Here is a 144179-nt window from a genome sequence, read left to right as displayed (position 1 = left end):
GTTACACCGACTGTAGTGGTGTATCTATATTGGAACATGACGAGGAAATGTTATGAATTAAAGAAAAAAAATGTAATGTAAATATCAATAATATATCAATCAAAGACACTTAAATGTCATATATATTTCAATATTGTATAATTTTTCATAATCTTCACTTGTTGGAGGAAATAAAGATATTCAATTCAATTCAATTCAATTCAATTCAATTCAATTCAACACTTAGTTAAGCATCGACAGACCATTATAGGTATATACAACACTTAGTTAAGACCTTGGTTGACCATTTTTGGTATATACAACACTTAGTTAAGACATTGGCTGACCCTTATTGGTATATACAACACTTAGTTAAGGCCTGAGCTGACTATTATTGGTATATACAACACTTAGTTAAGACCTGAGCTGACTATCATTGGTATATACAACACTTAGTTAAGACCTTGGCTGACCCTCATTGATATATACAACACTTAGTTAACACCTTGGCTGACCCTCATTGATATATACAACACATATCTAAGCAAGGGCTGACCCACATTGATATATACAACACTTAGTTAACACCTTGGCTGACCCTCATTGATATATACAACACATATTTAAGCAAGGGCTGACCCTTATTGGTATATACAACACATATTTAAGCAAGGGCTGACTATTATTGGTATATACAACACATATTTAAGCAAGGGCTGACTATTATTGGTATATACAACACATATTTAAGCAAGGGCTGACTATTATTGGTATATACAACACATATTTAAGCAAGGGCTGACCCTTATTGGTATATACAACACTTAGTTAAGACCTGAGCTGACTATCATTGGTATATACAACACTTAGTTAAGACCTTGGCTGACCCTCATTGATATATACAACACATATTTAAGCAAGGACTGACCCTTATTGGTATATACAACACTTTGTTGTTAAGACCTGAGTTGACTATGCTGGTAGAGCTCACCCACCACTTGAAAGCTCGGGTCTGTATTTTCTGAAACGTTAATGTAGCTGATTCCTATATATTTTTGTTCGTAAATATCTGACCAGTATGATCCATATTACTTATCTACCATTCCTAAAACTATCGTAAAAATGTAATCCAGTAGTGTAATGCAATCAAGTTTCCAAAATGTTTTTACGACAGCCAATTCATAAAACAATTACGTTTCTAAGTGCAGAATTATTATATTATATTTTCCGTCGAGTGAGGAATATAAATTTTCAAAATCTCTGCTCATTGTTGGTAGTCAAGTAATAAAATGGTTTAAATAAATTAACAAGTTCTGTGTGTTATTGATAATTGCTAGACCTCGTTAATATCAAAATAAATTACCTTAGAACACATTAAGAACATATCGAATCGTAACTTGCAGTTTGGTTTAACATATAACGCAATGAGAACTTAGGTTGAAGCATCACATTAGCTCCGATATACAGAATACAAATTGTAATTTAGACTAACTGGTTCGGTATAGCTATCATAACTACCAAATAACACATATTATTGGACATATCTAAGAACTGATATTAACATAAAAAATAAGCAAATGCTTCCTCTGTTGATAGATTAATCAGAACATTGTTTTAATATTGGCTGACTAGTACATTGATACTACGGTATAATTTTATCACTAAAACTACAGAATATTGGTATATATTCCGTGTCAATGTCATGTATCAAGATATTTTTCACGTTAAACAAATCCTTCTCTTGGCCGCCTTGTTTTCATTTTCATACGAAGCTTAACATGCAGCAGATGACCTTGAAAACTTTCAATTTCAGATGTAACTTTATTGATAATGTCTTCAGATAACGATATACCCTGTAGAATAAGTATTTGTAATGAAGGACACTACAGACTATTCAACCGCTTACCTCGATTTTTATTTACAACTTAACTGTGTAAATTCGTGATTATTGTAATTTCCCAACTGTTAGTTTTTTTCCATTTACGGATAGTTACATCCGTTTTACCCCTACCTTTGGTGTTTATATGTACAACACAGGTTTTCGAGATATTCAGGTTGGCGAAGACATCACAGCATGGTCTAATTGGGAAATATCGAATTCTCTTGTGTGATGTGAAGTCGTGTTCGATGCGTGTTAATATGCCTTGTGGGTCCGTATCACGAGCGTACGATTCTCTTTAAGAAATCATATTTATGAAAATAAGCAAATCCACTAAACTTAATTAATGATGATGAAAGCACTCAAATTTGACAGTAAATTTATTACTATATTTCGTTTTGATGATATGAAATTCATTAAATGTACATATTCCACTCTTAATGAACAAAACTCCTTTGAATATGTTGAATATGTTTGGACATCTGTCGGCATATGACATGTAATGTGTCAGGACGACGTAAGAACCATAATGAACCAATATGATATCTGCATCACTCATATGTGTTGTTGTCTCCGTACACATGTAGCTCCAACCGGAAGTTTTTCAGTATATTCTATATAACGGGTCCCATTGTCCACCCTCCTAAGTACAGTTTCACTGTGGAATACATAAGCACATGTAAAGTCATCGCTTTCACTTTCTGGTATACCATAACAACGCTGCTCACATCGCAGGACGGCCACCGGAAGTGATGCCGGAAATCTATCAGGGTCGTGCCGAAGCTTGTAATACCATGGGCAGTTTGCTCGAGCGTAAACAGGTGTGTTCTTGGCGTATGGTTTTAGATCTCCATGTTTAGGACAATCCGTGCCGTAATCCATACTATCTGTTACTACTCTGTGGTTATCGGAACTAATCCATTCACGTTCTTTTCTGTCTCTCGTTAGGAATTCTGGCAGAATGAGTTTCATAACCCCAGTTTTAATTCTAAATGTTTCTATTAGTTTAAAATGGATTGCGATGACAAGCGCACATATATAACAACACAGTCTCATGGTAACCACAGGCTGAAAAAGATAAAAGATGGATATTAATCAATACATAAAATCTCCTCAATCAATTTTAATGCTTTTGACGGTAAATCGTTTTTATGGATGAGATAAAAAGTTTGTGTAAAAAGCTATCTAATTGTTATACAGTACTGAGCGACTGTCAAAGTATACTTATAGTTTTGATCAATTGGTATGTCAAGAAATTAATTCGGTGTCACTTTCCAATTTAACGAGATGATTTTCAACTGTCAAAATATGTTAAAACGTTATAAACAAAAACACAATATACAGAGAAACAACTTGATGTCTAAAATAAAATAAGGAAAATAAAACAGGACTTACCGTGTGTGTTCGTCGAAACAAAGAAATTCTGATTTCTGCCGAATCAAAATAATAGAAAGGCATTTTATCGCAGCTTTTATATACATTCTAATTACTTAAACACAGGATGTAAGAGATCCAAACCAACCAATACGTTAAAATAGCCACTACCGCATTCTATACATACCATATCTATGACGCAAGGCATTCTCATTAAAAGAATGAAGGGTCTCAATATGAACTTGATCAACTGTCTCTAAAATAAAGTAAATGTTTAAAGTACTGACACGATGTATGTTAGGGAGGAGTCAGTGTACATGTTGAATGATACAATCGTTGTTACAGAGGATAGATGGAAAACAGTTTGTACACAATACAGTTATAGATAGACGTCATCACGAGGGTTGTTATAGAGGATAGATGGGACTTTAGCTGTACACAGTACAGTTATAGATAGACGTCATCACGAGGGTTGTTATAGAGGATAGATGGGACATTATCTGTATACAATACAGTTATAGATAGACGTCGTCACGAGGGTTGTTATAGAGGATATATGGGACATTAGCTGTACACAATACAGTTATAGATAGACGTCGTCACGAGGGTTGTTATAGAGGATAGATGGAACATTAGCTGTACACAGTACAGTTATAGATAGACGTCATCACGAGGGTTGTTATAGAGGATAGATGGGACATTAGCTGTACACAATACAGTTATAGATAGACGTCGTCACGAGGGTTGTTATAGAGGATAGATGGGACATTAGCTGTACACAATACAGTTATAGATAGACGTCGTCACGAGGGTTGTTATAGAGGATAGATGGAACATTAGCTGTACACAATACAGTTATAGATAGACGTCATCACGAGGGTTGTTATAGAGGATAGATGGGACATTAGCTGTACACAATACAGTTATAGATAGACGTCACCACGAGGGTTGTTATAGAGGATAGATGGGACATTAGCTGTACACAGTACAGTTATAGATAGACGTCATCACGAGGGTTGTTATATAGGATAGATGGGACATTAGCTGTACACAATACAGTTATAGATAGACGTCATCACGAGGGTTGTTATAGAGGATATATGGGACATTAGCTGTACACAATACAGTTATAGATAGACGTCGTCACGAGGGTTGTTATAGAGTATAGACGGAACATTAGCTGTACACAATACAGTTATAGATAGACGTCATCACGAGGGTTGTTATAGAGGATAGATGGGACATTAGCTGTACACAATACAGTTATAGATAGACGTCGTCACGAGGGTTGTTATAGAGGATAGATGGGACATTAGCTGTACACAATACAGTTATAGATAGACGTCACCACGAGGGTTGTTATAGAGGATAGAAGGAACATTAGCTGTACACAATACAGTTATAGATAGACGTCACCACGAGGGTTGTTATAGAGGATAGATGGGGCATTAGCTGTACACAATACAGTTATAGATAGACGTCACCACGAGGGTTGTTATAGAGGATAGATGGAACATTAGCTGTACACAATACAGTTATAGATAGACGTCATCACGAGGGTTGTTATAGAGGATAGATAGGACATTAGCTGTACACAATACAGTTATAGATAGACGTCGTCACGAGGGTTGTTATAGAGAATAGATGGAACATTAGCTGTACACAGTACAGTTATAGATAGACGTCATCACGAGGGTTGTTATAGAGGATAGATGGGACATTAGCTGTACACAATACAGTTATAGATAGACGTCGTCACGAGGGTTGTTATAGAGGATAGATGGGACATTAGCTGTACACAATACAGTTATAGATAGACGTCACCACGAGGGTTGTTATAGAGGATAGATGGAACATTAGCTGTACACAATACAGTTATAGATAGACGTCACCACGAGGGTGTTATAGAGGAACGATGGGGCATTAGCTGTACACAATACAGTTATAGATCGACGTCCACCACGAGGGTTGTTATAGAGGATAATGGAACATTAGCTGTACACATACAGTTATGATAGACGTCATACACGTTATATGACTTAGCTGTACACATACAGTTAGATAGACGTCACACGAGGGTTGTTATAGAGATAGATGGACATTAGCTGTACACAATACAGTTATAGATAGACGTCATCACGAGGGTTGTTATAGAGGATAGATAGGACATTAGCTGTACACAATACAGTTATAGATAGACGTCGTCACGAGGGTTGTTATAGAGAATAGATGGAACATTAGCTGTACACAGTACAGTTATAGATAGACGTCATCACGAGGGTGTTATAGAGGATAGATGGGACATTAGCTGTACACAATACAGTTATAGATAGACGTCGTCACGAGGGTTGTTATAGAGGGATAGATGGGACATTAGCTGTACACAATACAGTTATAGATAGACGTCACCACGAGGGTTGTTATAGAGGATAGATGGAACATTAGCTGTACACAATACAGTTATAGATAGACGTCACCACGAGGGTTGTTATAGAGGATAGATGGGGCATTAGCTGTACACAATACAGTTATAGATAGACGTCACCACGAGGGTTGTTATAGAGGATAGATGGAACATTAGCTGTACACAATACAGTTATAGATAGACGTCATCACGAGGGTTGTTATAGAGAATATGGGACATTAGCTGTACACAATACAGTTATAGATAGACGTCATCACGAGGGTTGTTATAGAGGATAGATGGGACAATTTTATTCATGACCCAAGCTTTGCTATCTCATTCTTAGATTTACACAAAACTGCATTGATGAGTTCTGTTATAGCCGAGTATAATGTTCTGGTCTACTATAGCGCTGTGGTGTTGATACAATCTATTGCGTAGCTGTCGGGAATATACATTAATTATTATTATTCCGACTGGAAATGTGTTCTGCAATAGTTAAGGTTTAATATGATGCCACTTACTTTTTGTTACAATCCGTCAAGTTAATGAAATATATATTATTAATTCTTTAGGTAAGCCTAATGTCCCAGAAAACAATTTTGTAATTTTTGACAGATATACTAGGATTGTTCAGTCTATCCCAACATTGTGAAGCTAATAACAAATAAAGTGATAGCAAAAGTATGTGAACATAAATGTTGGATTCTAAATTACGTAGAATGAGAATAATGATACTCAATAGGATGTCAGTTTAACTATAGAATAATAATGAGAGTATTGTAACCAAACCGTGAACCTAAAATAGAGAAAAAACACAGAAATATGCCATGCTGAAAGACATGAATAATTCTTTCAGGAAACTCAAACAGTGCCAGCTTCATTCTGAGAGTACAATGATTTTACACATGATAAACTTCGTATTGTTGGATATCGTTTCCATCTTTGATCCTGATAAAATACATGCTGTACATCTGTGTAACAATGGTTAACAGATGTGATGGTCGACAATTACAGTTAGCATTGTTTACAGAGCTGTCGACCAATCAGATGCACTTGCATACCGCTTGGATACCGCTCTAAAATATACGGACTACTTCCGTTCGACAGTCGATGTATCGTCGGCTATCACCACCGCTTTTGGTCCATTTTTTTTTATCTCTTAATCATTGTCGCACGTCACAAGAATAACATGCATAGATATTAAAGGATTTTAACCAAGGTACGTTATTGAAGTTTTTATGCATTCGGTATTTTTGTCGGATTGAACTAGATACCCCTTCCCACTGCTGACCTTTGGAGTGTTACACTTTGTTGATATAGTAAGAGTAGGGGCAAATATATTTATCTATAAATTACTAACCAGAAGTCTATTATAGATGTGTATGAGATAGAACTAAATTACTAACCAGAAACCTGTGATATATGTGTATGAGATAGAACTAAATTACTAACCAGAAGTATGTTATAGATGTGTATGAGATAGAACTAAATTATTAACCAGAAGTATGTTATAGATGTGTATGAGATAGAACTAAATTACTAACCAGAATCTGTTATAGATGTGTATGAGATAGAACTAAATTACTAACCAGAAACCTGTGGTAGATGTGTATGAGATAGAACTAAATTACTAACCAGAAGTCTGTGATAGATATGTATGAGATAGAACTAAATTATTAACCAGAAGTATGTTATAGATGTGTATGAGATAGAACTAAATTACTAACCAGAAACCTGTGATAGATGTGTATGAGATAGAACTAAATTACTAACCAGAAGTATGTTATAAATGTGTATGAGATAGAACTAAATTATTAACCAGAAGCCTGTGATAGATATGTATGAGATAGAACTAAATTACTAACCAGAAGTATGTTATAGATGTGTACGAGATAGTACTAAATTACTAACCAGAAGTATGTTATAGATGTGTATGAGATAGAACTAAATTACTAACCAGAAGTCTGTGACAGATATGTATGAGATAGAACTAAATTACTAACCAGAAGTATGTTATAGATGTGTATGAGATAGAACTAAATTACTAACCAGAAGTCTGTGACAGATATGTATGAGATAGAACTAAATTACTAACCAGAAGTATGTTATAGATATGTATGAGATAGAACTAAATTATTAACCAGAAGTCTGTGATAGATGTGTATGAGATAGAACTAAATTACTAACCAGAATCTGTTATAGATGTGTATGAGATAGAACTAAATTATTAACCAGAAGTCTGTGATAGATATGTATGAGATAGAACTAAATTACTAACCAGAAGCCTGTGATAGATGTGTATGAGATAGAACTAAATTACTAACCAGAAGTATGTGATAGATATGTATGAGATAGAACTAAATTACTAACCAGAAGCCTGTTATAGATGTGTATGAGATAGAACTAAATTATTAACCAGAAGTCTGTTATAGATGTGTATGAGATAGAACTAAATTATTAACCAGAAGCCTGTGATAGATGTGTATGAGATAGAACTAAATTACTAACCAGAAGTCTGTGATAGATATGTATGAGATAGAACTAAATTACTAACCAGAAGTCTGTGATAGATATGTATGAGATAGAACTAAATTATTAACCAGAAGTCTGTTATAGATGTGTATGAGATAGAACTAAATTATTAACCAGAAGTCTGTTATAGATGTGTATGAGATAGAACTAAATTATTAACCAGAAGTATGTTATAGATATGTATGAGATAGAACTAAATTATTAACCAGAAGTCTGTTATAGATATGTATGAGATAGAACTAAATTATTAACCAGAAGCCTGTGATAGATATGTATGAGATAGAACTAAATTACTAACCAGAAGTATGTTATAGATGTGTATGAGATAGAACTAAATTATTAACCAGAAGTCTGTTATAGATGTGTATGAGATAGAACTAAATTATTAACCAGAAGTCTGTTATAGATGTGTATGAGATAGAACTAAATTATTAACCAGAAGTATGTTATAGATATGTATGAGATAGAACTAAATTATTAACCAGAAGTCTGTTATAGATATGTATGAGATAGAACTAAATTATTAACCAGAAGCCTGTGATAGATATGTATGAGATAGAACTAAATTACTAACCAGAAGTATGTTATAGATGTGTATGAGATAGAACTAAATTATTAACCAGAAGTATGTTATAGATGTGTATGAGATAGAACTAAATTACTAACCAGAAGTATGTTATAGATATGTATGAGATAGAACTAAATTATTAACCAGAAGTCTGTGATAGATGTGTATGAGATAGAACTAAATTATTAACCAGAAGTATGTTATAGATGTGTATGAGATAGAACTAAATTACTAACCAGAAGTCTGTGATAGATGTGTATGAGATAGAACTAAATTACTAACCAGAAGTATGTTATAGATGTGTATGAGATAGAACTTAATTATTAACCAGAAGTTTGTTATAGATGTGTATGAGATAGAACTAAATTACTAACCAGAAGCCTGTTATAGATATGTATGAGATAGAACTAAATTATTAACCAGAAGTATGTTATAGATATGTATGAGATAGAACTAAATTACTAACCAGAAGCCTGTGATAGATGTGTATGAGATAGAACTAAATTATTAACCAGAAGCCTGTGATAGATATGTATGAGATAGAACTAAATTACTAACCAGAAGTCTGTGATAGATATGTATGAGATAGAACTAAATTATTAACCAGAAGTATGTTATAGATGTGTATGAGATAGAACTGAATTATTAACCAGAAGTCTGTTATAGATATGTATGAGATAGAACTAAATTATTAATCAGAAGTATGTTATAGATATGTATGAGATAGAACTAAATTACTAACCAGAAGTATGTTATAGATATGTATGAGATAGAACTAAATTATTAACCAGAAGCCTGTTATAGATATGTATGAGATAGAACTAAATTATTAACCAGAAGTATGTTATAGATGTGTATGAGATAGAACTAAATTACTAACCAGAAGTCTGTGATAGATATGTATGAGATAGAACTAAATTATTAACCAGAAGTATGTTATAGATGTGTATGAGATAGAACTAAATTATTAACCAGAATCTGTTATAGATGTGTATGAGATAGAACTAAATTATTAACCAGAAGTCTGTTATAGATATGTATGAGATAGAACTAAATTACTAACCAGAAGTATGTTATAGATGTGTATGAGATGGAATTAATTACTAACCAGAAGTCTGTTATAGATATGTATGAGATAGAACTAAATTACTAACCAGAAGTATGTTATAGATGTGTATGAGATAGAACTAAATTACTAACCAGAAGTTTGTTATAGATGTGTATGAGATAGAACTAAATTACTAACCAGAAGCCTGTTATAGATGTGTATGAGATAGAACTAAATTACTAACCAGAAGTATGTTATAGATGTGTATGAGATAGAACTAAATTACTAACCAGAAGTATGTTATAGATGTGTATGAGATAGAACTAAATTACTAACCAGAAGTTTGTTATAGATGTGTATGAGATAGAACTAAATTACTAACCAGAAGTATGTTATAGATGTGTATGAGATAGAACTAAATTACTAACCAGAAGTCTGTGGTAGATGTGTATGAGATAGAACTAAATTATTAACCAGAAGCCTGTGATAGATGTGTATGAGATAGAACTAAATTATTAACCAGAAGTCTGTGATAGATATGTATGAGATAGAACTAAATTACTAACCAGAAGTCTGTTATAGATGTGTATGAGATAGAACTAAATTATTAACCAGAAGTCTGTGATAGATATGTATGAGATAGAACTAAATTACTAACCAGAAGTCTGTTATAGATGTGTATGAGATAGAACTAAATTACTAACCAGAAGTCTGTTATAGATATGTATGAGATAGAACTAAATTATTAACCAGAAGTATGTTATAGATGTGTATGAGATAGAACTAAATTATTAACCAGAAGCCTGTTATAGATGTGTATGAGATAGAACTAAATTACTAACCAGAAGCCTGTTATAGATGTGTATGAGATAGAACTAAATTACTAACCAGAAGTCTGTTATAGATATGTATGAGATAGAACTAAATTATTAACCAGAAGTCTGTTATAGATGTGTATGAGATAGAACTAAATTATTAACCAGAAGTCTGTTATAGATGTGTATGAGATAGAACTAAATTATTAACCAGAAGTATGTTATAGATATGTATGAGATAGAACTAAATTATTAACCAGAAGTCTGTTATAGATATGTATGAGATAGAACTAAATTATTAACCAGAAGCCTGTGATAGATATGTATGAGATAGAACTAAATTACTAACCAGAAGTATGTTATAGATGTGTATGAGATAGAACTAAATTATTAACCAGAAGTCTGTTATAGATGTGTATGAGATAGAACTAAATTATTAACCAGAAGTCTGTTATAGATGTGTATGAGATAGAACTAAATTATTAACCAGAAGTATGTTATAGATATGTATGAGATAGAACTAAATTATTAACCAGAAGTCTGTTATAGATATGTATGAGATAGAACTAAATTATTAACCAGAAGCCTGTGATAGATATGTATGAGATAGAACTAAATTACTAACCAGAAGTATGTTATAGATGTGTATGAGATAGAACTAAATTATTAACCAGAAGTATGTTATAGATGTGTATGAGATAGAACTAAATTACTAACCAGAAGTATGTTATAGATATGTATGAGATAGAACTAAATTATTAACCAGAAGTCTGTGATAGATGTGTATGAGATAGAACTAAATTATTAACCAGAAGTATGTTATAGATGTGTATGAGATAGAACTAAATTACTAACCAGAAGTCTGTGATAGATGTGTATGAGATAGAACTAAATTACTAACCAGAAGTATGTTATAGATGTGTATGAGATAGAACTTAATTATTAACCAGAAGTTTGTTATAGATGTGTATGAGATAGAACTAAATTACTAACCAGAAGCCTGTTATAGATATGTATGAGATAGAACTAAATTATTAACCAGAAGTATGTTATAGATATGTATGAGATAGAACTAAATTACTAACCAGAAGCCTGTGATAGATGTGTATGAGATAGAACTAAATTATTAACCAGAAGCCTGTGATAGATATGTATGAGATAGAACTAAATTACTAACCAGAAGTCTGTGATAGATATGTATGAGATAGAACTAAATTATTAACCAGAAGTATGTTATAGATGTGTATGAGATAGAACTGAATTATTAACCAGAAGTCTGTTATAGATATGTATGAGATAGAACTAAATTATTAATCAGAAGTATGTTATAGATATGTATGAGATAGAACTAAATTACTAACCAGAAGTATGTTATAGATATGTATGAGATAGAACTAAATTATTAACCAGAAGCCTGTTATAGATATGTATGAGATAGAACTAAATTATTAACCAGAAGTATGTTATAGATGTGTATGAGATAGAACTAAATTACTAACCAGAAGTCTGTGATAGATATGTATGAGATAGAACTAAATTATTAACCAGAAGTATGTTATAGATGTGTATGAGATAGAACTAAATTATTAACCAGAATCTGTTATAGATGTGTATGAGATAGAACTAAATTATTAACCAGAAGTCTGTTATAGATATGTATGAGATAGAACTAAATTACTAACCAGAAGTATGTTATAGATGTGTATGAGATGGAATTAATTACTAACCAGAAGTCTGTTATAGATATGTATGAGATAGAACTAAATTACTAACCAGAAGTATGTTATAGATGTGTATGAGATAGAACTAAATTACTAACCAGAAGTTTGTTATAGATGTGTATGAGATAGAACTAAATTACTAACCAGAAGCCTGTTATAGATGTGTATGAGATAGAACTAAATTACTAACCAGAAGTATGTTATAGATGTGTATGAGATAGAACTAAATTACTAACCAGAAGTATGTTATAGATGTGTATGAGATAGAACTAAATTACTAACCAGAAGTTTGTTATAGATGTGTATGAGATAGAACTAAATTACTAACCAGAAGTATGTTATAGATGTGTATGAGATAGAACTAAATTACTAACCAGAAGTCTGTGGTAGATGTGTATGAGATAGAACTAAATTATTAACCAGAAGCCTGTGATAGATGTGTATGAGATAGAACTAAATTATTAACCAGAAGTCTGTGATAGATATGTATGAGATAGAACTAAATTACTAACCAGAAGTCTGTTATAGATGTGTATGAGATAGAACTAAATTATTAACCAGAAGTCTGTGATAGATATGTATGAGATAGAACTAAATTACTAACCAGAAGTCTGTTATAGATGTGTATGAGATAGAACTAAATTACTAACCAGAAGTCTGTTATAGATATGTATGAGATAGAACTAAATTATTAACCAGAAGTATGTTATAGATGTGTATGAGATAGAACTAAATTACTAACCAGAAGTCTGTTATAGATGTGTATGAGATAGAACTAAATTACTAACCAGAAGCCTGTTATAGATGTATATGAGATAGAACTAAATTATTAACCAGAAGCCTGTTATAGATGTGTATGAGATAGAACTAAATTACTAACCAGAAGCCTGTTATAGATGTGTATGAGATAGAACTAAATTACTAACCAGAAGTCTGTTATAGATATGTATGAGATAGAACTAAATTACTAACCAGAAGCCTGTTATAGATGTGTATGAGATAGAACTAAATTACTAACCAGAAGTCTGTTATAGATGTGTATGAGATAGAACTAAATTACTAACCAGAAGCCTGTTATAGATATGTATGAGTGATAGATGTGTAAGTGTCATGTCGACACACACGTATAAGTATTATGGTGGTTTTACCATTATTATTGAAAAAGTGACATGTCGACACACACGTACAAGTAGTAACAATAATATGATAAATCCCTTTCTGTAGTTGCGAAGTAAGTTAACACAAAGGAATACCTTGAATTATTTTGAGATGTTTGCCTGATCGTAATTTTCGAAGGAAATCGAATAATAAAAATAATTAACATAAACAAATACAACATTAAGGCAGGCAAATAAAACATTTTGAAAAATTAGCTTGCAGTTCATGATACAAAGTCCAAATTACTTACATTTAAAGACAACAGCTTTCTTCTGTATGGCCCTCATGAAACTTATATGAAATTGGCTGTCTATAACAAACATTCTACATGCGCGACATAAATCTTTGTCATCGAAATGGATGTCAACGAGCAAGAACAGGTCGATGTGTCTAGTAACAAAACGGTCAAATGTCACATAGATAACATCAAGCTTATTAACAGGTAATAAAACATCATTTTATTGTATACATCGCGATTGCTAGTATCATAATGAAAGGATCCTTTCGACAGCACTTTTTTCCTGTCCGGAGAAATCAAGCAGAATTCTTGCCTCTTTGACATGTCACTTTGTCAAGTTGTAATGGTACAACCATTCTACTTATACGTGTGTGCATACATGTCACTCGGTCAATTTTTGACTGTCTACAACTATCCAAGTTATAGTTGTGAGTACAAGGCTCACCTCAGCCACCGTAGAAGAGTTGCTTTACATACAGTAGTATACACCTGTATACGATGTACGTAGGAAAATAAGTAGAATGCTACAACATTGAGTCAGCATTTTTCCTTCTCTGATACTACGGACCGAAAGTGTATTTATGTCATTATTGGCCAATGTAGGACGGAATACGATAAACAGGTATTGAATTGCGTAAATAAGTGATATGGAAAAAAGGAATTCCGGTTCATTGCAAGAAGCATTGCAACGCGATGAACCAACCATCACTCTCAACAAAAGCCCAATATTTTCCATTACCTCTGTTCATTAAAATACATATGACGTTTGAGTGTTAAATCAATAATTATCAGGTGACGTTTTGTAACACCAGTAGGTAAAAATGTAAGCTAGGTGAGTGAAATACTAGGCGACACTACGTCAAGGCGTTCGGTGGAGTTTTCAGACTTAGAACCGGGTTTTCTTAAAATGTGACACAGCTTTTGAGGGAAAAATGAGTCTCGGAATGGTGGTTTTCATCTTGTCACTTTTTCTACTGGATGACGCAATTGGTAAGTTAACAAGACAACAAATGTAACTACGCCATGTCGACATCGCTATAAGAAAGTGTCTAGAACTGAAAACAAGCTGGTCAGTCGGTATTGGTTAAACAAAGATAAGGTAGACTACTGAGCTTACGTCATCAGTATATCCAAAGACATGAGCCATGTTTTTGTTCCATTTTAATTACTCAGCCTCGTATGACAAAGTTTCACCTAAGAGAGGGGAACGGTTTGTTACATGAGTATGCCAACAGTCTTTGGGGAGATCGACAAAGATATCGTCGGCCAGAAATTCAATAATTTCTTTGTTATTTAAGTATTTCTGATACAGTACAACCCACACTTGAGATAAAATAACTCAACTTCTCTTATCTTATACATCATTTATGTATGGTGAATTATTGTTGTCATGATGACTATATTTCTGACATTTTGAGAATATTTCTTTGAAAAATGATATTTTCAGCATTTCCAAATACAGGTAAGTAGTGGATAATATGGTATACCTTAGGTAAATTACTGATGTTTGTACCAGATATTGATGTTCTTTTGATCATGGACTTTATGAACAAGATAAAAAGTCAATATACATGTTTGTAGTATCTGAAGATGTAATTCAATTAGCCATTCCTAACACAAATGTCTTATAACGCATATCACCCGTCATTGTATAATACTACGATACCATGTATGTACTGTTATTACTAACATATTACGTATTTCATCTGCTGTTTGGGACACATTCCTTTGAAGAAAAATAAATCTATCTGATTCTGCAAGCTTTATATTGTATAATACTATCTTGTGTAATTAAATAAATGTAGTGCCTTATAAAGATATTGATGGTCTGGTCGTGTGTAATTACACGGACTGTAGTGACGTAGTAATATACTGATGAAGATTTCGGTCTGATCGTGTGTAATTACACGGACTGTAGTGACGTAGTAATATACTGATGAAGATTTCGGTCTGATCGTGTGTAATTACACGGACTGTAGTGACGTAGTAATATACTGATGATGAAGATTTCGGTCTGATCGTGTGTAATTACACGGACTGTAGTGACGTAGTAATATACTGATGAAGATATCGGTCTGATCGTGTGTAATTACACGGACTGTAGTGACGTAGTGATATAGCTATGATGAAGATTAGATTCGATTATTAGTTTGAAGCTACTTTGGTTTAGTGGCTCTGGATTCAGCAGCAGAACCTTTTTATTAAATTCAGCTTTAATTCTATTAATATATATAATTTTTGTTTGTATACACGTTACGATACTAAGAGAGCTTAGAAAAATATGTATGGCCATTTTATCATATTAACTTAAATATATTTTAACTGATCAATGTATTATTAGTTGTACTAAAGTGATATAAATAGTTAACACACAACCTAAAAAGGTACAATACTATACAAACCGTCCACGTTATGAGTAACACAGCCGTGGGTGAGCTTTGATAGGCGAGTGTTACAGATAATATGTAGAAATCCTAATGAACACCCAGTTTGTGTAAATACGTCATACAAACTGATGATTTTTTAATGTAGTTTTCATTAACTCATTTGACGGGAAGTGACAGAGACGATTCTGTCGATATATGCTTGAGTTACGTTAGTTTCCATAGTTACAGAGATCGATCATTATGTTACATGTACCTTAAAACTGTGTATTGGAAGATAATTACATGGGACACCAAATAGAGTTTTACTTTCCTATGTACTGATATATAGTTTCATGTTTTTTCTTTTGTTGTTGTCAAATTATATGAAATATCATTATTTTTAATAAAGGGCAACTGTATGTATGTTATTTATATCTTAGAACCAAACTTGCATCAACAAGAAATAACCACAACAGACACAAGTATAAAAATTCCTAATATTATGTTCCAACATTAATTTCAGCATTCCTCATGAGTGATTTATTTAACTCTGAAGATTGTATCGAATAATGTTGTTTTATACTCCGATCATGTATCCATAATGAGAAGGCAGTCAATGAAAGTGTTGTAAATAAAAAAAAAATGGAGCGGGTCGGTGAGGTAGGGAGGGAGCATCATAACATCTAATTCAACCCCTGATTTGACATTGGTGATCAACTGTCAAGGTTTCAGGTCAAAGGTCGCACTCGATCGAACTGACATGTTATTACTCCAATAGTAAATATTCACATCATAGTAACCCATCGAATTATACACTTTATCAGATTTTATTGGTCACTGGTCAAGACTAAGTAACGTGTGTCAGAATGCCCTGAGGATATCTTATGTCATTGTAATATGATCACATTGCCCCCGTTGTGTCTACCTGTTTGTTTATAAGTAGTTAACATACGTGTTCCTCCTTATATATTCGCGTTGACCTTTTTTCGATTCGCCTTCCATTGTTATGAGAAGTTGCTCATCAAATTCCACTGAAGAACCGGATGTTCAGAACCCAAAAGGTCGAATGTTTATACAAAATGCCTACGAACCTTATTGCGAGACCATCACTGTGGAAACTGTAGTAACATGGCTGTGAGAGTATTTGTAGTTAGATTTGTGGGAGTAATTATTTAATGTTTATCCTGAAAACATGCAATAGACGTACCCAAATCCCCATCACTCACTTCCCCCACATTCTCCCACCTCCGCATCACGTCAGCAATGTAGTTGTGTATTGTCCATATAGACATTTCCGGCGTATTTTCCCCCATAATATAAAGATTTTGAAATACACTTCTTGAATTTCAGAAAAGAAAAGATTTCTTAAAATTCAAACTTATAAATGGAATCGTATTATAAGAAGACAAAAATGCAGTTTTAAGTAATTATAAAGAGTTGATAGTGAAGGAAATACATTTTTTATAATGCTCTGTCTTTTTAGTATGTTATTCAATGAATGTAATTTAATTACATGTACTATTTTAACAAGTTTCAACTTATATTTTATACCATTTTATTTACCATGTTGAATATATTTTATAATTTTTGATTAATCTTTACTATTGTGTGAGTCAACTAATGCTATTCCTCACATAAAATTCAACTCGGTGTATGTTTACTATGCAAAACATATCAACCTCCGAGAAGTTGATTACTTATTCCTTGTTCTATTACTTATTCGATTCAGCCATTACTTATTCAATTCCTTCATAACTTATTCAATTTCAATTTCTTTATTGACCGTAGGCCTTGTGGCCCATAAGTACATGATACAAATACACAATACATGAAAATGACAATGAAACAGCAATGAAATACATTGTGGAGAACGGGTTACATATGTAAAAATCGAATCTTATTTGCTTCGAATATGAATTTACCCAGGTTACATAATTCTTTGGTATTACTGACACTTAATAACTGTATTGATTTAAACATTGATGGCTTTTGCCAGTAGTACTTTTTAATTAAACGAATTCTTAAGTTGTTGTACATATTACACATTAATAAAAAATGAAATTCATCTTCAACTTCAGTAGTTGAATTATAGACTAAACAAAATCTCCTATTTCTTTCAATATTTTTATAACGACCCGATTCAATTGCTAAATAATGTGCAGACAAACGAAATTTGGATTGACATATTCTATGCTTCTTATGCATATACTTGGTTAGGTAAAATTCTGAACAATATGCTTATATAAGTAACATTTCGGTGAAGTTACTAACAAACTTCTCAAATATTGCTGTGCTTGATCAAAAATTCTTTGACGAATAAATGTTAACATAGTATTTGAATTGTATGATGACTGACATTGCCACACCTCACCAAAACCTAAAGAGCATAATAGCTCTTCAACATAACGTACCCAGTTGAAAACTAAACTGGTGTTTTTATTTAACAAAAACTTATATGCAGAATTTAAAATACAATGTTTGGTGTCAAGTAATTTGAACCAGTTTTTATTATCCTAAATTTTCTTGTGTATTCCAATGGGAGGCGTCCAAGTTCCAAGTACACCATCGCACTATTTGTATAATTTTTCACTTTAAGTAACCGTTTACAAAACATTAAATGTAAATTCTCGATGTCGGTTCCTTTGCTGGAACCCCACACTTCACATGAATAACACAATATACTACTAACGTATGTGTCAAACAGACTCAACATGGTGTTATAATTCAGACTCATGTTTGAACATTTTGAAAATAGGGCGAACATAGCCTTCCGTCCTTGATCAGACAGCTGTTTTTGAATACTATTAAATTTATTATTAAATCTCAAATCCATCATTACATATTCGTTTCCCCTTTACTAATTAGCACTTCAAATGGTTCAAAACTTATAATTAAACGTTCCCATTACCTATTCGAAGATTATATTCCTTATCCATACCTTGTTTCAAATTTGAAAACAAAAAATAGAATAAGAAATTATAGTATATCCAAAAGTACAATATGCAAAAATACATCAAACAAAATATGTACCAGGCCTTTTGTAACACATGTACTTGGAACGTCAAAAAGACATAGGCGAAACTCCAAGCTTGAGCTCAGTCATTGTACCCTTGTACAGACGAGATGTATCTATCAGGTAACAAACAAAGCATGCCCATATTTGGACATGGTGTTTTAATGTCGATACGCTAATGTATGTGTTCATGAATGTCGCCCTTTATCATTCATGAATGAATGTTAGCAACAACAACACATGCTCTTGAAATATATAACTGACGTATTTACTCAGAACATATCTGGAGGAAAAGCAGTATCCAATGGTCAAGAAATTCACAATTTTCGTAAAGCACATTTAAAGCCTTCTTTCCATGAGGAGATTTTTTTACTTTACCATATCTTGATATTGAAAAGATTTTTGAAATTACCTAAACGGCCTTCATGATTCTTGTGCAATATGTCCATTACTGTCTGTTGCAATGGTGTTACATCTTGATGGTTCACTGTCGGTTCGGGAGTTTGGCAAGGCGGGTTTATTTATCTATTTATTTAATTGTTTCACAAGTTCTATGTCTGCTATTACGTCCTAGCGGAGTGATCTCAATATATGTATATTAAGTTGTCATTGATAAGCTTCTCGTCGACCTTCAGACTATGAAGCAAACTTTTTACTACTCCAGCGGGGAATCCAACTGTAGCGGACGACATTTCACTGATTTCAGTGTCACCGTTAGCTCTACAGCACACCCTTGATATATGCTATACATACAGTTTGTCTCGGAAACTTTCGTTCAACAACACAAAACCTGTTTTAGTTTCGGGAACTTTGTGCTAAGAAGCAATGCATTCAAATTTTACTAGATTCTAGATTTCTATCTCGCGAAAGCGTATCACTTCGGAACAGACTCGACGCCGATCCAGACTTCTACAGATTCAAACGTATACACAACACGTACAGTGCTTTACATCTATTCAAGATCCCAACCAACGTTAAATATACGAGAGACGAATATTTAGTCTGCAAACTTATTACATCCGTGTGAAATGACACCCATCGCTACGGCACCGACGTCAGAACCCAAATTGGTGACGTCACAGTGTACTTAACTTCATGTTTGAAGTGCTTGATTACTTCATGGCCTTGCAAAACGTGAACAATAAACAACTCCTCAGAAACTCTCGTCTCCATCCTCCTGTCAGATTAACTCATCCTTGGCGAATTTCATCCGAAGCGTGTTATATTTCTGGGAAAGCAACACATACTTACGATGGCCGACAAGAGCCTGGCAAAATGAAATGAAAAAACTGTAACACTTTTTTTCATGGTACATTTTTTTCACTTCTTTTTGTACCATTGTATGGTACAGAAAGATGTGAAAGCGAAGTTGAAATGAGTCAGTCGCTTTTGTATCTTTTTGTACCAAAAAGCGGCCGAAAACAGCCATGGTACAGAAACATATGAAACGGCCCGACATAAAGGTTACCGAGTTTGACAAATGACTCCCAGATAAAGCTGTCATCACATACCCTGCCAATTAGTATCCCGGAATGTCTGGCTACTAAATGATCCAATCGTCATTTATATTGATGTGGGGCCTGCAAAATGGTCAATTGTCTATTTTAACTTTTAAATGACTTTTCATTTTAAAAATAACGTCTTTAATTTTTTTTTCCAGTGAGGAATTATTTGTACTTACATTGTCAATGTATCCAATCTGCCTCAACTTCTCGAGTAAAAGAAACTATATAGACACCGATGGGGTCCGTTTTGGGGAAATGGGACCATCAATTTTATTACGTAATAAAAACTTCTCGAGTAAAATAAACTATACACACCGATGGGTTTCGTTATTACGCTTTTAGCAGTGAAATATCGAAAATTAATCATTCTATAAAAGTGATATTTAATCAAAACCCTGCATACGACAATGGAAAAAGTTAAAAGATGATCCGGTATATTTTGCTATGAAAATGTAATAAACAGCATATCTAACAGCATCTTCAATAATACCAAATGTATTTCACTCATGTAACTAATATTTTGATATTTTTCACGAATGCACAAATATCGAAATATTAGCCCCACTCGTAAAATATAGTTGGTTTTACTGAAGACATCGAGGAATATATATATATTGTAAGACCATTAGAGAAATGCTGTAATGATTTTTCAATCGTTCAATTGTTTATCTCTAAAATGGAAATGACGACATTATACAAGTTTAATTTTATAATTCTTAGCCCCAAGGTACACCCCAATACACTATAGTTTCGACTCGATTTGTGTCCTCAGAAGTGATTTATACACTTTTCGGCTTGGTGTGACGGTGTTATCAAACCTTTGCTATTCGGGGTCAGCCCTGGTCATGGTGTTGGATGACGACATTCCGATGATTCTGATGGTACAGTTTTTTTCACATCTTTTGTACCACGAATGGTACAAAAAGATATGAAAAAACTGTAACGTTTTTTTCTTTGTACACTTTTTCATATCTTTTTGTACCAAAAATGGTACAAAAAGAAATGAATTTCTTTCAATATTTTTATAACGACCCGATTCAATTGCTAAATAATGTGCAGACAAACGAAATTTGGATAGACATATTCTATGCTTCTTAGGCATATACTTGGTTAGGTAAAATTCTGAACAATATGCTTATATAAGTAACATTTCGGTGAAGTTACTAACAAACTTCTCAAATATTGCTGTGCTTGATCAAAAATTCTTTGACGAATAAATGTTAACATAGTATTTGAATTGTATGATGACTGACATTGCCACACCTCACCAAAACCTAAAGAGCATAATAGCTCTTTAACATAACGTACCCAGTTGAAAACTAAACTGGTGTTTTTATTTAACAAAAACTTATATGCAGAATTTAAAATACAATTTTTGGTGTCAAGTAATTTGAACCAGTATTTAATTATCCTAAATTTTCTTGTGTATTCCAATGGGAGGCGTCCAAGTTCCCAGTACACCATCGCACTATTTGTAGAATTTTTCACTTTAAGTAACCGTTTACAAAACATTAAATGTAAATTCTCGATGTCGGTTCCTTTGCTGGAACCCCACACTTCACATGAATAACACAATATACTACTAACATATGTGTCAAACAGACTCAACATGGTGTTATAATTCAGACTCATGTTTGAACATTTTGAAAATAGGGCGAACATAGCCTTCTGTCCTTGATCAGACAGCTGTTTTTGAATACTATTAAATTTATTATTAAATCTCAAATCCATCATTACATATTCGTTTCCTCTTTACTAATTAGCACTTCAAATCGTTCAAAACTTATAATTAAACGTTCCCATTACCTATTCGAAGATTATATTCCTTATCCATACCTTGTTTCAAATTTGAAAACAAAAAATAGAATAAGAAATTATAGTATATCCAAAAGTACAATATGCAAAAATACATCAAACAAAAATATGTACCAGGCCTTTTGTAACACATGTACTTGGAACGTCAAAAAGACATAGGCGAAACTCCAAGATTGAGCTCAGTCATTGTACCCTTGTACAGACGAGATGTATCTATCGGGTAACAAACAAAGCATGCCCATATTTGGACATGGTGTTTTAATGTCGATACGCTAATGTATGTTTTCATGAATGTCGCCCTCTATCATTCGTGAATTAATGTTAGCAACAACAACACATGCTCTTGAAATATATAACTGACGTATTTACTCAGAACATATCAGGAGGAAAAGCAGTATCCAATGGTCAAGAAATTCACAATTTTCGTAAAGCACATTTAAAGCCTTCTTTCCATGAGGAGATTATTTAATTTTACCATATCTTGATATTGAAAAGATTTTTGAAATTACCTAAACGGCCCTCGTGATTCTTGTGCAATATGTCCATTTAATACTGTCTGTTGCAATGGTGTTACATCTTGATGGTTCACTGTCGGTTCGGGAGTTTGGCAAGGCGGGTTTATTTATCTATTTATTTAATTGTTTAACGAGTTCTATATCTGCTATTACGTCCTAGCGGAGTGATCTCAATATATGTATATCAAGTTTTCATTGATAAGCTTCTCGTCGATCTTCAGACTATGAAGCAAACTTTTTACTACTCCAGCGGGGAATCCAACTCTAGCGGACGACATTTCACTGATCTCAGGGTCACCGTTAGCTCTACAGCACATCATTGATATATGCTATACATACAGTTTGTCTCGGAAACTTTCCTTCAACAACACAAAATCCTGTTTTAGTTTTCGGGAACTTTGTGCAAAGAAGCAACGCCTTCAAATTTTACTATCTCGCGAAAGCGTATCACTTCGGTACAGACTCGACGTCGACCTAGCCTTCTACAGTCTCAATCCTATACACAACACGTACAGTGCTTAACACCTATTTAAGATCCCGACCAACGTTAAATTGACGAGAGACGAATTTTTAGTCTGCAAACTCATTACATCCGTGTCAAATGACACCCATCGCTACGGCACCGACGTCAGAACCCAAACTGGTGACGTCACTTAAGCATTGAACTGCTTTGATTTGGAAGTTATGGGCTGATGAATGCCAACTGAACAAAGGCAAATTTAATGAAGCGCGCTAGTTCAATGCTTATATTTACATTTGACAACGAATTTGAAAGATTATATCCAGGAATTTTACTCTGATAATGAATGAACAAACTTTTATCGTCAAAGACGGAATAGCCTTTTCAACAGCCATATTTCGTTATCGCCGACGTGACAAATATGACGTCACTATAATAATGACGTCATAATAAAGATTTGGAAGTTATGGACTCATAACTTCCAAGTGAGCTTGGTAAAGTTATATAGTGGGGCTGCAGTGTAAATGTAAATATAGTGTACTTAACTTCATGTTTGAAGTGCTTGATTACTTCATGGCCTCGTTAAACGTGAACAATGAACAAATTCCCCGAAACTGTCTTGTCGCCATCCTCCTGCCAGATTAACTCATCCTTGGCGAATTCCATCTAAAGCGTGTTATATTTCTGAGAAAGCAGCACATACTTATCTTGAATGAATAATGTAAACGCGTCTCGATACGGGTTACACATTCCCTAAGGAAGAGGCCCAGTAAATTGGTTATATTTTTTATTCTTTCAAATTCTTACATTTTTCGTTTGAAGATAATCTGTCCATTCATTGTCTTTTTTTCTGTACTTAATAATCTCCGGGAAAGAAAGATTGATAATTTGATCATAGAAAGTTTCTGCAAAATTTCATAAAATAGTTCATGGGTTTCTGAGAAGAAAAGCTGTATCAGATTGATTCAAACTGAGTTGTGATTGTGTGTTCTCTGTCTGTTTACATTGTATTTTATATCGATGCGCAATTCTAATCACCGTGCGTAATTATTACAAATTAATAGCATTGAACTTGTTCAACTTTTCACCTAGTGACAATGCACCGTAAATGTAAATATTTAACATTGAATAACGACAGAAAGGGGTCGAATTGATAGAACCTACGTATAGTACAACAGAAATGCTCACATGAAAATCAAGCACGTTGTCAGTGTCTCGTTTAAAATGATTATTTAATGTTAACAGGAGCAATACCTTCTAAGGTAGCCTATTCTCCTGCAGTAGTCGATGACCTCGCTACCCCAACGGATGTCCTGGAAGTTGACGCTCCGAGATGTGGCCAGGATTGCTATGGAAGCAACAGCTGCATGTCGTTTGCCTACGACGCAGCTAAAGGGCAGTGCATGAAATATGGAGGCAACTACTTTGGGAATTTCCAGAATCACTCTGGAAAACGATATCCGATGGACATCCCTCTCTACACTCGTCCAATGTACTTCTTTAATCTGTGTAGGTACTAATATGAGAACAGTAATGAGATAACTGTATTAAATTATATAACAATCTAAATTATAATAAACCTGTAATCTGTGTAGGTACTAATATGAGAGCAGTAATGAGATAACTGTATTAAATTATATAACAATCTAAATTATAATAAACCTTTAATCTGTGTAGGTACTACATATGATAGCATCAATAAGATAATTGTATCAAATTAAATAACAATCTAATTTCTTCATGTACAAAGAAGAGAGAAACCCTATTTCATACACGAAACACAATGATTGATATAAGTAATGATATCGAATTTAACGACATTTACTGTACAGCACATGCTCTTGACCGGGGCTACAGAATGGATAGAGAGGCAGGACTGTGTTACAAGGTAACCAATGGAAACGCGTCCCACGACGAAGCCGAGACTGTCTGTTCTAATGACCAGGCCCGACTGCTGGCCATCCAAACCACAACACAACTCAATGCCATACTGGACTACATCAACTCTACTAACGCAGGTTAGTGCATCTATATGTAAGCTCGTTAGGTCCATGTAATAAAAAAACAACAACAAACAAAAAAACAACAAAATAAAACAAATACAAAACACTTTAGGTTGTATACAGTAATGCTTCACTGTTGTGTAGTATTTGCAAGAGTGACAGCTTCAACTTTTAAATAATACTTTTCTGTATCTGTATCATACAGGTCCGCTCTGTTTGTGGTATACGTTTACGTTCTTACATGTAAATGGTCGAAATCAATGTAGATTAACTTTTTGTGTTTTAGAATCCAACTTTCCGTTACATGTGGCTGGTTCTGGACCGGAAATGACGTACTTCAACACAAAGCCGATCCCGGATACCTTGTTTTCCGTCAATGGAACTATCGCGCCGGGCAACTGTACCCAGTTAACCTCGACTGGCCTCTCAAACGGACTCTGCTTGGACACACTCTCCTTTGTTTGTGCTTACTGATGTGGAATCGTTCGCTGAAGAAGAACCAGTAGACTGGCCACCTGTCTCTAGGATATCCGAATTTTGAATAGAAATAGGCTTTATGGTTTTGATCTCGAGGATATATCAGATAAATACGGGGGAGAAAATCAAGGATTAACATCTAGTGGAGCAATTCTTAACCAGAAAGCTTAGGGGCTGGCGGCCAGTTTAGACAAGCAGTTTCGTTTTCCTTTCACCGTCCGGATGAAACATATAGCCACTTCAGTCTTACTTGTTGATCACTATCACATGAACCATCCATTCCCTGTTGATCACTATCATACTATCATATGATCCGCCCTTCCCTGTTGATCACTATCACATGACCCATCCCTTCCCTGTTGATCACAATCACGTGACCCACCCCTTCCCTGTTGATCACTGTCACATGACCCATCCCTTCCCTGTTGATCACAATCACGTGACCCACCCCTTCCCTGTTGGTCACTATCACGTGACTCATCCCTTCCCTGTTGATCACTATCACGTGACCCTACCCTTCCCTGTTGATCACTGTCACATGACCCGCCCCTTCCCTGTTGATCACTATCACATGACCCGCCCCTTCCATGTTGATCACTATCACGTGACCCACCCCTTCCCTGTTGATCACTATCACATGACCCGCCCATTCCCTGTTGATCACTATCACGTGACCCACCCCTTCCCTGTTGATCACTATCACGTGACTAAGCCCTTTCCTGTTGATCACTATCACGTGACACACCCCTTCCCGGTTGATCACTGTCACGCGACCTACCCCTTCCCTTTTGATCACTGTCACATGACCCACCCCTTCCCTGGTGATATCTATCACATGATCCACCCCTTCCCTGTTGATCACTATCACATGACACACTCCTTCCCTTGTGATCTGTATCACGTGACCCGCCCTTTCCCTATTGATCAAACACCACCCCACCTTACTTTCCAACATGGATACAATGCTTAGAAACATAAGTGTTACATTGAGTCTATCATGTTTTGTGTTAAAACGTGGGTGTGGTTATCTATATATAACTAGCTTGATAAAGAAAATACGGATGCATATTTTATTTTAGCTCGTATATATTCTATTTCAACCGACCTTTATTGTTTCTTAGACTTGTCGACAGTGCAATAAAAGGGAGGTTACTGGTACTTTCTTGATTATATATGAAAAAGAGAAGTTTAGGTAGAGTTACAATACTTACAATGCCATTAAAGCGATAGGGTTTCACTCGTACCACCAAGCTATATATTGAAATGTTGATCTCATCCAACACCTTGAGTATCCGTTCAGATACAGCGACGTTAGACTAGATAGCTACGTTTACACATCTTAACATAAATACAATATCTAAAACACAAAAAAGATAATGTCACCATATGTGTAAACAGACACGTCCATATGATAATAAAAAATGGATGAATTATGTGAAGGACTAGCTCATTTATACTGGCAGAGCTATACAGTTTATGACAAATATAATAGACGAACATTCAAGCATATATCATCATTTTCGGGATTGCCAGAAGAGGAATCCCAGAAACCTTTATAAAGTACATCATGATGGATTTTGCTTAGAAAACGAAGTCACAAACGAGGAATCTATTTTGGATTCAGCGTTTTCTCATAAGAAATGCAAAAGCATTTTTCAATTTTGCTAATACCACTGACTGAATTAATGTTCGCGACAATTATGATTTCCTGAATAACTATTTTCTTTGTAAATATTTTGTACTCTAGTTAATGAAGAATCAAAGAGTAATGATGATACAGGATTGTGATACAAATCATTTATTAGTACAGGATTGGGATACCGATCATTTTTTAATACAGGATTAGGATACAAATCATTTATTAGTACAGGATTGTGATACCGATCATTTTTTAAAACAGGATTAGGATACAAATCATTTATTAGTACAGGATTGTGATACAAATCATTTATTAGTACAGGATTGTGATACAAATCATTTATTAGTACAGGATAAGGATACCGATCATTTTTTAATACAGGATTAGGATACAAATCATTTATTAGTACAGGATTGTGATACACATCATTTATTAGTACAGGATTAGGGGACAAATCATTTATTAGTACCGGTTTAGGATACAAATCATTTATAAGTACAGGATTAGGGTACAGATCATTTATTAGTACAGGATTGTGATACAAATCATTTATTAGTACAGGATTAGGATACAGATCATTTATTAATACAGGATTAGGATACAAATCATATATTAGTACAGGATTAGGGGACAAATCATTTATTAGTACAGAATTGTGATACCGATCATTTATTAGTACAGGATTGTGATACAAATCATTTATTAGTACAGGATTAGGGGACAAATCATTTATTAGTACAGGATTGTGATACCGATCATTTATTAGTACAGGATTGTGATACAAATCATTTATTAGTACAGGATTAGGGGACAAATCATTTATTAGTACAGGATAAGGGTACAAATCATATATTAGTACAAGATTAGGGGACAAATCATTTATTAGTACAGGATTAGGGTACAAATCATTTTTTAGTACAGGATTAGGGGACAAATCATTTATTAGTACAGGATTGTGATACAAATCATTTATTAGTACAGGATTAGGATACAGATCATTTATTAATACAGGATAAGGATACAAATCATTTATTAATACAGGATTAGGATACAAATCATTTATTAATACAGGATAAGGATACAAATCATTTATCAATGAAGTCACGTTTCCTTATTTAGATTCGTGTTGCCCTTTTGTTTGTTGTATCTGTAATATCTTTAGATACTGAGTTGGTATTGTATTATATATTACATTGTTGTATTAATAATATCTTTTTTTGAAATTGATGTGTTTTCCCAAGACATGATGATAATTTGAATAATATTGCTCTCGTATTTTCTCTCTCTTGTGTTGATATTGTGATTCAATCCGTGTGTGTCGACGAATTGTCAGATTTTGTCCTTATTGACGCTCCCAACATTGGGTTACGTGTATAATACGGTATAGTTTATCCTTGTGTAGGATGTCATGTCCCTTTGTTTATGACGTTATAATACGGTATAGTTTATCCTTGTGTATGGATGTCATGTCCCTTTGTTGATGACGTTATAATACGGTATAGTTTATCCTTGTGTAGGATATCATGTCCCTTTGTTGATGACGTTATAATACGGTATAGTTTATCCTTGTGTATGGATGTCATGTCCCTTTGTTGATGACGTTATAATACGGTATAGTTTATCCTTGTGTAGGATGTCATGTCCCCTTTGTTGATGACGTTATAATACGGTATAGTTTATCCTTGTGTATGGATGTCATGTCCCTTTGTTGATGACGTTATAGTACGGTATAGTTTATCATTGTGTAGGATATCATGTCCCTTTGTTGATGACGTTATAATACGGTATAGTTTATCCTTGTGTATGGATGTCATGTCCCTTTGTTGATGACGTTATAATACGGTATAGTTTATCCTTGTGTGTGGATGTCATGTCCCTTTGTTGATGACGTTATAGTACGGTATAGTTTATCATTGTGTAGGATATCATGTCCCTTTGTTGATGACGTTATAATACGGTATAGTTTATCCTTGTGTATGGATGTCATGTCCCTTTGTTTATGACGTTATAATACGGTATAGTTTATCCTTGTGTAGGATGTCATGTCCCCTTTGTTGATGACGTTATAATACGGTATAGTTTATCCTTGTGTAGGATATCATGTCCCCTTTGTTGATGACGTTATAATACGGTATAGTTTATCCTTGTGTAGGATATCATGTCCCTTTGTTGATGACGTTATAATACGGTATAGTTTATCCTTGTGTATGGATATCATGTCCCTTTGTTGATGACGTTATAATACGGTATAGTTTATCCTTGTGTAGGATATCATGTCCCTTTGTTGATGACGTTATAATACGGTATAGTTTATCCTTGTGTAGGATATCATGTCCCTTTGTTGATGACGTTATAATACGGTATAGTTTATCCTTGTGTAGGATATCATGTCCCCTTTGTTGATGACGTTATAATACGGTATAGTTTATCCTTGTGTATGGATATCATGCCCCTTTGTTGATGACGTTATAATACGGTATAGTTTATCCTTGTGTATGGATATCATGTCCCTATGTTGATGACGTTATAATACGGTATAGTTTATCCTTGTGTGTGGATGTCATGTCCCCTTTGTTGATGACGTTATAATACGGTATAGTTTATCCTTGTGTAGGATATCATGTCCCTTTGTTTATGACGTTATAATACGGTATAGTTTATCCTTGTGTGTGGATGTCATGTCCCTTTGTTGATGACGTTATAATACGGTATAGTTTATCCTTGTGTAGGATATCATGTCCCTTTGTTGATGACGTTATAATACGGTATAGTTTATCCTTGTGTGTGGATGTCATGTCCCTTTGTTGATGACGTTATAATACGGTATAGTTTATCCTTGTGTAGGATATCATGTCCCTTTGTTGATGACGTTATAATACGGTATAGTTTATCCTTGTGTAGGATATCATGTCCCTTTGTTTATGACGTTATAATACGGTATAGTTTATCCTTGTGTAGGATATCATGTCCCTTTGTTGATGACGTTATAATACGGTATAGTTTATCCTTGTGTATGGATATCATGTCCCTTTGTTGATGACGTTATAATACGGTATAGTTTATCCTTGTGTAGGATGTCATGTCCCTTTGTTGATGACGTTATAATACGGTATAGTTTATCCTTGTGTGTGGATGTCATGTCCCTTTATTGATGACGTTATAATACGGTATAGTTTATCCTTGTGTGTGGATGTCATGTCCCTTTGTTGATGACGTTATGATACGGTGTAATTTATCCTTGTTTCTACCACAATGCCCCGTGTTATTCAACTCTCAGACAATCAGTTAATCATTACAGCTGTTGATTAACAATCTGTTTATACCACACGTGGTATAAACTCTGTACGCATTTTGATTGGCTAACACGGTGAACTTCGACCCAAGCTGCAATTGTTATTGACGTCATCAATAATCTAATGACGTCACATCACCGGGTCCCGGACGTCACCGGCACACTTTATTTGCATACGCGAAATTGTACTTGGCCACATTTCCCTTTGATTCAATCCGATATTATTGTGGTAGAAACAGGTCACACGACTCGAAATTGTTGGATATGGAATTTATTTCACACTCGTAAGTTATTTTTTAAAAGTTGCAAAAAACACTCGCTAAAGCTCGTGTCTTTTGTAACTTTTAAAAAATAACTTACTCGTGTGAAATATATTCCATATCCAACAACCACTCGTTGTGTAACCGCTATGTATGGATGTCATGCCCCTTTGTTTATGACGTCATACTGTTATATACATTAACGGTATGGTGTGGTATATCCCCTTCTGTTGTGGCTGTGGTATTGTCTCTTTGATATTTGTTCACATACAGTTTATGTCTTATATAACTAAATGGCGATTGTACGCAGGTACTCCCAATATTACTGAAATGAAAATTATGTTTTTATTACATAACGCGTTTGATTTTCCTTAACTATAGGCATAATCTTTATTGCATTTTTGCCGGTGAAATACAGAAATTTATCAAACTAATAAAACTGATATTTTTACTGCAGCGATGAGCAGTGTAAACATAAGATTTTGTAGTGAAATATATAAGATTTTGTAGTGAAAATATACGTTTTGCAGTGAAAATATAAGTTTTCCGTTTTTGGCCAATCAGAGCGGACCTTTGTATTCACCTCGTTGAAACTGGCCGATTTTTCCCATCGAAGCGGAGATAGATAAATTGGTTATTTTGATGTATTTCTGAAATTTTCATACTAGTTTTTGACAAAATACTCACTTGAAGTAAGCTATTCATTCACATATTCTCCTATGACAACAGAACACGCGTTGATCAGTCCTTTCAAAATGGCGCCGTCAAGTTGACGTGAAGTAACGTCACAAAGAGATGACGTCATACTGATTCTAGCACGTTTTGACACTATCAATGTTACGATGTTTTTAATTTTGTTTTGAAGTTTATGAAATGCAATAAAAAGAAAATTAATTGGTTTCCCATTAAATATAACATATATTTCACTCGTATGACAGAATATTTCGATATTTTTCACTCGTGCTTCGCACTCGTGAAAATATCAATATTCTGTCATACTCGTGAAATATATGTTATATTAAACGGGGAACCATTCAATATCCTCTATATATCATGGGTGTCTGTGCAATAATATACAAATATATCATGAGTGTCTGTGCAATTGTCCAGAATATTTGACACGAGGTACTGGTAATCGATCCATGCTCTATTGCACGAGGCCGAAGGTTTCGAAAATTGATTTTCAATACACGTTCTTATATTTGTTGAAGCGATTATTGGAAACAAACATAAACATGCGAATTTAATTTCAAAGACGTAGATGATCTCAAAGCATTTAATACAATATCGTTCAATTATAAATACGTTCTTTATGACTTCAAATTCATATTGTTTAAAGTATTTTCATTATATAAACAGTCAAGATACTGTACAAATATAATAAGATTTTTTTAAGAATAGTTTATTTTATATAGAACCTTTTAACATGACATGACTCATGTTTCCATCTGTCGTCTATCAGTTTGACTTGATTACAGAGCTGTTTAGAATTCAGTTGACGCTTGTTTCCATCCGTCGTCTATCAGTTTGACTTGATTACAGAGCTGTTTAGAATTCAGTTGACGCTTGTTTCCATCGGTCGTCTATCAGTTTGACTTGATTACAGAGCTGTTTAGAATTCAGTTGACGCTTGTTTCCATCCGTCGTCTATCAGTTTGACTTGATTACAGAGCTATTTAGAATTCAGCTGACGCTTGTTTCCATCCGTCGTCTATCAGTTTGACTTGATTACAGAGCTGTTTAGAATTCAGTTGACGCTTGTTTCCATCCGTCGTCTATCAGTTTGACTTGATTACAGAGCTGTTTAGAATTCAGTTGACGCTTGTTTCCATCCGTCGTCTATCAGTTTGACTTGATTACAGAGCTGTTTAGAATTCAGTTGACGCTTGTTTCCATCCGTCGTCTATCAGTTTGACTTGATTACAGAGCTGTTTAGAATTCAGTTGACGCTTGTTTCCATCCGTCGTCTATCAGTTTGACTTTATTACAGAACTGTTTAGAATTCAGTTGACGCTTGTTTCCATCCGTCGTATATCAGTTTGACTTGATTACAGAACTGTTGTTTTCACTATCCTACAGATATTCATCGATTTGCACAGATGAACAAATCAGTAATATTTAGAAGTCACTTAACAAAAATATGGGATATCATTAAATAGATTCCAATACAGTAATCATATCGATATCATTAAATAGATTCCAATACAGTAAGCATATCGATATCATTTCAAGTTGACAATATTTCAGATTATAGTTATGGTATACGGAATGTTTTCTTTTTTTCTTTTTAAGATTAAAAATGGTTATGTAAATAAAGGATCATGCATCGTCAGTTGCTATTAAAACTAATTACCTTAAGGGAAATCTTGTGGAAATTTAGATATTTACATCTAAAATTGTAAAAATATCAATCAACCGAGAGGTGTGCTTAACTTCATGAACATTTACATATACTTATACATAATTTATATTATTTAACATCATTATTAAAACAGGGGAAATCGAAGATGTACAGAAAATACAATTGTTGTTCCTTGTCAATCAATCGATTGATCGACGGTCGAGTTTTGTCACTAATTGGTTTTTGGTAAGGACCTTGACGTCATCGCGTCATGTGTTATACTGTAGACGTCTATCAACCTGAAGGGGCAAAACACAAACAAGATCCCAAATGTTTTACTCAATAGACTGTCAATAACGTACTACTTTGATGTTCTTAGGTGTCATGTTGTCACAACGAAATGGATAACAGCTATAAATAGAAATCTAGTAATGTATACATTATTTGTGGAATGATTACGATAAAACGAAAAACATCATACAGCTTTTTCCTTCAAAATTTGAAATTTTGTTCAAACGCAGTTATCATGTTTATAAAATGATAAGTTAGTGAATGTACTTTTTTCTTTTGATATTGACTTTCATAAAATAAATGTCAAATGTTCATTGTAAAGATGCACAGTGTCTCAAATCCTCGGTTTCCTACAGCACAATATTGTCGTGTTTAGAGAGTACACATAAATCAAACCTAAAACGAACTCGGAACAATGAAAAAGTTGTTGATGTTCCATCAGGTAACCGGAACTTTAATCCTGAATGTATATACTCATTGACCGAAATTCGTCAGTAACGAAATTGAATTGAATATTCACAAAAATAAAGATACGCTCCAGGTTTTTATATTCGATATGGAAATTCCAGTTAGTGTTTTGTAATTTCAAATAAATCTTCGTGTTTACATATTTTTGATGTTTTTGTTCTTATTGGTCAAAGCTATATCATTATCCCACGGATGTTAGTCTACCGTCAACTCATTAGTCCAGCTATATCGTTATCTCACAGACTATGGATGTAAGTCTACCGTCAACTCATTAGTCCAGCTATATCGTTATCTCACAGACTATAGATGTAAGTCTACCGTCAACTCATTAGTCCAGCTATATCGTTATCTCACAGACTATGGATGTAAGTCTACCGTCAACTCATTAGACCAGCTATATCGTTATCTCACAGACTATAGATGTACGTCCACCGTCAACTCATTAGTCCAGCTATATCATTATAACACAGATTATAGATGTAAGTCTACCGTCAACTCATTAGTCCAGCTATATCGTTACCCCGCAGATTATGGATGTAAGTCTACCGTCAACTCATTAGTCCAGCTATATCGTTATCTCACAGACTATGGATGTAAGTCTACCGTCAACTCATTAGTCCAGCTATATCGTTATCTCACAGACTATGGATGTACGTCCACCGTCAACTCATTAGTCCAGCTATATCATTATAACACAGATTATAGATGTAAGTCTACCGTCAACTCATTAGTCCAGCTATATCGTTACCCCGCAGATTATGGATGTAAGTCTACCGTCAACTCATTTGTCCAGCTATATCGTTATCTCACAGACTATGGATGTTAGTCTACCGTCAACTCATTAGTCCAGCTATATCGTTATCACACAGACTATGGATGTAAGTCTACCGTCAACTCATTAGTCCAGCTATATCGTTATCCCACAGACTATAGATGTAAGTCTACCGTCAACTCATTAGTCCAGCTATATCATTATAACACAGATTATAGATGTAAGTCTACCGTCAACTCATTAGTCCAGCTATATCGTTACCCCGCAGATTATGGATGTAAGTCTACCGTCAACTCATTAGTCCAGCTATATCGTTATCTCACAGACTATGGATGTAAGTCTACCGTCAACTCATTAGACCAGCTATATCGTTATCACACATACTTGATGTAAGTCTACCGTCAACTCATTAGACCAGCTATATCGTTATCACGCAGACTTGATGTAAGTCTACCGTCAACTCAGTAGACCAGCTAGATCGTTATCTCACAGACTATAGATGTAAGTCTACCGTCAACTCATTAGTCCAGCTAGATCGTTATCTCACAGACTATGGATGTTAGTCTACCGTCAACTCATTAGTCCAGCTATCGTTATCCCACACCGTCAACTCATTAGTCCAGCTAGATCGTTATCTTACAAACTATGGGTATAAGTCTACCGTCAACTCATTAGACCAGCTAGATCGTTATCACACAGACTATGGATGTAAGTCTACCGTCAACTCATTAGCTCAGCTATATCGTTATCTCACAGACTATGGATGTAAGTCTACCGTCAACTCATTAGTCCAGCTATATCGTTATCTCACAGACTATGGATGTAAGTTGAACGTCAACTCATTAGCTCAGCTATATCGTTATCTCACAGACTATGGATGTAAGTCTACCGTCAACTCATTAGCTCAGCTATATCGTTATCTCACAGACTATGGGTATAAGTCTACCGTCAACTCATTAGACCAGCTATATCGTTATCTCACAGACTATGGATGTAAGTCTACCGTCAACTCATTAGACCAGCTATATCGTTATCTCACAGACTATGGATGTAAGTCTACCGTCAACTCAGTAGACCAGCTATATCGTTATCACACAGACTATGGATGTAAGTCTACCGTCAACTCATTAGTCCAGCTATATCGTTATCACACAGACTATGGATGTAAGTCTACCGTCAACTCATTAGTCCAGCTATATCGTTATCTCACAGACTATGGATGTAAGTCTACCGTCAACTCATTAGTCCAGCTATATCGTTATCTCACAGACTATAGATGTAAGTCTACCGTCAACTCATTAGTCCAGCTATATCGTTATATCACAGACTATAGATGTAAGTCTACCGTCAACTCATTAGTCCAGCTATATCGTTATCCCACATACTATGGATGTAAGTCTACCGTCAACTAATTAGACCAGCTATATCGTTATCTCACAGACTATGGATGTAAGTCTACCGTCAACTCATTAGTCCAGCTATATCGTTATCACACAGACTATGGATGTAAGTCTACCGTCAACTCATTAGACCAGCTATATCGTTATCTCACAGACTATAGATGTAAGTCTACCGTCAACTCATTAGTCCAGCTATATCGTTATCTCACAGACTATGGATGTAAGTCTACCGTCAACTCATTAGTCCAGCTATATCGTTATCACACATAATATGGATGTAAGTCTACTGTCAACTCATTAGACCAGCTATATCGTTATCACACAGACTATGATGTAAGTCTACCGTCAACTCATTAGTCCAGCTATATCGTTATCTCACAGACTATAGATGTAAGTCTACCGTCAACTCATTAGTCCAGCTATATCGTTATCACACAGACTATGGATGTAAGTCTACCGTCAACTCATTAGTCCAGCTATACCGTTATATCACAGACTATAGGATGTAAGTCTACCGTCAACTCATTAGTCCAGCTATATCGTTATCTCACAGACTATGGGTGTAAGTCTACCGTCAACTCATTAGCTCAGCTATATCGTTATCCCACAGACTATAGATGTAAGTCTACCGTCAACTCATTTGACCAGCTATATTATTAAATACACGGACATAACACGTTAATACACGAATAATCAATCTTTTATATATTCTTTGTCAATTTATAAATATTTAGAAACTATACAATGTTTTGTCAATACTTAACCGCTTCTTTTTAAGTTTATTGACCCTATCCATGTGCGCTTTCCCCACCGTCACGTGAGCAAATAGATACGCGCGTGAATAATGAAGAGTGAATTATATTAAATAATAATTGATTTGAATTGCTATACTGGAAAGTATTTCTTAGTGAGTAGCATTCTGTATAAATTTTGGACAAGACGTATGGAATTCTAACGAAAATACATCCTCCTCAATCTAATGGCTCCATTAATAAGAATTCTACTTTATTTTTACCTGGGAAGTATTGTGAGTTCTTCTTTGATCTACAGAACTATTGAAGTGTCCGTAACAACTGAATCTGGAAGTAAATTAAGTACATCTGTTCAGGTAGAGGAGGGCATGGACCTACTAACGTCTGGGCTGATATTGGAGCTACAGCCCTACGGACTGTTACAGTGTATCCGGGAATGTCTTCTCCGTCAGAATTGTGTTGGTCTTGTCCACCATGGCGTTACATGTAGACTCGGGAAACATCTGTCGGGATTCCTCAGTGACAACACAACTTCTGTTTACTTCGAGAAATCTACCATCACTAACGATTTAAAACAGGTAGATGTTATCAGCATATAAATATTCATTATTAAATCAAACAGTGATGTTTTAATTTAAAGCAATTCGATAAGATGAAGAATAACCAAACGAAATGATGAAAACGTTGTGACATATAATGTATTTGATTTTCAATGTATACATTGGATAATGTTATATCTTAATATGATGTCATTACGGAGGAATAGAAATTACTATTTGTTTGTATAAAGACATCGTAAAATACTAGAGTACACGCACTTTGGACACTTATAAAACACTATTATCTAAGCTAGCCAGACAAACTCACTTTGGACATTTATAAAACACTATTATCTAACCTAGCCAGACAAACTCACTTTGGACATTTATAAAACACTATTATCTAACCTAGCCAGACAAACTCACTTTGGACATTTATAAAACACTATTATCTAACCTAGCCAGACAAACTCACTTTGGACATTTATAAAACACTATTATCTAACCTAGCCAGACAAACTCACTTTGGACATTTATAAAACACTATTATCTAACCTAGCCAGACATACTCACTTTGGACATTTATAAAACACTATTATTTAACCTAGTCAGACATACTCACTTTGGACATTTATAAAACACTATTATTTAACCTAGCCGGACATACTCACTTTAAACATTTATAAAACACTATTATCTAACCTAGCCAGACAAACTCACTTTGGACATTTATAAAACACTATTATCTAACCTAGCCAGACAAACTCACTTTGGACATTTATAAAACACTATTATCTAACCTAGCCAGACAAACTCACTTTGGACATTTATAAAACACTATTATCTAACCTAGCCAGACATAGTCACGTTCATCCACATTGTTATTCTAAAATCACATTTAATAAATTACTTAAACTGTTTCAAAGTACTCAAACTTAGCTAGTTCTTTGATCCTTGACTGCGTCACTGTGTGTTGTAAATAGTATATGTTCCATACTTATCTTGACCATGTGTAAGACCAAATTCAACCTGTTATCAAGTATAAAGACTTTTGTTAATATTAATATTGTCATTGTGTTAGTATTATTAACATATCGGTAAAACAATTTGACGTACAAAATACTGTAAAACAGCTACGGCCAACTACATTGTAGATAGACACCTTATACAACAAAATACATTTACAAAGAATATTTTGAAAACATGCTTTGTACGAATAATTTGTGATGCATCTCTAAAATCGCTAACTGGTTAAGAAAAATGAGCAAAAATATCATAGCAAAGTCACATATCATAATGCCAGCTCAAGAGAACCAAACGAGGTACTATCCAATATAGATCATGAGGTCAAGTGGGCCTGTATTGCTAACATGGGATTGACATGGAATAAATAAATCAATTAATGAACGACAAGAAAACATTCCCATTGTCAACTATTTTCATGTTGTGACCAAGAAACTTTGGATGGGATGTATCTAGGAACCAGAAAATTAGCAGAAATAATAATAATAAAAAAATGTTCTTTAATGAAATAGTTTTTTTTATATAATATATCATGTGTACCAATTAAGGTGATGTTTTTGTATAAATACAGCATATATAAGCTTAGCAGACTGCGAAACCCGGTACGGAGCTCCATGTGTCAGTTTATATGACAACTATGACAACATCTAAACAGTTTGAACATTGTCTTACTTACATCAGTCACTTATATTTTCAATATCCATTTTACTTTTATTTCCAAATCTGAGATATGTGTTATGATCTATTTACCGCCTCACGTCCCATTTCCCGTGGATTATAAATTGTTTCTTTTGCTGTATCAATACCTTAAACAGAGCTGACTTCAGCAGAGCGGAGGTGGACATACATAGTTTTATTATGATTGTAATGTCCAGTCAATTATCAATTACGACCGTAATAAGATCTGTGTGAGACAGGCCTGTATTTTAATTACCTTCACTCGTGTCAAGGCTTATCAGCCCAGGCCCCGATCATGGATATTACACAGGTGTATATCGACACTGTGTTCTGTATCTGTACCAGAAGGCACCATAAACAATAAACACAGAGTCAGTCATTAATGAAATTACGGCCCCACACACAATATAGCAATGGCGACCAGGATTAAACTATGAAGAAGAAGTACATTAGATTTTCCAGGGTTAGCTATCCTATCGTGCAGTACACTTGTAGTTTTATCACAAATTGGAAAAATGTGAACTGCATTGCCAACATCCCCGCAATTTACTGTACACGAAAATGCTGTCGACATCAGATAGAAAAAAAGGGTGAACAGGTTGGATAACCTATTAGTTGGTATGAACATCAAGGACAGAGACAGGAAACGTGCATTGTTCTTACATTTTGCTGGAGATGAAGTCAATGACATTTTCGATACTCTACCCGACACAGGCAACGACTATAAAACTGCTGTTGAAAGATTAACATAGTACTTTGCGCCAAAGAAAACACAGAAAGTTTTCAAATTTCGCCATACAAGACAAATGTCCAGCGAGAATATTGACAGTTTCCACACCAGACTCGGACAACTAGGACAAAACTGTGCATTTGTTGATTGTGACAAGGAGATCAAATCACAAATAATTCAGTGATGCAGTTCAACCAAACTTCTGAGAAGAGCGCTACAGGAGAACATGGATCTTCATAAGTTAATAACGATGGCCCGAAGAATGGAGATTTCACACCTGCAAGCTCAGGAAATTGAAAAAAAACTTATCGTGCCTACCCAGAGAGAGAAGACACGAACGCTGTAAAAAGATATAAATCAAATTGCAGTCGGAGTAAACAGAACCGAAAAACACACTCAAACAAGCCATCAGGGGTATGTCGAAAATGTGGAGGAAATTTTCCTCACAAGGATAAGCCCTGTCCAGCATGTATGTAAATCGAAAAAAAACTTGTCAAACAAACAGAAGATTAATCTAGTCAACTATGCAATGAAAAGTCATCTGACGAAGACTATCTTTATGGACTTTAAAGACAGTAAACCAAGTTAAATCAAAACAACCTAAAACCATGGTAACTGTTGATGGACTGACGCCTGATATCCTTGTAGACACAGGATCAAGCATCGATGTTATGGAGGAAACACAATCTACAACAAAATCAGAATAAGAAAAAGCTACAGAAGGCATCAACAAAACCTTTACCTGTGATTGGAACTTGTGTTGTAAGCATAGAAAGTAAACAGAGAATTGTCACATCGCTATTTTATGTAGTCAAGGGATGCAACGGAAACTTAACGAGCTATGAAACGTCGGAAAATCTTCAACTCATACCTGCTTTCTCTGCTGTATCGGAACAGAGAGAAGAGAAGCTATGCGAAAAATACGCTTCAAGTTTTCAGGGTATCGGGAAATTGGAAAACACCCAGGTAGATTCTCTTTCATGTTAGGAAACATGTAGAAGCTGAGATAGACAGACTTGAAAAGTTGGACATCATTGAGAAAGTGACAGGACCAACACCTTGGGTATACCCAATTGTCGTGGTTCCTAAACCCAGAAGTCCAGGAGAAATTCGGATATATGTAGACATAAGACTACCCAATAAGGCTATACAAAGAGAAAGATACATCACACCAACTATCGATGACTTGATAGTAGATTTAAATGGTGCGATAGTTTTCTCTAAACTAGACCTCAGAGCAGGGTATCATCAACCAGAGTTAACAGAAAAAGCTAGAAATATCACAATATTCTCACCACACGTTAGACGTTTTGGTGTATCGTCAGCAGTAGCAATGTTCCGAGATACTTTACGAACATGTCTGGAAGATCCCAAAGGTGTAAGAAATATCAGCGATGATATCATTGTTTTTGGCCCAAGACACAAGAAGAACATCATAGAAATCACGAAGCAGTATTTCAAAGGTTGAAGGAAAAGAACTTAACACTTAACAAAAACAAGTGCGACTTCAATAAGAAAAGGCTAGAATTTTATGGGTTCATAAATTTAGTTGGACGATTCATACCCGACTATTCTGCTACAATAGAACCGTTAAGGAGACTGCCAAACTGTACAACGCCATGTAAATGGACAGACAGTCAACAAAACGCGTTTGAAAAGCTCAAACAAGACATGACTAGTGACAATGTGATGTCCTTTTTCGATCAGACGAAGCTGACTTGTAATGGAAAGGAGTAGAAGGAAAGATTATCGCATTATCAAGCAGAGCCTTGACCGATGTTGAACAGCGATGCTCACAGACAGAGAGAGAGGGGCACTAGCTATTGTGTGGAGTTATTTAACAATGATTACGTTGTTTAAAAGTGTATAATATTTCACATAGTAACAATTCATTGGCATTGTCACAGACAATTGCCGCATGAAACACACGGGAAGGTACCCCTGGAAATGGAACAACCTTGTGTTTATGTTGCATTTCCAATTGACAATGTCAGTTGATTGTAACTATGTGAAATAAAAAGCAAAGTTTTAATTATAAACAATAGAATGAAACTTTATGTCCGCTTCCTCTCTGTGACATGTCAACTCGGACAAGGGTAAAATCACATTACAAAATGTAAACGAGTATCAGTTTGTAGTATGTTGGTTGACTGATCTTTATCAATTTCCATATGTTCTTTATTTAGACTCTCACTTCTGACTGCAGTGTGGCGACCTGTAATGTACAGCAGGTGTGTGAGCCTCTAACAGTGGGGTATCAGTGTATCACTACAGGTGGGTACCGTTCTCGGATAACACTCTCGGTTACTCCAGCGGGACTGTCCTCCAAAATAAAATGATAAGTTATTACGTATTACCAGCTTTAGAAACAAGGAGAAATGAAATGATTACTTGTTTGTAATTGATTGTATAAGTACGTTAAAGTACTATTGAAGATAATGAATTGATATCAATGTTGATAACACTCTTGTAAATAATTAGACAAGCTATATAATGAGATATAAATCCATATTGATGACAATTTGTCATATTCATATATGTATGTTGCTTCCTGACTATTGTCTGAAATTTGATTAAGGCTCTGATGCAGACTTGTGTACGACTATTCAATCTTACTTTGCATCATCAACATGTTATATCTAATTCCAGAATGTACAGCCTTTCCTTTCACTTTTACAAACACATTCGTGAACCTAACTGTTGGAGCAACTAATAACCTGACTTGTGCAGAAAACCTTACACAACATGGAAGTCCCATCCAGACATGTCAAACAGACGGACAGTGGACACCAGGGGACCTGGTGTGTGGTAAGTGTACTACAGACAGACGGACGGACAGTGGACACCGGGGGACCTGGTGTGTGGTAAGTGTACTACAGACGGACGGACGGACAATGGATACCGGGGGACCTGGTGTGTGGTAAGTGTACTACGGACGGACGGACGGACGGACGTACTCACTCAACATCCCTGTGGATGCATTCACCGATTCACTGCATCAAAATATATTCGTTTCCTATAGGAGACGAATTTAAAAGTATTTTTGTTTTTTGTTTTTTTACCCATAAATAGTATGTATCCTATGTAAAAATTTATATATCTTAAATACAATATATGATATGTTTTATACGAAAGCCGGTTGGGACCATTTTCGTAGAAGAAAATAATATTTTTTTCGCGTTACATCGCGAAACCTACGCGTTATATCGCGAAACTAACGCACATATTTCCTTATTATTAACACTGTCGTTTCAAATATCGTTTAAGTGTTGAATCGCTTAGAACAACTCTATCTACTATTGCTAAAACACTCCAATTTCAGCTTGAGACAGAACAAGCTCAAAATATAATCTAACTAAACTGTCACGCCTTGTGTCGATACTCTTCAAAAGTAGTCAATACTTCTTATATCTATATAAATATGTTCGTGATATGACGTGCTAGTTTCGCGATATAACGCGTTAGTTTCGCGTAATAACGCGAAAAAAATATTATTTTCTTCTACGAAAATAGTCCCAACCGGCTTTCGTAGTTTTATACATAAATTAGTTTTCTTTTATGTATCTTATATATTATATCATTAACCGTATGAATAAGTTTATAAAATATACAGGATATATCATATAGCGTTTAACATATCTCACATAACATATACTATATCTCATACAGATGGGATATCTTATATAACAGGTGACCTGTATTATATTGTAGAAGAGATATCTTATTTAACTCGATAAGATAAATGATCGGCAATGCTCCTTGCCTGAATGTTATGTTGGCTTGCCATAATCGATCACACATAAACTGACAACAGGCACTAGTTGTTCCACTTAAAAAAGGCTGACATCTCAGCAGGAGTATTATCTACCACTTGTTATAGGTTCTGGTATGTCTCGGCCGGGAGACAGAACCCAAAACCTTCATAACTTGGTCGAACGTTCACCTAAAGGCCAAAAGTGAGGCAGTGTCAAGTGACATTAGAGAATAAAGTGTTTAAGAAAGGAGAGAAATGATAATATCCCAAGTTTGGTCTTCCTGCAATTGGGGTACCATTCTTAATCCCTACCAGTACAAGATCAGTTACGAAACTTGAATGTTCATATAAAGTATAAAACATTATGATATGCTATTGAAGTGTTTGCCGAAATATACATGTAAGCTTTATGTTTTAAAAAATATATGTGTAATCAAGTTGTATTGTCTAGGCTCGTTGAACGTTTTATTGTATTTCATTCGACATCGGGAGAAGTCATTTCATCAATTATAATAAATTGTGCCCGATGCCTTCATTAAGATAAAATATGTTTAAAATATTATTGGGAATTAAGAAATATATTTGATAACACTAAGAATGATAGCATATAATACAAAGTTTGATGTCGAATGTGCTTACGTATGAGTCCTAACCTCGATAAAAGTGCATTTTGTTTAGGATATTAGGTATTAGGTATTATAATTATGTATGACGTATTTGTATTCAACCATAGACTATAAAATAAAAAAATGTTGTGTAACATAGACCTGGGAGTTAGTATTGTTGAATTACTAATTGTTCAACACAAGTGATAGGATTGGGAAACAAAGAATTGTTCAATACCGACCTTCAACTCCTTCTATTCAAAATTATTTTTAAAAAGTTAGAAAATTAAGTGACGTAGGTATGAGTGTCTCTACTAAAACATGCATACGTTCAAACCTTACCTTTACGGTTTATTTTAGGGTCGTCGTGTGACACCTCTCTAGGGTACGTTGAGTACCCGGAGGCTTGTTTTCGCACGGTGCGAGAGAGGACACAAAAATCAGACGCTTTGGCGAACTGCGAGCAGGACGGGGGGTCTCTGGCACGCATTGACTCTCAGGCAAAATATGACGCCATGGTAACAGAGGTTGGGACAGGTAGGTACACATCACCAATATATGTCTGAATCCTTGGTGACAGTGAGACTGGTAACATCACCAATATCTGTCTGAATCCTTGGTGACAGAGGACTGGTAGGTACACATCACCAATATATGTCTGAATCCTTGGTGACAGTGAGACTGGTAACATCACCAATATCTGTCTGAATCCTTGGTGACAGAGGACTGGTAAGTACACATCACCAATATCTGTCTGATTCCTTGGTAACAGACTGGTAAGTACCCATCACCAATATCTGTATGTATCCTTGGTAACAGACTGGTAAGTACCCATCACCGATATCTGTCTGAATCCTTGGTAACAGACTGGTAAGTACACATCACCGATATCTATCTGAATCCTTGGTAACAGAGAACTGGTAAGTACACATCACCAATATCTGTCTGAATCCTTGGTAACAGACTGGTAAGTACACATCACCGATATCTGTCTGAATCCTTGGTAACAGACTGGTAAGTACACATCACCAATATCTGTCTGAATCCTTGGTAACAGAGAACTGGTAAGTACACATCTCCAATATCTGTCTGAATCCTTAGTAACAGACTGGTAAGTACACATCAATATCTGTCTGAATCCTTGGTAACAGAGAACTGGTAAGCACACATCACCAATATCTGTCTGAATCCTTGGTAACAGACCTGGTAAGTACACATCACCAATATCTGTCTGAATCCTTGGTAACAGAGAACTGGTAAGTACACATCACCAATATCTGTCTGAATCCTTGGTGACAGACTGGTAAGTACACATCACCAATATCTGTATGTATCCTTGGTAACAGACCTGGTAAGTACACATCACCAATATCTATCTGAATCCTTGGGAACAGAGAACTGGTAAGTACACATCACCAATATCTGTCTGAATCCTTGGTAACAGAGAACTGGTAAGTACACATCACCAATATCTGTCTGAATCCTTGGTAACAGAGAACTGGTAAGTACACATCACCAATATCTGTCTGAATCCTTGGTGACAGACTGGTAAGTACACATCACCAATATCTGTATGTATCCTTGGTAACAGACCTGGTAAGTACACATCACCAATATCTGTCTGAATCCTTGGTAACAGAGAACTGGTAAGTACACATCACCAATATCTGTTTGAATCCTTGGTGACAGAGGACTGGTAAGTACACATCACCGATAACTGTCTGAATCCTTGGTGACAGAGGACTGGTAAGTACACATCACCAATATCTGTCTGAATCCTTGGGAACAGAGAACTGGTAAGTACACATCACCAATATCTGTATGTATCCTTGGTAACAGACCTGGTAAGTACACATCACCAATATCTGTCTGAATCCTTGGTAACAGAGAACTGGTAAGTACACATCACCGATATCTGTCTGAATCCTTGGTAACAGAGGACTGGTAAGTACACATCATCAATATCTGTCTGATTCCTTGGTAACAGAGAACTAACAGCTACAGATATATGGGATATCTAGAAACATTAATTTTACATAATGACATCAAAAGAATAACTAAATGATATGTCACCTGCCAGCAACATAAGATATAACTCATTTCACACTGCAGTAAATCAGGATACACCTGTCAATAGAGGATGACCCGTGCTTTACCTCCCTGCTACGGTATTTCACCGGCTGGAAGAAGCATACTGACTTCATTCAGGGCCAACATTCTTTATTGTCATAATCTTTGGAATTTAAGTCATAGAATAAAAAGAAAAAACCGGGAATCTTCGGGACTTACTTAAATCTTTACCGGAAACAACAGTAATATGCAAAAACTTGTGTTACCGAGTCTATGCATGGGACGTAGGTTCCTACCCCTGTACAATAACAATATTTAAAGTTCTTGCACAAAAAGGTTTATTTTTCTTAATACTGGAAGAAAGAAAGGGGAAACGTAAAAATGGATTTTTTTCAATGGATAATGCATGACAAAGCTACAAATGATAGATGTGTGATCACATATCACCACACGGATTTGTTATAAATGAAGTGATTCCATCACTAAGGAAATATTTGCCTTATTTACTTGGCTAGGGTGTATCGATATTAATACAGAGTAAATATCTACCATTTTCAGGTGGCTTGTATTTCCTCGATGGTTTTGATTCCACTTTAAATGGGAATTGGTTGTATGAGGATGGGACACCAATGACCTATACCAACTGGTACGTCTCCTCATACTCACCAGGGCCTTGTGTAGCCTACTATCCAGGTAGCGGCATTACAGATTTGGGGTGTTCTGTCGGACACTACTACCTGTGTGAACTGCGTTAACACCTGACGAACAGTCATTCCCATTGTATTACCAACGACAAACGGGAAGTATTGCCATCATTCCAACTAGGACAAAGCTCCAACCTTAATCAGTGGAATGGATGGATGTCATCATGAGTAAGACGGGATTGATATCGTGGGCAGTTTTCTACCTCCATAGTTTTATGTCCATTATTAGCTATTGACACTCACCGAAATGTCATCCTAGCTAGGCCTGCTTGCTTTGTTTAAACATGTTTATGGCCTTTTACGGATAAGACAATAGGATAGGGCAAGGTAAACCAGCATTATGTCAATTCTCTCCTTTAGTTTTACACACCATCTTATTGCTTAGATACTTAGGTATTGAGGACAAGACGGGCCTGAAGAAGACGTGGAAATCTTATGACAGTAAAAGATCTTATGTAACACTGTCTAGTCAGTAATGACCGGCGTACTGCATATATGGATTTGTCCCGTAAGTTGTGTAACCGGCCCTCTTCAATCCAAATGCTGAATTGCAAACAATGCCTTTACTAAAAAAAGGATCGCCAACGTCTGGTGGTTGTTGATAATGCCCAGATAAATCTAATGGTGTATCATTGTGTTTGGAGATCTGCAATATTATGTCGAGTTTTAATTGAAATTTGTAAGGTGTTGACACCATACAATCTTTTAATTGCAATTAAATTTTGTTATTGATTACATGTGAGAGACGACAACTGTCCATATCAGTCTGATTATAGGAATATGTAATATAGAAATAGGAGATATTGTATTGCAGTGTATCGTAGAGGAGTGGGAGTACCATAGAATAGCGGGAGATTATTTCAGAGTAGTGGGAGTGTGGCGGACGTGTATAGAATAGTAGTGGGAGTGTGGCGGAAGTGTTTCCTAGAGTAGTGAGAGTGTGGCGGAAGTGTATCGTAGAGTAGTTGGAGTGTGGCGGAAGTGTATCGAATAGTCTAGTGGGAGTGTAGCGGAAGCGTATTGTAGAGTAGTGGGAGTGTTGCGGGAGTATATCGAAGAGTAGTAGGAGTGTGGCGGAAGTATATCGAAGAGTAGTCAGCTGCATAGTCCAATAGCTAGCTTTTGTGGCTGTGCGGTTGAGTGTCGTGTCTGTGTACCGAGGTTAAGCAATGTCGAGCGTGGTCAGCTCTTGGATGGGTGACCGCACCGTTGTTTCCCCTGTGCACGTTACAGTGGGAGTGTGGCGGAAGTGTATCGAATAGTAGTAAGAGTGTGGCTGAAGTGTATTGTAGAGTAGTGGGAGTGTGGCGGACGTGTATAGAATAGTAGTGGGAGTGTGGCGGAAGTGTGTCGTAGAGTAGTGGGAGTGTGGCGGACGTGTATAGAATAGTAGTGGGAGTGTGGCGGACGTGTATCGTAGAGTAGTGGGAGTGTGGCGGAAGTGTGTCGTAGAATAGTGGGAATGTGGCGGAAGTATATCGTAGAGTAGTGGGAGTGTGGCGGACGTGTATCGTAGAGTAGTGGGAGTGTGGCGGACGTGTGTCGTAGAGTAGTGGGTGTGTGGCGGAAATGTATCTTAGAGTAGCGGGAGTGTGGCGGACGTGTATAGAAATGTAGTAAGAGTGTGGCTGAAGTGTGTCGTAGAGTAGTGGGAGTGTGGCGGAAGCGTATTGTAGAGTAGTGGGAGTGTGGCGGAAGTGTGTCGAAGAGTAGTGGGAGTGTGGCGGAAGTATATCGAAGAGTAGTGGGAGTAAAGCGGAAGTGTATCGTAGAGTAGTGGGAGTGTGGCGGAAGTGTGTCGTAGAGTAGTGATGTGATGGTTCATGGATATGGGCATTTCAGCTGCATAGTCCAATAGCTAGCTTTTGTGGCTGTGCGGTTGAGTGTCGTGTCTGTGTACCGAAGTTAAGCAATGTCGAGCGTGGTCAGCTCTTGGATGGGTGACCGCTCCGTTGTTTGCCCTGTGCACGTTACAGTGGGAGTGTGGCGGAAGTGTATCGAATAGTAGTAAGAGTGTGGCTGAAGTGTGTTGTAGAGTAGTGGGTGTGTGGCGGAAATGTATCTTAGAGTAGCGGGAGTGTGGCGGACGTGTATAGAATAGTAGTGGGAGTGTGGCGGAAGTGTGTCGTAGAGTAGTGGGAGTGTAGCGGAAGTGCATCGTATAGTGTTGGGAGTGTGGCGGAAGTATATCGAAGAGTAGTAGGAATGTGACGGAAGTATATCGAAGAGTAGTGGGAGTGTGGCGGAAGTGTATTGTAGAGTAGTGGGAGTGTTGCGGAAGTGTATCGTAGAGTAGTGGGAGTGTGGCGGAAGTGTATTGTAGAGTAGTGGGAGTGTTGCGGAAGTGTATCGAAGAGTAGTGGGAGTGTGGCGGAAGTGTATTGTAGAGAAGTGGGAGTGTGGCGGAAGTGTATCGTAGAGTAGTGGGAGTGTGGCGGAAGTGTATCGTAGAGTAGTGGGAGTGTGGCGGAAGTGTATTGTAGAGTAGTGGGAGTGTTGCGGAAGTGTATCGAAGAGTAGTGGGAGTGTGGCGGAAGTGTATCGTAGAGTAGTGGGAGTGTGGCGGAAGTGTTTCTTAGAGTAGTGGGAGTGTGGCGGAAGTATATCGAAGAGTAGTGGGAGTGTGGCGGAAGTGTATCGTAGAGTAGTGGGAGTGTGGCGGAAGTGTATCGTAGAGTAGTGGGAGTGTGGCGGAAGTGTGTCGTAGAGTAGTGGGAGTGTGGCGGAAGTGTGTCGTAGAGTAGTGGTGTGATGGTTCATGGATATGGGCATTTCAGCTGCATAGTCCAATAGCTAGCTTTTGTGGCTGTGCGGTTGAGTGTCGTGTCTGTGTACCGAAGTTAAGCAATGTCGAGCGTGGTCAGCTCTTGGATGGGTGACCGCTCCGTTGTTTGCCCTGTGCACGTTACAGTGGGAGTGTGGCGGAAGTGTATCGAATAGTAGTAAGAGTGTGGCTGAAGTGTGTTGTAGAGTAGTGGGAGTGTGGCGGAAGTGTGTCGTAGAGTAGTGGGAGTGTAGCGGAAGTGTATAGAATAGTGTTTGGAGTGTGGCGGAAGTGTATTGTAGAGTAGTGGGAGTGTAGCGGAAGTGTATTGTAGAGTTGTGGGAGTGTGGCGGAAGTGTATCGTAGAGTTGTGGGAGTGTGGCGGAAGCGTATCGAATAGTAGTGGGAGTGTGGCGGAAGTGTATTGTAGAGTTGTGGGAGTATGGCGGAAGTGTATCGTAGAGTTGTGGGAGTGTGGCGGAAGAATAAAATTGTCAATATTGCATACATTATGGAAATAAACCGTTATATATCACGTTGTTTTTTTTTAATTAAATAAACACAATAGACAGGCACTCTGTCTCCATCTTCATATTTTAACATATTTTACGGGAAAACCAGATGGCAGTGCTACATGAAGGGATCTGGGTCATATTTCTGATCGTTTTAATGTCATTAGCAATGCCTCGTCTACAATAGACCGGCGGTGTTTGGAGTCTAGATACAATAAAGGATAATGGATGCAGAAACTATTACCAGTTTGGAGTTACTGTAATCGACAGCGCTTAAAGAGAATAGGTTAAAAGCGACATCATGATTTTTTAAATAAGAAAGATAGCAAGATTGCAAGCATGATACACATATATGTATTCGGAAATACTCATACGTTTAGGGTTGATTAAATCATGGCTGTGATGTCATCTATCATTATAGCATGAAGTATGGTTAAGACATGTATACTATTATCACCTACAGCTGTGGAATAGTTGGAATTTACTGTGGAATAGTTTCAAACTATTCAACAGTAATCCAAGAACTATTTTCCACAGTTGAAGATGATAAAAGTAGATATGTCTCAACTCTGTTTCATGCTATAACAATATATTGTTTTGATTTTGAAAAAAAAATAAATAAAAAATGAAATAGAAAAATAACACTTGATAATAAAAAGATGTCCAAAATCCACGAAGAAGTTCACGTTCAGTAAATCCAGTATTCCAAGAGCACAACATATTCTCCCCAAAATAAATCACAGAAGCTTGACAATTTTGTCTAGCTAAAATTTCCATCTTAGCATCGACACATTTCATGAAAATACCACTGAATTCCAGTAATTATTTCATAAAGTATATATTTCCTTGATAGTCTGTTCTATCGCTTTTGTTTTTTTTCTGTTATAAATCTTTCTAAATTGGAATTAAAATATGTGCATTTCCCATTTTACTTTATATAAACACATTTTGACCGGTTATAGCCTTTTTGTTTCTATCAGTCTTCCAGGCCTCAAATGACTGTCTGTCCAGTTTGTCACAGTATTTCTGAAACTAGCGGTTATGTTGGTTCTCCAATGTATGCCCTATTTCCTGCATTGTTCGATTATGTTCCTGTATATATGTCCGAATGAAGATAACTTTTGAGGTCAAAATTAATGTTAGTTTTTGTTTGTGTGAGAACTTCAATACAGTACTATGCATAGTCCTCCGTGTTAAACAGTAAAAAATGAACTGACTTAATGTTTCAAAAGTGGCACCATAGCACCTGTGAAACATTCACAAATTTCATGAAAAGCATGATGCAAGTTTTTTTTTTTTTTTCGGCAAAGCCGTATAATATTCTTTTGGTCCCGGATATGACGCGACAGGTGGCGTTACTGATTAAGATGAAGTATATGATTGGTCAGTGTAGCAGTAAATGTAAAATGCAGTTATGCAGTTAAAAACGAAACAAAGTTAAGACTGAATGGAAGCTGAATAAGTGGAGGTATCTTTTCAAATGACATATGAAAAAAATCTTCCTGATTCAAATGCAGTCTTATTATCACCAAAAATGATTCAAACTGATATAATTTTGTTATCCTTCCTGAAACGCATTAGATCGTTAATTTATTTCACTAGCAGTTTTACATTATAACCACCAGCAATAAAACTATGCCGTTTATCTTTTTTAAAGATAGTATTTCATTTTTTTTTTTTTTTTTTTTTTTTAAGGTAAATAAGCGAATAGGTTTCAGAGTGTAATAGGTAAAGGTTTACCTGGAACAGTGGAATAATTGAACAATAAACCTGTGTAATAGTCAAGTCTAATGACGCCATGTTTTAAGTATGGGAAACACCTCAAACTGTGGAATAGTCAAGATAATGTATAGTTTTCGGAGTATCCATCATCTTGACTATTCCACTGTTTTCGGTGTTTCTCCAATACATATATTGTATACATACTCTTTAGTATTAGGGTTGTCAAAATCTAGAACAATCTCCCAGAATGTATTATCGCCAAATATTAAGAATTAATTAATCTCAATAATGTACTCGGTTATGGTACACGTAAAACAGGAATTAACATGAGTTACTGTTCTATTAAACTATTTTAGTACCACAATCATTATCACACCATACTAACAACGTGTTTTGTGTAATTATTCCATGTGTTAAATATCGATTTTACATTCAATCCTTTATAACCATGTGATAAATCAATTCAACAACTGAGAATTGTCCCCGAAATAGTTGTAGACATCGACACAATCAAATAAAAAGCTTTAACCTCCGAGACCGTGCAATGTTTACCTATACTTTGTCCTCACTTTACAGAATAGTGACGTATTACTCTCTCATTACAGCAGAAAATAGCGACATTAAAACAAAGGTTACTCTAACTCAACATTGACAAAAAAAAGGGGGGGGGGGGGGGGCGGTATACGAAGAAAGATATATATATTTGTGTAGAGAAAAATAAAGCTATATACTTCCATTGTCGTTTCCCGGGAAATGTATATGACAGAAGATATGTATAGATGTACGGGAGTAGCTCATATCTTTGAAGAACCTATATGATATCTTGAATGTATCCTTTCACGCAAACCGCTCAAGATTTACCGGCTGGAACGTTCAAAAACGAATATAGGCGTGCGATGAAAATACACTTCACTATGACGTAATGTTCTAGTGTAATCAGTTTTTTATAAGAAGCACAACTTCCTCCGGTCGATCTCTGTAGCTATTCCAAATATACCAATCATTGGCTCGACCATATCAAGCATGCACAAAGAACAGCGTAGTGCTGGAAATGACCGAGTTTTGTAACTTCGCTGGACTGACGGCATGACCACTTCTTTGTTCAGACTGGCTTTGACCACAGGCGTCTGAAGTTCTGACAGTAAACTGAGATATAATACCATAGAAAAAATACGAGTATCTACTATAAAAAAAGATATATAGTAGATACTCGCATTTTTTCTATGGTATTATATCTCAGTTTACTGTCAGAACTTCAGACGCCTGTGCTTTGACAAGCGGATTGATGAGGTTTGAAGCGTCCGCCTTCCCTTATCACGTGCTGCTTGCACGCGTTCCATCACAGGTGCCCGACTCGTTTTATAAAATAATAACATATAAGGGTACATATAAGTCTCATTTATATGTACTCTAATATGTTACTATTTTATAAAACGAGTCAGGCACCTGTGGTTCCATATTGGACATCACGGATGATATTATTGTCCCGAGGTGAACCTGAGAGCGGGTGGTTTCTAAGTTGACAGGGCCAAGAATCCAGGCAAAATCCGACTGGCTTGGAATATAGTTTCCGATTACAACAGGTTTACATTTTGTGTTGTTAAATTCAAATTTCAATTTCATGCTGTACTTATGACATATGCCCAGAAGGCCTTGAAGTGGCCGAGGAGACGCACATTTTATTGTTGCTAGGTTGTGGTACTCCGTCTATGTAACATGGCGGGACAGTCGCTATATAAAATATAGTTTATAACTCTTCTGTCATTTGGATCTCAGAGAGGGGTAGAAATGATAAATCTAAACATATACGATATATGCTAATGATTTGAGTGACAAACCAGAATCAAAACGGTAGAGCCCTTGTTATGGTCAATTTCCACACATACAGTGGAACATTGGCAAGTATTACTAACGACAGGGGTGAGTTTACGGCTCCTTATCAATCCATTACAGTACAGAGTCAAGCAAGGACTGGGAAATCCATATCAGCAGCACTGTCAAGTAAAACTTGGGGTCGAAGAAAGTTCGTGCTTAAATTTTGTAGACCCACAAAATCGTGTGATGCGACCAAAGAACGGCCAATAAAGTCAATGAACAGCTGATAGGCCTAGAAAGTACACTATGAGCAATCGGAGCAGCTAAACCAAAATAAACCGTCCAGCAGGAAATAGAGCACGAACCAGATGTAGATAGACTGTATATATATTATAAACAACTCGGGAAAGCGGCATATAAACCTTAAAGGAAGGAAATGTCCAAATTCAATAACGTCTAAACCCAAATGATGTCGCACATAGGATTGGCGAGGCTGAATTGTTGAAGGCACAAGCTGTGGTGATCCTCCTTCCCGTCCCCCAACAATGCAAAATTCCCACTTCCAGATTGGATTCAAACTAGGTGTTATTAATAGCAATCCTGAAGATCACTGTGGACGTATGTTTAAAGAATTTAAGTCTCCGTGAGCTCGTGCTGTGACATTATGTAGACCTTACTTATGATTCTAAGGTTTGTTCTCTAACGGACAATTACAATTTTCGTGGATCAATACGTAAATTTTGGCAGAGTCAAAACTCCACTTTAGGTTGGATTGTAGCCACATACATTGATATTAGTTGGACTATTATTATCATTACTTGTGGTACCAAAATAGAAGTCATGAAGCGGCAAAGTCGTTATTGAGATATCAACTTGTAACAAAATATCAAGACTACATTTCTCAAGTCAGTTACATGGTTTCCTCATGGTCCTTAAACAGGTGTTTTAATTGCAATAATGACCTGGTTTCACAGACATATATATATATCAACCGAATGAGTACCTACACTTTAGAGAAGGCCCCCACAACGTGTGTACCGACAAACCGGAGTGTTCCAAAGCAATCAGCTATACATAACTAAAGATATTTTGTATTAACAGATTTATGTTAGTGATCTTGACCTTTGACCTTCGAGCCTGTAAAGCGTTTTCAAAGTAAGAACTCCTTTGAGAACTCACTGAAACTATTTGCCACATTGATGTACCCTGGGTCCCAAGAAACTTGATATTAGATTCTCAAAGGTTATTTGTTCACATGTGACCTTGGAAATGGGTCATGGTCGTGTGTTTGGGGAAATTTTGTAGCCCTCAAACCTATGTACCTGATGGCCAAATATCATATATATTTTCAAATTGTAGCAACATATTTGATCCCGCTGACCTTGAGGATAAATCAATAGATAATCATCATATTGTCCAACTTTATTTTTCCTTTTTGCTAAAATTTGATCATGTACTGGTTGATATTTTGAGATGTTAACCCGATATTGACCTGATATTTCTATTTTATGAAACATTGATTAAATACTGCATTTTAAATGCAATAAGATGTCATAATCATTGAACCATTATAATGTTCCGATGTACCTGTAAATTTTCTGTTGTCAAGACATATTTATTACAGAAATTAAGGACTTTTGATTCTATCAAATTTGATTCTACCAGGTTGGTACAATACTATATTGACCTCACCACAAGGTCTATAATTGGTAAGTATGTGTAGTATACCCTGTATCTATTGATAACAAAAATATTGATAGAGTTTGGCATAAAGAACAAGTACTATTGTCTATTGTCATATTTTTTATATGTAACATTTTAAAATATTGTAAAAGATAAATCAAACAAATGATATTACATTATAAAAAATATTTATTAATTTAAATTCAAGTGTTTCATCCTCACCTTATCAAACACTCACATTTCTCTCTCACATCACACAAATCATTAATGAACAAAGAATATAGATATCTCTATTACTAGTGTCTAAATATTAACACTTTATCACAGTGTTGTAGTTCCTATAGCACAGGTCAGTGATCATCAAAAGACAGGTAAAATCTGTTGATAAAACAGCCATTAGAGTGATGACGTGTGAGAGAAGGATTGGCAGTCTAAGGGGACAAAACATAATACATTTACCTTCCTGTCAGCTTATCTGCCTGGAGTATAATAAATACTCTGATTACAGATCGGGAGTGTTTTACTGTTAAACTCATTCTTATATCACTCAATGGACGGAATCATACACAGGTCAAGACCAAAGGTTTGGAATGTCTGCATTCAATTTCAAGTATGACAAATTACTTTCAATGATATATTGAAAATTGTCATTAGGTCTGAAAAAAATAATGAATTTGTATTTCAATTGTTTGTAGTTAGTTGTTATATGGTCTATAATGGCTAGATATTGATATTGACACATTAAAACAAAGTATAAACTATGTGAGAAGGTTCTGATGGTAGGAGTCATAGCCATCGTGCCAATGTACCTCCTCCCCTGGAAGCTGCTCCAGGTCGGTAAACTGTCGTAAGTGGAATTTTGTCACCTGGTAATTAACCATTGTCCTGATAGCGAAGTAGCCACAAACAGCTTCAAACAGAATAAATAGGGCCTCTATGATATGTACCGCCCGCTCCAGTGGTAACAGAATGGCATCTTCATTGAACGTCAGTAGTAGGATCAGTGGTAACTGTATCAGCAACGTCAGAAGCCAGGAACCAGCCAACTCGGGAACCTACAGTAAACAAATATACACCATTAAACATGGCCAACTCAGGAACCTACAGCAAACAAACATACACCATTAAACATGGCCAACTCAGGAACCTACAGCAAACAAATATACACCATTAAACACGGCCATCTCAGGGACCTACAGCAAACAAACATACACCATTAAAAACGGCAAACTCCAGGACCTACCGCAAACAAATATACACCATTAAAAACGGCCAACTCAGGGACCTACAATATACACCATTAAACACGGCCAACTCGGGAACCTACATTATACAAACATTCACCATTAAACACGGCCAACTCAGGAACCTACAGTATACAAACATTCACCATTAAACACGGCCAACTCAGGAACCCACAGTATACAAACATTCACCATTAAACACGGCCATCTCAGGAACCCACAGCAAACAAATATACACCATTAAACACGGCCAACTCGGGAACCCACAGTATACAAACATTCACCATTAAACACGGCCAACTCGGGAACCTACAGTATACAAACATTCACCATTAAACACGGCCAACTCAGGAACCCACAGCAAACAAACATACACCATTAAACACGGCCATCTCAGGGACCTACAGTATACAAACATTCACCATTAAACACGGCCAACTCAGGAACCTTCAGCAAACAAACATACACCATTAAACACGGCCATCTCAGGGACCTACAGTATACAAATATACACCATTAAACACGGCCAACTCAGGAACCTACAGCAAACAAATATACACCATTAAACACGGCCAACTCGGGAACCTACATTATACAAACATACACCATTAAACACGGCCAACTCGGGAACCTACAGTAAACAAACATACACCATTAAACACGGCCAACTCAGGAACACACAGTAAACAAACATTCACCATTAAACACGGCCATCTCAGGGACCTACAACAAATATACACCATTAAACACGGCCAACTCGGGGACCTTCAGCAAACAAATATACACCATTAAACACGGCCAACTCAGGGACCTACAGTATACAAACATACACCATTAAACACGGCCAACTCAGGGACCTACAGTATACAAACATACACCATTAAACACGGCCAACTCAGGAACCTACAGTAAACAAATATACACCATTAAACACGGCCAACTCAGGGACCTACATTATACAAACATACACCATTAAACACGGCCAACTCAGGAACCTACAGCAAACAAATAATACACCATTAAAAACAGCCAACTCAAGAACCTACAACAAATATACACCATTAAACACGGCCAACTCAGGGACCTACAGCAAACAAATAAACACCATTAAACACGGCCAACTCAGGGACCTACAGCAAACAAATATACACCATTAAACACGGCCAACTCAGGGACCTACAGTATACAAACATACACCATTAAACACGGCGAACTCAGGGACCTACAGCAAACAAATATACACCATTAAACACGGCCAACTCAGGGACCTACAGCAAACAAACATACACCATTAAACACGGCCAACTCGGGGACCTACAGCAAACAAACATACACCATTAAAAACGGCCAACTCAGGAACCTACAGTAAACAAATATACACCATTAATCATGGTCAACTGATCAGGGACCTACAGTATACAAATATACACCATTAAACACGGCCAACTCGGGGACCTACAACAAATATACACCATTAAACACGGCCAATGCAGGAACCTACAGTAAACAAATATACACCATTAAACACGGCCCACTTCAAGTTTGAAATATGTGCTTGTTTATGTTTTGGAAAACTATGATTGTGCAATCATTAATACATTCAATGTCATGGCAGCCATCTTGGATTTTGAACAAATGACAAGATACTTTATACATATATACATGAACTGGTGAAACCCTTGCTCAGAATCAGGGACTAATGATGACATTATATATAGGTGGATACGTGTCTACTCGCCCTCTCTGTTAGGTTGCCGGTGTACCCTATATATAGGTGGATACGTGTCTACTCACCCTCTCTGTTAGGTTGCCTGTGTACCCTATATATAGGTGGATACGTGTCCACTCACCCTCTCTGTTAGGTTGCCTGTGTACCCTATATATAGGTGGATACGTGTCTACTCACCCTCTCTAGTTAGGTTGCCTGTGTACCCTATATATAGGTGGATACGTGTCTACTCGCCCTTTCTGTTAGGTTGCCTGTGTACCCTATATATAGGTGGATACGTGTCTACTCACCCTTAGTGTTAGGTTGCCGGTGTACCCTATATATAGGTGGATACGTGTCTACTCACCCTTAGTGTTAGGTTGCCTGTGTACCCTATATATAGGTGGATACGTGTCTACTCACCCTCTCTGTTAGGTTGCCTGTGTACCCTATATATAGGTGGATACGTGTCTACTCACCCTTAGTGTTAGGTTGTCTGTGTACCCTATATATAGGGGGATACGTGTCTACTCGCCCTTTCTGTTAGGTTGCCTGTGTACCCTATATATAGGCGGACACGTGTCTACTCACCCTTAGTGTTAGGTTGTCGGTGTACCCTATATATAGGGGGATACGTGTCTACTCACCCTCTCTGTTAGGTTGCCTGTGTACCATATATATAGGCGGACACGTGTCTACACACCCTTACTGTTAGGTTGTCGGTGTACCCTATATAAAGGTGGATACCTGTCTACTCACCCTTTCTGTTAGGTTGCCGGTGTACCCTATATATAGGCGGATGACCTCTATAAGTGTATATACGATGTAGATGGCAATCAGCACGATCACGTACAAGATGGAGAGACGAGTATACTGGGGAAAAAACACATCAAAGAGATATATCACTTGTATAAACATACACAATATCTTAACCTAGCACATGTACAAGCACAGGAATGTTTTCCAAAAAATAAGATCATGTCATTCCATCACAGTGTCAAGTAATCGGGCTATTACTATAATGTGGTGTAAATTTGAAATTATTGTTGAAATACTAAAACAATTACGGTTTTTGTTCAAGACAGAACTAAGCCAGCTGGTAAACAGGAAAATTTTAATCACACAAAAATTTGTTTCCCTATAACGTCAGTTAACGTTGTAAATATTTATCTAATAAACAAATATGGAACCCATAGGCAAAGCTCAGTTTTGTTTTTTTGAAACGTAAGATATGAAGATTTAAAAATCTTTGTTGTATTAGATATTAAAATCAGTTTCATTCAATGTTAAAGAGAAGCGTTTCAATCCTGAAATAATCACATACCTTTATCTCAAAGCACACAAGTATTGATGTTAACCAAAATGGTATGAAGAACATATTGAAATAAATGGCCATCTGTAGCGGAAGGTTGGACACATACTCATTTCCTGAAAAGTAAAAAAAATAATCTTAGAAAACATTTTATCCACATTGATAAGTATCCACATAAACTTTTTGTATATCAGAATCAGAATTGATGGATATGTTAAGTTGACTACACTCGGTCGTCTTTAAATAAATCAGACAAAATTATCAAAATAATTTGTAATGTATACGTATATATACACTGAAGTGGAAAGTGTGTGAGATGGTAACCCCCAGGGCAGGTACTTGTCTGATGTTACTGCTTCAAGTAATTGCCCCTGAATAGTGTACTCTATGTCTCAATATAGGGTTTCACTTGTTGGCGACAATGAGGACTGTACGTTTTGCTGGATGGAACTGCATACACCAGTCTACTCCTCATATTGACCAGCAAGCTTATCAAAATCATCCTGAACGTGTTCAGCATCCATAGTCAGATGATATAGTGAGGTAGGCAATAAAATTATCTGCAAATAGCCAAACAATGGATCATAGCCATATAGCTGATGAGTTCACTTCCTCCACAACAATTGTCTGGTTCCTTCTTTAGAACCAACATTTGACCCAGCTATTTACCTTACCCTGGATGCAGTACTGGTGTATGTTGTGGATTAGGAGGCAGTTGACTTTGTCAAAAGCCTTGGCAAAAACAATGATGAGGATATCCCATTTGGAGGTCTTTCTTGATCTATACATAAGTACGTTGTAGTATGATACGTGTTTCCGGGTTTAATAAGATCTCCTTGAGATTCTTGGTGAGACTGTCGATAAACTCAATCAACTGTATCTAACAGAAACTGCCTGCAGCTTATAAGTTATATATTTATAGGATGCCAGTATCCTGTCTGTGTCACATGTACATGTTATATTGTCTTGCAGCAGACCAAGGTAAGCAAAACTGGGTAATATTTTGCGGTGAGATACTTTGGTATCTTTTTGTAGAAACTGGTGTAACATTAGCTTCACGTCGATCTTCCAGTTCACCGCTAGAAACTTCTTGTATACAAGCTGGAGACAGTGGTCTTCTGTGGTCGAAGTATATACCTATGATTTTTATCAAAACTATTTCCTCGGTACACTGAAAAGTCATCAGATTTATATGGAGCAAACTCGGTTGAATCTTCTTATAGTGCGGAGTAATTCTGGTTGCTTTTAAAATGATCGATTCATTGTACACATGAATGATTTTGTTTCAGTAGCAATATAACTGTTTGACAGTTATCATAAATTTACATATAATTAAGTTACATTACTAATAAAATCTATGTGCATAGATGTGCAATGAATCTGGGCCGAAACGTCTTATCTTGATCTTGGTACAGCAAAGAATGAAATGTTGTACACGTTAATGATGGGGATCAGTTCAACTGAATACACGCAATCGAGCTGGAAAATGTAAGTGGTTGCAGAAGAAAGAAACATAACACATTCGAATCTGGTATGTTTTCTCATTTTCAGAGACAAATGGGAATAACAATGTGGGTGACGGTTTTGTTGAGACATGCTTTGGAAATGTAAACATATATAAAATCAATGTGTAGACAACGTCACTTTATGAAAAAATGTCAGTGAATACAAGATTTGTGGGAATAAAAACCTGTTTTGAGTATCTGATGCTGATTTGGATCCTGTGCATTCTTAGAAACTGGGAAAAGTACGTCAGTAAAATTTGTGACAGTTCTCCGCAAAGTAGCCTCCATTTTGATATGCGGCGCGCTAAGTCACGTGATGTAAACACTGAAAAAAGATAGATATTTTCGTTTAATTTTGACTTTGTTCAGTCAGTTTTATTACTTTAACAAAATTATTTGATATTTTTAACATATAAGTAGTTTTTAAAAAGATAGTAAAAAGTTCTTTGCTAGAAAATTCTAAAGGTATTCCGATGCTTTGAGAAAATATTCCGAACGTCAAAAATTGTCCAATCAAAACCGTTGTTACATTTCGAACACACCTGCCGTAAAAATAGAGCGAAGTTTGAACACAGCATTTGAGGGTAACATGATTTGATGTCATATATATATAATAATTACATGAATGGTCTTTCATTAACATAATTATTTTCCGAATATGGCAATTTATTCGTAAAACTGATGTATCCCCCGAAATATTTTTCCATGATGTTGATCAAAGCTTCAAATAACTTGCATGGTGACAGGTACTCCAAGAATGAGGTTTAGGGCAACTACATCAGTTTTGATGCTTAAATTAATGTCAAAGAGGATGTTTCCATTGTGCACACACCAGATAGTTGGAAGAAGTCGCGTACCAACTTGTTCTTATACGATGATGCATATGTTTTGGTTGGCTTTGCACTCAAGTTTCCAATGTTGACACTAAAACTATTTATATCTAATAAGATTCACAGGTACTTGTGGACATGATACTGATGTTTTTAATCAAATTGTGACATTATAGACGAGTAAATTATTGTATTAAAATCGCATGCTTAATTTGTAAAAAAAAAAAAATCGTACATTGGCCTTATAGATACTAAATGCATGCACAACATGAAATAAATAATGGCCAACTAAGAAGAAAAACATTTACTGAATTGACGGCACATAGGTTTGAGGCTGTAAAACTTTGCATATTTCGGGGAGAACAGGGATTCCCGGAGAGGGCAGGCAGTGACCTAGATTTCTGATCAATTACTTGCTTACCTTTTAGTATTTTATAAGGTCAAGGTACAATATTATTTTTCCAATTAAGCATGCAATTTTTAATACAATGATTTACTCCTCTATAATGTCACATTTTTAATAAAAACATCATAATCATGTCTACATGTACCTGTGCTTTTTAATACCTTATTGGGAATAAAAAAATCCATAAGATTTTTGAAATTAGACATAGGGTGCAATGATGCTATGGTTCCGGGAACATACTGATTGTCAGTGAATTTATACTTAAAACCCTGTCCTCCATATAGGAACTGATCAAAACTTGCCCAACAACAGGCATAACATTTCATAAGTTCACAAAGCTGTATGTCTCAAAGTCCATTTCAAAAACCTCTGAAAGGAATGGCCTATGAAATATTTATGACTATATATTTTTAAAACTTGGAACCTATCTTAGATATCTTGTCATTACTGTAGTTGGTATTACAATTCTGGCAATTTTATTGTGAATATTTTTTCGAAAGGTCTATTAAAATATTATATTTTGTTGTACATGTATATATCTTCATTCTTTTGTTTACCTTTGCTGTTCATTTCAGATATGATGTGGTTCATATCTTGAAGGCTAGTTGAAGTTTTATAGCACAATAACTGTGAATAGCTAGTGTACATGTACTCAGAATGGAGGTAGAAAACAAGGAAAACAGACTGGTGCCTGCTTTTGAAAAGGTAAGTATTTACAAAAGCTACTCTAGGATGAGGAGTTCAATCATCAACAATATTTTACTTTAGTCAGGCTGTTCCATCTGATCAGATGTGGTTACATTTCGGATAAACAACAACCAGTCACTGTGTGGCCCTGATCAAAGCACCTTCAGATGTTCTGGTGTAGTATGTAGTAAATGTGAAGCTGATTTTAATCAGATTGGAGAATTTCACATTGTAATAAATCTTTTTCAGGTGATAGCAGGTCTGAGAGACTTTCGTTGATTAGCCATTCTGTGTTTTCTATGAATAGTTTCTCTGTCAACTGCACGCTAGGGTGTGGAAAAGCTCAATAAGGGAAATGTGACTTATTGCAGAATGTTAGCATCCATTGCTCGTTTTGTTTACAGATTTGATGAGTCAATAACAATATGATGGGTACATATGAAGTGTAGATTATTAATTATATTTGGTTTATTTCCAGATCGTAGTCAACACTTCCAGTGCTTCCCCTGCTTTCTGTAGAACCCCGCTACAGAATGTAGACAACCTGGCTGTCAGCAGAGGTAACAAGAAAGCCTACTACAGCCAGATCACACCTACACTGAAAACTCCAGGTCGCAGGGCAGCAAGGTATGGTATTTTTTCTTTAAAGAAAAATTATCTATGCATAAGTTAGCATTAGCAATAATTGTTCAAACTCCATTGTTTTGAGCTATCAAAAAACTTTTTTACAATCTCTTCTGAAATGTCTAAAGACACCAGCCCATTTTAACTGTCAATATTTTGATATTTTAAAAAAGTGATGCTAAATACTTTTTGATAGGAAAGAGTACTCATGAGCCATTTTGTCAACTGTGCAGCAGAAATGGTTTCAAAGTAGAAGTTCTGTTCCTTGGTATTGTTCAATTTTGTATTTGCATCTGATCACAATTTGTAAAAAATGTGAAGTGTATTTCTGCAATTACAATAGTTCTGCTAATGTCTAAATGTTCTGTTTTAGTAGAAGAAATTATATAAAAAATTACCTTGTTGCCTGAACCGACCTGGAATAACCAAAAACTGATAACCGAACCGAAAAAAATCTTAACCGTGAGTCACGGCGACATCCCTACTACCAACCCAGAAACACTTAAGTATTTCTTTATTATTGCTTTTATTTTAATTTCCAGGGTGCGTCCGTCCTTACTTGTCTACCAGGATAAAGATAATTCCAGCACCGATGATGTGCTCCTGAACTCACTTGTGTGTAAGAAGGTGGACGAAGTCATCGCAAAAGCCAAACAGGTAATTGTTGCTGGACATGTGTTCTCCTTAAACAGTTAGTTTCCATCTCATACAATGGGGAAGTTTGGCAATAATTTTCATCAATAATTTTCAAGAGTTTACGAGAAAATGTAAGTAAAAAATTATCAATCCCTACAAGGAATGAAATTGGAGAACATATAATTACTTTGTATGAGTGCCCTCAGATCTCTTGACACAGCAGGTATAATTTTGTAAGGAAGTGCTTTTGTTATAATATGAAGTTTTTATTCTGAATTTGACCTTCTATAAATTCACACATATTTTTGAAATTTAGAAATAAATACTTTACACCATAACTATGCAGTATGTTCTGAAATGTAGTTATCCTGACCTGACCTCTTTTTATCCTGGACATTGATTATGACCAGGAATACAGAAAATTAGATGCAGCCAAAGGTTAATAAAAATATTAATTATATGGTCCTCATTGATCAACCCTCATGGACACTAATGTCTCCAGTCTCCCTCTGAAGAACTGATACATTTACTGTAGTTTATGATTACAAGGAAATCACATTTTTGACGCTCATTGGAATTAATTCAAACTTGATTTGAATTATCAGTATTGGATGACAATTTGATGGTATACACATATCTGCCCAGACTGACCTGTAGGGGGTTGATTGGCAGGGCCAGAAAGGGTCAAATTGACTGAATTTTCAGAAATCTTCCTCTCAATACTAAAATATGATAGAAATCTTAATACACAGTGTACTGGCATATATGGAAAGGCCCTAGAGTCCCTCATTTCCCCATTGGGAATGGGTAAACTTTAATACTAGTTTATATTGAGAACTAAATTTTTGATCATTTGTTTAATTGCCTTTGGAAATAATTCAAGCTTGGATAGAATTATGGTATGGGATGGCATTTTGATGGTATGCACATATTGGCCCGGACAGTCTCTATATGAGACTGATGTTCGGGGTACAAATTAAAGTAGTCATATGTTCTTGTAAGAGTTGCTAGAATAAAATAATCTTAAATCTTTATGCTAGATATTGGATATGGTAGTTTTGAATAATATTTTATTGATGTTCTGTACTGATATCAGAACTTTGGTGACCTTTAAGGCCCATGGGCTTCTTGTTTGAATAAAAGATTTTGGGCTTCTTGTTTGAATAAAAGATTTTATACTTTCTCCAGCAATATGAAAACCAGATAGCAGAAAAGGAAAAGACCATAGCAGATCTCCAGAGCATTGTAAAGACAGGTGTAACACAAGCTGAGGAGAGAGAAGACAGCTCTGTTGTTCAGGATGACAATGGAGAAAAGAACAACTCTGGTATTCAGATTGACCATGTAGAAACAAACAGTTTTGGGACTCAGATTGAACCTGTAGAAACAAACAGTTTTGGGACTCAGGTTGAACCTGTAGAAACAAACAGTTTCGGGACTCAGATTGACCCTGTAGAAACAAACAGTTTCGGGACTCAGATTGACCCTGTAGAAACAAACAGTTTTGGGACTCAGATTGAACCTGTAGAAACAAACAATTTCGGGACTCAGATTGACCCTGTAGAAACAAACAGTTGTGAGACCCAGGCAGATGGTTCTCCATGTCTCCGTTGTGAACAGATGAACAACGATATCCTGGAAAAACAAGTGTCACTCTATGTCAACAGCATTGTAAGCAAGTGTGCAGCTGATCTGCAGTCTGAACAGGTAAATGTAAGAAACATCAATTCTTCGAATATAGTTTAGAGACTATGACAGAAAGATTCTTTTAATCTTAGTCAAGGATGATAAACTGTAGTAAAATTTCATTTGATGAAAGGTTTGAAGCCTAAATAAAGATAGGGATATTTTGTTTGTATTGTTTTACTAATGGGCTTAGATTTGATTATTATCAGATTACTGGATATATAAATCAGACATCAGAGGCAGATCGGGACCACCAACTTTTGAGTGCCAACTCTTTGATACAAGAACTCCAGGCTGAACTAGATCAGTATACAGAGCTGACAGAGAGTGTTGCCATGGCTGAGAGTCTTCAAGTATGTTGAGAATCTTTCATTTAATCCCTGAATTGCAATATTGCAGAACTGTTCATCAGACAGTCTACCTTCATTGGGAATCACAATTTCTAATAAATATAATAATGGAGTGTCCTAAAGCTGGCAATTCTAATTAGAGTTTCAAGATTTTTTATTCTATCAAATTCAATATTAGCATATAGTTTATTTAATGGTGATTGGCCAATCACTGTTTGTCTGTGGATAGTTTACAGATCCCCTCTGGTCATCGCCATCATAATAAACTGGATGCTTTCGCTGCCGTCTTTTGACAGTCGTTCAAAAGCTGATTTCCTGTCATATATATCATTGTATTGTAGGAATTTTTATAGATTTGTTTTCAGTTCTGCCTTGCTAGTATTACTTTTTAATATGAAACTTAAACCTCTGGAATAACTGTTGTTCTTGATGCTTTTTCACTAAAGACATGTTAATACATCAAAATTTACATGGCTTGTCTTCATTCCCAAGGTCAAGATACAAGAGAGTGTGTCAGAAAATTACAGTAAATTGAAGGCAGCTGCATACAGACTGGCCTGTCTTCAGGCTCAGACAGAACAACAGGTAAGGATGACTGAAAACTGGACATTCAGATTAGCTGTACAGGTTTGATTTGACTACGCAAGCAATGCTCGTATCTATTTTCACGAGTAGACTTCATCATGAGTTTGTCAACATTGGAATACTGGAACAGTTTCAGCTCGCTAAGTTTTGGGGCGGGGAATTCTTTTTGTGATATTGCCTATAGGTCAGGTTCTGCATATGTGAAAATATCGGTGATTATTGGTAGATGTATGTATTTAAGTTATTGTCTTGCATTTTCAACATTGAACTCTTAATCTTGAGTTTTCCAGTAGATTCATCACTCAGAAAGTAAAGCTCCAATGATTTGAGTCATATTAAAATGAAAAATTTTTGAAACCTATTCTCAATTGCAGTGTAGCGTATGTAAACATTACCACGGCACATTTCTGATTGTTTACTTGCTATTAATAAACTAACCTGAATGTTCAGGGATACATGCATTTTAGTGTATTTTGGAGTTTGCTTTAAACTTATTATTACGAAACTGATTAAAGGTAGTCAGTCATTGCCCATGTAATGTCAGGAAAATATTAAATTTCACACATCAGTACATTTTGCCTCCAGATGTCCTTTCCTACTTTCATGGACTTTATTGGACAGTCGAGTGTTTGTTTTGACCAGGAAATTACTTTCCTATAAATAGGCCCATCTGAAGGCTATATTTGAGCAAATGACACAACAATATAGAAAGCGAGACTATGTAACATTGGTTCAGATGAAAATTGTATGCCGGGCAATGCAAGACTCAAATACCCTAACTGGGAATTCTTTTCATTTTAACATTGGTTTTATCAAAGTTTGAAAGTTTAAATAAGTTTTAATAGAAAGTTTGTTTTTTTATGCCCCTGCGATGAAATGGGGAGAGGGTCATATAGTGTTACCCATGTCCGTCACATCCCATCCCGATGCAATGTAACTAGCTAATCTCACAACTGCTGATGTAATCCTCACCAAACTGTGTTTCGGGGTGTCTAGTGGCAACAGGGGCATTTATGTCTTGCAGATATTTATAGTTTGTATTAAGCCCTTATTGAGATAAAAACAACATAACGGTCAAAATGCCTGTATAGGAAAGCGATGTGGGACACTGCATAGCGTACAAATTTTGTTTTGTTGAAGGCTTCTGACATGAAGAAAAAGATGGAGGCTAATGATGTTCAAATGAAGCGTTGTCACCATGAGAAGATGGAGGTCCTGGAGAAGTATGAGGATATGGAGAAGATGTTAGAGATGTCCCGGGACAGCCTAGCACAGGTATGGCACTTCATTTTTACTTCATACACAAAGTACAACAAAAAATAATGAAATTCAGTGGGGAATCTAGCACAAGTATTCACTTTATTTCAGCTTCATGCAAAAAAGGAAAACAAACAAATATATGATGAGTTATAATGAATTATATGGAGTTATAATGAGTTACTCAATTTTCAGCAACAATACCTGGTCCTTGTCAAGACAAGATGAATACAATGGTATTACTTTTACCTAACATCAAGACATGGAATATTAGTTGTTAACAATAGCAGTTTGTTAAATGAGGTGTATCAACATTTTTTCCAGATGGAGGCTCTGTACAAAACCACGTCAGCAGAACTGACCATCACAAAAAGCCAGATTCAGGTTAACAGCAGTGAGATCGTCTCAGTCACCAGAGGTTAGAACTCTTCATTAACATCTCGACACCTGTTCAGATGATTTCATTTGTTTTAAAAGTTTAAACTTTGCTATATTGTGAAGCCATGATAGGAGTTGATCAGTAACCTAATCTGGTCATTGTCTACCATTTCAGTAACACAAAGTTACTGATCGGCTCCTATAAAATAACTAACCAAAGTGAATGAAATGTCATATACAGCAAACAAGTTTATTTGACGTGTATCTACCACAACAAAAAGGCTATTCTACGATGAGTTGACTGCTCTTTAGATATGCCTAGGTGTGTTTCATTTACGCTATTAGCTGGGGTGTAAGGAATTTACATGTGGTGAAATATTTATCTACTACCTTTTTTGTGTTGTTATTTCCATTACCTCATGAAGTGTCCTTCCTGGTCAAAGTTCACCATGTCTGCCAATCAACGTGAATTTACAGTTTATACAGAATGTGATACTATACAACAGTAATGATTAATCCATGTCTTGGTAGTTAATTAACAACACATATTGTAGAAATTTTCATTTACATCAATGTTCAGAAAATTGTCTATATGCTATATTCTGAGGAGATATTTGATGCTCAAATATATCATTTTTTGCTTGTCAATAGAAATGAATGTATAATCCTCAAGTCTTACATTCACAGCCTATGAGGACATGTATAATCCTCAAGTCTTACATTCACAGCCTATGAGGACATGTATAATCCTCAAGTCTTACATTCACAGTCTATGAGGACATGTATAATCCTCAAGTCTTACATTCACAGCCTATGAGGACATGTATAATCCTCAAGTCTTACATTCACAGCCTATGAGGACATGTATAATCCTCAAGTCTTACATTCACAGCCTATGAGGACATGTATAATCCTCAAGTCTTACATTCACAGTCTATGAGGACATGTATAATCCTCAAGTCTTACATTCACAGTCTATGAGGACATGTATAATCCTCAAGTCTTACATTCACAGTCTATGAGGACATGTATAATCCTCAAGTCTTACATTCACAGTCTATGAGGACATGTATAATCCTCAAGTCTTACATTCACAGCCTATAAGGACATGTATAATCCTCAAGTCTTACATTCACAGTCTATGAGGACATGTATAATCCTCAAGTCTTGTATTCACAGTCTATGAGGACATGTATAATCCTCAAGTCTTACATTCACAGCCTATGAGGACATATATAATCCTCAAGTCTTACATTCACAGCCTATGAGGACATGTATAATCCTCAAGTCTTACATTCACAGCCTATGAGGACATGTATAATCCTCAAGTCTTACATTCACAGCCTATGAGGACATGTATAATCCTCAAGTCTTACATTCACAGTCTATGAGGACATGTATAATCCTCAAGTCTTACATTCACAGTCTATGAGGACATGTATAATCCTCAAGCCTTACATTCACACCTATGAGGACATGTATAATCCTCAAGTCTTACATTCACAGCCTATGAGGACATGTATAATCCTCAAGCCTTACATTCACACCTATGAGGACATGTATAATCCTCAAGTCTTACATTCACAGCCTATGAGGACATGTATAATCCTCAAGCCTTACATTCACACCTATGAGGACATGTATAGTCCTCAAGTCTTATACATTCACAGTCTAGAAGGACATGTTTAATCCTCAGGTCTTACATTCACAGCCTATGAGGACATATATAATCCTCAAGTCTTACATTCACAGCCTATGAGGACATGTATAATCCTCAAGTCTTACATTCACAGTCTAGAAGGACATGTATAATCATCCAGTCTTACATTCACAGCGTTCGAGGACATATATCATCCTCAAGTCTTACATTCACAGTCTAGAAGGACATATATCATCCTCAAGTCTTACATTCACAGCGTTCGAGGACAATGAAGCTAGATTAAAAGAAATGCAGACCTGCTATGCTGTTGAAACAGAAAAATCAACAGAAGAGAAAAAAATGAGGACATGTATAATCAAGTCTTACAATCCTCAAGTCTATCATTCACACCTATGAGGACATGTATAATCCTCAAGTCTTACATTCACAGTCTATGAGGACATGTATAATCCTCAAGTCTTACATTCACAGTCTATGAGGACATGTATCCTCAAGTCTTACATTCACAGTCTATGAGGACATGTATAATCCTCAAGTCTTACATTCACAGTCTATAAGGAAATGTATAATCCTCAAGTCTTACATTCACAGTCTATGAGGACATGTATAATCCTCAAGTCTTACATTCACAGCCTATGAGGACATGTATAATCCTCAAGTCTTACATTCACAGCCTATGAGGACATATATAATTCTCAAGTCTTACATTCACAGCCTATGAGGACATGTATAATCCTCAAGTCTTACATTCACAGTCTAGAAGGACATGTATAATCATCCAGTCTTACATTCACAGCGTTCGAGGACATATATAATCATCCAGTCTTACATTCACAGTCTAGAAGGACATATATCATCCTCAAGTCTTACATTCACAGCGTTCGAGGACAATGAAGCTAGATTAAAAGAAATGCAGACCTGCTATGCTGTTGATACAGAAAAATTAACAGAAGAGAAAAAAATGTGAGTTAAATTTGCTAGAGGATATTAATCCCTAAGCTTGTGACTGTAACCTTGCCAAGTTCATTTTAATTGTTTTCGCTATTTGTGTGTATGTTAATATTTGTTTGAGGATTAAATGTCAGTAATGAAATCACATTTAACAAATTGATTATACAAAAATGTGCCTTAAAATGCTTCTTTTAAATGAGATATGTACTTGTCAGGATTCATAACAATATTAGTTCCCTACATACAGGTCACTGGATGTACCTCGGAGTTATCCTATATTGGTCTTAGACACATCTCTTGTGAATAACAAAGCTGAGAGAAAAGTATTTTCCCAAAAGGCAAATGGAATAAAAACATTAATTACTGATTGTGAATAAAAAAATAAGTACACCTGGTATAGAGGACAGACATAAACATGATTTGATTTTATGTTTTTGAACATTAAAGTGTAATATTTCGTACAGACTGACAGTACAACTAGATCAGATGGAGGGGACACTGGAAGTGGTGCGTACAGACATGACTGGAATACAGGCCAAGCTGTCCATCACCGAGAATGAGGTGCTAAGTCAAGGGGAGACAATTACATGTCTCACCTATCAGTTGGAACAATCCAAGGAAACAGTTGCTGTACAGCAGGAGCAAAACCAAGGCCTCAAGGTACTAACAGTGTACAGTACTGGTCAAACTACTAGTCAAACTGTACTAGTCAAACTGTACTAGTAGTTTACCATACATTCTTGTTTCGCCTTCAGTGGACAAAGTTAGACAAACAAAACCTCAACCATAACTGTAGCATGGTAGTAGAGCCTACCAGACTAATTCATGGATTTCTGCATGTTTGTGGTAAAAATCTCAAATTTCTGGACTTAAAAAAAAAGTGTTCAGGTTTTGTGTTTAGCTCTTGCACATTAGGCTGTTTCTGATAAAATCTAAAAGCTATAGAACAACCAAACTTGGGTTATAGGTGTATCGTGGGATGTTTATCTGAATGCATTACACTCTTTACTAGCATTTCTATGTTTTTTTGTATTTTTTGGGTAAAAACTCCAAATTTCTGGACATATCCTTGAGTACCCATGTAAAATGCTTAATGTTGACAAAGCAGGACAGACAACACATATAATTACACATAATTCTTGTTGATAATTTTTCCAAAAATGTGTAGTCTCTTTTTGCACTGATAAAATGTACCTTATGATGTTAGTGATACCTGTATGTCATAAAAGTTTAAATGTGGATAGGTTATGGGTAAAAGTAATTTATTTTAGGGATAACTATATCATATAAGTTTAAACGTAGATAGGTTATAGGTAAAAGTAAGTTATTTTAGGGATTACTGTATATCATATAAGTTTAAACGTAGATAGGTTATAGGTAAAAGTAAGTTATTTTAGGGATTACTGTATATCATATAAGTTTAGATGTGTACAGTATTGGTTACAGTTAAAACATAATATACTGCAATAAGTACATAGACTAATTATTAAAGTGTACAATGTTTATATTTTCAGAACAAAAATGAAGATCTTCTGAGAAGCATGGAAGAGAAGAATGAAGATATCTCTAAGCTAAGGCAAAAGTTATTCCAAATGGAATCAAAGTTTCAGAGTGTTGAGGAACAATCTGAATCCGAATTGGAGTTAATGAAACAGCGATGTGACAGCCTGTTGACAGAACAAGCTCTAACACGACAGGCGCATATCAACCAGCTACGTGACCTGGAGCAGGAGTTGATGCGCCGGGACTGTAGTGGACAGCTTCGTACTGCACATGGCCTTATACAAGAACTCCAAACAGAACTATCAGAGTACACTGAGCTGTCAGAAAGTCTCAAAATGGCCGAGATTCTACAGGTAAATGTCACACTCCCTTCCCCCATAACTTATTTTTCCTGTCTTTGATATTTTTAGCCCATCTGGCCCAAAAAGGCCTTGGTGATATATTGTTGACTAATATTGACCAAACTTTGCACCAAAATGACAACTTGCTTAATTTGAATACTCTGATAACTCAAACTTTCCTTATGGTCCGGTTGAGTTTGTGTTAACGAAGTTCCACTCTAGTTGTATTTAATGAATTTGATACATAAAATGTACTCATTTCCAATAATTAAACATGGATATTGTAGTGAAAGGTCATAACATGCCACCTATACCACTCATATTTACATAAGGTGATCAATGCAAACAAAATATGCATGTAAGATAGTATTAAACCTGATGTATAATTCAACGTGTATATATTGTTCTGGGTGGTTGTGGTACTATGAGCTTTTGGATTGTTTTTGAGGAAGAGAAAAACTTACTTTCATCTTTATCCTATTTATAAATCTGAGCTGTTTTTTGTAAACTGACTGATTTGCTCACAGGCTAAGGTACAAGAGGTGGTCAATGAGAATTTCCTTAAGGTAAAGATGGCTGCTGACAAACTGCTGACGCTGAAGAGGAATGTTGACAAAGAGGTAACAGAGGTCTTCTACAAACTTTATAATAAGTCTTGATTAGACCAAAGCATGAAGGTTTTATTTTCCGTGATAATGATCACATCATTGATAATATCTGGATTGCAAAGGCAGCTTATTACACATATTCTTTTCTCAAAAGAGTTTATAGTTTCGCATATCTCAAAGAGGAAGTTTCATTTCCACATACATTTATCAATAAAAGCTGGTGTTTGACAAAGAATTGCATGGTAGGATGTCAAATTTGTTATTTAAAAATTATGTGTTAAGAGTTGTGTTATGCACATTGATTAGATCTAAACATATTGAGAGCCAATACCTTGAATAAAAGAAGCATAAAGATTTGACTTTTATATTCCCACTCCACTTTAAATCTATGTCACTGTCAATTTTGTTCTTTCATGATCATTGACAGAAGTCTGAGGTGGCAGACCAGAAAAAAGTGAATGAGGAAGAAAAAGTTGACTTTGAGGACATTAAGTTGAAACTAGAATCATCCCAGCACAACATGGTACAGGTAAGGAGGAGGATATGGAGAGGTCTAGTCACAACATGGTACAGGTAAGGAGGAGGATATGGAGAGGTCTAGTCAACACAGTACAGGTAAGGAGGAGGATATGGAGAGGTCTAGTCACAACATGGTACAGGTAAGGAGGAGGATATGGAGAGGTCTAATCACAACATGGTACAGGTAAGGAGGAGGATATGGAGAGGTCTAATCACAACATGGTACAGGTAAGGAGGAGGAGGATATGGGGAGGTCTAGTCACAACATGGTACAGGTAAGGAGGAGGATATGGGGAGGTCTAGTCACAACATGGTACAGGTAAGGAGGAGGATATGGAGAGGTCTAGTCACAACATGGTACAGGTAAGGAGGAGGATATGGAGAGGTCTAGTCACAACATGGTACGGGTAAAGAGGAGGATATGGAGAGGCCTAGTCACAACACGGTACAGGTAAAGAGGAGGATATGGGGAGGTCTAGTCACAACATGGTACAGATAAGGAGGAGGATATGGAGAGGTCTAGTCACAACATGGTACGGGTAAAGAGGAGGATATGGAGAGGCCTAGTCACAACACGGTACAGGTAAAGAGGAGGATATGGGGAGGTCTAGTCACAACATGGTACAGGTAAGGAGGAGGATATGGAGAGGTCTAGTCACAACATGGTACAGGTAAGGAGGAGGATATGGAGAGGTCTAATCACAACATGGTACAGGTAAGGAGGAGGAGGATATGGGGAGGTCTAGTCACAACATGGTACAGGTAAGGAGGAGGATATGGGGAGGTCTAGTCACAACATGGTACAGGTAAGGAGGAGGATATGGAGAGGTCTAGTCACAACATGGTACAGGTAAGGAGGAGGATATGGAGAGGTCTAGTCACAACATGGTACGGGTAAAGAGGAGGATATGGAGAGGCCTAGTCACAACACGGTACAGGTAAAGAGGAGGATATGGGGAGGTCTAGTCACAACATGGTACAGATAAGGAGGAGGATATGGAGAGGTCTAGTCACAACATGGTACGGGTAAAGAGGAGGATATGGAGAGGCCTAGTCACAACACGGTACAGGTAAAGAGGAGGATATGGGGAGGTCTAGTCACAACATGGTACAGGTAAGGAGGAGGATATGGAGAGGTCTAGTCACAACATGGTACAGGTAAGGAGGAGGATATGGAGAGGTCTAGTCACAACATGGTACGGGTAAAGAGGAGGATATGGAGAGGTCTAGTCACAACATGGTACAGGTAAAGAGGAGGATATGGAGAGGTCTAGTCACAACATGGTACAGATAAGGAGGAGGATATGGAGGGGTCTAGTCACAACATGGTACAGGTAAGGAGGAGGATATGGAGAGGTCTAGCCCAGAATTTCAGAAGGATACATCTTTATTCAAATGTAGAGACATACTTAATAACTGTGATTTTGCAACACCTAAATTTCGTAATTCAAAAAATATTTAAAATTTGATTTTCACAATATTATAATGCATGAAACGTATGTGGAAGAAGAAAAAAAGGAAGAAAAAATGGCATTTTCCAAATCTTTTAGTAGACATCATGAAAGTTTAGTTTAGCTCTATAGTCCAAACATAATATTCAAAAAGAGAAATGACACTTACATACAGACTGCTTCTTTTGAAATCAATCTGACCTCCACTTTTCAAGTAGTCACCTAAAGGGCCTATTCTCGGACAGTGCAATGTCCCTCCATGCTACCCTTACAACTGTATTATTGATAAACGCACTGGTGACATAAATACCTTGGATGAAATCTTTGAACTTTGGAATCTAGATTTTCACCAAGTAAAACTTTCCTGCCCCTTTTCTTTGGGGTAACTTCAGAAACTGTAAGGGGCTCATCATATCTTTGTCACTTTCATAAAAATCCAGTTTCAATTTCCTTAGTTCTTTCTTGTGTGTGTAAGATTTTTATACACTTGTCAAATCTGATTTGAGTATTATGTTGTCATGTTGTCCTTTGGGTCATCTGGAGAAATTTTTGTCAGTTCAGCATTCTCCCCCTACATTTATTTCCAGATCTCTTTCAGACTTTATATACATTATAATCATGATATGATGTTGGTCTCCAATTCAACTGGTTTTGCAAAAGTTATTGCCCTTTGTTTTTTTCAGTAGTCAATTATTTGTCCGGATATCTCCTACATTTTTCTACAAATTTCTTTAAAACTTTGTACTTAATTATAATCATGATATGTTGTAGTGTTTCCTAGAAAACAATTTTGATTCAACAATTTTGCAAAAGTTATTGCCCTTTGTTTATCTTAGTACAGTCGAACCTGGTTATATTGAAGTGCTCGGGGAATGGAAAAATACTTTAAATTAACCAGTTTTCAATATAACCGGGATCCAGCCTTTTGCCGATAATATTTCAGTAAACAACACACCATTGTTCAATACAGTTGATTTTACTTAGTCAGTATTAACAATCGGTTCCAAAATGGAAATAGTTTAACAGTTTATTAAAAATAATGTTAAGTTCGACGGAGAAGTCTTCGACTGTTGCTTGTTTTTGTTTATGTTGAGTTCGCGGACACACGTGAGAACAGTTTCCGGTACATCCGGGCTACTTTCCGAGAACTATCGTCTGAAATGGGACCTGTGCGTCGGTGATAGATGGATTTTCACGAATTGTTTGAGGGTCGTTGTCAATATCACTGTTCTGGTTACGTTGTTATCATTTTCTGTCAAATCCCTAAGAATGGCCTCGTCATTTGTAATTGTCTCGCTGTGTAGTTAAATGGGAGTCAATTTCGATGTATATATGTAGCAGAAGCCAGAATAAGCTGTGTCCCTCAAGGTATATTCGTAAACAAATACAGATTCATGCTCATAACGAAAGCATTTAATGATTAAAAGTCATAATTTATCTATATTGTGTTTATCAGAATTTCATTTTTACCTATCTATTGATCGGACGCACGTACCGTAACGGCCGGTAATTATATAATCTAAGCCAGTCATGGCGACTTTTAATTTAAGCGATACATAAACAATGGTTTAGCATTGCCGGGGGCTATACTTTCCTTTCAAATAAAGCGATATTTCAAATAAACCGATTTCAAAATAACCGATGAAACAATACAAAGACAAAGAAGGCATTTGGACGGGGATTTTGTTTCACTTCTAATTAAACGATATTTCAATATATCCGATTTCAAATTAAGTGGGTTCGACTGTATTTGATTTTTGTCTGGAGATTTCCTCCTATATTTTTCGTCCAACTTCTTCAAAACTAAGAATGCATTAAACTATGATATAAAGTTATTTTTCCCCCAAAAAAACTGATTCAACTATTTGTCCAAAGGTTATTGCTGTCAATTTCTGATGTTCAAGACTTTAGTACTTATTTTCCTCAAACTGTCAAAAAATTAAATATTGACTTTGTAGTGAAAAGTGAGATTTTATAGCATGCTAAATAGCCACTCTTAAGGTGATTAAAATCTCATTTTGTTTGGTGTTACAGTTTGAGACGCTATACAACAGTACATCTGCCGACTACCTCAACGCTGCTAACCAGGTCCAGATTCTTACCGGGGAACTCAACACAACAAGAACTGGTAAAGACCTCATCTTCATTTGTATAATTTTTCTAATTTAAAAAGTGAAAGTAAAGGTGTAATATGTATCTTGTTTTCTGTATACCTTACCAGGTTTTACATGTGATATGTATCTTGTTTTCTGTATACCTTACCAGGTTTTACATGTGATATGTATCTTGTTTTAGGTATACCTTACCAGGTTTGACATGTGATATGTATCTTGTTTTAGGTATACCTTACGAGGTTTTACATGTGATATGTATCTTGTTTTAGGTATACCTTACCAGGTTTTACATGTGATATGTCTCTTGTTTTCTGTATACCTTACCAGGTTTTACATGTGATATGTATCTTGTTTTAGGTATACCTTACAAGGTTTGACATGTGATATGTATCTTGTTTTCTGTATAACTTACGAGGTTTTACATGTGATATGTATCTTGTTTTCTGTATACCTTACCAGGTTTGACATGTGATATGTATCTTGTTTTAGGTATACCTTACCAGGTTTTACATGTGATATGTCTCTTGTTTTCTGTATACCTTACCAGGTTTTACATGTGATATGTATCTAGTTTTCGGTATACCTTACCAGGTTTTACATGTGATATGTATCTTGTTTTAGGTATACCTTACCAGGTTTTACATGTGATATGTCTCTTGTTTTCTGTATACCTTACCAGGTTTTACATGTGATATGTATCTAGTTTTCGGTATAACTTACGAGGTTTTACATGTGATATGTATCTTGTTTTCGGTATACCTTACCAGGTTTTACATGTGATATGTATCTTGTTTTAGGTATACCTTACCAGGTTTTACATGTGATATGTATCTTGTTTTCTGTATAACTTACGAGGTTTTACATGTGATATGTATCTTGTTTTCTGTATAACTTACCAGGTTTTACATGTGATATGTATCTTGTTTTCTGTATACCTTACAAGGTTTTACATGTGATATGTATCTTGTTTTAGGTATACCTTACCAGGTTTGACATGTGATATGTATCTTGTTTTCTGTATACCTTACAAGGTTTTACATGTGATATGTATCTTGTTTTCTGTATACCTTACCAGGTTTTACATGTGATATGTATCTTGTTTTAGGTATACCTTACCAGATTTTACATGTGATATGTATCTTGTTTTAGGTATACCTTACCAGATTTTACATGTGATATGTATCTTGTTTTAGGTATACCTTACCAGGTTTTGACATGTGATATGTATCTTGTTTTCAGTAAACCTTACCAGGTTTTACATGTGATATGTACCTTGTTTTAGGTATACCTTACGAGGTTTTACATGTGATATGTATCTTGTTTTCTGTATACCTTACGAGGTTTTACATGCGATATGTATCTAGTTTTCGGTATACCTTACCAGGTTTTACATGTGATATGTATCTTGTTTTAGGTATACCTTACCAGGTTTGACATGTGATATGTATCTTGTTTTCGGTATACCTTACGAGGTTTGACATGTGATATGTATCTTGTTTTAGGTATACCTTACCAGGTTTGACATGTGATATGTATCTTGTTTTAGGTATACCTTACCAGGTTTGACATGTGATATGTATCTTGTTTTCGGTATAACTTACCAGGTTTGACATGTGATATGTATCTTGTTTTAGGTATACCTTACCAGGTTTGACATGTGATATGTATCTTGTTTTCTGTATACCTTACCAGGTTTGACATGTGATATGTATCTTGTTTTCGGTATACCTTACCAGGTTTTACATGTGATATGTATCTTGTTTTAGGTATACCTTACCAGGTTTTACATGTGATATGTATCTTGTTTTAGGTATAACTTACCAGGTTTTACATGTGATATGTATCTTGTTTTCGGTATAACTTACAAGGTTTTACATGTGATATGTATCTTGTTTTCTGTATACCTTACAAGGTTTTACATGTGATATGTATCTTGTTTTAGGTATACCTTACCAGGTTTTACATGTGATATGTATCTTGTTTTCTGTATACCTTACAAGGTTTTACATGTGATATGTATCTTGTTTTCTGTATACCTTACCAGGTTTTACATGTGATATGTATCTTGTTTTCGGTATACCTTACCAGGTTTTACATGTGATATGTATCTTGTTTTCTGTATACCTTACAAGGTTTTACATGTGATATGTATCTTGTTTTAGGTATACCTTACCAGGTTTTACATGTGATATGTATCTTGTTTTCGGTATACCTTACCAGGTTTTACATGTGATATGTATCTTGTTTTCGGTATAACTTACCAGGTTTGACATGTGATATGTATCTAGTTTTCTGTATACCTTACCAGGTTTGACATGTGATATGTATCTTGTTTTAGGTATACCTTACCAGGTTTTACATGTGATATGTATCTTGTTTTCTGTATACCTTACCAGGTTTTACATGTGATATGTATCTTGTTTTAGGTATACCTTACCAGGTTTTACATGTGATATGTATCTTGTTTTCTGTATAACTTACCAGGTTTGACATGTGATATGTATCTTGTTTTCGGTATACCTTACCAGGTTTGACATGTGATATGTATCTTGTTTTAGGTATACCTTACCAGGTTTTACATGTGATATGTATCTTGTTTTCTGTATACCTTACCAGGTTTTACATGTGATATGTATCTTGTTTTCTGTATACCTTACCAGGTTTTACATGTGATATGTATCTAGTTTTAGGTATACCTTACCAGGTTTTACATGTGATATGTATCTTGTTTTCGGTATACCTTACCAGGTTTTACATGTGATATGTATCTTGTTTTCTGTATACCTTACCAGGTTTGACATGTGATATGTATCTTGTTTTAGGTATACCTTACGAGGTTTTACATGCGATATGTATCTTGTTTTCTGTATACCTTACCAGGTTTTACATGTGATATGTATCTTGTTTTCTGTATACCTTACCAGGTTTTACATGTGATATGTATCTTGTTTTCTGTATACCTTACCAGGTTTTACATGTGATATGTATCTTGTTTTAGGTATACCTTACCAGGTTTTACATGTGATATGTATCTTGTTTTCTGTATAACTTACCAGGTTTGACATGTGATATGTATCTTGTTTTAGGTATACCTTACCAGGTTTTACATGTGATATGTATCTTGTTTTCTGTATACCTTACCAGGTTTTACATGTGATATGTATCTTGTTTTCTGTATAACTTACCAGGTTTTACATGTGATATGTATCTTGTTTTCTGTATACCTTACCAGGTTTTACATGTGATATGTATCTTGTTTTCTGTATACCTTACCAGGTTTTACATGTGATATGTATCTTGTTTTCTGTATACCTTACCAGGTTTTACATGTGATATGTATCTTGTTTTCTGTATACCTTACAAGGTTTTACATGTGATATGTATCTTGTTTTCTGTATACCTTACCAGGTTTTACATGTGATATGTATCTTGTTTTAGGTATACCTTACCAGGTTTTACATGTGATATGTATCTTGTTTTAGGTATACCTTACCAGGTTTTACATGTGATATGTATCTTGTTTTCTGTATACCTTACCAGGTTTGACATGTGATATGTATCTTGTTTTAGGTATACCTTACCAGGTTTTACATGTGATATGTATCTTGTTTTCTGTATACCTTACCAGGTTTTACATGTGATATGTATCTTGTTTTCTGTATACCTTACCAGGTTTTACATGTGATATGTATCTAGTTTTAGGTATACCTTACCAGGTTTTACATGTGATATGTATCTTGTTTTCGGTATACCTTACCAGGTTTTACATGTGATATGTATCTTGTTTTCTGTATACCTTACCAGGTTTGACATGTGATATGTATCTTGTTTTAGGTATACCTTACGAGGTTTTACATGCGATATGTATCTTGTTTTCTGTATACCTTACCAGGTTTTACATGTGATATGTATCTTGTTTTCTGTATACCTTACCAGGTTTTACATGTGATATGTATCTTGTTTTCTGTATACCTTACCAGGTTTTACATGTGATATGTATCTTGTTTTAGGTATACCTTACCAGGTTTTACATGTGATATGTATCTTGTTTTCTGTATAACTTACCAGGTTTGACATGTGATATGTATCTTGTTTTAGGTATACCTTACCAGGTTTTACATGTGATATGTATCTTGTTTTCTGTATACCTTACCAGGTTTTACATGTGATATGTATCTTGTTTTCTGTATAACTTACCAGGTTTTACATGTGATATGTATCTTGTTTTCTGTATACCTTACCAGGTTTTACATGTGATATGTATCTTGTTTTCTGTATACCTTACCAGGTTTTACATGTGATATGTATCTTGTTTTCTGTATACCTTACCAGGTTTTACATGTGATATGTATCTTGTTTTCTGTATACCTTACAAGGTTTTACATGTGATATGTATCTTGTTTTCTGTATACCTTACCAGGTTTTACATGTGATATGTATCTTGTTTTAGGTATACCTTACCAGGTTTTACATGTGATATGTATCTTGTTTTAGGTATACCTTACGTGGTTTTACATGTGATATGTATCTTGTTTTAGGTATACCTTACCAGGTTTTACATGTGATATGTATCTTGTTTTCTGTATACCTTACCAGGTTTTACATGTGATATGTATCTTGTTTTCTGTATAACTTACCAGGTTTTACATGTGATATGTATCTTGTTTTAGGTATACCTTACCAGGTTTTACATGTGATATGTATCTTGTTTTAGGTATACCTTACCAGGTTTGACATGTGATATGTATCTTGTTTTCGGTATAACTTACCAGGTTTTACATGTGATATGTATCTTGTTTTCTGTATACCTTACCAGGTTTGACATGTGATATGTATCTTGTTTTAGGTATACCTTACCAGGTTTGACATGTGATATGTATCTTGTTTTAGGTAAACCTTACCAGGTTTTACATGTGATATGTATCTTGTTTTCTGTATACCTTACCAGGTTTTACATGTGATATGTATTTTGTTTTAGGTATACCTTACCAGGTTTTACATGTGATATGTATCTTGTTTTCTGTATAACTTACAAGGTTTTACATGTGATATGTATCTAGTTTTAGGTATACCTTACCAGGTTTGACATGTGATATGTATCTTGTTTTCTGTATACCTTACCAGGTTTTACATGTGATATGTATCTTGTTTTCTGTATACCTTACCAGGTTTGACATGTGATATGTATCTTGTTTTAGGTATACCTTACGAGGTTTTACATGCGATATGTATCTTGTTTTCTGTATACCTTACCAGGTTTTACATGTGATATGTATCTTGTTTTCTGTATACCTTACCAGGTTTTACATGTGATATGTATCTTGTTTTAGGTATACCTTACCAGGTTTGACATGTGATATGTATCTTGTTTTCGGTATAACTTACCAGGTTTTACATGTGATATGTATCTTGTTTTCTGTATACCTTACCAGGTTTGACATGTGATATGTATCTTGTTTTCTGTATACCTTACCAGGTTTGACATGTGATATGTATCTTGTTTTAGGTAAACCTTACCAGGTTTTACATGTGATATGTATCTTGTTTTCTGTATACCTTACCAGGTTTTACATGTGATATGTATCTTGTTTTCTGTATACCTTACCAGGTTTTACATGTGATATGTATCTTGTTTTCGGTATAACTTACGAGGTTTTACATGTGATATGTATCTTGTTTTAGGTATACCTTACCAGGTTTTACATGTGATATGTATCTTGTTTTCTGTATACCTTACCAGGTTTGACATGTGATATGTATCTAGTTTTCTGTATACCTTACCTGGTTTTACATGTGATATGTATCTTGTTTTAGGTATACCTTACGAGGTTTTACATGTGATATGTATCTTGTTTTCTGTATAACTTACAAGGTTTTACATGTAATATGTATCTTGTTTTAGGTATACCTTACCAGGTTTGACATGTGATATGTATCTTGTTTTAGGTATACCTTACGAGGTTTTACATGCGATATGTATCTTGTTTTCTGTATACCTTACCAGGTTTTACATGTGATATGTATCTAGTTTTAGGTATACCTTACCAGGTTTGACATGTGATATGTATCTTGTTTTAGGTATACCTTACCAGGTTTGACATGTGATATGTATCTTGTTTTCTGTATACCTTACCAGGTTTTACATGTGATATGTATCTTGTTTTCTGTATAACTTACAAGGTTTGACATGTGATATGTATCTTGTTTTCTGTATACCTTACCAGGTTTTACATGTGATATGTATCTTGTTTTAGGTATACCTTACCAGGTTTGACATGTGATATGTATCTTGTTTTCGGTATACCTTACCAGGTTTGACATGTGATATGTCTCTTGTTTTCTGTATACCTTACCAGGTTTTACATGTGATATGTCTCTTGTTTTCTGTATACCTTACCAGGTTTTACATGTGATATGTATCTTGTTTTAGGTATACCTTACGAGGTTTTACATGTGATATGTATCTTGTTTTCTGTATAACTTACAAGGTTTTACATGTGATATGTATCTTGTTTTCTGTATACCTTACCAGGTTTTACATGTGATATGTATCTTGTTTTCGGTATACCTTACCAGGTTTTACATGTGATATGTATCTTGTTTTAGGTATACCTTACGAGGTTTTACATGTGATATGTATCTAGTTTTCGGTATAACTTACAAGGTTTTACATGTGATATGTATCTTGTTTTCTGTATACCTTACCAGGTTTGACATGTGATATGTATCTTGTTTTAGGTATACCTTACCAGGTTTTACATGTGATATGTATCTTGTTTTAGGTATACCTTACCAGGTTTTACATGTGATATGTATCTTGTTTTAGGTATACCTTACTAGGTTTGACATGTGATATGTATCTTGTTTTCTGTATACCTTACCAGGTTTGACATGTGATATGTATCTTGTTTTCTGTATACCTTACCAGGTTTTACATGTGATATGTATCTTGTTTTCGGTATACCTTACCAGGTTTTACATGTGATATGTATCTTGTTTTCGGTATAACTTACCAGGTTTGACATGTGATATGTATCTTGTTTTCGGTATAACTTACCAGGTTTGACATGTGATATGTATCTTGTTTTAGGTATACCTTACCAGGTTTTACATGTGATATGTATCTTGTTTTCTGTATACCTTACCAGGTTTTACATGTGATATGTATCTTGTTTTCTGTATACCTTACAAGGTTTTACATGTGATATGTATCTTGTTTTAGGTATACCTTACCAGGTTTTACATGTGATATGTATCTTGTTTTCTGTATACCTTACCAGGTTTGACATGTGATATGTATCTTGTTTTCGGTATAACTTACCAGGTTTGACATGTGATATGTATCTTGTTTTAGGTATACCTTACCAGGTTTTACATGTGATAAGTATCTTGTTTTCTGTATACCTTACCAGGTTTGACATGTGATATGTATCTTGTTTTCTGTATACCTTACCAGGTTTGACATGTGATATGTATCTTGTTTTAGGTATACCTTACGAGGTTTTACATGTGATATGTATCTAGTTTTCGGTATAACTTACGAGGTTTGACATGTGATATCACTACTGCATACCCAAGCCCTTAAAACGGCCATTAAAAACCCTATTAAAATTTCCCATCATAAAACCATCAATCATGCTATTAATTTTGTACCTTTAATTGCTATTAATTGAAAAATTTTAATACAAGTTTGATAGTCTTTAAATGTGACAGTTAATTTTTAATGATCATCAAAGGGTTGAAACAAATCAATTAGTTCATGGTACTTAATTAATACATTTTAATGGCTATTAACAAAACATTTATAATGATCATTAATTATTTTAATAATGGCTTTTAATTTAACATTAATGACTATTAAAGGTACAAAATTAATGGGTCTGAAAAAAACCCAATAAAATTTAAATGCATTTTAAGGATTTTAATGGTTTGACAAAAACATTAATAGTCATTAACTCTTATCACTACTGTCAAATTGCCCTTTAAACCCATTAAAGTTTTCACTAAGTAATTACCATTACAATGTAATAGGGCCATCAATAATTAGTTTTCAATGTAATGGGCATCAAACCTTATGGTGTAATGGGCATTAAACATTTTGGTGTAATGTAATGGCCATTAGGTTTGGAGCAAAACCATTTTTGTAATGCCCATTAACGGTGTCATTACTTTCTGAAGTGTACTCTGTAATGGCCATTACATTTCGTCAGAAAAGGTGTAATGGCCATTAAAGGTGTACAAAACTAAAAGACCATTACAAGAAAATACACTTTAATGGCCATAATTTTTACAAATATAATGACCATTACTTTTAAAGTACAAAAACTGTTTAAAGATCAACACAATGGTAATGGCCATTACGTTTTTACAAACAAAAGTGTAATGGTCATTATATATATACAGGTATACAAAATTAATGGACCTACATGTGACCATTACATTAGACGCATTCAGAAAATTTAGAAAATGCATTTTACCACTTAATTTCATCAAAGTTCATCATGAACTGTATCACTATGCATGTTTGACAATATCGTTGTACATGTAGTCCTTCCATTAAAAGTTGCATTCAAAGTGATCCATCATTTGTTTCAAATTGATAACTGCTTCAAAAATTGATATTCACAGTACACAATCATGTGGACCAAAAATCCTTTTAATATTCTTCAGATACATGTAAGAGTGATTTATGTTCATTATTGCATTAATTCTCAATGTACATATGATGTGTGTTTGTACAATTTGGTTGAATAGGCAATACAATTTAAGAAATGCCAAAGCTGTTTGAATATAATGTACACTATGTAAATTTAGGTCACATGCATGGTGATTGGTTTTAAGTTAATTCTTACCTATAAACAGGTTGACATACTTCCAGAGTTGAATATTTCATTTCCTGGTAGTCTTGTATTAATCATGAACCAGGTATTCAAGATAAACACTTCCCTTCATTTGTAAAATAACATGTTGTTCATATGTGTGAGAAAAGCCTCATGGCTGCCATGTATTGGAACTCTCCTGCTTGAAGTTATTGGGCGGGAAAAATTTGGCGGGAAAATTTGGCGGGAAATTTGAAGTTTTTTTTATTGTGAAGGGGTTTAGTAAGCCTGTACAGTTTCCTTATTCTTCTTTAAGCCAACAACAAAATTGTAATATAGACATGGAATTCAACAATAACAATATAATGAAAAATAAGATACTGAAATAATACATTAATTTAAGGTCAACAATTCATGGTAGTATATTAAACATTGTCATATATATTACAATATGATGTGATGATATTTGTAATATTTGTAATGGCCATTACAAGAAAAAAAAATGTTACTTATGAGGAATTGCACATCGGAATAACAAATGTAATGGCATTACATAAAGGTACCATTAAGTAATGGCTATTGCATTATGACCATAATTTGTTATGGTCATTAAATGGAAAATGTAATGGGCATTACATGAAGGTACCAATAAGTAATGGCCATTGCATTGTGATCATAATTTGTTATGGCCATTAAATGGAAAATGTAATGGGCATTACAGGAAGTTACCAATAAGTAATTGCCATTACATTGTGATCATAATTTGTTGTGGCCATTAAATGGAAAATGTTATGGGAGTACATAAAATCCACAGTTAGTAATGGCCATAACATTATGATGACTCCACTCTAATGGCCATTACAAACAGAATAAAGGCCATTAAGAAAAATACAAAACATGAAGTAATGGCCATTATTTTGTTAATAACCATTACAAAGAAAATATTAATAGGAAAGTAATTGAAATTTAGAAAAATAATGCCCATTACATTACTTAACTCCAGGTTTGTCCCAAAAATGGAAACGAGAAATAATGGCCAATTTTAATGGAATCAGTGTTTTTAATGGTTTTGTAATGGGTTTGTAATAGATTTGTTATGACTTTGCTGGGCAGTAGTGTATGTATCTTGTTTTCTGTATAACTTACGTGGTTTTACATGTGATATGTATCTTGTTTTCTGTATAACTTACCAGGTTTGACATGTGATATGTATCTTGTTTTAGGTATACCTTACGAGGTTTTACATGTGATATGTATCTAGTTTTCGGTATAACTTACGTGGTTTTACATGTGATATGTATCTAGTTTTCTGTATAACTTACCAGGTTTTACATGTGATATGTATCTTGTTTTAGGTATACCATACCAGGTTTTACATGTGATATGTATCTTGTTTTAGGTATACCATACCAGGTTTGACATGTGATATGTATCTTGTTTTCTGTATACCTTACCAGGTTTTACATGTGATATGTATCTTGTTTTCGGTATACCTTACCAGGTTTTACATGTGATATGTACCTTGTTTTAGGTATACCTTACCAGGTTTGACATGTGATATGTACCTTGTTTTAGGTATACCTTACCAGGTTTGACATGTGATATGTATCTTGTTTTCGGTATACCTTACCAGGTTTAACATGTGATATGTATCTTGTTTTCTGTATACCTTACCAGGTTTGACATGTGATATGTATCTTGTTTTCGGTATACCTTACCAGGTTTGACATGTGATATGTATCTTGTTTTAGGTATACCTTACCAGGTTTGACATGTGATATGTATCTTGTTTTCTGTATACCTTACCAGGTTTGACATGTGATATGTATCTTGTTTTCGGTATAACTTACCAGGTTTTACATGTGATATGTATCTTGTTTTCTGTATACCTTACCAGGTTTGACATGTGATATGTATCTTGTTTTAGGTATACCTTACCAGGTTTTACATGTGATATGTATCTTGTTTTAGGTATACCTTACCAGGTTTGACATGTGATATGTATCTTGTTTTCTGTATAACTTACAAGGTTTTACATGTGATATGTATCTTGTTTTCTGTATAACTTACGAGGTTTGACATGTGATATGTATCTAGTTTTCTGTATACCTTACGAGGTTTTACATGTGATATGTATCTTGTTTTAGGTATACCTTACGAGGTTTGACATGTGATATGTATCTTGTTTTCTGTATAACTGACCAGGTTTAACATGTGATATGTATCTTGTTTTCTGTATACCTTACCAGGTTTGACATGTGATATGTATCTAGTTTTCTGTATACCTTACCAGGTTTGACATGTGATATGTATCTTGTTTTAGGTATACCTTACGAGGTTTGACATGTGATATGTATCTTGTTTTCTGTATAACTGACCAGGTTTAACATGTGATATGTATCTTGTTTTCTGTATAACTTACCAGGTTTTACATGTGATATGTATCTTGTTTTCAGTATAACTTACGAGGTTTGACATGTGATATGTATCTTGTTTTCTGTATAACTTACGAGGTTTAACATGTGATATGTATCTTGTTTTCGGTATACCTTACCAGGTTTTACATGTGATATGTATCTTGTTTTCGGTATACCTTACCAGGTTTTACATGTGATATGTATCTTGTTTTCTGTATACCTTACCAGGTTTTACATGTGATATGTATCTTGTTTTCGGTATAACTTACCAGGTTTGACATGTGATAAGTATCTTGTTTTAGGTATACCTTACCAGGTTTTACATGTGATATGTATCTTGTTTTCGGTATACCTTACCAGGTTTGACATGTGATATGTATCTTGTTTTCGGTATACCTTACCAGGTTTGACATGTGATATGTATCTTGTTTTAGGTATACCTTACCAGGTTTGACATGTGATATGTATCTTGTTTTCGGTATACCTTACCAGGTTTGACATGTGATATGTATCTTGTTTTCGGTATACCTTACCAGGTTTTACATGTGATATGTATCTTGTTTTCGGTATACCTTACCAGGTTTTACATGTGATATGTATCTTGTTTTCTGTATACCTTACCAGGTTTTACATGTGATATGTATCTTGTTTTCGGTATAACTTACCAGGTTTGACATGTGATAAGTATCTTGTTTTCTGTATACCTTACAAGGTTTTACATGTGATATGTATCTAGTTTTCTGTATACCTTACCAGGTTTTACATGTGATATGTCTCTTGTTTTCTGTATACCTTACCAGGTTTTACATGTGATATGTATCTTGTTTTCTGTATACCTTACCAGGTTTTACATGTGATATGTATCTTGTTTTCGGTATACCTTACCAGGTTTTACATGTGATATGTATCTTGTTTTCGGTATACCTTACCAGGTTTTACATGTGATATGTATCTTGTTTTCTGTATACCTTACCAGGTTTTACATGTGATATGTATCTTGTTTTCGGTATAACTTACCAGGTTTGACATGTGATAAGTATCTTGTTTTCTGTATACCTTACAAGGTTTTACATGTGATATGTATCTTGTTTTCGGTATACCTTACCAGGTTTTACATGTGATATGTATCTTGTTTTCGGTATACCTTACCAGGTTTTACATGTGATATGTATCTTGTTTTCTGTATAACTTACAAGGTTTTACATGTGATATGTATCTTGTTTTAGGTATACCTTACCAGGTTTTACGTGTGATATGTATCTTGTTTTAGGTATACCTTACCAGGTTTTACATGTGATATGTATCTTGTTTTAGGTATACCTTACGAGGTTTTACATGTGATATGTATCTTGTTTTCTGTATACCTTACCAGGTTTTACATGTGATAAGTATCTTGTTTTCTGTATACCTTACCAGGTTTTACATGTGATATGTATCTTGTTTTCGGTATACCTTACCAGGTTTGACATGTGATATGTATCTTGTTTTCGGTATACCTTATATTACCAGGTTTGACATGTGATATGTATCTTGTTTTCTGTATACCTTACCAGGTTTTACATGTGATATGTATCTTGTTTTAGGTATACCTTACGAGGTTTTACATGTGATATGTATCTTGTTTTCTGTATACCTTACCAGGTTTGACATGTGATATGTATCTTGTTTTAGGTATACCTTACCAGGTTTGACATGTGATATGTATCTTGTTTTCTGTATAACTTACCAGGTTTTACATGTGATATGTATCTTGTTTTCTGTATAACTTACCAGGTTTTACATGTGATATGTATCTTGTTTTAGGTATACCTTACCAGGTTTGACATGTGATATGTATCTTGTTTTAGGTATACCTTACCAGGTTTGACATGTGATATGTATCTTGTTTTCTGTATACCTTACCAGGTTTTACATGTGATATGTATCTTGTTTTCTGTATACCTTACCAGGTTTGACATGTGATATGTATCTTGTTTTAGGTATACCTTACCAGGTTTTACATGTGATATGTATCTTGTTTTAGGTATACCTTACCAGGTTTTACATGTGATATGTATCTTGTTTTCTGTATACCTTACCAGGTTTGACATGTGATATGTATCTTGTTTTAGGTATACCTTACCAGGTTTTACATGTGATATGTATCTTGTTTTAGGTATACCTTACCAGGTTTTACATGTGATATGTATCTTGTTTTCTGTATAACTTACCAGGTTTTACATGTGATATGTATCTTGTTTTCTGTATACCTTACCAGGTTTGACATGTGATATGTATCTTGTTTTCTGTATAACTTACCCGGTTTTACATGTGATATGTATCTTGTTTTCTGTATAACTTACCAGGTTTTACATGTGATATGTATCTTGTTTTAGGTATACCTTACCAGGTTTGACATGTGATATGTATCTTGTTTTCTGTATAACTTACCCGGTTTTACATGTGATATGTATCTTGTTTTCTGTATAACTTACCAGGTTTTACATGTGATATGTATCTTGTTTTAGGTATACCTTACCAGGTTTGACATGTGATATGTATCTTGTTTTCTGTATAACTTACCAGGTTTGACATGTGATATGTATCTAGTTTTCTGTATACCTTACCAGGTTTGACATGTGATATGTATCTTGTTTTCGGTATACCTTACCAGGTTTTACATGTGATATGTATCTAGTTTTCGGTATACCTTACCAGGTTTGACATGTGATATGTATCTAGTTTTCTGTATACCTTACCAGGTTTGACATGTGATATGTATCTTGTTTTCTGTATACCTTACCAGGTTTGACATGCGATATGTATCTTGTTTTCTGTATACCTTACAAGGTTTTACATGTGATATGTATCTTGTTTTAGGTATACCTTACCAGGTTTGACATGTGATATGTATCTTGTTTTCTGTATAACTTACCAGGTTTTACATGTGATATGTATCTTGTTTTCTGTATACCTTACCAGGTTTTACGTGTGATATGTATCTTGTTTTAGGTATACCTTACCAGGTTTGACATGTGATATGTATCTTGTTTTAGGTATACCTTACAAGGTTTGACATGTGATATGTATCTTGTTTTCTGTATCCCTTACCAGGTTTTACATGTGATATGTATCTTGTTTTCGGTATACCTTACCAGGTTTTACATGTGATATGTCTCTTGTTTTCTGTATACCTTACCAGGTTTGACATGTGATATGTATCTTGTTTTAGGTATACCTTACAAGGTTTTACATGTGATATGTATCTTGTTTTCTGTATACCTTACCAGGTTTGACATGTGATATGTATCTTGTTTTAGGTATACCTTACCAGGTTTTACATGTGATATGTCTCTTGTTTTCTGTATACCTTACCAGGTTTGACATGTGATATGTATCTTGTTTTCTGTATAACTTACGAGGTTTTACATGTGATATGTACCTTGTTTTCTGTATACCTTACCAGGTTTTACATGCGATATGTATCTTGTTTTAGGTATACCTTACCAGGTTTTACATGTGATATGTATCTTGTTTTCTGTATAACTTACCAGGTTTTACATGTGATATGTACCTTGTTTTAGGTATACCTTACCAGGTTTTACATGTGATATGTATCTTGTTTTCTGTATACCTTACCAGGTTTTACATGTGATATGTATCTTGTTTTAGGTATACCTTACCAGGTTTTACATGTGATATGTATCTTGTTTTCTGTATACCTTACCAGGTTTTACATGTGATATGTATCTTGTTTTAGGTATACCTTACCAGGTTTGACATGTGATATGTATCTTGTTTTAGGTATACCTTACCAGGTTTTACATGTGATATGTATCTTGTTTTAGGTATACCTTACCAGGTTTTACATGTGATATGTATCTTGTTTTCTGTATAACTTACAAGGTTTTACATGTGATATGTATCTTGTTTTAGGTATACCTTACCAGGTTTGACATGTGATATGTATCTTGTTTTCTGTATAACTTACGAGGTTTTACATGTGATATGTATCTTGTTTTCTGTATAACTTACCAGGTTTTACATGTGATATGTATCTTGTTTTAGGTATACCTTACCAGGTTTTACATGTGATATGTATCTTGTTTTCTGTATACCTTACCAGGTTTTACATGTGATATGTATCTTGTTTTCGGTATACCTTACCAGGTTTTACATGTGATATGTATCTAGTTTTCGGTATACCTTACCAGGTTTTACATGTGATATGTATCTTGTTTTCTGTATACCTTACCAGGTTTTACATGTGATATGTCTCTTGTTTTCTGTATACCTTACCAGGTTTTACATGTGATATGTCTCTTGTTTTCTGTATAACTTACCAGGTTTTACATGTGATATGTCTCTTGTTTTCTGTATACCTTACCAGGTTTTACATGTGATATGTATCTTGTTTTAGGTATACCTTACAAGGTTTTACATGTGATATGTATCTTGTTTTCGGTATACCTTACCAGGTTTTACATGTGATATGTCTCTTGTTTTCTGTATACCTTACCAGGTTTTACATGTGATATGTATCTTGTTTTAGGTATACCTTACAAGGTTTTACATGTGATATGTATCTTGTTTTCGGTATACCTTACCAGGTTTTACATGTGATATGTCTCTTGTTTTTGATATAGCTTACGAGGCCTGTCAGGTAGGAAAGGAAGAGGTTTTAATTAAACTGAAGGATAGTGAAGAAAATGATAAAGCGAGATCTATGGAAATTCAAAGACTACAGGTCTCAGTCAAGACCAAAGAGGAGGAGCTGGAAACTGTGAGCAAATGGTGCGTATCACTTGGTAGTAGAAGGGGACTTTTCCTGTATCATGTTTAATTATATATAGCTATGTTTATCACATGATTTTGTTTCTCACACTGTTATCAATCATTGTGGCAATAATACCAATTATAAACACCTAGCCAAGGTGTCATTGCAGAATTTAATTGTGATGTCATCAAATTCTTGATTAAATTAATATTATATTGGGACATCATTAGAGAAAGAAGAATAGTGAGTGTCGCCCTTTTTTTAGCCCACCATCATCAGATGGTGGGCTATTCAAATCGCCCTGCGTCCGTAGTCCGTGGTCCGTCTGTCCGTCCCTCCGTCCGTCCCTCCCTCCCTCCCCTCCGTCCGTCCGTAAACAATTCTTGTTATCACTAATCCTCCGAAAGTACTGAAGAGATCTCAAATTTCATATGTGGGTTCCCCTTGGTGCCTAGTTATGCATATTGCATTTTGAGACCAATCGAAAAACAACATGGCCGACAGGCAGCCATCTTGGATTTTGACAATTGAAGTTTGTTATCGCTATTTCTGAGAAAGTACTGAAGGGATCTTTCTCAGATTTCATATCTGGGTTCCCCTTGGTGCCTAGTTATGCATTTTGCATTTTGAGACCAATGGGAAAACAACATGGCCGACAGGCAGCCATCTTGGATTTTGATAATTGAAGTTTGTTATCGTTATTTCTGAGAAAGTACTGAAGGTATCTTTCTCAAATTTCATATGTAGATTCCCCTTGGTACTTAGTTATGCATATTGCATTTTGAGACCAATCGGAAAACAACATGGCCGACAGGCAGCCATCTTGGATTTTGATAATTGAAGTTTGTTATCGCTATTTCTGAGAAAGTACTGAAGGGATCTTTCTCAAATTTCATATGTAGATTCCCCTTGGTACTAAGTTATGCATATTGCATTTTGAGACCAATCGGAAAACAACATGGCCGACAGGCAGCCATCTTGGATTTTGATAATTGAAGTTTGTTATCGCTATTTCTGAGAAAGTACTGAAGGGATCTTTCTCAAATTTCATATGTAGATTCCCCTTGGTACTAAGTTATGCATATTGCATTTTGAGACCAATCGGAAAACAACATGGCCGACAGGCAGCCATCTTGGATTTTGATAATTGAAGTTTGTTATCGCTATTTCTGAGAAAGTACTGAAGGTATCTTTCTCAAATTTCATATGTAGATTCCCCTTAGTGCCTAGTTATGCATATTGCATTTTGAGACCTATCAGAAAACAACATGGCCGACAGGCAGCCATCTTGGATTTTGATAATTGAAGTTGTTATCGCTATTTCTCTGAAAGTACTGAAGGGATCTTTCTCAAATTTCATATATAGGTTCCCCTTGGTGCCTAGTTATGCATATTACATTTTGAGACTTATCGGAAAACAACATGGTCAACAGGCAGCCATCTTAGATTTTGACAATTGAAGTTTGTTATCGCTGTTTTTCAGAAAGTACTGAAGGGATCTTTCTCAAACATTTTTGTAAGTTCCCCTTGGTCTGTAGTTCTGCATATTGCATCTTGGGACCAATAGGAAAACAACATGGCCGACAGGCAGCCATCTTGGATTTTGACAATTGAAGTTTGTTATCGCTATTTATCAGAAATTGCTGAAGGGATCTTTCTGAAATTTCATTTGTAGGTTGCCCTCTGTGCCTAGTTATGCATATTGGATTTTGAGACCAGTCAGAAAACAACCTGCCCGACAGGCAGCCATCTTGTATTTTGACAATTGAAGTTTGTTATCGCTATTTTACAGAAGGTACTGAAGGGATCTTTCTGAATTTCATATGTAGGTTCCCCTTGGTCCCTGGTGTTGCATTTTGGGACCAATCCGAAAACAACAGACAGCCATTATCGCTAAATCTTAAATTTTATATATAGGTTACCCTTATTTGAAAAGTACTAGAGGGCTGTTTCTGAATTTACACAGATTAGTAAGACTTAGAGGAAGGGAAAAGTAGAGAAAAGATCAATCTGACATGGAACCTATAAAGATCATTCAATGGTGGGCGCCAAGATCCCTCTGGGATCTCTTGTATTTTTTTTTTTTTTTTTTTTTTTTACAAAATGCTCATTCCGTTACTGTTGAAATCTTACTAGAAATAGTATCACAAGAAACAGTTATAGTCAACTGACACAGTTGAAACAAAGGAAGTAAATGTACAGTCAAACCTCGATGATTCAAACTTCGCTGTAGAGTGGGGGTACGTAATTTCGCACACTTTCGGTATGTTTTTAAATACATTTCCATCAAATCAATTTCAAATCAAAAAAGAATACCTCACATTGTTAGATGTACAAATGCTTCGTAACATACAAGTGTGCAACCTGATATGCGCACACGTAACACTGCGCATGGGAGCTGTTGTTAACTTGTGTTTATTGCTGGGTTTGAAGTCGATCGGGAACGTAATTTCGCACACCCATCTAACTTCTTAAATTTTGTTAGTAAAAATAGTTTTCAACCATTTTGTAGACAAACAACATCCTAAACTAAGATTAAGCCCAATGCCATGATTAAAAAATCTTTAAAAACAAAATAATGTAAAATTGGAAAGTGTCAATTTGCTGCCATGTTTGCTTTAAATAATGACCGCTCCCTACAGAGGTAATGTAAACAAGGCGGCGAAAATGACGGGGTGTCAGCAGGTCAGCGCTGTTATTGGTTATACTTGGTGGATTTGTATTCAGTTTTGTTTATAATCTGATCAAATGATATTTTCCTTAAATATTTGCAAATTCACATGCCAATCAACAACTGGGATTATTTTAAATAAAATATTTAATCATCCGGTAACAATTTTATCGGAAGAGAGTTGTATCAGTTAAAATTTGTTTTCAAAACGAACTTAATCTGGAAAGATGTACTTAAAATGGGAAATGTTCCACTAAAGGTTGACATTAGTCAACATATAAACAAAAAAACACAGTCCTCGACCACTAAGAGGAAAAACGCAAAAAATCGTCAGGTGTGCGAATTTACGTACTGTGCGAAATTACGTACCCTTGCTCTATCAAACTTTTTGTTGGTCCCGAATTTCCTTACTATATAACGCTACTAACGAACCTATGCATGATTCAAATTTTTACAAATCAAAGTTTTCAAAGTATCAAACTTTTTTCATGGCCCGTTAGCTATGATATTATAGGTAATTGACATCTCATGATTCGAACAAAAAATTTACCTGTACTGACCACTGGACAGGTGTTTGTCATAACCCCCGCGGCAAGATTTCACACCTCTCCCCCAAATGCCCTGACTGACAATATGGATAACGATAGCATGTGTTGTCACTCCCAATCATGGGGTTAAGTAATATTCACACCAAATTGATATAGATACAAGGTGTATTTAGAAGCCATGACATTCAATCACTCCGGTAAAACATTTCGGTAGTCGTCTCTGATGACAGTCATTGAAATCAGCGGTCAGTGAGAAAATTTTACGGAACAGTAAAACAAGCAGACCGATTTTAAATACAAACAATTTGCGATGTCTTCACTCATATTCAAAGTGTCACATTTCAAACTTATACATATTAAATATCCAAGTAAATCGATTATTTGTCATTCAGTCATGCATTCTCCAACCAATCAGCATTCCGTATTTTATATGCACATAACGTAAACACACGTGTATTTAGCAAAGAGCCCAACGTAAGTGTGTATTGTACTTCTTCTGCCTTATCTGTTAAATGTGATATGAGTGTTTTGTAACCGATACATAGATTGTTTAATTAATAAAATGCTTAGGTATAATTAATGAAAAGTATTTTTTATTTTGTTGTGTTTGAGGTATAAATTACTAAACTGTTAGATGTGAGCCTGACAGGTGACGATCAACACGAAGACACAGAGGATATGTAACGTTAACAGTTATGGTCATTATCAAGAAAACATCGATCTATTGTCAACCATGAATAATTCGAAGTCCCTCTGTTTCGAAAGTTTTTCTGTTAGTCCCTTGAACTTCGAAACATCGAAGTTTGACTGTATACTAAAAATATGTAATTCAAATGATTTAAAGACCTTCCTTAACTTTAGCTCAAAGGAAGTAAATGAATTTCAGTAAGCAATAAGAAATATGTATGATTTAAATGAAGACTATGTTGTAGCGTATAATTGATGAAGTTCAAAGATCACCTGTTTGGTTTTTGCTGTTGCAGTCTTACACAAGTTGAAACACAGTACAAGGAGAAAGAACAGCTGCTGCAGTGTGAGAAGGAACAGTAAGTTATTTGTAGGACAGTAACACAGAATATTTTTATTTACTAACTCCTACAGTATGGAGCAGGGCGGGTATATAGTAATCACTTTCTGTCCATCATTCAGTGAACACTTGTGAACAAGATATCTCCTGAACACCTGGGCAGATTTAAGTTTATATTCCAACGATATATATTAACACACCATTAAGGTCTACAACAAGTAAGATTTTGATGATCATAGTTCAAGGTCAAAGGTGACAATTAACTGCTGAATATAAAAACGTAAATGATCATTTATAATATGTTCATATTCCCTTTTTACTCATCTCAACTTTGTTCGAGTCGATTATCGTACTGATGCCACCATCCACGTCGTTGTGAAGAATTACTTAAAGTTGAAATTATAACATAAAATGTTACCCATTTGTACAGCAGATTATATTAGGATGCGTAACACTTGGCCATGCTCCACAGACTTCAGACCCACATTATATGCTTGATTGACTGATGGATTTAAATTACATTAACCAAACATACAATGCTGGTAGCTCTAAGATCGCTTATCACAAGATCTATTACACAGATTTGATCTGACCCACATTTTATGTGTCTCAGTATTGGATTTTTTTCTCGATTTCTGTGGCCTCGATAATAAGTATATATTTTATGTTGAGCTCATTGATTCCTCAATGTTTTGACAGTTTGATGAGGATCAAAACTACCACATGGCATACTCTGGTCTGTTTAACTGTTGTCTTTTCATCTTAACCTTCGCCACGGATGATTTTAATGCTGTGTGGTCTTTTTAGCTTAACCTTAGCTGTAGAAAACCTTCAACGAACACTCGACTCCCGTGATGACGATGTAGACCAAGCAGAGAAAGAGTTATATGAGATCCGTGAGTATATGACAGAGAAGCTGGAGACCTTGGACAGACTCAAATTAGAGGCAGAGACGAGAAACACCGAGCTCCACAAGTATCGACAGGAAAATATGCAGCTCAGGGTAAATAGGGCTCAGGTTTAAACAGCTATATAGGTGTTAATGACCAGGCTTGTACCAATAAATATAGAATGGTAAAGAATCCATGTGTATCGTCTATAATTATTACAGCTATAGGTGTTAATGACCAGGCTTGTACCAATAAATATAGAATGGTAAAGAATCCATGTGTATAGTCTATAATTATTACAGCTATAGGTGTTAATGACCAGGCTTGTACCTATAAATATAGAATGGTAAAGAATCCATGTGAATAGTCTATAATTATTACAGCTATAGGTGTTAATGTCCAGGCTTGTACCAATAAATCTAGATAGGTATAGAATCCATGTGAATAGCCTATAATTATTACAGCTATAGGTGTTAATGACCAGGCTTGTACCTATAAATATAGTCTATAATTATTACAGCTACATAGGTGTTAATGACCAGGCTTGTACCAATAAATCTAGATTGGTATTATGTGTATAGTCTTTAATAATATTATGTTTAATACATTGTCTCATATTTCAGAATCAGTTTGACATCACTAAGACAAAATTTAGGTCTTTGATTTATTTTTTATTACATTTTAAATGCACTATAATTGTATTGTGAATGTGATCATTAGCATTCAAATAAAGCATGACTTTGTGTATCAAAAAGAAATGAAAACGTACAAAATGTATGGTACAGAAACTTTGAGTCTAAGATTTGAAGCTTGTTAATGCTATGTCTATTACCAATAAAACGTATATCCTGTGAAGACAAATCGAACTTTAGGTTACGAATAATGTACATTTTGTATGTAAGGAATGAATCATGTTTATTTAAATTTCAGGACAATTGTGCTGTCATGCAGTCTTCAATTCAAGAGTATAAGTAAGTTCCTCTTTTAGTTTTATGTAATACTATTTTATTACTAGGCCCCTACCAATGAAACCGGGGGAAACTATAGTTTTCCTCCCCCTCCTTACTGTCAATCCGTCCACTCAATTTTCCACACTCAGTCATGCTTCAAGGTATGTATGGCATGTTACTTCAGTATGAGAAGCTACAGATCAAGTTCAAGTTTCAGGGATTTTGAGTCAGGGTCAAGGTCACTTACTATTTTTAGCGGGGGCCGGTAGGGGACATGCATTGTTTTAGCAATACCCAATATGCTTGCTAATTTCCCAAATTTGTATTTTACTGCTGTCATAAAAGGCCCCACTCTAGAAATGTGAAATGCCCAATAATTTTTGATACCAAAGTCTGCAAGTCACTCTAATGTATCTCAATTTCTTTGGTATTTGTGTTTGTGATGCTTTAAACAACATTTCAAAGTGATTGACGTGGCTGATACACAGGTAATAATGATCAGATGGTGTGGGTTTGAGATGTTTTACATGGGGGTATATCAAGATGTTTATTGTAGTTGGACACTAAAGACTTGGTTAAATCAAATTCTATCGATTTCTTAAATCTGATGCATTGTGATTTTTTAATAACAGGGAGACGATACAGAGCAATGCATTTGAGTTGTCAGAAACAAAAAACCATGCCTCGAGGATGTTACATCAACAGGCTGAGGAACTGAGAGAGTGTAGTGAGTCGGCCTCAGTCCTCACCAACAAGATGGACACCCTACTACAGGAGCTTCGCCGCAAGGTTGGCATCTCATCTCAACAGGTCGGTACATAGTGCTTATCATAATAAAGACACTGTTAATAGTATCCTAGACAAAATCAAATAGACCAGACATAATAGACACAGAACATCAACTTTATACATTTTATTGCAAAGCAAAATCAAAAGATGAAAAATATGAAAAGAAATATGTGGAAGTATGATTGAAGTATGATTATTGTAGATCTTGGTGTAAGGAACCATTTGGGAAAAATCAGTGTATGCTTGGCATTGGCTGGATGGAAACAAGAAGTTTCCTGTTTCGCTTTAATCTTCATTTGTTTTTTGTTTGTTTTTTTTTCTCAAAAAGGCTTTATTTTATAGTTAAGGTATTCAGTTTTCAAATAAATCATAAAAGATTCAAATGGTAGAATAAGAATCTGAAGAACTTTCATACATATAAAGGATGTTTGTAATGTAATCTATGTACTGTATCATGTTGTGAAGAATATATGTTGAACAAAAAGTCTATTACAATCCGTACTGTTGATACATGTATTGATTTGTAGGATGCACCCTCGAACATTGACCTTTGTAATGAGGTTCCTGCAGAAGAGGAAGTTTGTGAGAAAGTCAAAAAGCAAAGACCTTGTAAAGCTAGGAAGTCATTCTTGTCAGAAATATTCCAGGCAGTGTCCAAAAAGCAAACTGAATTATCCTCGCCACTAAGGGAGGAGGAAGGTTTGGGTAACGGATCTGATGAGGTCGGTGAAGACAGCCCGCAGTCAGACCAAAACATATCGGGGATATACCCTCTACAGAGCAGTGCTGAGGCTAGCCCTGCCACTATCAGCAGGAACAAGTTAGGCTTCTCAAGTTCAAGTGCATTTGCTCCAGTGAGGACTGGTAAGAGTTTGATAGTTCCTCAGACAGGTCCTTTAGAGACAAGTGATAATAAGTCTGTGACACCTTCAGACAAGGCCGACAGTGTAATCCAGGAGAGGGAGGATAACAACACGCAGGAGGAGGTCTGCCAACAGGAGGAAAAGGAAACTATCACACAACAAATCAACACTATCCACGAATACTTCACTGAAATCATCCGTCTAGCCAACATTGTGGAGAAGGCATCTCGGCTGTCTATTGATGAAGTCAATGCTGATAAGTAAGTGAATCAAACCAATGTCTATATATACAATGTACAGTGATATGGAGACCATGTAAAGACCACCTGTATGTAAGGTGACAGTACTGAAATTGGATCAGCACACAAAACAGTTAATTTTTCATAAAAAAGTATATAATTCAACAGTTTGGTTCACATACATTATTATACCCCATGCAACAAAATGAAATTTGGTGGTGGCGGGTAACTGAAATTAGCTTGTCAATTTGAATATAGAAAAACATTTGTTCGCACAACTCCTTATAAACTGGTGATCCGATTCCAATGAAACTTCACACAAATACAAAGGAGCCTGATATGCATGCAACTTTTTTTTTCATTTTTAAAGTATGGTTGCTATGGTAACAGTTCATTATAATAAGGTTTTCTGTTAAAGAGCTATAACTCCTCAGTTGTTTGGCCAGTTTTATTCATCTTTAGTCAAATTTTGTTAGTAAACAATGCATTTAATTTGACATATTTACTAGTTGTTTCCAAAACTATCACCATGTCAACACAATCTTGGCCTCTGATTGGTCAAAATTTAGATATTGTCCGATTTTGACCAAATTTGGTATAGGGGTATTAGGATATGCCAAACATCACTATATACTACATGTAGGTTTTGTTGTCATGACAACCATTCTAAGGCAAATGGTGGCCTCTGATTAGTCGGAATTTAGATATTGTTTGATTAGACCAAATTTGGTACAAAGGGAATTAAGGGATGCCGAACATTACTGTATAGGTTTTGTTGCCAGGACAACCATGAATTTTATTTTTTTTTATTTTGAATTTCTTATTTGCATATACATGCTAAAATAATTCTAAATTTGTGCAAATTCAAATACAGCTGTATTTTGCAAGTTGGGGTGGGGGCAGCCATCAGCTCATAGTTCTAGTTTAAAACTTGGAATGTATAAAAAGGTATAATTTGTGTTTAAAGGATATCAATTTACAAGGTTACTGATACTGGAATAGATACTTGAATGTTGTTAAAAAATGGCGCATGTGAGGCCTATGTTATTGATTTCAGCTGAAAAACATTATCTACACTGTAAAAAATGTATTCTACTTACAAATTCCAAAGGTCATTCTAATTATTTGAAGTGAACAACTTAAAAACTCTGTTCATTAACCATTTTAGGTACTGATATCTGAAAAACCATATTAAAGATCTAATTGTCTTATTGGTGATGCTGATTTTGAAAAACATAAAGATAAAAAGAAAGTTGTTTTTTTGTTTTTTGATTGTTTTTTTTTTAAATTTTGGCAATTAACAATAACTTTTGTTAACACACCCTTAAAAACAATCTGCTTCAACATCAAATTTTGCTCTGAATTTGAAAGGATCAATGTGAAGATGCCATAACTTTTTAATTCTACGAATGATTTTCATTGTATAATAATGTTTTAGTGAGGAATTGAGACAACATATTCAGAAGCTCCAGATTATAGAACAGGAAGTGGTGAGGAAGGATAAGGAAGTTGTTCAACAGAGAGAGGCAATCACAATTCTAGAACAACGACTGGAAAATATGGCCGAGAACCTGGAACGCTTTTCTGATCAGGAATCCCTTATACTGGTATGATGTCATTGATTGGTGTCACATCATATTGTCATGGTGCCTTCCCAGGCTTTATATCATTAACACTAATTCTGTGATTTATAAAATAACAATACATCAAGATGAATATGTTCAAATATCATACATAAGCCTTACATGATATAGGTCATGATAGTAAAGCGAAAACTGGAAATATCTACTAGTAGTTTCTATTGATCATTTTGGCTATTTTCAAGTGCCACCTGTATTTTTTTATCAGCAAATTATATGCCACTGCCTACAAATAAGTCCCCTTCGTTTTTGCAGAATAACTGGTAATCAGTTTAAAAATGATAGTAAGCAAACATGTGAGACCCCAGGGTCATGAAATTCGAAATTTTGGTAAAGCACCATAAGACCCTTCCATCTCCTCCAACTTGAATACTTACTTATTCAGCAGTACTCGTATATGTAAAATGAACTTAAGATCAGACATGGTCCCTTTCCTCAGCCAGCTCCTTTATAGTTAACAGTGACTGTTAGTGTTATGTGTGTTCATCATACTTTTTAATGGTGTAGATGTGATGTATTTTATTTATAGTACACTGAATAGAAATTCCAGATCAATTTTATACTCCACAAGTGGTTTGTACAGACCATTCAATCCTATCATATATTGTGGTATGTTACAAGATCAGAACCACAGAGAATATGGTAGTGAAATCATATTAAAAAGAAAGTGAAAGCAGCTTTTGAACCATTTTGTATCATTTGTATCACATCTTTAGAGAATCCTTTTAATTCCTCAGTACTACTAATAGTCTTACATGGTTACAGACCCAGAAGTCTGAGGTGTTGGAGCTGCGGTCCCAACTTAGAACACTGGAGGGTGAGAAACAGGTACTCAGTAACCAGGTGAAGGAAGCAGTGAACAGAATAAAGATGCTGGAGAACTCGCAGGGAGTAGAAGGCTCAGCCTCGTCAAGTGTTGCTGAGATCTTCAGCCTTAAAATGAAGGTGAGGCCACAGTTCCTTGTGTCTGAGAGAAGGGCTTGAAAGGTCATGTTGTAAACTTCAAATGTTAGTGCTCTGACAAATTATTCTGAAACAATAGATGTTTTTCTTTGGTTCTATGATCATTCCTGTTATGGTTTGTTTGACTTGATGGCTTACTTTATATTTTACTGGAGTTATATCATTTGCATATTAAAGCTCCAGCAACAAACCAATCGGCAACTGAAATTTAGTGTAATGCTTTTTAGGTCACCTGAGACGAAGTCTCTAGTGACCTATTCTAATCGCCTTTCGTCCATCATTGTCCGTCCGTAAACAATTTTCATTTTCAACTTCTTCTCCAAAACCACTGAACCAAATTCAATGAAATTTGGCAGGGAGCTTCTATGGCTAAAGGTCAACTAAAGTTGTGAATTATATGGTCCCTACCCCACAGGGGCCTGAGAGGCGGGGCCAAAAAGGGTCAAATTGACTAAAACTTCAAAAATCTTCTTCTTTACTCTCAGATATGGTAGCATCAAACACTCATCATATATATCTGGTCATAAAGTACTGAGTAGATTTTAAACAAATTAAGTGAGAAACATCCTTAGGGAAAGGGGAACAGATTTTACATAAATAGTGGCTGTGACTCCCCTGGGACCTGAGGGATGGTGCCCTATTGGGGAAATAGAGATTATTCTATCCTTTTGAATTGCTACTTGTCAAAAAGTCCGGAAAGGATTTGAACCAAATATGGTCAGAAAGATCCTTCGGGAAGTGGAACAGATTTTGCATAAATGGTGGCTCGGATCCCCTAGGGCCAGAGGGATGGGGACCAATGGCGAAAAAGAGGTTATTCCTTTAAATCGCTACTTGTCAAAATCTCCTGAATGGATTTGAACCAAATTTGGTTAATAGGGGAAGTTGAAGTAAATCCTTTAAATTACTTCGAGTTCTGAACGATTGAAAGGATTTCAATGAAATTTGGTCAGGAGCATTATAAGGTAAAGGAGATCTTACTTAACATAAATGGAGGGTTTGGATCCCTTGGAGGTGGAGAAAGGGCCTAATAGGGGAAATTTTGCAAAAAAAAAACACCGAAAAACTCTAAAATTCCTTCTTGAAAAATGACTTGATTTGGTCCATATGCAGCATAGGTTGCAAAGGTAGAAAAATTAGTGTAATGTAACTTATAATATTTTTTTCCTGTGATTACTGAAATGTCCAGGTGAGTAATATAATCCTTTAAATCCCAACTGGTCCTGAATGCCTGAATGGATTTTGATGAAATTTGGTATCAAGCGTTATGCGTGAGCATAACCATGGAATTTCAAAATGAGACTATCAATTAAGCTGGTACAAGTGACACATCCACTTCTGTGAAATTCTGGTTGAAAAGTTGTGCCCTGAGACAAAGGAGTATTTGATTTTCTGATGGATAAACATTTTCATTGCATTTTACCAGTGAAATATCAGAAATTATCTGCTTGATAAAAACTTAAATCACTGCTCATATCTGATAATTATTTCTTATTATTATCTAGATTCAGAAACTGAGAGACCAGCTACTGAAAAAGGATGAATATTATGAAGAACTTGGCAACAAGGCCTCACGAAGGGTTTGTAATTATGACACTTTGCAGAATCGTACATGTTGTTAAATTCTGGTGTTTACAGAAAAAAAGAGTGACACATAGAATCAGTTTAAATTGAATGTTCATTGATTTACACAGAAGTAATATTATGCCTGCTTTCATGAATGAATAGCACATTTTTTACTTTCTAAGTATTATTGCAAAAGAGTTTTTATTTTTATCAAAATGATACCAGTAGTTGTTGATTTCAATGATTTGACCTGTTACAGCTGAAGGTGTTTGAAGAGAATTGGAGACGGGCAGAGGCTGAAGTGTACAGATTTGATGAACTGATGGAAATTGTTGGACAGACACTGACAAAACGTGCAGATCTTGTCTCGCAGCACCAAGAGTTAAAAGATCTCCAGAAATTAATACAGGGTCAGAAAAGTCTTCCTTCTGAGAGGAACGCTGCCTCCATACCACTCAAATCTGTTAAAACTGCCAGATGGTGATAAAAAATATCTTCTGTCTTCACACCATTGATGTTCATATAACAGGATGATTAATGAAAATATTTATGACATATTGCCTCCGTTATCTAAGTTTTCCTCATTCTTAAGACAATGATGTGTAATCTTAATATGTAAGTGATAATTACAAGAATAGGGCAAAACGCATTGTGGTATGAACTTTGTCTGGCACAACGTATCTGAAACATAAAATGAATTATTTTTCCATCAGCAAACCAAATTAAGAAGTTAAAATTTGCCTTAATTAGCTACTTCTATATATGGTTCATAGATCATTGAGTGGGAAAATTCACAACAGTGATCATCAAAGTTGGGAAATCTTCATGTGAAAAATATGATTTTGGTGGATTTAAGAACTGGTGAGAAGTTTTTTTAGATATTCTAATTGACATGAAAGATATTCGGTGTGTGTGTGTGATTTGAATTCCAATGATACAATGATAGAACTATTGACAGAATATGCAGTGTGTGAGGATGTGTGTATGGGGTATCAAAGTTAATTTATCTTTGGCAGCATTTGTATATAAGACAGATTTCTTATGTGACAATCATTTTAACATTACTCATATAAAGTGAGGCATTGTTTCTCAGAATACAGTTTAGGTTTAGCCAATATCATTTCCCATTGTTTAAGTTGATACATGTCTGTGTACACTAAACCAGACCAAACATGAAACAGAACATGATATAAACATCATCCGATATTTCCATGGTTGACTGCAGAGAATGCTTTTGACCCATAAAATTAACAAAATTGAGTATTTCTGAATTTCCAAACATTTTCTAAAAGCAAAGGTGTGTTTTTCATACATATCATAATAATACCTTTTTCATTACCATTTGAATTGACATGTCTACTGAGTTGTTTATGTATTGAATGTTTCAGACATAATTTCCTAAGTTTAATTAATGTTAAAATGTATGGTACATTGACAAGGATTACTCTGGCTTATTTCCACTGGAGTCCATGTTGTAGAGACATTAAGTTTGAGAATGAAAAATTCATATGAACTGCAGAAACTTGTGTACATTCATATAACTATTGATACAATTTGACATTTTATCCTCATCTCGAGAATAAGTTAGCATGAGGATTTTATATAAATTGAGCATTGCATGTAATTTCATATAACTATACCTTGGCATGTCATGACACATGGAAAAATACATGCATCAACCATCTTATATAACATACATACGTACACACACAAAAGATTTTTCGTATCCAGCAAATATCACAAATCTGTACTGAATATCTTGGATATTATTATACATGTGGGTATTATCAATATGATTGTATTGATAAAGTTGTCTGATTGTCCTTGAAGTGTAATCTTTATTCAGGTCTAGAATCTTAGTCATCTTTTATGGTTTAGTGCCGCTGTGTATGATGTATATTTTATTACTTTCTCTTTTATATATTACAACCTGTTTTAAATTTTATAAATAAATGTTTAAACATTCTTTTTTCGTTTTGTTATGTTTGATAAGCCGTTCTGAAGCCATTGTACTGAAAACTGGTTGATTTCTGAGTAAATAACTTACTGCAGAACAGAAACCACAAGTATATATAATGAACTCTGCTATTTCATTGGTTAGAATTTGTAACATAATAAGATACCAATCACATGCCAAATTGAAATGTCATTGTGACCTGATAAAAAAAAAATTGTATTTTGCCTGCATACTCTTTATGATCATTGCTGTGATGATGGAAGTTTTTATCATTAAAGCAGTGTAAAACCGAGATTTTTTCTTTTATTACTGCTTTATATGCACTAAGTTTGAAGGAAATTAAGAGTTTTTATGGACAAAGTGGTTATTACCAGTAAAAGAGATCTCATAGCAACAATCTGGAATCGTTACCATACACACTATCATTGTTGAAATCGACCCAGTATTTGTCTGCACAAGATTTTGCAAGTTTTGTACCATTTGACCAGTTGTATCTGTTCTAATTATGGATACAGATATGTGTTGTGTTCAGTAGTTTTAAGTCATCTGCTATTGCACGTGACAGTATGCAAGGTTTGAAGAACATTTTATCACAGTAAAAAAAAGTTTTTTTTTCTGTTTTATATACAGAGATTAGGGTCTGGTTTTGTTGGTATTGAGCTATTTTATCTCAGTTTGAGCAAAGGTGTTTAGCATGTTCATTAATTAGTCAATGATTGGTTTTCACATAATGTATGGAAAGTGGTATGACATGCTAATTGCTTATTGTTGTACTTTTGGTTTCTTCCCTTCATACTACACATTTATAAAACATTGTTAATGAAGAAAAGTTCCCAAGACAACCATATTAAAAGGAATAAGCTGAAGAGCATTCAACATTTCAAAAAATCAAGGCTGTAATTATATTTCATTAAAAACATTTCCTATAGCATAAAGCATTTTTGCTAGATGCTGAATTGAAAACGTTTCATGCTAATGTTCAAAGCTCAATGCAAAAGGCTTAATGTGAAGGGCAGAATCAAAATAGTCTGATTTTTGCATTAAGCCATTTCCGGAAATCATTTAGCAAAAAGTATTTTGCATTAAAGCATTTAGCAAAAAGCATTTACATGTATATACACATATACATGTCACAATCAATCTTTATCGGGAATGTAACGTCCCCCACTGTTCCTCTTCTACGTTAATGATACTCCTATATGACAAAATTAATTGGACATCTTTTACAACTTTATTGAAGAAGTGTTGTCAGCTTAAGATATTGAGGACCAGAAATATCTCAAGAAGTTGAAAGCTTGCACAGCAGGCTTTGTGAGACACAATCTACAATTTACCTGGAAACTATAATTTACCAGGTCAGTAATGGTATAGATTACATGGTAGTTAAAGGTCATCATTTGAAGACAAAGGATAGAATTCAAAATAGAACAAAACTGCAAGGAAATGATGCCAGTTTGTGACCAAGAACAGAAACACTTCTACATAGTTGGAATGTTTGTGACATGCTGAAACGCATTATCTTATATTATAGTGGAATGGTAAAAAGAAATCTCAATATAAAAAACTCCACATCAAATATATACCAAATATGCACTCCAATATACTAACCATTAAAAACACTCTTGTATCGAGTATTCCGCAAGAACAATTTTCATCGTTTCGTTGATATTTAACTCGTTTATGGAAAGTAAAAAAGAAATTATATAATGTACCGTTTACTGCGCATGCATATTTTAGCATGTAAATCTATTAGATTTGCTTTGTTCATATTTCAATTTACCCAGGTATGCCCTGATTTTTAATAATTTTGAATCAGCATTTCATTAACTTATAAATACATAGGTATGCTCTTTTTCTGTTATAACAAGAAATATCAAAACAGTTAAATATATAATCAGAATAATACTACAATAGATGTCTTTAAAAAATAACTCCATTAGCGAGTACTTTCGATTTCAATGACAAATCCCAGAGATATCAGTAGTTCGGTAGATCATGTGGAATCTGATTTGGTGGTGTGATTCCTTGTCTTCATCATCGATTAACTCCCTTGAATTATTTTTACCGGAAGTTCATAAAATCATCTGATAAAAATATTGTAGACACGTTGTACGGTATATATTTCTAAGAAGATTGTGAGCATATTGACTCCAGTATGTATAAGTATTCTGAAAAGGAAGTACAGAAATTATCGTTAGATCAACTTAGGCAGAAATTAAGGGTAAAGGGACTGAAAACGAAGGGCCGTAAAAAGGAGTTGGTAAGGTTAGGATGCCGGTTGTCAAATTGCCACTGACCAATTTCCAGCACGGCACGTTGCCAATTCATATTAATTGTCCTCATCTTTTAGTGTTCTTTTCTCTGGCGACACTGGAAAATCTCGACTGGTCTTTATAATAACACTTCTCTTTATTTGGTTTACACGTTTTCTCTGTCCGATGCTCGTGGTCGAGTTGTCCCATTTTATCTTTAAAACTCGTACTGCCATAAATGGAGACGGGAATGTTTCCAGTGTCTCCAAAGCCTTGTATTATATCATATCCGTAGTCTTAGACAGACTAGTAATCTTTCACTAAAACTCATGTCAATGTATTTTGTGTTTGTGTGCGTGTCGACTGAGTTTTCTAGCTAAATTTCCTTGATCAACTTCCTGTAAATAATCAATCCAGTGTCCATAACCGATGATAGGTTATGCTGACAGAACTTCTGATGTCCATTGCTTATTGAGACACGTTTAAAAGAAAGTTTTAATTAATAGAATAGAAAATTTACTTTTTTGCATAAATTGAAAATGATATCCTCAAGTGTCAACTGAACATAATGATGTTAATTGAGAAATTAGCAAGCTTTACTAGTTGTTGTGTTTCTGATACAATTATAGTTATTTCTTGGTTAAATTATGGCAGACCACATTGCTTTTTTCCCCCTCCTGTTGCAGTGTAGCTTGATATTTTAGCTGTCAGTAGGGAAGTTTGTTTATATACTGTCTAATTACAGCTACTTTATCCTATATAACTTGTCAGTCAGAATTGTTGAATCCAAGGGAAGTATATAATTATCACCTCATATGGGTAAATTGTTTTTAAAAGATGTATCGGTGGGGTCCCAGGTTTGAATACTGTTCTGGACAATGCTCATTTTCCTCCATTCTCTTTCATCACACTGTCAATGAAGGTTGTATTGTAATTTTAGAAGGCTTCACAGTTATTTTATGTAGCTGTGCCTTTTAATAGGTAATCTTCTTTATCAATGTCTTCCACTTCTATGCGTATGTTTCTTTCAACACTTCATTCTGGCAACATGCAACCTCAATGTCCCGAAGAAAAGAAAATATGCAAAATATTCCCCACAACCACAACACTTCTGTTCATGATCAGTATTTTAAGATCTTAATAAACAGATATACCACATACATAAACACTAGTATTGGCATCCACCTTTCATCATCAGTCTGGTGATGACACACTATGGTAAAGCAAATTTGAATTGCAATTTGAACATTGTACAGAAATCCTAGGAGCAGGGGAACGCCAAATCCAATGTTGATAGAAAGTTTTGATTCCAAATCTCCTTTCAGGGACTTTCATCAGAAAAAAAATGCTTCAAGTTTTATTGAGGGGTTCTGGTGACATGTTGTCCCTCCACTTGATATTTGATAGAATCTGATAACTTGTTTTCCAAATATACATTGTCTGTAATTGTTCTTATTTGATTTTTGTTTCAAACTCAACTTTTAATTTAGTTTTATCAATTTTTATTGATAAGATTTTCTTTTTCACAACATTATTTTTATGCAGCAAAAAATGGTGTACCCATCAGGTAAATGATCACCTATCACTTACCCTGTTGTCTTGTAATAAAAACTTCATTATCCATTGCCGCACAAATTCTATGTATAGGTTAACATATTCACCTGTATTTTCAGCCTCCCAAAATATCCACTCGTATCCTGACTGTCTCTCAAAATATCCATTCATCATTGAAGTTTAAAATGACTTAATGAAAAAATAAGGAGATTCTTTTTAACTAGTTTGTTTCATAATCAAAAGATTTAATAGGCTAGATATGCTTCAAAATATGAAGGATTTAAAAGGCTCCAGGAACTGCTTCTATACAGGCACTAATTCAGTTGTGCATGTATATACTTCATTATTGTATTCTTTGGAATTATCCAATATAATTTATCTGACACAGCATCCAAGAACTTTACCAGAGCGTCATCGCTGTTTCAGTTAACCAAAAGATTTAAAGTATGCTAACAATGCTTGGTTATATGCAGGACTGGGAGATAAATGTAACAGCTTATTGTGTCATAATATTGATGATAAAACCTGTTGTACTGGATGTCCTATAGGATTAGTGTGTGAGCAGACATGAATTACAGCTACATCTGTTACATTGACATATGTTACATTGTGGAAGACTTCACCTATTAGTCTATTTGTGTAGACCAGTTCTTGCATGTAAAGTTTATCCGTTCTTTTATCCTTCATCTTTTATGGAAAGCGTATGGACATTGCTCGGACATCATAGTGATTTGTTTGTTTTATTGATTTGGTACTGTTTCTGGCCCAATTAGAGTGATATAGTGTTAATTTGACATCTAACAAATTATATGTTATTCATCTTGACCTGATTCCATAGTATTCGCATGAGTTCTACAGGATCATGTTTTTAGATACAATGTATATTATATCGGTACATATAGTAGTTGATATGTTGTGGTGATGTGAATTTTGTTATGTATACATATCTATATACACAATAGCAGGTCAGAACTGTAGTAGGAACTGTTTGTAACATCTCTGTTGATGTGATATTCCATGCTATAGAGCTTATCAGACTGCCTGGATCATACGGCCATGTGGTTTATAAATGCATGCTTTCTCATGTTGTTGTTTTTAATACCGGAATTTCTTGTTTACTTTTTTGTGTTGCTTGTTTCTTTACCTTGCTATGATAACCCTTCTGTGAGCTGTTGTTGGTGCATTATTTAACAGTTTTATACTTTGAGTTGTAGATGTTAATTATTTAATTGCTGCATTCATTCTAGCTTATGGTTTGAAGTGAATATTGTAGAACTTTCTGTAGAAATTAATTTCATTATGATATAATTTGCAGATCAGATAACGACTAAGTCAATGTATTGATTTGCTGTGTCCTGTCTTGGATTATGTTTTTTATATTTCTTTGTTAAGTTATAGAATATTTGGTTGATAGTTGTTTTAGTTTTTACCTGAAATTTTTTTAAGTTACAGAATATTTGATAAATGTTTTAATTTTTACTTGAAAAATTTTCTTTTCATTGATAATAAACACGGATACAGCTTGTAATGTTATAATAATAATCAATGTTTTTCTTTCAATGCTTGATTATATTTTTGTTATCTTCAGTTCATTTGAATTTTTGTAGCCAAGGAAAAATATCAATATACATTTCATTTGTTACAAACAGATGGTTTCTTGTGTAGGTGAGCTGCCTATTACAAACTGATGCTTTATTTCTTGTGTAGGTGAACCGCCTGTTACAAGCTAGCAAAGGTGAAATGGATGGCGGTCTAAGGACGACCTCTGATGCAGCTAGACAACGCCCAAAGGGGTCTGGAAGTACCAATGGTCAAGTCAGTGATAAACCTCAGTCTAATATAAACATGCAAGAAGTTTACCAGAGAGAGCGGACTGAGAGGGATACCATTGTGATATGGAAAAGTCCACTGACAACATTTCAATTCTTCTTTCTAGAATGTATGATACTTTTATCCACTGTTATGAAGAGGTAAAATTCACTTCCATATACTTTTTTTAATTGACTCCAAATTTTAGCCTATCAATGCTTAGTAGCAAAGGAAAGTAATGATTAGCAGAAGCGATTATAAAGTCATTTGTAATTATTTCAGATTAATTTGATTAAAAGGATTTCTGGAACAATTCACATTTTAAGTTATAAATTTGCCCACTGGTATTACAGAACATATACAGGTAATTAAATGTTTACTCTCCATCTGTCGGTCAATGAGGGTTTTTGAGGTGAAGTACTTGTGTACAATGCAGACATGATATTTGATTTATGGAAAGAAGAAACTTTTTTTTCTGAGAACATTTATTTTTCCCTTCCCTTTTACACTTTTGTTATTATTGTTTCAGACTATGGAGAAGGAAAGCAACAGTGTTACTTGTCCTTTTGGGATCCCTCGCTGTTTATGCTTTATATCTAACTGAGGGTCCGCACCAAAAGGTAAATTATTGTATAGCTGCCACACTGAACTTTCTTGTCATGTTTTCTGAATTCTTCAGGAGATCTCTGGTTTTACTCCTTACCAATTACACTCAATTATTCCAGGTGGTCAACACACGAAGTGTGACTCATAGTTAGGAGTGTATTCAGTATGCAGGACAATGAAATGTAATTAATATTTTTACTGAACTGCAATACATATGTGTGGGATTAATCCGAAAAATCCACATATTATCAGATAAATACATATTTATTATTTAAAATCATTAGTAAGAGTCAAACTGATGGATTTGTAAAGGGAAATGTAATTAGATAAAACAATAACATGTGATGTGTAACCATGTTTTATTACAAAATTCTTTTTGTTTTGTTATTAGTACGTAGAGATAATGGAGAAACACTTGCTGTGGTGGTCGTACTGGGTTGGCCTGGGGATCCTGTCTTCAGTAGGTCTAGGTACTGGCCTACATACATTCCTTCTCTACCTGGTAAGTTTATTATATATTTGGTTTACCTTGAATTCCCTGATCTATAGACAATATTCCCCCTCTACCTGGTAAGTTTATTATATATTTGGTTTACCTTGAATTCCCTGATCTATAGATAGACCTATATATTCCTCCTATTTGACCGAATTCGATCTACATATGACTAATTTCCTCCCTACTGTAATTTATTATATTTGTTTACCTTGAATTCCCTGATCTATAGATAGACCTATATATTCCTCTTCTACCTGGTAAGTTTATGGTATAATATTTGATTGATTTTGTAATTCCTTTTTCAATGTAAGGCCTAGACATTCCCCTACCTGGTAGGTTTAGGGAATATTCACTTTATTTGAGAATATTATGTGTACTTACTTTTATGATTAATAATTATAGATGATTGCAAATTGTCTATGGAGAGGCCAACCAAAAAGTTCTGTCACTGATGATGATTTTTTCCTAGGGTCCACACATAGCATCTGTGACATTAGCTGCCTATGAATGTTCATCTATAGATTTTCCAGAACCGCCTTACCCTTCCAAGTAAGTGTGATACACATTCATTATAGAATTGTATTGTTTTTTTTCCAGCTGAATAAGATCATCTTTGATAATGAGTGTTGGCTTCTACACTTCTTGATCTTTTCATAGTTTTCTTGCCACAATGATAGAATGACATTTAAAAGATAGGTTAAGATGAGACGCATGGTATATAATGATTTTCCTCAACATATTGTGGTAGAATTTTGTGGTGTTCAGGGGTATTATTAGAAATAGGATATGAGGCTATGTTAAAGCAATGGAAATATTGTTTAAATTTGTACAATGTGCTACGGAAATGTCTTTCTAAAACTTTGTGTACTCTACTACAGAATCATATGTCCTACGGATGTAGAGGCTGGGTCCTGGCCACATCTCGCTGTGGACAATAATGGGCAAGGTCCGCATTGAAGCTATCATGTGGGTAAGTAAACAACACAGTGTCCATGTGTAGAAGTCCAGTGTGGTGACAGAATTTTCCATCTGTATTTCCTGATATTGTAAAAGAAGTCATTACACTGAGTCAAATAAAGGACCACAGTACTAGCCCATTGCTCTACCATTTATGTTTGACATGCCCCCTGACCAAGTCTGTAGCAAGTGACATGGTGGTTCTCTTCATATCTGTATAAAGATTTGGTTAATACCTGTATTGGGTGTGGGACTCCAATATTTGAGTCCTAGTTTTGTGTGCCTTCTGTGAGACACCAGAACCACATATTGAGATCCCATCATATCTCCTCAACTCAGGACATGCCAGAAAAAATCCAACAAAATCACTGGGCCTGATATGTGTATTGTATGTACACAGTGCAAAGGGCCGGAAAAAATCCAACAAAATCACTGGGCCTGGTATGTGTATTGTATGTACACAGTGTAACAGAGGATGTTACAGCTTAATATACTAATCAGGATTAGTCCATTGGTCTACTAGTGAAACTTGAAGGATATTCCTCCTGTATCTGAAGAACAAGTGACTGAATGGTTCAGGTCTTTGGTAACATATGATTGTATTATGTCCTTTATTAACAACTGATAAACAATTAACACTTCAATTTATTTGATTAATATTTGATACAGATTTCCTTTTTAAGTGATAAATGTTTTGTGTTATAAAAGGGAGCAGGAACAGCTATTGGAGAACTTCCTCCTTATTTTATGGCCAGGGCTGCCAGACTCTCCGGGTCCCATGATGATGATGAATTTGAGGAAATTGAAGAACTCTTACAGGAAAAGCAGGTCCATCCAGATGATATGGTAACTATATCAGAAGTTGTATGAGATGTACTGCTAATAACTGTACATATGGCTATCATTGCAGTGTGTGTGGTATTAATACAAAATTCTACAGGATAGTAAATAGACAACAATTCTGAAACCCTTGTGTCGAGGTCGGGGAGGTTGACGGTAGATTTCAGTGGTCTGTAAGAGCTGCTGTAAATCAGTGTCATGTATACCATATATAGCTGGAGCTCTTTTGTTTCAAAGCTAAAAGTTAGAAAAAGTAAAAGTGCTCATAAACATACAGTGGGCTTTTATTCTAATATTGAAAATTAACAAATCTGAGATGGGAAAAGTTTGCGGGAAATTAGATTGAGCAATATTAGGTGGGGAAAAGAGATGATTTATTGTATTGTATAATTATTTAAAAAATCATAGCAATTTTCTATTTTTTGATGATTTATGCTTTAAAATCTTAAACAGTTCAAATGATTGTTGGTTATTTTTACATTAAACTTTTTTTCTTCAGTCTTTCATGGAAAGAGCAAAGCTAGGTGTACACAACTTGGTACAGAGAGTTGGGTTCTTTGGAATTCTGGCATGTGCATCAGTGAGTAAATATGTTTGATCAACTTTAAAAATCAAAGTTTTTAATACTATGGAACTTTTAATAGTGTTAACATATTCTAGAAATGAAGGTTTCTTAGTTGAGTCATTCAGTTGAGAGTTACCACCAGAAACCACATGCTTTATGATGTCAAATAAAAACTTCCTGACATGGTTTTACCACCATCTATGGTCCATCAGCATCAGTTTATTCATACTTCTCTGTTTAAACAGCTTGTTTGAAATGTGTGATGAACCAAAGTAACAATACAGAAATTGATAGAATTTTAAATTACTTCCTTGTTTGAACATATGTTAAAAAATACATTTATTCATATGAACCAATTAAGCCAAGTGTTATTAGTAGTCCCCTTTAATGTATGTTAACTTATCTTGAGATAAAGATATGATAATTTCCTTTTACAGATTCCCAATCCACTATTTGATTTGGCAGGAATCACCTGTGGTCATTTCCTTGTGCCATTCTGGACATTTTTTGGAGCAACATTAATAGGAAAAGCTGTTATTAAGATGCATATACAGGTTTGTTGATATCCTCAGTATACCTGGGAGTTATGTTGTGTTATATCCTTTGTATCCCTAACACTCCATCCTAAATCATTCTTAACACTACTAATTCACTCCAATTTGGATAATTTTTTACCAAGGTCAAGTATGACTGTTACAATACCCTGAATAAGATTGTTTTATGATTCCCTGGTAAAGGTCACTGTTTATAGAAATTCATGAACTGCTTCCAGTGATTGTACTGTTAGCAACTGTCTGAAAAGATATAAGAATACTTCAAATGAGTTTGTATTTCATAGGTCAAGGTCATAGCTGCTATATAAATAGAAATTATCAAGGAATGGTTGATTCTAATTTAATTTGAAATATGGACATTCATGTTTTAATAGATATTGTAATCACAAAAAAAATAAATGAAATACATTTAGGGTCTTTGAAGTGGTCAAGAGCATTGTAATTTGTATTTTTAGATTTTTTCGAATCATCCTGCGTCCAATTTCCGTCGTCCATCTGTCCCTTCATAAAATATTCTTGTTAGCGCTATTTCACAGAAAATACTAAAGGGATCTTTCTCAAAATTCATATGTAAGTTCCCATTGGTCCCTAATTGTAGATATTGCATTTTTGGGACAGATCGGAAAACAACATAGCCGACAGGTGGCCATCTTTGATTTTGACAAATGAAGTTTTTTACTGCTAGATCTCAAAAAGTATTGAAGAGATTTTTGTAGGTTTCCCTTGGTCCCTAGTTGTTCACATTGCATGTTGGGACTGATCAGAAAACAACATGGCCAACAGCTGGCTATCTTGTATTTTTAAATACAATTGAAGTTTGTTGCTGCTAGTTTTCAAATTTCATATATAGGTTCCCCTTGATCCCTTGTTATGTATATTCCTGTATAGGACCAACAGGCAGCCATCTTGGATTTTGACAATTGAAGCTTCATTAACAATCTCTTAAAGTACTAAATTGGCCATTATGGGTCTCTCAAATTTGAATGTAGAGGTTCCCCTTGGTCTCCAGTTGTACGTCCAAGTCTGATTGAAAGAACTTAATGGATGACAAAGGGTATGGCCATCTTGGATTTTGACAATTGCAGATTGCTCCTACTATATAAAGTTAGTAAATGTTTGAAGGAATAGTGTAAGAAGGGAAAAGAAGAGAAAAGATCGATCTTTCATTTGACTGATACAGATCATTCAATGATGGGTGCCAAGCTCCCTTTGGGATCTCTAAGACTTGTATTTTACCTATATATGGAAGATCAGCAGCATGTTGGACACGCTTTTCTAACAAATATTCTTTCTTGTGTTTTTCAGAAGTTATTTGTTATCTTCATGTTTAGTGAACATCATGTAGAAGGCGTGGTTAATTTATTAGGGTAAGTAAAACATGTACAAACAACCATTATTGTAACAAAGCTAGTTTATGACTTACTGATTTACTGGGCATATCTATACCGTGCTGTCCAATGTATTCTGTCTTGTTAATGTACAATGGAACTACAAGAAAAATTAAATCTTGCATTTCCTGGCAGTTGCTTTATCTACAAGTGAGAATTGCAAATACTTTCAAAAACGCTTCACTTTCTTGAAGCTATTTGGACAGACATGGCGAGGATTAATCATTAATGGTCATAATTATTATTTAAAAAATGAATTTTTAAAATTTTGTCTGAAAAGTGTCAAGGGGCTTAATGATGGCATATTGTATTAATTAGAGTATAATGATACAACCTTATCTGTTTTACTTTCAGAATCAGAGGTTCAGTTTTATGTGATTTTCGAGTAAATAAAAATTATAGAGAAAACTAGAGTCTGCTTTAAAACAAAGTTACTAATATAAGAATATCTAACATTAGTTCATGTACAGTGTATACTGTAATTGATTTCTTTGTTTTGAATGTTTTAGTTCTACAAGATCAGGGTTTTTTTCTGTGTATATTTTGGTCAGTCATCAACATTCCAAAAGTCCTTAAATTTGAAATTTTTTATGAGAAGACATCAAATCAAGCTACCTAGGTTCTCTATCATCCCAATATTTTTACACTTTTGCTGCAACATTTTCCAACAGGTAGCAATTTCCCAAAATGGCTGAAGAAACACTACAGATTGTCTTGAATACTAAATTGTGTGCTTCCATCAGTTGTGGATTGTCCTGTAATACGAGCTATTTTTGTTTCAGATATATCCCCAAGTTTGGTAAATCATTACAGTCGCCCTTCAAGGATTATTTAACATTACAACGCAAGAAACTTCATCGTGCAGAGGGTGAAGACGTGGCAAATGTAATTATCATGTAGTTTATGTTTGTAATGATACATGTATTTGACATATGTTTTTTCTGTGACTCAGAGTGAGTGAAGGGGACAACAGTTGTGTTTATTGATCTCCACTACTACCATAAATTGGAATATTTGGCTGTGGTTATATTTTGGTTTATTTGGTGCAAGACATGAAAGTGCCAAAATTTTAACACCAAATCATAATGTCATTAGTATTAAGATGCCGGCTGAATATTTCTGTTGTACCAGAAGGTCTGTACTCCATCAGTCTATCAGTGCTATATCAACTGCAACTGCCAAATTTGCCATGTGTACTCCTTAGAATGACATATAATCGGGGACAAATTATAGCAGTAAAGAAAGAACAGACTGGAAGGAAAGGACAAGTGGCACATTTTTATTAAATTTAGGCTTGGTAGCCTACTTTGTACAGAGTTATCACCCTTTGTCTATGTCATATTACCAGATCTGGGGTGCTTTCATGTGTCCAACTATACAAAGTTATGACCTTTACCTTCATGTCTGTTAGTAACAAGTTCAGCCAAAAAATGGACAGAAAACTGCGAGGTTGGATGCAAAATGCAGAAGATTTTATACAATGCATTGCTTCAGCTTGCATAATCACTAAAGCAAACTGTCACAGATTAGCACTTCTAATTATTTATCAATATTATTATTATTATTAATACCATTGGTATCACTTTATAAGTGAGTCATGACATCATGATTAAAGTAAGGAAAATATAAATTACTTCATAGGTTTTTTCCTTTGAAAGTAAAAATAATCTTTAAAATTGTCAGAAATTTCTTGGCTATCAGGAAAGAGTGTTGAACAAATCCTTTGTGATTTTCTTGTCAAACTTCCTGTTTATGGTCGACAGGTTTGTGATTTTCTTGTCAAACTTCCTGTTTACGATCGTCTGGTTTGTGATTTTCTTGTCAAACTTCCTGTTTATGATCAACAGGTTTGTGATTTTCTTGTCAAACTTCCTGTTTACGATCGTCAGGTTTGTGATTTTCTTGTCAAACTTCCTGTTTACGATCGTCAGGTTTGTGATTTTCTTGTCAAACTTCCTTTTTTACGATTGTCAGGTTTGTGATTTTCTTGTCAAACTTCCTGTTTACGATCGTCAGGTTTGTGATTTTCTTGTCAAACTTCCTGTTTATGATCGACAGGTTTGTGATTTTCTTGTCAAACTTCCTGTTTACGATCGTCAGGTTTGTGATTTTCTTGTCAAACTTCCTGTTTACGATCGTCAGGTTTGTGATTTTCTTGTCAAACTTCCTGTTTACAATCGTCAGGTTGGTATCTGCTGGCATTTGAATTTTTGCTCATTCTGTCCTAATTTGTTGAAATAGAACATGACCTCACAATTTATTTTGTTTATTTACAGGAATCCAATGTTCTAGGCTGGATATTTGAGAAGTTGATCATAGTAATGGTTATATATTTCATTGTGTCTATAGTCAACTCAACAGCGCAAAGTTACCATAAAAGGATGTGTAAAGAAAAACGCAAGTCACGAGCAAACTGATGGACGACACAATAGGAGGAACATAGGTGATACTGTGTGAGGATGGAAAGCTTACATTAGTGTTGGACGTACGGGATCTATTGAAGGAAACTGGGGGTATTGCTTAAAAGAAGGAGTAGATATCAGTCTAAAATCAATTAAAAAAATTCTCTGTAAACTCATATTGATTTTAATATCAATTTTGATTACTGTATGTACTCAAGATAGTAAAACAGTCTGAAGATCTAGAAAAAAAATCTTCAAAAAGATTACACTTGTTTGGAATAAAACTGATTAGATGTTTTCAATAAATTCCTGTTTGGGGTTATTAAAACAAGTCTAAAAGGGATGATCGAGTACCCCGTTTCTGATAGATATTGGATGATGAGGAAGCATGTGCCTCTTTGCTCAGGTGACCTGTCATGTGGTGTAAGAGGTCCACCATATAGCGACCTTTTGTAACATGGCTGTATATAGATGATGGTTGTAAAAGGTCATTTCTCATACTCACAAGATTTTTATATTGTTTGAATATTTATTCTGAAAAAAAAAATTCTTTTTATATATATGTAGAAAAATACCTTGTTTGAAAGGTAACTATTACAATCACATTAAAGAAATTTGAACAATTTAACAAAATAAGGGATGGTGACACTGCATGGTACACATTTAACTGAATTTGTCTCATCAGTTGTTGTTTTAATCTACGACTACATATTATTAGTGCTCTGTTGATAGAGCTAAAGATTCCCTCAGGCTGTGTCAGTAACCAGAGGCTTGACCACTGTTGATAGAGCTAAAGATTCCCTCGGGCTGTGTCAGTAACGAGAGACTTGACCACTGTTGATAGAGCTAAAGATTCCCTCGGGCTGTGTCAGTAACAAGAGACTTGACCACTGTTGATAGAGCTAAAGATTCTCTCAGGCTGTGTCAGTTACGAGAGACTAGAGCTGAAGATTCCCTCAGGCTGTGTCAGTTACGAGAGACTAGAGCTAAAGATTCTCTCAGGCTGTGTCAGTTACGAGAGACTAGAGCTAAAGATTCCCTCGGGCTGTGTCAGTTACGAGAGACTAGAGCTAAAGATTCCCTCGGGCTGTGTCAGTAATGAGACTTCTCCAGACCACACTGGTCCATTTGTAGGCCCCGCTATAACCTGGGTAACTTCTCCTATGAGTCAAAACCTTGACTACACGCTACCATTACAGTGCTCTATCCATTAAGGTGGAAACATGGATACTTCTCCAGTGTGAAACACACCAGCAGAAGTGCTAGGACTATGAAACCATTAAGTGTGAGATTATCAATGTTAAGTCTGACATTCGAGTGGTATACCTCTGTAGTCAATGTTATCTTTGTGATATTTCATGGCTGTCGTGCTGTTTACAGCTAGTAATCAATTTCATTATGAAATGTTTTGAGGAAACACTATTGACCACAAAGTGGTGATGTGTTTGTAGTGTTTAATGTATTCATTGATTAAACTATCCTCATGGTGTACATCAAGCCTGTTATGTTAATATATCTATCGATCTTCCCTGTTTTGGAGGGAAATTCTCTATTTTTTACCCTTAATTTTGACACAAATTATCTGTAAACCTCCTATTACCCATAATTTTATAAATCAAATTGGCCCATCAGAAGGAATAGTTTGAAATACATGTATGTAGATTTGAGATATTGATTTGTCAGAAGGACGTCTCTAAATTTATTTTCCTAAGAATTATAAGTAAAATCTTGGAAAATTTTAAAAAGTTGGCATAACTACTGTGGTGTCAGTGTAATAACACTGACTACATTAATGTTGCTATGGATACGTGACGATATTAATGTTGCTATGGATACGGGTAATAAGACCTGTTGATAGAGCTGTGACTGACTGTAGGTTCCCACTGTTTCTGTTCCAATATCATATCTTCATGGTAAAAGAGGCAAGGAGTGCAAATTTTCCCCACTTACATTTCATATCGGTCTGACAAAATGATGTTGTTTTTTAATGTTTTGAAATATATAGGTCTTTGTTATGTCATAAAGTATCTTACATTTGTTTCCATTTTTTTATGAAATTATGAAACTTGTCACAAATTTTTTGTTAACCTTGCCAGAAGCTTGATGTAATGAAAAATTGTTTGATTATTTTCTGTAAATCATATTGAATTGGGAACTCAAATTAGACCTTTTCAGCCAGGAGAATTTTTTCAGCTTAAAAACTAATTATCTTTTTTAAAAAAACAACTATAGTTTCCCGTGGAAATGTTTTAGAAAGGGTTACTTCCGACTTGTTTTCTCATAGCTGATCTCACTCTTGAAAGTATTGTGTTATTTAATCAGTAAATATCCCTTCATGGTATCTTTTGATTGTTTAATATGATCATTAAATACAATGAATTTAGATAGGTCTGTCTTAAAGTGTCTTAATCATGTCTTGCAAACAGTGAAATATCAAAATTGGGGTTGGGGTCACAATTCAAATTTTCAAATCATATGGGATATCAAAATCTCTTCAGAACATTATCAACATTTTATAAGTTAAGAAATGACACATTGAAGATTATTTGAATGAGCATGTAGCTTATTTATGAATAATCATTGCAAAACAAAAATTAATGTATTATTTATTTTGTCAATTATTTTTTTATTTGTACATTGTATAACAAAAATGCCTGCAAATATAGCACATTTCTTCAATTTTCCAAACTCAAATGAAATCAAATATCCTTGTTTTAATTGCTTTTTATATTTAGTATTAGCATTATATATTTAGGGACCTTTGATTGTTTTTACATTCCATTTAGGAGCAGTACCTGAAGTTTTCCTTTTTACCATCTGCCATATTTGTTGTTATGTTGTACAACCCTGTTATCAGAGTCAGCATTATCAAGTTCACCAAAGTGTTTGCCTGCGATGTGAAAATATCAACCTGTTGATGAATTACAGTAGTGTAGCTATATATGCTCCAGTAGTGTTGTGTATATCTTGTGTATACATAAGAGTAACTCATTTTCTTGTTTTGAATTGCTTGTCTTCGTGACATAATTGTCACTCAGTAGGTAGTAACAATATCCTTTGTCTATTTCATAATAAAAATCATCATATCTGACCATCACATAACCAAAGTTACAATTTAATATCATTTTGGCCCAGTCGAATGATAATCACAGAATTATAAATTCACTCTGCTAAGTTTTAACAAAATGACTGATCACTTGATGTATGGGATTAAATGAAATAGGAATGAAGATGAAGATGTGGTTTAGGTTAGTTTGGATTGTGGCCTCAGTTATTAGAATGCCTGGCCCAAAATGATTCAGATCGTGTGTGCCTTTTGTTAATACTTTTACGCTTCAGACAGGAACACAGATTTTTATACTGTATAATGCAGACAATCGTAGCAACATGATGGCAGTGAGGGTAACAAAGCATTAATATGGTGACTGTGTCCGTAACAGAGCATTAATATGGTGACTGTGTCCGTAACAGAGCATTAATATGGTGACTGTGTCCGTAACAGAGCATTAATATGGTGACTGTGTCCGTAACAGAGCATTAATATGGTGACTGTGTCCTTAACAGAGCATTAATATGGTGACTGTGTCCGTAACAAAGCATTAATATGGTGACTGTGTCCGTAACAGAGCATTAATATGGTGACTGTGTCCGTAACAAAGCATTAATATGGTGACTGTGTCCGTAACAGAGCATTAATATGGTGACTGTGTCCGTAACAGAGCATTAATATGGTGACTGTGTGTCCGTAACAGAGCATTAATATGGTGACTGTGTCCGTAACAGAGCATTAATATGGTGACTCTGTGTCCGTAACAGAGCATTAATATGGTGACTGTGTCCGTAACAGAGCATTAATATGGTGACTGTGTCTGTAACAGAGCATTAATATGGTGACTGTGTCCGTAACAAAGCATTAATATGGTGACTGTGTCCGTAACAGAGCATTAATATGGTGACTCTGTGTCCGTAACAGAGCATTAATATGGTGACTGTGTCCGTAACAGAGCATTAATATGGTGACTGTGTCCGTAACAAAGCATTAATATGGTGACTGTGTCCGTAACAGAGCATTAATATGGTGACTCTGTGTCCGTAACAGAGCATTAATATGGTGACTGTGTCCGTAACAGAGCATTAATATGGTGACTGTGTCCGTAACAGAGCATTAATATGGGGACTCATTGTCCGTAACAAAATATAACCATATGGGTCAAAGTGCACGTATTATGTACACTTGGCATCAAATATGACAACCTTGTTTTAGAGGCAGTAATGTTCACTCTGTTACAGGGGGCATTAATGCTTACTCTGTTACAGGGGGCAGTAATGCTCACTCTGTTACAGGGGACAGTAATGCTTACTCTGTTACAGGGGACATTAATGCTTACTCTGTTACAGGGGGCATTAATGCTTACTCTGTTACAGGGGGCATTAATGCTTACTCTGTTACAGGGACATTAATGCTTACTCTGTTACAGGGGGCATTAATGCTCACTCTGTTACAGGGACAGTAATGCTTACTCTGTTACAGGGGGCAGTAAAGCTCACTGTTACAGGGGGCATTAATGCTTACTCTGTTACAGGGGGCAGTAATGCTTACTCTGTTACAGGGGCATTAATGCTTTCTCTGTTACAGGGACAGTAATGCTTACTCTGTTACAGGGGGCAGTAAAGCTCACTGTTACAGGGGGCATTAATGCTTACCCTGTTATAGGGGGCATTAATGCTTACTCTGTTATAGGGGGCATTAATGCTTACTCTGTTAAAGGGGGCAGTAATGCTCACTCTGTTACAGGGGGCAGTAATGCTTACTCTGTTACAGGGGGCAGTAATGCTTACTCTGTTACAGGGGGCATTAATGCTTACTCTGTTACAGGGGGCATTAATGCTTACTCTGTTACAGGGGGCAGTAATGCTTACTCTGTTACAGGGGGCAGTAATGCTCACTCTGTTGCAGGGGGCAGTAATGCTTACTCTGTTACAGGGGGCAGTAATGCTTACTCTGTTACAGGGGGCAGTCATACTCACTGTTATAGGGGCATTAATGCTTACTCTGTTACAGGGGGCAGTAATGCTCACTCTGTTACAGGGGGCAGTAATGCTTACTCTGTTACAGGGGGCATTAATACTTACTCTGTTACAGGGGGCAGTAATGCTTACTCTGTTACAGGGGGCAGTAATGCTCACTCTGTTACAGGGGGCAGTAATGCTTACTCTGTTACAGGGGGCAGTAATGCTTACTCTGTTACAGGGGGCAGTAATGCTTACTCTGTTGCAGGGGGCAGTAATGCTTACTCTGTTACAGGGGGCAGTAATACTCACTGTTATAGGGGCATTAATGCTTACTCTGTTACAGGGGGCAGTAATGCTCACTCTGTTACAGGGGGTAGTAATGCTCACTGGTACAGGGGGCAGTAATGCTTACTCTGTTACAGGGGGCAGTAATGCTTACTCTGTTACAGCGGGCAGTAATGCTCACTCTGTTACAGGGGGCAGTAATGGTCACTCTGTTACAGAGGCAGTAATTCTCATTCTGTTACAGGGGCAGTAATGCTCACTCTGTTACAGGGGGCAATAATGCTTACTCTGTTACAGGGGGCAGTTATACTCACTGTTATAGGGGCATTAATGCTTACTCTGTTACAGGGGACAGTAATGCTCACTCTGTTACAGGGGGCAGTAATGCTTACTCTGTTACAGGGACAGTAATGCTTACTCTGTTACAGGGGTAGTGATGCTTACTCTGTTACAGGGGCAGTAATGCTCACTCTGTTACAGGGGCAGTAATGCTTACTCTGTTACAGGGGGCAGTAATGCTTACTCTGTTACAGGGGGCAGTAATGCTCACTCTGTTACAGGGGTAGTAATGCTTACTCTGTTACAGGGGGCAGTAATGCTTACTCTGTTACAGGGGTAGTAATGCTTACTCTGTTACAGGGGGCAGTACTGCTTACTCTGTTATAGGGGGCAGTAATGCTAACTCTGTTAGGGGGGACAGTAATGCTAACTCTGTTATCGGGGCAGTAATGCTTACTCTGTTAGGGGGGCAGTAATGCTCACTGTTATAGGGGCATTAATGCTTACTCTGTTACAGGGGGCAGTAATGCTCACTCTGTTAGGGGGGGCAGTAATGCTCACACACACATTAGTTTTTTACACTTATTAGTACATATCAGAATAGCAAAGTAAGATAATGAAATACCTTTACTGTATTGTGTTTAGTTGTTTGATACTCTTACGGGTAAAATCAAGGCACTGTATTTATACAGATAAACATATTTTAACATAACTACTGTTTGTATGTAAATAAATGCCTAAGGGTTTTTTAATAAGTGTATAATAATTGCTATTTTCTGGATACCAAGACTGAAACTTAATGGTTTATTTTATCTCTATGTACAGCATGAAATCTAATTAAAAATAATTTACTTAAGAATGCTTTTGACAAGTATTAAGACATAAGCTGTCTATAATAATGTTGTACAGTTATATACTGTGTAATCTAATCATAACTAGGTACAAATGGTCGTAATAATCATTACAAGGTACAAATGGTCGTAATAATCATTACAAGGTACAAATGGTCGTAATAATCATTACAAGGTACAAATGGTGTTGTACAGTTATATACTGTGTAATTAAATCATTACAAGGTACAAATGGTTTTGTGTGTGTACAATCCTCCATATATTGTTATCCATCCACGGTTGCTTCTCTCTTTTTCTATCTTCCTTTTAATTTTTATGTTGTTTTTTTTTGTAACTTCTGTATATAAGTATATGTGCAATTTGATCAAACAGTGATCTTGATATTATTCATCCCCATATTGTGTAGATTCAGTAACAGTTATCTAACATGAGATGTAAACATTAGGAAGCATGTAAGAAAACAAGGTTAATAACACTTTACCTAAAGTTTTAAAATTATTGAAATGGTGTGATGTTGGTGATATCTGATTTAAGACGATCGTGTATTGCTGTCCAATAAGTTTCACTCAGGTGTGCTTTACAATTCCCTATATTTTAAAGTTCTGGGATGACAGTTTAGGGCTGGAAAGAAGTGATAATTGGGTGAATGTTTACTATTGTTCTTCGGTTTACCTGAGCTACACCTGTAGAAGTTGTTAACGAGATAGCATATCTATGCAGTGATGACTGTGATAAAGTTTCCTCTGCCTCATCATGTACTCTAGAGATGAGCACATCATTATAGAACTAACATAGTATCACCCAAAATGATGTCTAATGTTTTGTAAAATTTGACAAACTTATCTCAGAATAAAACCTTCTACAATACCATTTCTACAACATGTCAGGTTTACTGGGTTTTCCCAGAAATTTATACAAATGGTGTTTTAATTTGAAATCAGTATTTGCAGGTTGATGACCAGAAGTATTGAAACCAGTGTGTATTGAATTAATCAGGAACTGATGCAATCTAATTAAGATTAGACCGGTAATTTCCACTCCTCAACAATACACTGCAATCCAAGAATCTACTTGCAGTAATCAAAATTAGACGAGTAATTTCCGCTCCTCTACGATGATGGAGTCAGAACAACCACTCTGTGTTGATGTCCTTCCACTAGGGAAGGTGTCCGGTACTTTCAACTTTTAGGTTTATAATGTGCCAATCAATATTCACTTTTTTTTTATTCTATTTGAAAACAGATCACACTTTTTGTTCTATTGACTAGCACTCTTAACTTTTATAAAGCATCATAAAAAAATAGAGAACATTTTAATAAAACCTCTTAAATCTTTATACTTGACATTTTGCAGATTGCAGATATTTAGAAGATGAATGATAAGAGAACAAAACGATTTACATGCATTTATATGAATTATTTATGTTGAGTGTTCTGTTGTTGGTATTTACCTGGTTAATATCTGTGAAGTGGAGATACATGACTGAGATGTAGATAGGTATGATAGGTACCACCGAGTACCTAGGATTTCCTAGTCATAATAGTTTTACCTGATCAAGGTGCTGTTTTTTTTTCTGTTTAAAGTAACTTATATTCAAGAGCTTGCCTATTGTTTCATTTGAAAACAAATAAAAAAAACCTCGTTTGACTGGCATTATTAATTTGTACTATGACCTTTTTTTGAAATTACTTTAATAATATAACAAAGTAAAATCACAATTGTGATAAATATTTTATCAGTCAGAGATAATGTTTACTTAGTTGTACCTAAGGTTAACGGGGGCTCTCAGTGTTAGTCTGAATAACATAATGTATGTAACATGTACTTGCTCAAGTAGAAATATTTTATTGGTACATTCCTTAATTACAGATTTATCCTAGGTCCATTGACTGATCACACCACCCATTACCCTGTGTTGTGTAGGATTTAATATTTTGTTATTTATTTCATGAAATGATACATGGCATTGATTTTTGTGGAAAAACATGTTACTTAGAAGTGAATTTTCCCTTGTTTATAAACAATAACCGGTAAAAATAAATTTGAAATTTATGTTTTGAGTGTAACTGTAAAAATGCCAATGTTGAAACTTGTGTATTAATAAAATCATTTGTAGAAATGGATGGTCTTAGTGCTTGTTTCATTTTACAAAATCTCAGTGGCATTCCGTAATCAGTGGCATCCCGTAATCAGTGGCATCCTGTAATCAGGGGGCATCCCGTAATCAGGTGGCATCCCGTAGTCAGTGACATCCTGTAATCAGTGGCATCCCGTAATCAGGTGGCATCCCGTAGTCAGTGGCATCCTGTAATCAGGGGCATCCCGTTATCAGTGGCATCCCCTAATCAGTGACATCACTAAATGAGTGGTATCCTGTAAACAGTGGCATCCCGTAATCAGGTGGCATCCCGTAGTCAGTGGCATCCTGTAATCAGGGGCATCCCGTTATCAGTGGCATCCCCTAATCAGTGACATCACTTAATGAGTGGTATCCTGTAAACAGTGGCATCCCGTAATCAGTTGCATTCCGTAATTAGTGGCATCCCGTAATCAGTTGCTTCCGTGATCATTGGCCTCCCGTTATCAGTGACATCCTGTAATCAATGGCATCCCCTAATCAGTGGTATCCCATTATCAGTGACATCCCTTAATCAGTGGTATCCCATTATCAGTGACATCCCGTAATCAGTGGTATCCTGTAATCAGTGGCATCCCCTAATCAGGGGGCATCCCGTAAACAGTGGCATACCTTGATCAGGGACATCCTCTAATCAGTGGTATCCCGTAGTCAGTGGCATCCCGTAGTCAGTGGCATCCCGTAATCAGTGGTATCCCGTAGTCAGTGGTATCCCCTAATCAGTGGTATCCTGTAATCAGTGGCATCCTGTAAACAATGGCATACCTTGATCAGGCTCATTCCCAGATCAGTGGCATCCCGTAATCAGTTGCGGCCGTTATCAGTGACATCACGTTATCAGTGGACATCACGTTATCAGTGACATCCTGTAATCAGTGACATCCCTTAATCAGTGGTATCCTGTAATCAGTGGCATCCCTTAATCAGTGGCATCCCCTAATCAGTGGCATCCCTTAATCAGTGGCATCCTGTAAACAATTGCATACCTTGATCAGGTTCATTCCCAAATCAGTGGCATCCCGTAATCAGTGGCACACGTTATCAGTGGCATCACGTAATGAGCGGTATCACGTTATCAGTGGCATCCCTTAGTCAGATTACTATCTGGATGATAATCTGTAAATGAAGAGTGTGTTATGATGTCCGTTATGTGATCTAACTATATACCAAAGTTGGTTGAAGTTAGGCATTAAACTTGTCTGAACAGATCTTGAGATGGTCCTGACCAAATGGTTTTACTTTTCGGGTTGGTCTGATATTCAAAATGACAACAATGGCCACCGTCTTGAAAAATAAAAATACAGTAATCTCAAGTTCCAAAACCGGGCACGTCCTTAAATGACCCTGGCTGTTAATAGGACGTTAAACAAAATAAACGAAACCAGACCAAATCTCAAGTTCCACCAGTGGTAATCCTGAAATGGTCTTAAAATTGCTGTTAGTTTCCAGGCCAATTCGAAATCCGAGATAGAAACTATCGATACAGCAGTAATTTGGTTTGGAGTGGCCAGGAATGATGGAAGAGCTATTACAGTTTATTGATTAAACTGGTCCAAATTCCCACATGGAATCCCAATTGTTCTCGGTACCACTATACAGTGAAATGATCGTTAAGACACACGGAGCTGTTGTATATATAGAGGTTACACAACGAGTGGTTGTTGGATATGGAATTTATTTCACACTCGTAAGTTATTTTTTAAAAGTTACAAAAGACACGAGCTTTAGCGAGTGTTTTTTGCAACTTTAAAAAAATAACTTACGAGTGTGAAATAAATTCCATATCCAACAATTTCGAGTCGTGTGACCTGTTTCTACCACAATAATATCGGCTTGAATCAAAGGGAAACGTGGCCAAGTATCTTTCGCGTATGCAAATAAAGTGTACCAGTGACGTCCGGGACCCGGTGATGTGACGTCATTAGATTATTGATGACGTCATTAACAATTACAGCTTGGGTCAAAGTTCACCGTGTAAGCCAATCAAAATGCGTACAGAGTTTATACCACGTGTGGTATAAACAGATTGTTAATCAACGGCTGTAATGATTAACTGATGGTCTGAGAGTTGAATAACACGGCGTATTGTGGTAGAAAGTCAAATGATCGTTAAGACACACGGACCCGTTGTATATAGTCAAATGATCGTTAAGACACACGGACCCGTTGTATATAGTCAAATGATCGTTAAGACACACGGACCCGTTGTATATAGTCAAATGATCGTTAAGACACATGGGCCCGTTGTATATAGTCAAATGATCGTTAAGACACATGAACCTGTTGTATATAGTCAAATGATCGTTAAGACACACGGACCAGTTGTATATAGTTAAATGATCGTTAAGACACACGGATCTGTTGTATTTAGTGAAATGATCGTTAAGACACACGGACCTGTTGTATTTGGTGAAATGATCGTTAAGACACACACACCTATTGTATATAGTCAAATGATCGTTAAGACACATTGACCCGTTGTATATAGTCAAATGATCGTTAAGACACACGGATCTGTTGTATTTAGTGAAATGATCGTTAAGACACACGGACCTGTTGTATTTGGTGAAATGATCGTTAAGACACACACACCTATTGTATATAGTCAAATGATCGTTAAGACACACGGACCTGTTGTATTTGGTGAAATGATCGTTAAGACACACGGACCTGTTGTATTTGGTGAAATGATCGTTAAGACACGGACCCGTTGTATTTAGTGAAATGATCGTTAAGACACACGGACCTGTTGTACTTGGTGAAATGATCGTTAAGACACATGGACCCGTTGTATATAGTCAAATGATCGTTAAGACACATGGACCTGTTGTATTTAGTGAAATGATCGTTAAGACACACATACCTATTGTATATAGCCAATGATCGTTAAGACACATGGACCCGTTGTATATAGTCAAATGATCGTTAAGACACATGAACCTGTTGTATATAGTCAAATGATCGTTAAGACACACGGACCCGTTGTATTTAGTGAAATGATCGTTAAGACACATGGACCTGTTGTATATAGTGAAATGATCGTTAAGACACACGGACCTGTTGTATATAGTTAGATAATCGTTAAGACACATGGACCTGTGGTATTTAGTCAAATGATCGTTAAGACACATGGACCCGTTGTATATAGTCAAATGATCGTTAAGACACACGGACCCGTTGTATTTAGTGAAATGATCGTTAAGACACACATACCTATTGTATATAGTCAAATGATTGTTAAGACACACGGACCCGTTGTATATAGTTAAATGATCGTTAAGACACACATACCTGTTGTATTTAGTGAAATGATTGTTAAGACACACATACCTATTGTATATAGTTAAATGATCGTTAAGACACATGGACCTGTTGTATTTAGTGAAATGATTGTTAAGACACACATACCTATTGTATATAGTCAAATGATCGTTAAGACACACGGACCCGTTGTATTTAGTGAAATGATCGTTAAGACACACGGACCCGTTGTATTTAGTGAAATGATTGTTAAGACACACGGACCTGTTGTATTTAGTGAAATGATTGTTAAGACACACGGACCCGTTGTATTTAGTGAAATGATCGTTAAGACACACGGACCCGTTGTATTTAGTGAAATGATCGTTAAGACACACATACCTATTGTATATAGTTAAATGATCGTTAAGACACATGGACCTGTTGTATATAGTTAGATTATCGTTAAGACACATGGACCTGCTGTATTTAGTGAAATGATCGTTAAGACACACGGACCCGTTGTATTTAGTGAAATGATCGTTAAGACACACGGACCTGTTGTATTTAGTGAAATGATTGTTAAGACACACATACCTATTGTATATAGTCAAATGATCTTTAAGACACACGGATCTGTTGTATTTAGTGAAATGATCGTTTAGACACACATACCTATTGTATATAGTCAAATGATCGTTAAGACACACGGACCCGTTGTATTTAGTGAAATGATCGTTAAGACACACATACCTATTGTATATAGTCAAATGATCGTTAAGACACACGGACCTATTGTATATAGTAAAATGATCGTTAAGACACACATGCCTATTGTATATAGTCAAATGATCGTTAAGACACACGGACCTGTTGTATTTAGTGAAATGATCGTTAAGACACACATACCTATTACATACAGTGAAATGATCGTTAAGACACATGGACCTGTTGTATATAGTCAAATGATCGTTAAGACACACGGACCTGTTGTATATAGTGAAATGATCGTTAAGACACACATACCTATTGTATATAGTCAAATGATCGTTAAGACACACGGACCTGTTGTATATAGTCAAATGATCGTTAAGACACACGGACCTGTTGTATTTAGAGAAATGATCGTTAAGACACACGGACCTGTTGTATTTGGTGAAATGATCGTTAAGACACATGGACCTATTGTATTTAGTGAAATGATCGTTAAGACACACGGACCTGTTGTATTTAGTGAAATGATCGTTAAGACACACATACCTATTGTATATAGTCAAATGATCGTTAAGACACACGGACCTGTTGTATTTGTTGAAATGATCGTTAAGACACATGGACCTATTGTATTTAGTGAAATGATCGTTAAGACACACATACCTATTGTATATAGTCAAATGATTGTTAAGACACACGGACCTGTTGTATATAGTTAAATGATCGTTAAGACACATGGACCTGTTGTATTTAGTGAAATGATCGTTAAGACACACGGACCTATTGTATATAGTCAAATGATCGTTAAGACACACATACCTATTGTATATAGTCAAATGATCGTTAAGACACATGGACCCGTTGTATTTAGTGAAATGATTGTTAAGACACACGGACCCGTTGTATTTAGTGAAAATGATTGTTAAGACACACATACCTATTGTATATAGTCAAATGATCGTTAAGACACACGGACCTGTTGTATTTAGTGGAATGATCGTTAAGACACACGGACCCGTTGTATATAGTGGAATGATTGTTAAGACACACGGAGCTGTTGTATATAGTCAAATGATCGTTAAGACACACGGACCTGTTGTATTTAGTGGAATGATTGTTAAGACACACGGACCTATTGTATATAGTCAAATGATCTTTAAGACACATGGACATGTTGTATTTGGTGAAATGATCGTTAAGACACATGGACATGTTGTATTTAGTGAAATGATCGTTAAGACACACGGACCTGTTGTATATAGTGAAATGATCGTTAAGACACACATACCTATTGTATATAGTCAAATGATCGTTAAGACACACGGACCTGTTGTATTTAGTGAAATGATCGTTAAGACACACATGTCTATTGTATATAGTAAAATGATCGTTAAGACACATGGACATGTTGTATATAGTAAAATGATCGTTAAGACACACGGACCCGTTGTATATAGTCAAATGATCGTTAAGACACGGACCCGTTGTATATAGTCAAATGATCGCTAAGACAGATGGACCAGTTGTATTTAGTGAAATGATCGTTAAGACACACATACCTATTGTATATAGTGAAATGATCGTTAAGACACACGGACCTGTTGTATATAGTCAAATGATCGTTAAGACACGGACCCGTTGTATATAGTCAAATGATCGCTAAGACACACGGACCAGTTGTATTTAGTGAAATGATCGTTAAGACACACATACCTATTGTATATAGTCAAATGATCGTTAAGACACATGGACCCGTTGTAAAGTGTGACATGATCGCTAAGACAGATGGACCTGTTGTTAATTAATTTAATAGTATTTTTGTACTTCTGTGATACACTGTATACGTGCCTTGTTTTGTAGCTAGGACACTTACTGATGATTATATAACTGTTGTCAATTTCTACAGAGACAGATACTTTTCGGATATATAACTTAAACTATCACAGTAATCAACTTAATATGAAGAACGAAATCTTCTTACCAAATTGACTTTTAACCGTAGGCAAGAAATATATCAATTATTATTGTAATTCAAATTATGTTACTGTTGATTTTATCATAAATGATGGACACTTTGACATGTGACCTTTGGTGACCTGTATATTGATCTTGGCATACGTTTACAGTGCTATAATATTGATCACTTTGACATTTGACCTTTATGGACGCTTGACATACTTTTCAGTAACTTTTAAGAGTCATAATATTTGCAAATGAAAAGTTTACTACAGTACATTATTATGAACTGATAACCACTTTGATTTGGGACCTTGGTGACCCATATATGACCTTTGGTGACCCATATGCTGACGTTTGGTGACCCACATTTTGACCTTTGGAATAGCTTAACAATGTTATAAGGGATACATTGGCCCAGGAACTTTGTAATGATAAGCTCCACATAGAAACACATACCTCCGTAATCTTTATCGACGTTTAAGGTCGTTTGTTACATAGTTTACCCGAACCAAACTCAAGTTATGGAGCGCCAGCCCCGAGTAGTTACAGGTGCTAAAGATTCTACCATTTCATTGTGTAGAGAAGTGCAAGGATCAAAATTAATACCCACCATGCAGTCTTAAGTATGTAGGCTAGATAGGATTCATTGTTACTTCTTTGTTTAGTTTTTATTGTTATCTATTTATTTAAAAATTTTTGTTTGTCATGTTATCAGCTTTCTGCAGAGGATATGTAAACACATTCAGTAAAGATGTAGATTTCATTTCAAATACAGATAAAGATCTATTAGGGAGGAGCAACACAGAAAATACACAAAGTGTTATCAATTCATCATGGCCAGAAGTGAGGAGGTCCTTTCAAAGACATTTTTACCACAAAAACTATTACCCAAGATATGAGGTCAGAGAAGGTTTGCTTTAAATGACATTTCTAGCAACAGGCCAGGTATATATGAGGTATTTCCGTGATCGCATGCACATTTTTATTGTTCATATCGTCTTTCTCACAATTTACTTGTCAAGATTCTTTTTAGATTAGCATGTACAATTATTTGTCCGTCATTAATCTACAGGAAATGCACAAAGGAATGACACTCAAACACCATAATGTAATGTACTTTTCCAGACAACTCAGCGTTTTACATGATTAATATGCATTTCTTCTCCATTCTCCTTCGAAAGGACGTGTGTATCTTATGTTTTAATACGAATTTAAAATAAGCTTTTCAACTGTTGGCTCTGTCTGATTTTGATATAAATCAGATACAGAAGTTTGTTCCTATATAAAACAAATATTGAACTTTGATATATAACCTTGTATCTATATAGATCATATATATATAACCTTGTATCTATATAGATCATATATATAACCTTGTATCTATATAGATCAGATATAGAACTTTGTACCTATATAGATCAGATATATAACTTTGTATCTATATAGATCATATATATATAACCTTGTATCTATATAGATCATATATATAACTTTGTATCTATATAGATCAGATATATAACTTTGTATCTATATAGATCAGATATATAACTTTGTATCTATATAGATCAGATATATAACTTTGTATCTATATAGATCAGATATAAAACTTTGTACCTATATAGATCAGATATAAAACTTTGTATCTATATAGATCAGATATAGAACTTTGTATCTATATAGATCAGATATATAACCTTGTATCTATATAGATCAGATATAGAACTTTGTATCTCTATAGATCAGATATATAACTTTGTATGTATATAGATCAGATATAGAACTTTGTATCTATATAGATCAGATATAAAACTTTGTATCTATATAGATCAGATATATAACCTTGTATCTATATAGATCAGATATAGAACTTTGTATCTATATAGATCAGATATAGAACTTTGTATCTATATAGATCAGATATATAACTTTGTATCTATATAGATCAGATATAAAACTTTGTACCTATATAGATCAGATATAAAACTTTGTATCTATATAGATCAGATATAGAACTTTGTATCTATATAGATCAGATATATAACCTTGTATCTATATAGATCAGATATAGAACTTTGTATCTATATAGATCAGATATAGAACTTTGTATCTATATAGATCAGATATAGAACTTTGTATCTATATAGATCAGATATATAACTTTGTATCTATATAGATCAGATATAAAACTTTGTATCTATATAGATCAGATATAAAACTTTGTATCTATATAGATCAGATATAGAACTTTGTATCTATATAGATCAGATATATAACTTTGTATCTATATAGATCAGATGTAAAACTTTGTATCTATATAGATCAGATATAAAACTTTGTATCTATATAGATCAGATATAGAACTTTGTATCTATATAGATCAGATATATAACCTTGTATCTATATAGATCAGATATAGAACTTTGTATCTATATAGATCAGATATATAACTTTGTATCTATATAGATCAGATATAGAACTTTGTATCTATATAGATCAGATATATAACCTTGTATCTATATAGATCAGATATAGAACTTTGTATCTATATAGATCAGATATAGAACTTTGTATCTATATAGATCAGATATATAACTTTGTATCTATATAGATCAGATATAAAACTTTGTACCTATATAGATCAGATATAAAACTTTGTATCTATATAGATCAGATATAGAACTTTGTATCTATATAGATCAGATATATAACCTTGTATCTATATAGATCAGATATAGAACTTTGTATCTATATAGATCAGATATAGAACTTTGTATGTATCTATATAGATCAGATATAGAACTTTGTATCTATATAGATCAGATATATAACTTTGTATCTATATAGATCAGATATAAAACTTTGTATCTATATAGATCAGATATAAAACTTTGTATCTATATAGATCAGATATAAAACTTTGTATCTATATAGATCAGATATAAAACTTTGTATCTATATAGATCAGATATAAAACTTTGTATCTATATAGATCAGCTATAAAACTTTGTATCTATATAGATCAGATATAGAACTTTGTATCTATATAGATCAGATGTAAAACTTTGTATCTATATAGATCAGATATAAAACTTTGTATCTATATAGATCAGATATAGAACTTTGTATCTATATAGATCAGATATATAACCTTGTATCTATATAGATCAGATATAGAACTTTGTATCTATATAGATCAGATATATAACTTTGTATCTATATAGATCAGATATAGAACTTTGTATCTATATAGATCAGATATATAACCTTGTATCTATATAGATCAGATATAGAACTTTGTATCTATATAGATCAGATATAGAACTTTGTATCTATATAGATCAGATATATAACTTTGTATCTATATAGATCAGATATAAAACTTTGTACCTATATAGATCAGATATAAAACTTTGTATCTATATAGATCAGATATAGAACTTTGTATCTATATAGATCAGATATATAACCTTGTATCTATATAGACCAGATATAGAACTTTGTATCTATATAGATCAGATATAGAACTTTGTATGTATCTATATAGATCAGATATAGAACTTTGTATCTATATAGATCAGATATATAACTTTGTATCTATATAGATCAGATATAAAACTTTGTATCTATATAGATCAGATATAAAACTTTGTATCTATATAGATCAGATATAAAACTTTGTATCTATATAGATCAGATATAAAACTTTGTATCTATATAGATCAGATATAAAACTTTGTATCTATATAGATCAGCTATAAAACTTTGTATCTATATAGATCAGATATAGAACTTTGTATCTATATAGATCAGATATATAACCTTGTATCTATATAGATCAGATATATAACTTTGTATCTATATAGATCAGATATAGAACTTTGTATCTATATAGATCAGATATAGAACTTGTATCTATATAGATCAGATATATAACTTTGTATCTATATAGATCAGATATATAACTTTGTATCTATATAGATCAGATATAAAACCTTTATATCTTTACCGTGATCGTTATCTGTATACGTTAACTTGAATCCTTACGTCCGTTTATCGTGAGTTTGTGATAATCTAGCATGTCTATGTGTTCAGTGATAAACAGTAATGAAACAACTTTGGTCTTAAGCAGCAAAGGGCAAAGAGGATTCAAAGTGCATTAATCAGGGTCGGGTATCATGGGGCTGAGAGGCGGGGCCCAATGTCATTATAGGATAAGTAGAGGCTAATCTAGCTTGGTCTGAAACATGGATGAATGGAGGTTTATTCCCAGAGTAGACCTGATATAAATCTTTGTGTCCTGTTGAAGCTGCATCATATCTACTTCCGAAATCTGACTACTCGGACATTGAATGCTGTTGGTTATGTAACAGGAGAGAAAATGCAGACAAAGATTCGAGCCCGGGACGTCCGAGCTCCAGACGGACGGTCTAACATTTGAACTACCTAGCACCAGCGGTCAGTCCCGTACATCCCACTGCATTCCTCCCTCCTTCAACAAAGTCTTCGACCTCGAAGCCACAGACGAGACTCTTCACCAACTCCGTGGGTGTTTAGCTTGGCGCCAAATGTAATAGGAGAGGGAAAATGCAGCGGCCAGACCGATCTCGAACCCGGGACTTCGAACCAGGTACCTCCGGCTCTGGACGGACGCTCTGATCATTTGAGCTACCTTGGTCTTACAGGAAGTGGCAGTGCGGTCATAGTAGCATTGTACATGCATTTCGAATTCAAACCAGTTTACATATTTGTAGTGTTTGACTGACCAGTTGTACCTGTCCAGTGGTACATATTTGTAGTGTTTGACTGTCCAACTGTACCTGTCCATCTGTACCTGTCCAGTGGTACATATTTGTAGTGTTTGACTGTCCATCTGTACCTGTCCAGTGGTACATATTTGTAGTGTTTGACTGACCAGTTGTACCTGTCCAGTGGTACATATTTGTAGTGTTTGACTGTCCATCTGTACCTGTCCATCTGTACCTGTCCATCTGTACCTGTCCAGTGGTACATATTTGTAGTGTTTGACTGTCCATCTGTACCTGTCTAGTGGTACATATTTGTAGTGTTTGACTGTCCATCTGTACCTGTCCAGTGGTACATATTTGTAGTGTTTGACTGTCCATCTGTACCTGTCCAGTGGTACATATTTGTAGTGTTTGACTGTCCATCTGTACCTGTCCAGTGGTACATATTTGTAGTGTTTGACTGTCCATCTGTACCTGTCTAGTGGTACATATTTGTAGTGTTTGACTGTCCATCTGTACCTGTCCATCTGTACCTGTCCAGTGGTACATATTTGTAGTGTTTGACTGTCCATCTGTACCTGTCCATCTGTACCTGTCCAGTGGTACATATTTGTAGTGTTTGACTGTCCATCTGTACCTGTCCAGTGGTACATATTTGTAGTGTTTGACTGTCCATCTGTGCCTGTCCATCTGTACCTGTCCAGTGGTATATATTGGCAAAAACGTTAGCGCAGAATAAAGAAAATTGAAAGTTTTATTGCGATACCAAAACGACCATTTAAATACATATATATATAGTACATGTACCACATTGCCTAAGTTACAGTCAGATGACATCGCCAGTTGCTCCGAAGACATGCCTGGTACATTTTAACAGTTAGTGTAAGATATATCTACCTGGTCGTAAATTACATGTGTTTTGATAGCGAAAAAAACAGTGAACACCATTAGTTCCAGCATGATGAACATTCACGGGTCAGAGGATCTGGGTAAGTTCCCCGACCTGTTACACAGGATCGGGTGATTGTCCAACCTGTTCAAACATTTCATTATCAACAACCCCATCCCAGAAGAAAAAGGACTCCCAAGATTTCTTTGCGCTTTGTAAAGTTTGAATGTTACAAAATGACGAAACAAAAGCCAGTGCTATAAAGCTTGGTTATGATGAAGTAAGAAACTGTCAAAAAAAAAAAAAAAAAAAAATGTAAAAATTTTACCTCACAAAAAAGAACCAGATATAAACTATAACCAGTCGGACATAAATTATAACCAGTCAGACATAAACTATAACCAGTCAGACATAAATTATAACCAGTCGGACATAAACTATAACCAGTCGGACATAAATTATAACCAGTCGGACATAAATTATAACCAGTCAGACATAAATTATAACCAGTCGGACATAAACTATAACCAGTCGGACATAAACTATAACCAGTCGGACATAAACTATAACCAGTCAGACATAAACTATAACCAGCCGGACATAAACTATAACCAGTCGGACATAAATTATAACCAGTCGGACATAAACTATAACCAGTCAGACATAAATTATAACCAGTCAGACATAAATTATAACCAGTCAGACATAAATTATAACCAGTCGGACATAAATTATAACCAGTCAGACATAAATTATAACCAGTCGGACATAAATTATAACCAGTCAGACATAAATTATAACCAGTCGGACATAAATTATAACCAGTCAGACATAAATTATAACCAGTCGGACATAAATTATAACCAGTCGGACATAAACTATAACCAGTCGGACATAAATTATAACCAGTCGGACATAAATTATAACCAGTCGGACACAAATTATAACCAGTCAGACATAAATTATAACCAGTCGGACATAAATTATAACCAGTCAGACATAAATTATAACCAGTCGGACATAAATTATAACCAGTCGGACATAAACTATAACCAGTCGGACATAAATTATAACCAGTCGGACATAAATTATAACCAGTCGGACACAAATTATAACCAGTCGGACATAAACTATAACCAGTCGGACACAAATTATAACCAGTCGGACATAAACTATAACCAGTCGGACACAAATTATAACCAGCCGGATATAAATTGTTAACTCATCGAATCTACTGAGATATTGACACATATAGGGATTGAACGGCGTTTTTATTGCGTTTACGGTTGTATGAACCCAATGGGATACATATATATTCTATATAGAGCGTTAGCGCTATATATTGAATATGTCTGTATCCCATTGCCTTCATTCCGTTCAATGCATATATTTACATTAAACAAATCGTACAGTACGAAGAAAATACAAGTCGTGACGTTGCGACGTTGGTAACTACGACAGTCGTGGTTGCTAAGATAATAAAGTTCCAGTGAATCTACGTAAAGACACCAATATTGTTTACAAAATTAAAAGAAACAACTCAACATTTTTGTTTAATATACATTTTACGTTTTCAATTCATTAATAATATTCACAATCCACAATTTCCGTCTCGCATTTACTATGGTTGTCAAGCACAGCGGGTATTTTCACAGAGTTAGTAGTGACGTGGTCGATTGTTCTATAGGAACTGTACGCTTCAGCAATTTGTTGTTAGCTTACCTCGTGGACAAGTTAAATATTCACTCATTTCCGCAATCTTCAGTTTAGTTTGTGACAAACTACTCACTTGGCATTAGCTTATTGTACAGAGATCATCGGGAAACAGGAGAAAACGATAAAATTGCGTAGATCAGTCCATTGAAAATGGCGCCCTCTAGTTGACGTTCTGGTAACGTCACAAAGAGACGACGTCATAATTATGTTACAGATTCCCGCGCTTATTAATCCACTGAGCCTTTTCGCTGCTTTACGCTAATTTCAACGCAGGCAGAGTTTACTAAGGTGAAGAAGGGAGAGATGTAAATATACCTGTATGATCTGAACACATCCAATATTTACATAAACCTTGTATTGTTTGAGAGTCGACAGACAAATTGCTGGAACAGATTAATATAAGCTGCTAGGTCTCATCCTTAGACAAAAAGTCACCTGTCTATAACGACTTGTTTTTATTGGTCCAATTAGTGGTTGTTATAGACAGGGTTTACTAGTATTGATTGTCTGACCTTTCGTAAAAATCCATTCAATAAGTGAAGGTACGGAGTGGAATTTTCTGAGCCGGGTGACCCTAGATTTATAATATTGGAGCGTCTAACTTGAAATCTACATTTAATGGGGCGGCGAGACATACGTGTAAATAAGATGTTCACTAGAGATAAAGGTCGCGGGGTTTCTTTGTGTGTTGTTTGACACGTCAACTCGACCTACCTTATTACAAAGTCAACACACTCGCTACTTTACCACATAAAAAACTACCTAAAATCAATGACCTCTTACAAACGTAA

General features: G+C 35.2%; 5 protein-coding genes across 5 annotated transcripts; 4 read left to right on the top strand and 1 right to left on the bottom strand.

The window, feature by feature from the left end:
* The first annotated feature begins 24602 nt into the window (after window positions 1-24602).
* On the top strand, window positions 24603-27372 carry LOC117333518. Its single transcript, XM_033892840.1, has 3 exons — window positions 24603-24902; window positions 25226-25411; window positions 25683-27372. Exons 1-3 carry the CDS (start codon window positions 24629-24631, stop codon window positions 25868-25870), a joined length of 648 nt encoding a protein of 215 aa, XP_033748731.1. The 5' UTR covers window positions 24603-24628; the 3' UTR covers window positions 25871-27372.
* A 28486-nt stretch (window positions 27373-55858) lies between these two features.
* Window positions 55859-61757, bottom strand: LOC117333546 (transmembrane protein 17B-like). The gene is made up of 4 exons (XM_033892881.1): window positions 61642-61757; window positions 59964-60067; window positions 59399-59512; window positions 55859-56742 (listed from the first exon to the last, which is right to left on the bottom strand). The coding sequence occupies exons 1-4, from the start codon at window positions 61742-61744 to the stop codon at window positions 56446-56448; spliced, it is 618 nt and encodes a 205-aa protein (XP_033748772.1). The 5' UTR covers window positions 61745-61757; the 3' UTR covers window positions 55859-56445.
* A 226-nt stretch (window positions 61758-61983) lies between these two features.
* LOC117333544 (coiled-coil domain-containing protein 18-like) lies at window positions 61984-108146 on the top strand. The gene is made up of 25 exons (XM_033892879.1): window positions 61984-62040; window positions 63268-63397; window positions 63858-64006; window positions 64546-64660; window positions 65828-66346; window positions 66535-66678; window positions 67168-67260; window positions 68401-68535; window positions 68842-68935; window positions 71434-71518; window positions 71971-72166; window positions 73021-73362; window positions 73878-73970; window positions 74386-74487; window positions 77963-78056; window positions 93904-94051; window positions 98237-98299; window positions 99088-99283; window positions 100101-100141; window positions 100753-100930; window positions 101437-102032; window positions 103450-103618; window positions 104417-104596; window positions 106120-106194; window positions 106440-108146. The coding sequence occupies exons 2-25, from the start codon at window positions 63350-63352 to the stop codon at window positions 106662-106664; spliced, it is 4080 nt and encodes a 1359-aa protein (XP_033748770.1). The 5' UTR covers window positions 61984-62040; window positions 63268-63349; the 3' UTR covers window positions 106665-108146.
* A 2061-nt stretch (window positions 108147-110207) lies between these two features.
* Window positions 110208-130109, top strand: LOC117333543 (vacuole membrane protein 1-like). Its single transcript, XM_033892878.1, is given in 13 exon segments — window positions 110208-110290; window positions 113651-113913; window positions 114282-114372; window positions 114750-114860; window positions 115324-115403; window positions 115733-115765; window positions 115767-115824; window positions 116520-116657; window positions 117151-117231; window positions 117654-117770; window positions 119076-119137; window positions 119941-120043; window positions 121435-130109. Coding segments are annotated over 12 exon segments (1245 nt in total). The 5' UTR covers window positions 110208-110290; window positions 113651-113683; the 3' UTR covers window positions 121576-130109.
* Window positions 126205-126978, top strand: LOC117332333 (staphylocoagulase-like). The gene has a single exon (XM_033891218.1). It carries the CDS (start codon window positions 126205-126207, stop codon window positions 126976-126978), a length of 774 nt encoding a protein of 257 aa, XP_033747109.1.
* Window positions 130110-144179: the final 14070 nt, after the last annotated feature.

This window comes from Pecten maximus, chromosome 8, assembly GCF_902652985.1.
Source record: "Pecten maximus chromosome 8, xPecMax1.1, whole genome shotgun sequence".
Lineage (NCBI taxonomy): Eukaryota > Metazoa > Mollusca > Bivalvia > Pectinida > Pectinidae > Pecten > Pecten maximus.
The sequence above is the reverse complement of the archived record's forward strand: the minus strand, read 5'-3'. Positions and strand labels throughout refer to the sequence as shown.

Coding starts and splice junctions, on each gene's coding strand:
- LOC117333518 (XM_033892840.1), top strand. CDS start 24,629: ATGTTAACAGGAGCAATACCTTCTAAGGTAGCCTATTCTCCTGCAGTA. Junction 24,903..25,225: donor AATGTACTTCTTTAATCTGT/GTAGGTACTAAT, acceptor TTTACTGTACAG/CACATGCTCTTGACCGGGGC. Junction 25,412..25,682: donor CATCAACTCTACTAACGCAG/GTTAGTGCATCT, acceptor TTTGTGTTTTAG/AATCCAACTTTCCGTTACAT.
- LOC117333546 (XM_033892881.1), bottom strand. CDS start 61,744: ATGGAGGCTACTTTGCGGAGAACTGTCACAAATTTTACTGACGTACTT. Junction 60,068..61,641: donor GCATCAGATACTCAAAACAG/GTTTTTATTCCC, acceptor TTTACTTTTCAG/GAAATGAGTATGTGTCCAAC. Junction 56,743..59,398: donor CCGGCAACCTAACAGAAAGG/GTGAGTAGACAG, acceptor TGTTTACTGTAG/GTTCCCGAGTTGGCTGGTTC.
- LOC117333544 (XM_033892879.1), top strand. CDS start 63,350: ATGGAGGTAGAAAACAAGGAAAACAGACTGGTGCCTGCTTTTGAAAAG. Junction 67,261..68,400: donor AGGCTCAGACAGAACAACAG/GTAAGGATGACT, acceptor GTTTTGTTGAAG/GCTTCTGACATGAAGAAAAA. Junction 103,619..104,416: donor ATCAGGAATCCCTTATACTG/GTATGATGTCAT, acceptor ACATGGTTACAG/ACCCAGAAGTCTGAGGTGTT.
- LOC117332333 (XM_033891218.1), top strand. CDS start 126,205: ATGCTTACTCTGTTACAGGGGGCAGTAAAGCTCACTGTTACAGGGGGC.